The sequence below is a fragment of the Centropristis striata genome, chromosome 6, assembly GCF_030273125.1.
Source record: "Centropristis striata isolate RG_2023a ecotype Rhode Island chromosome 6, C.striata_1.0, whole genome shotgun sequence".
NCBI classification, from domain to species: Eukaryota; Metazoa; Chordata; class Actinopteri; order Perciformes; family Serranidae; genus Centropristis; species Centropristis striata.
Window position 1 is genome coordinate 2,971,242 of NC_081522.1, and position 144,179 is coordinate 3,115,420.

Genomic DNA, 144,179 nt, shown 5'->3' on the forward strand with positions numbered 1-144,179 from the left:
ATCCAAGAGGACGGGTGACAGATTCACAGGCTGATCTGGCCTATTAGGCTCGGATAAAGAGCCAAAGCTCAGACCCCCGAGCACACCGACGCACATCACCTCTGATGAAATCAACCTGCATCACTGAATGCAGCCCATAACCAATACTAAATCCATGAGTGAGGTGGAATTGGTCCATTCAGTCTTTAACCCATAAGAAGCCACGGTGACACCCATGTAACAAACACTTTAAATATTCTAGAACAGGGGTCTCAAACTCAAATTACCTGGGGGCCGCTGGAGGCAGTATCAAAATGACCAAAAAATCTAAATTACTTTAAAAAGACACAAAGAAGACAGACAAAATGACCAAAAAAGACACAAAATTACTAAAAAAAAGAACACAAAATGACAGAAAAAAACTAAATTACTTAAAAAAGACACAAAATGACCAAAAAAGGACACAAAATGACAGAAAAAAACTAAATTACTTTAAAAAGACACAAAAAAGACGGACAAAATGACTTAAAAAGACACAAAATGACCAAAAAAGACACAAAATTACAAAAAAAGGACACAAAATGACAGAAAAAAACTAAATTACTTAAAAAAGACACAAAATGACCAAAAAAGGACACAAAATGACAGAAAAAAACTAAATTACTTAATAAAGACACAAAAAAACCACAAAATTACTAAAAAAAGACACAGAATGCCCACAGAAAAACCCCACATCATAAATATGTTCTGCATGGTTCACTTGGTCTGTGATATATCCCCCATAACTTTCCTTTATGGATAACTGGGTCTGGGTTCTTATGGGTTAATTTATTCACAGAAAAATGCAGTTATTCTTACTCCTTCTGAAAAGAACACCAAGAAAAACAGATGGCATATTTAATTTATTTAATAACTTTTGTGCAGGTTACATCATACTGCAAGAACATAAATAAACTGTAACCATGTTAGTTGAATTCCAATTTTGTCACATTTTAGCAGGAGACGCAACTGGTGGAATTTTTTTGTCTATACAGTCATGTAAAAAATTATTAGACCCTTGTTTTCTTCAATTTCTTGTTCATTTTAATGCCTGGTACAACTAAAGGTACATCTGTTTGGACAAATACAATGATAACAACTAAACTAGCTCATAAGAGTTTAATTTAAGAGCTGATATCTAGACATTTTCCATGGTTTTCTTGATAATAACCAAAATCATTATCAAGAAAACCATGGGAAATGGTGAGATATCAGCTCTGAAATTGTTGTTATCATTATATTTGTCTAAACAAATGTACTTTTAGTTGTACTAGGCGTTAAAATGAACAAGAAATCAAGGAGAAAACAAGGGTGGTCTAATATTTTTTTCCATGACTGTAGATATCACAATACCAGTTAACTTTGTATAGAGGCTAGGCCTTGAGGTTAGGAATCGGGCTTGTAACTGGAGGGTTGCCAGTTCAAATCCCAGGACTGAAGTTCCCTTGAGCAAGGCACCAAACCATCAGGGTTGTTTCAGGCTAAGCCAAAATGGATCACTTTGACCCTCAATGACTGCCGTACATGGTCCACCATCATGATATTATCTGGCTTTTGATCTGTACGGACGAGCTCTACACTGCAAAAAAATAAAAGTTGGGTGAACTCAAAATTTCAAGGCAACAAACATTGATAACATTTTAAGTTGGACAATTAAACTAAATATTTTAAGTTTTGTTTTTGAGTTTGCTCAACTCTGAATTCAGACTTTACAATTACAATTTTACATTGTAATAACTTTTAATCCTTACTTCTGCTAACTTCTGCAATGTGCTGAATTGGCACGATTGTAACGCCGCTATGAAATGTCAGCTAATGTTGTGACCACAATTTTGAGTTAGCATTGATACGCTAATGGCTACTCTTGTAGCTGTAACAAGCAGCGCCGCTAGCATCAGTTAGCCGCTAGCATCAGTTAGCCACTAGCATCAGTTAGCTGCTAGCTATCGCTAATGAATTTCACCACTTTCCCGCATTTCCCAACAAAGAAATAAGAGTTATCAGAACTATTGTCCCTTGTTTTGAACCCCAACTTAAAGATATAAGTAACAACAACTCACCAACTTGTTTTTGAGCAGACAACTGGCTTCCTTTGTTGTGCTAACTTACATTATTGCCCTAAATGTCAATAATTTATATTTCCAAGTTTTACCAACTTAAATCACTGTTTTAGGCAAAAATATACAAGTTGGCTTTTTTGCAGTGTATGCTCTTGAAAAAGTCCAACTGAAACATGAACATCAGAAACAATCAGCTGTTGCAATTCAGGGACATTACAGGATTAAACATACTTCAATAATGTGTCCTTATTCTTTATTGAAGTGTGTTACTGTGTCAATATCCTGAGCTTGCAATTTAAAGGACCAGTTCATCCAAAATCAATAATAGATATTTTTCCTCTTACTTAAAGTGCTATTTATCGATCTATGTTACATCAAAACAATTTAGATTAAAAAATAGCACTATGGTAAGAGTAATATGCAGTATTGGTCTGTACCCAGGAGAAAATAAGGATACACTTACGTACACCTGATTGAAGTATACTTAGTATACTATTATGTGCACTTGATACATTTTTGAAAAGTGTGCTATTTTTGTTTGACTTATTGATATCCACTGGGTTGACCCAGAAAGATCTTCATATCACTTTTAACACGACACAAGTCTCACATGAATGCTTTCATTTTAATTGCTGTTAGAAATGACAACTCAATAACCAGACAGATGACTTTGATTATGCTTTTTAATTGATGAGATATATTTGAACAAGTCTGTCAATGCTACTCAGTTGACCATGAGATCATGAAGCCGGCCAGAGTTCATTCATTATATAAAATATAAAAACAATGAAAAGACAGTGATTTTAAACAGACATGGGCAGGACTTAGAAAACAGTGACATAGGAGAAGACAACTTGATCACCCAGTGGTCCTCATATGTTGGAAATGTCTGCATGTGTGTGTGCATGTTTCTGTCCGTCCGTGTGTATGCCAACTGCTTTATTTTTCTTAAAGTGCAGACAGTATGTAGTGTGTGTTTGGACTTCTGAGTGTGTGTTAGGGTACGAACAAATTCAATAAATAGAAAAGTCAGACACATCTCATTCATAACGAAACAGTTTGGTCGAAGAAGAAGAGAGGGGGGGAAATGTAGACAACATGTCTGTTTCAAATATGGGCCAGGTGTGTTTTACTGTGTGTTTTACATCATGTGTGTGACACTGTCTAATACTGTTCATCAGTCCACAAACACACACAAACACCAACGGACAGCCTTGAACAGACAAGAGGCACAAAAACTGTATCCAGAAGACGCCTGGAGCCGCAGCGTGTTCACGTCCGGCAGGTTTGAGTTTGAAAGTCAGACGTGTGTTTAAACCGTTCCTTAGACTCCGTGAAGCTCCTCCTCCAACGTTGCTAGGCAACACAAGTTGTCCATTTAACAGAGTCTCAGTTTTGGAGGTGAGCGCAGCGCTCCAGGTCAGAGCGGCGGTCCAGTTCAGACTGCGGGGTTTTTCCCCGTCGTGGTTCCCTGCTGCTGCTGCTGCTGCTGCTGGAGGTACGTGGGCCGCTTGATGCGGGGTTTTCTGCGCTTGGGTTTGCTCTTGGCCTTCGTGAGCTGGACCACGAAAAAGGACAGGACCACCATCGCTCCCAGGAAGGCGAACACCGGGATGGTCTGGCCCACCTCCTGGTTGTATCGGCCGGGCATTATCCCTGAAGAGACAAGGGCACATCTTTACATTTACATTTAGTCATTTAGCAGACGCTTTTATCCAAAGCGACTTACAGGAAGAGTAAAAGCAAACAATCAAGGTATACTGCAATAAGAGCTATTAGTGCAGCAATATTTTACTTTAACAGCCTTATTCTCATACACCAGGGGTGTCAAACTCAAATACACAGTGGGCCAAAATTTAAAACTTGGATAAAGTCGCGGGCCAACATTGATATTTATTGAAAACATTGACCTAAACAAGTTCAAACGAAATGGAACAAGCAAAGCTTGATATAACTTAATATTGCAAACATGCAAAATCGAATATATCAAATAAAACAAACAAAATAAATACAATTTAAATAAAAATCGTATGTCCCTTTATTTTATATGCGGCCTTCTTTAAATTTAAATTTAACAGTAATCTTTTTCCACAGGCTAAAAATAAATGTGAGAATAAAATAACAATAATAAACCAAATGACTAATAGTAATATCCTTCAATGAATGTGCAGCCATTCAAGCCTTGGACTAGCAAGAAAAGTGCATAAAGACAACTTTAATTGTTGCTCAGTTTGCTCCACACTGATCTACTGTGTTCAAGCCAAAACACCAGCAGAGCATTCTGGGATTTGTAGTATTATTTGCGCTGTATAATAATAATTTGGTATTGCCTTGCGGGCAAAATATAATTATACTGCGGGCCAAATTTGGCCCGCGGGCCAGAGTTTGACACCTCTGTCATACACATTCTCACAGTCACTTTTTTTATTTTGAACTCCCTGGTATACTGATATATACATACGCTACATAACTGCCATTTTTAAAGAAACATGTTCAGATTTGTCATTTTGTAACCATATCTTCATGCTGAAGGGAAATTAGATCATTCTGCTCTATGAATGATAAAGTGATCTTCTACAGGTGCATCTCAATAATTTAGAATATCATAGAAAGTTTATGAATGTCAGTAATTCGATTCAAAAAGTGGAAATAACACATTATATATGTCTATATATGTCTGTACTTATATATATAAGTCTATTCGTTCTCAAATGAGTACTTCCTGATTAGCAGAGTCGTAGCTTGTTGCTATTGCTAAAAATAGTTAAACTTGCACAGAATATCTACATCTACTAACTACAAACATTATTAAGCACAAATGAACAAGTTTTAACCATAAAATCTGATCAGATTTTGTACCTGGTCCACTTTTGTCTAGGAATAAGCTGTTGATTGACTTTAGCAAGATGCTGCCATCTGATTTTTACACTAATTGATGTATTGTGATTTTTCTAGAGTGTGTACTACTGAGGACAACAGGTCATAGTCAAGCAGAATGAAGTATAAGGTCCATAAAACCTAAAATTAAATGTCCACATATGAGGATGCAGGGTCACAGGAGGTTAAAGTAATAATTTGAAGTGTGAGTTACCTCCGGGGATGTCCCAGGCCCCGCTCTCCCCAGGAGACAGAGGTCTGACCTGGGGACGGTACGCCCTCACGTTGGGTAGAGCCACTTTATCCAGATCCACTGAGAGAAGCTTCTGGTGCTTCCACAGGTTACTGAGAGAAAGAACCAAGGACAGAGAGGGTGAGAGTCATTCTAATACGTATTGTGATAATATCAGGATAAATCAGGATTTAGAAGAGAATTGAAAAAAGAAATGAGGTTAAATTCAGTCGACTGATATCTGTAACGCAGAACGCCTTATTTTGTATTTTTTATGTGTGTTTAAACTTGTACAGAGACAGCTTCTTAATGAACTGATCTCTGAACGTGTCTGTGTATATTTATGAGTATGTATGTGTAGATGCTAGTACTATGTATATATATACAGTACAGGCCAAAAGTTTGGACACACCTTCTCATTCAATGCGTTTTCCTTTATTTTCATGACTATTGACATCGTAAATTCTCACTGAAGGCATCAAAACTATGAATGAACACATATGGAATTATGTACTTAACAAAAAAAGTGTGAAATAACTGAAAACATGTCTTGTATTTTAGATTCCTCAAAGTAACCACCCTTTGCTTACTAGAATATAAGACATGTTTTCAGTTATTTCACACTTTTTTGTTAAGTACATAATTCCACATGTGTTCATTAATAGTTTTGATGAATCTATAATGTAAATAGTCATGAAAATAAAGGAAACGCATTGAATGAGAAGGTGTGTCCAAACTTTTGGCCTGTACTGTACTTGTACTGTGTATGTATGATCAAATCAAATCAAATCAAATAGTCTTATTGTCATTATATAGTTCACTATACAACGAAATTGAAAGTGCCACTGCATAAGATGCATAGTTATGACAATCATAACACAAAACAACATGAGTAAAAACATTTAAAAAATACCGAGCTAAAAGGACAAAAACAAGAACAAGGACATGTGATGTAATAAATAAGTATAAAAATAAATAAATGGCTACTTAAAATGCTATAATTTATACATGAGGTAAATTGAGTGTTTTGCACATATCAATTGTATTAGTACATAATTCCATATGTGTTCATTCATAGTTTTGATGCCTTCAGTGAGAATCTACAATGTAAATAGTCATGAAAATAAAGAAAAACGTATTGAATGAGAAGGTGTGTCCAAACTTTTGGCCTGTACTGTATCTCTGTTGATTGGATGGAAAAATGAAAGTTGATGCCAAGAGTATGACTATGGCCTCTAGTTTCACCGCGCTGTGTATCAGCAGAAAGGCAGCGGCAGTGTGTGCACAGCCGTAATGGGAGAGAAAAGGAGGCTGATCAAAAAAAATGCACAAGTTGCACCTCTACCAGCGATCCAATATCGTCTGCAGCTGCAGAACTTTCGCGAGTGAAGTTTATGAATTTCTTGATAAGTTGATTTGATTTCCTTTAACCCTTCTAATGCACAACATGGGTCAAAAATGACTCATTCATCCAAATTTGATTTAAAATGAAATGACCTAATACTATAATAATAGTCATTTGTTTCAAATAGTTACTTTCCACACTCATATACACTACCGGTCAAAAGTTTTAGAACACCCCAATTTTTCCAGTTTTTTATTGAAATTCAAGCAGTTCAAGTCAAATGAACAGCTTGAAAGGGTACAAAGGTAAGTGGTGAACTGCCAGAGGTAAATAAAAAAAGGTAAGCTTAACCAAAACTGAAAAATAATGTACATTTCAGAATTATACAAGTAGGCCTTTTTCAGGGAACAAGAAATGGGTTAACAACTTAACTCTATGGAGTCTTGGGCTATTTTGTCCATTTTTTAATTCTTTTCATGTCTTTGTAAGTCATTTTGTGTCTTTTTGTGTCTTTTTTTGGTCATTTTGTGTCTTTTGGTTTTCTTTTTTGTCATTTTGTGTCTTTTTGGTCATTTTGTTTCTTTTTTTGTCATTTTGTGTCTTTTTTTGGTCATTTTGTGTCTTTTTTTAGTCCTTTAGTCCAACATAAAATGTGATTTTGAATCTTTTTTTTACTTTCAAAACACTATCATGCTCAATAAAGAATTTTAAATGTGCATTAATTTCAGAGTACACTGAGACATTAAACTGCATCATTTTCAATTAAATTCTGGAAAAAGTTGGTGTGTTTTAAAACTTTTGACCAGTAGTGTATATAATATATTTAACATGTTTATGTATCATTTTGTCACACATACAATGTACCTGTAAGATATTCACAGCGCTTCACTTTTTCCACCTTTTTTTTATGTTTCAGCCTTATTCCAAAATTGATTAAATTCATTTTTCCTTAAAATTATACACACAATACCCCCATATTGACATTTTTGACCCATGTTGTGCATTAGAAGCGTAGTGATAATAAAAGGGTTTTTATGCAAAAAGTAAGAAATGAAAGCAAAAAATTAGGATGTATGATGATCAAAAACAAGTTGATTGAGGAAAACCTGGAATACTGAATGATGAAATTAATTTATTGCAAAGATATAGAAAATTAAAACCTCAGTCGGGTCACTTTAGACCCATGTTGTGCATCAAAGGGTTAAGGCTGATTCATTGTTGTCAGGTTGGTGTGGGGGACACGTCTCTTCCTCTGCTCAGCGCTGTGACTAAAAGAAAACTAACTAAAATGTCGACTACAGCAGGGTGCACAAATATAATTACTCAGTATAATCTCTTTAAGACGTGTTGTGAAAAATGAAACACCTGGGGAGCTAGCGGAGGAATCTGCCGTGGTCCAACTGAGCACCACGTTCATATTTCATCCTCAGAAATTAAGAAAAAAGCATCAAAACGGTCGACATGATGTTTGATTGACAATCGTTGTCGTGCAAATGATAATTTAGGTCACAAAATGACCAAAAAAGACACAAAATGACCAAAAAAGACACAAAATCATCCAAAAAATTACCAAAAAAGACACAAAATGACCAAAAAAAGAAATTAAGTGACCAAAAAGACTAAAACACATTAACACATGAACACTTTAACACAGTGGAGACAGAGCTGACTTCCAAAATGATTTGGTGACCCGCAGAAATCATCTCGCGACCACAACTGGGGTCCCGACCCCAAGGTTGAGAACAGCTGCACTAAACAACGAAATTGAAAGTGCCACTGCATAAGGTGCATAGTTATGACAATCATAACACAAAACAAGTAAAAACATTTAAAAAATACCGAGCTAAAAGGACAAAAACAAGAACAAGGACATGTGATGTAATAAATAAGTATAAAAATAAATAAATGGCTACTTAAAATGCTATAATTTATACATGAGGTAAATTGAGTGTTTTGCACATGTCAATTGAAATTGATTGAGGAAAACCTGGAATACTGAATGATGGAATTAATTTATTGCAAAGATATAGAAAATTAAAAACTCAGTCAGGTCACTTTAGACCCATGTTGTGCATCAAAGGGTTAAGGCTGATTCATTGTTGTCAGGGTGCTGCTGGGGGACACGTCTCTTCCTCTGCTCAGCGCTGTGACTAAAAGAAAACTAACTAAAATGTCGACTACAGCAGGGTGCACAAATATAATTACTCAGTATAATCTATCTAAGACGTGTTGTGAAAAATGAAACACCTGGGGAGCTAGCGGAGAAATCTGCCGTGGTCCAACTGAGCACCACGTACATATTTCACCTCAGAAATTAAGAAAAAAAAGCATCAAAACAGTCGACATGATGTTTGATTGACAATCGTTGTCGTGCAAATGATAATTTAGCATCATAAATGTAGAGTTTGTTTGATTTACGACTTTGCCGTCTAGTTTGATTTGATCCAAGCCCCAACGTTTGTCATTGTGACATGTTGTGGAAAGTTAAAAGTAGCTTTAATCAGCATCCTGAGCTGATGGCGTCATGGTGCTAAATCCAATTTGAATTGCATTAGTAATAAGCAATATGGCAGCACCATTAACATAATGTGTTAATCTTTAAAAGGACTAATGGAGTCTTTGGTGTCTGACAGGTTGTGGACCGACTGAGCCGAGGCCAGACGGCAACATGAAGGATGTTTCATTTCTTTGACGCGTCGGACGCATGTTGTGTTTGTTATCATGTTGTTGTTTGGTGACGAGACGAGTCACGGCAGCTACCGACGTATTTTTAATATCCATTTTAAGGCTGCGGCACAGCTGGAGTGCTGGTTTAGTGTTGCTTTTCACAGAATGTTCCTGTCCATCAATAAGGACCAAGGTTATTAAAGTTAACGAAAACTAACAAAAGCTAGAGTTGAAACAACATTTTCGTTAACTGAAATAAAAATAGAAACTTTTTTAAAGCGATAACTAACTGAATCTGTATTTTGTGGTTACAAAACTAACTAAAGTTATGGTGGAAATGTCCTTCGTTTTCGTCTTTGTCAACTTTTTTCATACATAAACCTTTTGGAAATTGAAATCTATTTCATCTTTCTGGTTTTATGACTTAATAACCTTATTGGGGCTGAGATGGATCAGACAAAGGAAATAAAGGAAACATTTATTGTGACCTTACTAAATCTCGCAACCAACAAATACCCCATTACAAAAAAACTAAAACTAACACTAAAACTAATAAAAACTAAACTAAAACTAAGCATTTCCCAAAAAATAAAAATCGAATTAAAACTGCAAACACACTCTAAAAACTCATTAAAACTAGCTGAATTTGAAAAGAAAAATTGACAACGAAATTAAAACTAAAATGAATGAAAAATCCAAAACTATTATAACCTTGATGTGGACACCTATGTACTTTATGTGCTATATATATATATATATATATATGCAAAATACCAACTGGAACATTTAAAAGTGATATTGATTTAATATTTATGTCGGCCTTAAAAAATGACACAAATAATGCTTAATTTCACCTTAAAAGTTGGTATTTTGCATATATATATATATATATATATATATATATATATATATATATATATATACACACACACACATAAAAAAGACACAGAGCCTCCACTATATCCTTGCTCTGACCCTAGAATATAGATCTAGAAACTTAATTTCCTCATCTTTGATTGCCTACTTACAAAAAAACTTGTAAGTAGGCAACTGAGGAAGATGGGCAATTTGGCGGCCATTTTGATATGCAAATGAGAAGGTCAAAAACTCAAAATTTCGCTTGGGAACCTTTTTTTTTTTGATTCAGCACCTTTGAAATAAGTAAAGTAGGCCAGTTCCTGAGTTGTACCCATAAATGCTCCTCACTTTCACTTTTTGGACAATTCCGTCTAGACTATAAGAGCTGCAGTATGTACAAATAGTACGTACTGGGGAACAGTTGCTGAGTCAGGTGCTAGTGGTAAAATGACCCAACCCTAAAATACAAATATATTAAAAAGAGAATGTTGTGCATTAAAACCTTTTTAAACTATGAACTTATTCATGTTTCATCCGTCCTACCTTGGTGCCGTCTCATTGAGCGGCTGTGGCTTTGCCCAGGACAGGTGGGGGCAGGCTGGTAGTGGGCGGGGCTTAGGGTCTCCCAGGTGAGCCTCGAGAACTTTGGAGTAGCGGTAAAGATGGTTACCTGGAGGAATGCAAAGAATATATCTGTTAGAGCTGAAACAATATCAGATTTTCACAAAATGATTATTGCACACAAAAAATAACAATGTTATCTGGAGAGATGATGATGATGATAATTAGGTTCCACAGGAGATGGATTATTATTATATTACTTACACTACTGGTCAAAAGTTTTAGAACACACCAACTTTTCTAGAATTTAATTGAAAATGATGCAGTTTAATGTCTCAGTGTACTCTGAAATGAATGCACATTTGGAACATTTAAAATTCTTGATTGTTTTTAAAGTAAAAAAAAGATTCAAAATCACATTTTATGTTGGACTAAAGGACTAAAAAAAGACACAAAATGACCAAAAAAAGACACCAAAAGACACAAAATGACTTAAAAAAGACACAAAATGACTTAAAAAAGACACAAAATGACCAAAAAAAGACACAAAATGACAAAAAAAGACACCAAAAGACACAAAATGACTTAAAAAAGACAAAATGACAAAAAAAGACACCAAAAGACACAAAATGACTTAAAAAAGACACAAAATGACATAAAAAAGACACAAAATGACCAAAAAGAGACACAAAATGACAAAAAAAGACACCAAAAGACACAAAATGACTTAAAAAAGACACAAAATGACAAAAAAGACACAAAATGACAAAAAAAGACACCAAAAGACACAAAATGACTTAAAAAAGACACAAAATGACAAAAAAGACACCAAAAGACACAAAATGACTTAAAAAAGACACAAAATGACCAAAAAAAGACACAAAATGACAAAAAAAAGACACCAAAAGACACAAAATGACTTGACATGAAAAGAATTATAAAATGGACAAAATAGCCCAAGACTCCATAGAGTTAAGTTGTTAACCCATTTCTTGTTCCCTGAAAAAGGCCTACTTGTATAATTCTGAAATGTACATTATTTTTCAGTTTTGGTTAAGCTTACCTTTTTTTATTTACCTCTGGCAGTTCACCACTTACCTTTGTACCCTTTCAAGCTGTTCATTTGACTTGAACTGCTTGAATTTCAATAAAAAACTGGAAAAATTGGGGTGTTCTAAAACTTTTGACCGGTAGTGTACATGACTTTATAAAATATATTATGAACATGACATCAATACCTTATATTATAATATCACAGTTATCGTCAATATACGCATAAGAAGACGCCCCTAAATCTGAATGATTGTAATGGCAGTCATCTTAAAAATACAACCACTGGAAAAGTGAAACTTACAATATTTAAGATTAAATAAACATTGGCATGTCTGTTAATGCAGTAGTTCTCAACCTTTTTGAGTCGCGACCCCCAATTTAACATGCATATTGTCCGCGACCCCCGCTCACTGAACACAATCTCACACGCACAGTTCAGATCACCCACAAAAGACACAAAATGACCAAAAAAGGAAACAAAACTACCAGAAAAGACACAAAATGACCAAAAAAAGAAACAAAATTACCAAAATGACAGAAAATGACAAAAAAAAGACAGAAAATGACCAAAAAAGGAAACAAAACTACCAGAAAAGACAGAAAATGACCAAAAAATACACAAAATGACCAAAAAAAGAAACAAAATTACCAAAAAGACAGAAAATGACCAAAAAAAAAAGGAAACAAAATGACTAAAAAAGACACAAATTGACCACAAAATGATCAAAAAAATACACAATATGAAAAAAAAAAAAGACATTAAATGACCAAAAAGACTAAAACACATTGACACATGAACACATTAACACAGTGGAGACAGAGCTGACTTCCAAAATGATTTGGCGACCCCCAGGAATCATCTCGCGACCCCAATTGGGGTCTGGACCCCAAGGTTGAGAATAGCTGTGTTAATGTTTGGGGAAATTCCCTTCCTCACCTTCCAGTCTCTGTGGCAGTGGGCGCTCGGTGCCTGTGGGCGGAGCTACCCTGCTGTGGGAGTGGCTGAGGCTGGGCGGGGTCATACTGTAGGAGGTGTACTGAAGGAGAGCGTCGAGGAGCCAGAAGCAGTCTGACGGATCAAACACAACAATTATTAATCAACAAAACTAATCCAATCAATCAATCCAATCCCCTTTATTTGTATAGCACATTTAAACAACACAAACGTCTCCAAAGTGCTGTACATAAAATCAACAATAAAACAAACAATTCGATATACCAATCAGCAATAAATAATAAGTGTATAAATCTAAAATGATGCCACAAATAAAACAATACAATCAAACAGATAAACATAGTAAAATTAAAAAACTAACTAAAGTTATGGTGAAAATGTCCTTCGTTTTTGTCTTTGTCAACTTTTTTCATACGTAAACCTTTTTGGTTGATATGAAATCTATTTCATCTTTCTGGTTTTATGACCTAGTAAACTTATTGGGGCTGAGATGGATAAGAAAAAGGGAATAAAGGCAACATTTATTATGACCTTACTAAATCTCGCACCCAACAAATACTCCATTACAAAAAAACTAAAACTAACACTAAAACTAATAGAAACTAAACTAAAACTAAACTCAATCTAAAAATGAATTAAAACTAACTGAAATTGAAAACAAAAATTACTAAACTAAAACTAAGCATTTCCCAAAAAATAAAAAACGACAACAATTATTAATCTACCGGCTCAGCTGTTCCCTTTGTTGTGAGTAAAAACTGAAAAAGCACAGATACATCAGACACCAGGGTGGGAATTTCACACTCTGGCCTTGATGCCCTGTGAAAAAATGTTCAATTTACGGCCAAGGTGGCCTTTGTGCCCCTGTCAAAGTTCCAGTAAACACAACGCTAACCCGACCCACTCCCCGTCCTTCCAGACCTGTACGCATCAACACATGGCTCATTAGAATATTCTAATGAGCCATGTGTTGATGCGTAGCACAGGTAAGCTAGCGGGACAAGCTGTTTTGATATGTTGTGACTGAAGTATGTGGTAGTATTTGACAGAACTTAACATTTACGTTTTTATAGAAAGTACTATTGATAGGTAATTACCATTGTATTTGCCTATTTAAAGTCGACTCGTTAACGTTACATTTTTGAGTCATGAAAACTAGCATAGCTAGCTAGGTGGGATAGCGCTAACGTCTTCCCTACCTCAGGGACAAGGGCTCCACATTTAGCTGATGTAGATTTCACCTCAGCAGGTTCCTTTTTTATGGCAGGAGGAGGCATTTCTCTTTCCTTACTCTTAGATGAACTCAGGCAGGAGATTCATTTTGCCATCTTTTCAAAATATATGCATTTGAGAATGTTAAGGTATTAATCTGAAAGGTAAAACCGGCGTAATTTAACCAAATGGCCTTTATGCCCTGTCATGTGGCCTTTGTGCCCTTAAAATAAGTGTGAACAGGAAGGCCAAATGGCCTTGCCCCTAAAATGACGAAATTCCAAGCCTGTCAGACACACACACACACACTGAGGTGAGGTTACCTTTCTGTCTGTGACTGTCGTCTATACAGTTGGAATCACCGTACAGAGCGATGCGACCTCCCCCGTCAGACGGTGTTTGGTACAGTCCCAGGATGGGAACCCCCTCCACCACTGTTGTCTCCTGCTTTAACACCTCCAGACCTGTGAAAACAACACACACACACACACACACACACACACACACACACACACACACACACACACAGAGACACACACAGAGACGGACAGACACAGACAAACACAGACAGACACACACACACACACACACACAGACAGACAGACACACACACACAGACACAGACAGAGACACACACACACACACACACACACAGACACACACACACACACACACACAGACACAGACACAGACACACACAGACACACACACACAGACACAGACACAGACACACACACAGATACACACAGACACAGACACAGACACACACACACACACAGACACAGACACACAGACAGACAGACACACAGACACACACGTTATATCTGAACTATAGACACACAGATGAAAAACTTGCCTGTCAGCCTGAATGGCTGCTAGCCAGCACTGTGTTACACTAAACTGAGCTCAATACTTTAACGGGTGCTGGTACCTTGGTCCTTTAAATTCTTGGCAATCACTATTCCATCTTCTGGGAAACGGGCGATGGCACAGCCTGAGGCGTAGTACACTGGGAGAGAAAGAGAGAATATGCTCATTTTCTAAAAAAAAGTGAGAATAAAACAGAACTAAAGGTGACTAGGGGAATAATCAGAAAATGAAGAGTGTGTGTGTGTGTGTGTGTGTGTGTGTGTGTGTGTGTCTTACTGTCATGATCAGCCAAGGTGAAGTCTCCCTCGTACAGCCCATCACTGAAAGCCATCCCCCACACTGAGATCAGGTCGTTCAGAGCTGGAACGTTAGCGCCCCCTGTGTCCGGCATCCACCACTGCCTGCAGATTGCATCAAGAAAAACCATCTGAACAACAATTCACATAGGCAGGACAAATAGACATCTACATAAATTAGAGCTAAACATAACTTTTAATTTAATATCTGCCACAAACAGAAAAGGGTCACATAATTTGCATCTAAATTCATAGCACCAACATTTTTATACTGTATATTCATATTTATTCTGCACTGGAATTCTACTCCTTAATACATACTCCTTCTTTAGACACTTTATTTGTATTTTACATTACATTTTATTGTATTTTATTGTATTTTTATATTTTATTGCTTGAAGTATGCCTAGGTTGTTCTTTTTATTTAATTATTTAATTGTGTTGTTATTGTCTCTGTGTGTAATGCTGCTGCTGCTACACTGTAATTTCCCAGCTTGGGATAAATAAAGTACATCCATCCATCCATCTATCTATCTATCCATCTATCTATCCATCTATCCATCTATCTATCCATCTATCCATCTATCTATCCATCCATCTATCTATCCATCCATCCATCTATCCATCTATCCATCTATCTATCCATCTATCTATCCATCCATCCATCTATCCATCCATCCATCTATCCATCCATCTATCCATCCATCCATCTATCCATCCATCCATCTATCCATCTATCCATCTATCTATCCATCTATCTATCTATCCATCTATCTATCCATCTATCCATCCATCCATCTATCCATCCATCCATCCATCTATCCATCTATCCATCTATCCATCCATCTATCCATCTATCTATCTATCTAAATAAATCAACATTATTTAATCAACAAGTCCAACTCAACCTGGCATCAAATAACTCCATGTTAATTAATAACAACTAAAACTTGACAATAGCAGTAAATGTATGCAGAGTTCCTAATTCAGCTGTCTGCATCAGGGTTTATTTGTCCAGTTAAAGCCGCAGTGAATGAACAAGACTGAAATGAACCAGCGCCATTCAATTAAAGCTGAATTACTCAGCATAATATTTTCAAGCCGTAAAGACTATATTTAACTGTGTTTAAGACGTTTAATCCTGTGGATACAGTGCAACAGCCTGGGTAGGATATGAATGGAGCAGCAAAGAGTCATGAGTAATTTTTAGCTCTGCATGAGGAGCTCTGAATGTGAAAAGTCGTGATAAATTACATCTATTACGGAGCGAGGAGACGTCAAGGCCAGCGCTGAGGAGAGAGAGTCGGACAGAAACTGTGATACGGCAGGCTGTTAAATACACAACACACTTCATCTTGCTTTCATTAGAACGTGATAAAGCTGCTTCGGAGGGAAGAGCTGTTTTATCATTGAACTGTTTCATAATTAAGGGAAAGGAAACATAGATCACAAAAATACAGGGAGCTTCCCACATAAGAGCAATTACAGTCAGGGAACCTGGTTCCCAACAACACAAAAAGTACATTTGCTTTTTATGAAATCATCTATCTGTTAAAGCAAGAGGCGTCTGTGTGTGTGTGTGTCTAGGGCAGTAGTTTTCAACCTTTTTGAGTCGCGACCCCCAATTTAACATGCATGTTGTCCGCGACCCCCGCTCACTGAACAGAATCTCACACGCACAGTTCAGATCATACAAAAAAGAAACAAAATGATCAAAAGAGACACAAAATGACAAGAAAAGACACAAAATGACTGAAAAGACAAAAAATGACCAAAAAAAGACAGAAAATGACCAAAAAAGACACAAAATGACAAAAAAAAGACACAAAATGACCAAAAAAAGACACAAAATGACAAAAAAAAGACACAAAATGACCAAAAAAAAGACACAAAATGACAAAAAACAGACACAAAATGACAAAAAAAGACACAAAATGACCAAAAAAAGACACAAAATGACCAAAAACAGACACAAAATGACAAAAACAGACACAAAATGACCAAAAAAAAGACATTAAATGACCAAAAAGACTAAAACACATGAACACTTTAACACAGTGGAGACAGAGCTGACTTCCAAAATGATTTGGCGACCCCCAGAAATCATCTCGCGACCCCAATTGGGGTCCCAACCCCAAGGTTGAGAATAGCTGATCTAGGGCATCTCTCTGTCCGTTAGTCAGACTGACCTCAGATTTCGTATGTGTCTTGTGCATGGCACGAAGGTGTGCATCCTCGATTTTCGAAGATTTTTAAATTCATTTTTCTAAATATCATTATTTACGTAGGACGTGTTGCGGCATTGCACTGTTTCTGATCTGACGCCTTTTAGGGGAGCTCCGCCCCATTGTGTGATAGGCCTACACCTGGTCAGTAACACAATTCACTCTTGGATTCATTACTTGGATTTACACCCTGACTCATCTCATCTCTTTCAGAGTTTTAAAGTGCGCTACAAGGTTCAATTTTCCAATAGTTTCCAGTGAATATCAATGTTCAATGTGTATGTGCTGGATGGTGTGTGAATACCAGTGGTGGGAGAAGTATTCAGATCTCTTACTTAAGTAAAAGTACTAATACCACACTGTGAAATTACTCCACTACAAGTAAAAGTCCTGCATTCAAAACTTACTGAAGTAAAAGTACAAAATTATCAGCATCAAAATGTACTTAAAGTATCAAAAGTAAAACTACTCATTATGCAGAATGGACCCAGTCAGATTGTTTTATATATATCAAGTATATTATTGGATTAATATAATGATGTATTTATGTAAGCAGCATGTAATTTGATCAAGTTAGGGATCGTTTTAACTATTTAATATACTGTTACAAGGTTTAATTAAAAAACAACAAGTCAAATCACTTTAAATTTATTTTTTTATGTTAAATCTCGACCTGTAAAGTAACTAAAGCTGTCAGCTAAATGTAGTGGAGTAAAAAGTACAATATTTGCCTCTAAAATGTAGTGAAGTAGAAGTATAAAGTTACATAAAATGGAAATACTCAAGTAAAGTACAAGTACCTCAAAATTGTACTTAAGTAGAGTACTTGAGTAAATGTACTTTGTTACTTTCCACCACTGGTGAATACATACTTCCTACAGGCGCTGCACTAGTTTTTGTAAAGGCCCTGAACATTTGTTTCTCATCAGCTTGATGATTGAGAAATCATCACTGCAAGAACACATTCTTTGCTGCCAAAGCTACAATGGTTTTTGTTATTTCACATGATTTTCTTTCAATAATTTAGCTCTTCTCACTGGTTTCAATTGGCCGAGGCTCAGCTGGTTTCTGTCCACCAATGAGGATTTGAATCATTATCTGATGACAGTTGGTAGGTTGTTTGATTGATTTTAGTCAACTCTGATGGAGCCAAAACACTGTTATGATGAAGCACATTTGCTTAGATTCAGCTTGCTAATAAAGAGGAATTCTGCTCATGTTACACACCAGAGTCTCTTTACAGGTGAACAAAGGTTTATTACATCATTTGTGGCTCCAGGGGGCGCTGTGTGATTTTTGATAAATGCCCTCATGTCAGTTTTCTGGGTATGAAGCCTAGGAGTTTGAAAATAAAACAATCTGGGGTGTGGAGTTGAGCTTGAGGAATAGTTTGAGGCTTTTTGGACTGTTGGCATTAACAGCTGCATTGTGGGTAATGTAGTTGGGATATCTCTGGTTTTGCTGCATTAAACGTGATACGTTTTTTTAGTCTGTCCATTGTGAGACTGCAATGTTCTATCGATGAAGAATTCTTCAAAATATATCTAAAGAGGTTTTTAAGTCTTGCAGTCATGAATATTTGTAAGAAATAAATCAGGCGTTTCTAATTACTAGGCTGAGATTTGCCATATACATGTTTTCTAAAAGAAGTAAGAGAAGAATGGGTTGCTGCAAACAGCTTAAGTAAATTTTAATTGACAATATTTTTTAAAATTAGTTTTCTTATTATATACTAAAACAATGGCATTTCTTGCTATAGTAGATGTAGTTTCGATATCTCTCAGTACCTGGTGATGAAGAATATTTGAACTGCTAAAATTCTCTGACAACTTTGAAATCAGAAATAATTTCTCAACAACATTAAATATTCATGACCATTAATCATGAAGTTAAAATCAGTAAAATAGCTTCATCAGGGCGATACAACTTCAGACTTCAGTATAAAACATTGATACATTTTGATTGTTGTAAAAATGTATGTGGTGTCAAACCATAGACTGTATAAATAATAATATGTCAAGAAGAGAAAAGAGTAAAACACACATAAAGAAATGCCTCATGTAAAACAAAAACTTTTGCCAGAAAATGTTTTGTTGTACATTGTTTTTATTATTATAATTAATGTAGGACCTTTATCTCTCATAGCAACAACCTATTAAATATGCTAAAATATTTTTTTCTCCAATGTGCAATATCTGTAAAATGCAAAGTACTTTCAGGAAAACAAACCAACACACAAAAAATATATTAATAAAAAATGGCAAATGCATGTATATTTCTAATTAGGGCCTCGGGGCAATCGCACCGAGCACTACTGTTATACTGTGGATTTCTTCTTCTTCCTCTTCCGGACGCAATTTCGTCCCGCTACTAGTCCTACAACTTGAAGAGTTGCAGGACAAATTATATATCAAAACGTGTGGTTTGATCGGGATCGTGTGCTATTACTTTTCTCTACAGAATACGAAAAACTGCCCAAAATGTTGCATTAAAATGAATGGGACGGCCGACAAAAAAATGAGCAAAAAAGAACAATAATTGGAGATTTTTAAATGTCTACTTCTCCGGCATAATTTCACCTAGAGACTCCATTTAAACTTTAAACAGTAGACACAAGTCTTGTGTATCGGTGTATTAATCCACGTTTCGATAGGTCATATAGTTTTTTATCAATCCCTGTTCAATGACCATGATCATTTTTGGAGAAATTCTGAGATTATAATGGGTGTGTATTGCACGGAATGTTCGTGTCACAGTGTGTGACATCATCGCCAGAGTGTAGAGGGAGAGAAAAAACTGTCAAAAAATACATTTGAAAACTGTGCTCCAGGCCGCAAATTCCACTCTACAGAAATAATTTATACATAGAAACGTAGGAAAATTTGTCTTCTCACTCACAATCCTCTGGTAAAGCTGTCAGAGTTATAGTTTGGGCGTAAGACGCAAAGATGCGCCACCAACACGCACCAACAGCCTCATTGGCTCCCATATTAAAAGCGCAGGAAGATTTCAGAATAAGAGAAATGTAACAGTTTTTTTAGATCGCTCTAACAAAGCTATTTTTTCATTTTTCTTAAAAAACAAACATATGTAGACGTTCAGGAAGAACTCAGGACGCTCAAAGTGAAGTCGGATCAATGATAGGTATTATGGTTTTGCCAAAAATTCCAGTCTGTCTACCTCTGCTGTCACTGAGCCGGAACAGGTGTCAGTTAATTCTGTTGATTGCCTTTGATCTTTGATGTGATTACAGTTACAGATACACACACACATGCGCGTAACACATCCACATCTATGTGTCTGTAGCTTGAGCTGCTGTGACAACTAAATTTCCCCGCTGCAGGATAAATAAAGTCATATCTTATCTTATCTCTCATAGCAAGAGCCAAGACATTAGGTTTTAATGGCCTTTAACATCAGCCAGTGTTACTGCTATAATACCAATAATAAAGCGTCAGAGACAGGTGAATACCTGGTGTTTTCGTCGTAGAACTTGACCTTCCTCATGACCGACGTGTTGTACCAGTCGCTGAAGATAATGAGCGACAGGCCGTTGTCGATGTCTCTCCGCAGCTTGGTGATCTCCTCAGGGAAATACTCCTCCTCGCTGTCAACCATCAGCAAAGTGCCTGCAGAGACACAACAGCAAACAACCCATTAGCTTGTTATCTTCTGCTCAGCCAAACAGCGTTCGGAGAAAAACAAGTTTCATTAAGTGCCTGGAGCTGTGGTTGTGCTTTTAAAGCGGAAATCATCTCATTCTGTTGTGTGCTTGTAGTCTCTGTGCTCTTACCAGGCGGCAATCTCCGTGTCTGAGCATGGAGGCCACCAGGAAGTGCATAAAACCTGCAATTCACCGAAAATTCCAGTAGAGGGTGCTAAGTTTGGCTGCAAAAGAAATCTGCCCATTCATTTCAGTGCTAAATTTGAAAACTTCCCACTTGATTTATTACCTCTGAAAAAATGTTCAGGGACAACATTATGGTCTCAATCACTAGTAAAAAATCTTCTTCAAGACAATTTGATGTCAATAGTTCTAATAATGGCCCCATTTAGAAGAAAATAGAAGATAAAGAATCGTATGATTTGGGGCGTTTCTAGCTTTGATTGACAGGTCACTGACAAGGCGAGCCGTCACCAGGAGAGAAGCAGAGCAATGCGTATCCATGGAAACGTGTCAATAAAGTTATATATAACGTTATATAGATAGAAAAGAGGACGTTTACCGATTTGGTCTCATAACTTTGACCCTTTCACTGTATTTTCACTTAATGACAGTTTATTTGAACGTTTTGTTCAGTAAAAATGTCTTGTTCAGTGTTTGGTTGGACTAACAGACACTCCAAGGAGTCGCTGCTCAGTTTTCTGAGGTAAGAAAGATACATTTTGTTTATGTTTTTTTGCTAGCTAAAACTATCATCCCAGTTAATGCTCCAGCTAATGCTAACATGAATTAGCAGCAGCTTCTCTCAGTCAGGTTGAGGTGTAGAGAGGCTGTAGTCAGTGATCAGATCCCTCTCCTCCTCCACAGTCCAGATATGGTCTGCTCCGCGTATCGGAAACAAGATGGCGACGAGAATAACGCTGAACTCGAGGCTTCCAACGGGCCACAAACCAATGGGTGACGTCACGGTGACTACGTCCATTTTTTACATACAGTCTATGGCTCTTACCGTACTGGCTGGCATCGAAGCAGGTGATGGGCGCTCCCAGCACCTCCACAAAGTATCCCATACTCCTCAGGTGCTGGTACATGTCCCTGAAGTTTGTGTGGATATGGTCCCCATTCCTGGAAAGAAACATTTCAGATGATTGGAGGTTAAAAAAAAAAAGTAATCTGGCTAGAGAATTACAATAGAAAACTGATAATCAACTAAATCAGAGACACAAGAGTGGTGTGGTGAAAAAGGCTACAGGCCAAGGTTATTATAGTTAACGAAAACTAACGAAATAATAAAAACTAGATTTGAAAAAAACATGTACAAATAAAATGAGAGTTTTTAAAAAAACGATAACTAACTGAAACTGTATTGTGTGGTTAGAAAACTAACTAAAACTAACTAAATGATAGTGAAAATGTCCGTTTTCGTCTTTGTCAACTTTTTTCATACGTAAACCTTTTTGGTTGATATGAAACCTATTTAATTCATCTGGTTTTATGACTTAATAACCTTATTGGGGCTGAGATGGATAAGACAAAGGAAATACAGGCAAAATGTATTGTGACCTTACTGAATCTGGCACCCAACAAATACCTCATTACAAAAAACTAAAACTAACACTAAAACGAATAAAAACTAAACTAAAACCAAGCATTTTCCAAAAGTTAAAAACGAATTAAAACTAGTAAACTCACTCTTAAAACTAACTAAAACTGGCATTATTATACTTAATATAACCCAGTGAAAAATTAACAAATGTAAATTTTGGAAAACCTGACATCCTCCGAGTTGTATTATAATATTTAAATCTATTTTATTTGTAAACCTTATTTTTGTTTTGATATTTGATTTGACTCCACCTAGGTTTTTTTTGTTTTGTTTTGTTTTTTTTTGTTTTTTTTTATTTTATTGCTTTTATTTTTCTACTATCATTCTGCTCTTTCGTGTTGATTTTAAGCATGAATGAACATTCTTTATTTTTGTATGTGAACAAAAGAAAAAAAACCCAATAAAAAGAAGTTTGAAAAAAAAATACAACCAACTAAAACTAACTGAATTTGGAAACAAAAATTTACAACGAAATTAAAAACTAAAACTAATGAAAAATCCAAAACTATTATAACCTTGCTACAGACATGAAGTGAACATAGTTGTTTTTTGTTTGTTTGTTTGTTTGTCTGTCTGTTTTCGCCGTGTGGCTTTGTACTGGTGTATCGTTGTTTTCATTTTTGTTGTTGTGGTTATCCTTTATATTATTCTTTGTATGTTATTTGTGTGTACATTATGTCTAATTTGTAAATATGTTTCTGAGTCTCTGTTGTCTAGAATTGTGTTTTAGTGTTTTGTTTTCATATTGTGGCTCCTAATAAGTAATCCACTGTTCTTTTCTTTGTTTATTCGTTAATAAAAATTAAAAAAAAATTAAAAAAACTAGGCCTGCAAGCAGGACTGAACGGGACCGAGCAGAGTGGAGCCGTCGGGGAGGAGTAGGAGGAGTTTGTTAAAGTATTCAACGTGGAAATGGCGAAAATTCCATATAAAATCCAAGATGGCCGACTTCCTGTACATTTTAGGGTATGGCTTCTTGAGACTTTTTGGTGCGTCTTCCCATGATACACGTATGTACCAAATTTCGTGTCTCTACGACAAACCTGTGTGAGGGGCTGAATTCTAGGGGGCGCTAGTAGGTCATTTTGCCACGCCCATTTCTGAAAGCAATGAAATACGTAAATTTTCGCCACGATTGAATTTTGTGCCAAGTTTGGGGAGTTTTTGAATATGATAAAGGCCTCAAAAAGGCTATTCATTTGTCGTTATAATAATAATAATAATAAATGGACCAATTTCAATAGGGTCCTCGCACCGTTAGTGCTCGGCCCCTAATGAAGTGAACATCACACACGCACCAGTCCAGTGGGTCGTTCTTCATGCGCAGGTTGTCTCGGGGGAAGTAGCCCGGCGGGTAGCGCAGGTTGTGGTACTGGTCCCACAGCACCCTCTTACTGCGCGGGGGGGTCGGCACGATCTTCACCTTAATGGGCAGTTTGACTGTAGAGGTCAGCTCACCGCCAGCTTCAGACTGCAGAGGGTCAGAGGTCAAGCAGGAGAATGGGTCAAAACTGAACAGGAGTAGTCAAAAACACAGGTTAGATAATATATAACACTTATTCATAATTCTGAAGTTGCAGTCAGAGAGGGTGTTAAGGTAATTAAAATACAAGAGTTACAGTCTGACAGAAGTACGTCTCCCCAAACCAGTCAAGTTGCAGTTTATATTAGAGCCTTTGGCAATACTATCACAGTCAATTTTAAGGTATTTCAATTAGATATGATTTATTTCAAATTTTGTTTACATTTTTTTTTTTTTTTTTTTTTTGCAACAGCCTCTTCGTTTTAATGTGTGGGCGGAGAATCTTTCCATTAGGGAACATAAAATCAAAAAGGACTGTAGGAGAGACGTGGAGATGTTGAGTCAGAGACTAAAGGAGGGGCGAGGTGAGGAAGAAAGCTTCATTTTAACTTATTCCTTGTCTAATCTTCTTTTTTTTTTTTTGGCCCACCACCACCCCTCCACTTTTGGAGGACAACTTTATTTTTATTTACATAACAAGAAAAGGTCAAACAACTTAAACAGAAAGTAAGGTAAATAATTAAAAAAATAAAAATAAAGAGTAGATATTTAGAACAAAAGTTGTTGTTTACGTTGATTTCAGATAGTTAATAGGTATGAGGAGGGTTATTGTGTGGCCATACATATACGCTGATAAGCAAATCAGCAGACAGACAGACAGACAGACAGACAGACAGACAGACAGACCAATGGGGGGATTTTATGTAAATTTTGTTCACATTTTTAATAGAGCCTGACTGATATGCGTAATATACTTATTGTAAGTCGCTTTGGACAAAAGCGTCAGCTAAATGACATGTAATGTAATGTAATGTAATGTGGGATATTTGTGACTGTGATTTTAGAGGGGGAAATGTATGGTGGCATCTAAAATAAATAAATAAATAAATTGCAAATTAAACTAAAGCAACCCTGATTCCTGGTGGTTTGTGGCTCCAGTCAGAACTTTTAATATCCTACAATGACAAATAGTTAGCTAAAAGTAATGGATACATTGTTTCACTACATACTATGGACAGCAATACAAACTTGACAAAAGCAGCAAAACACTGACAAAGTGTAAAGACATTTGGAAGTGATAGGGATGTGGTCTAGAGAAAGTGAAAGGTGCTGAGAGGACAGACTCAGGTGTTGCTGCAGTCACTCACATCGTTCTCTGCAGGCGACGCCACGGTGACCATCACATGACCTTGAGCGATCCCTTCCCACGATGCCGCCTTCTTGGCCACAGAGATGGAGACGGCCAGGTAGCCGGCCCACGGCCACAGCACAGGTGAGTAAGAGACGGCCACGTCGATGTGGTCGCCGTTCTGAGGGAGGTAGGGCTGCCAGATGGGCTGAGCAGGAGAGAGAGAGCAGAGTTTATCCTGAGGCTAAAGCAGGCCAGTGAAGTCAACTTCACTTGTCCCCTTACACAACTTGAGGAAGTGATACTCAGTAAATCAAATGAGCATTTTACAAAAGGGAACTGAAAAAGATTATATTGATTTGTGTATTTTTTGCACCTTGTCGACAATCCTGCCAGTGACCCCCATGCCGTTGAGAATGGTGACGTTGACGATGGTGGGCATTCCTCCGTAGTAGATGGGCTGAGAGCAGTAAGGCCACATGTACGGACACTCGGTCAGGTCGATGTAGCTGGGAGAAAGACTGGCAGGAGACATGACGGGAAAGGATGCTGAATGACTCTGTTTTTGCTTTAAAAAAAACAGATTATGTGCTTTCTGTCTGAGACAAACCACCAAAGCTGAAGAAGAAAAGTTACACAGGAGGCCGTGACTTTTGTTGTAACCAGGAGGCCACCAGGAAGTGCATAAAGCCTGCAATTCACCGAAAATTCCAGTGGGGGGTGCTAAGTTTGGCTGCAAAGGAAATCTGCCCATTCATTTCAGTGCTAAATTTGAAAACTTCTCACTTGATTTATTACCTCGGAAAAAAAATTCAGGGACAACATTATGGTCTCAATCGCTAGTAAAAAATCTTCTTCAAGACAATTTGATGTCAATAGTTCTAATAATGGCCCCATTTAGAAGAAAATAGAAGATAAAGAATCGTATGATTTGGGGCGTTTCTAGCTTTGATTGACAGGTCACTGACAAGGCGAGCCGTCACCAGGTTTTACTTTCCTGTACTGAAAAATGAAAACGATCTATAAATAAAGAGTTTTAAAAAAAAAACCTGTCTTCATGTGTACACAGGCTGTCGTTGCTAATTTAGTGTATGTGTGCACTGAATCCTCTACCTGGCCTGAGGTCTGTAACTGTTGAGGATCTGGTAGGCTCGGATCAGGTCTAGCTTCCCGTGGCCCTGCTCAAACATGTTGACCCCTGGCAGCCTGCGGGCCGACGCGATGAGAGCCTGCTTCATGGAGGCCGGGTTCACCAACTCCCTGTTCAGGACGGTGCTGCAGGACAGAAGACAGGCTGGGTTAGTTTGGATCTGGTGTCGGATTGCAGACTTTTTTTTTTTTTCTTTTTTCAAACTTCTCTTTATTGGTTTTTTTTCTTTCGTTCACATACAAAAATAAAGAATGTACATGTTCATTTATGCTTAAAATCAACACGAAAGAACAGAATTATAGTAAAAAAATAAAAGCAATAAAAAAAAGCCCCCAAAAAAAAAAAAAAAACCTAGGTGAAGTCAAATCAAAGTTGTATTAATAATACAACTCGGAGGATGTCAAGTTTTCCAAAAATTGACATTTGTTAATTTTTCATGGGGTTATATTTAGTATAATAATCCATAAATGGCTGCCATATTGTGTAAAAGGTGTCTATCTTACCTCTCAGGGTGAATTTTATTTTTTCTAACTGCAAATGTTTCATTATATCATTCATTAAAGTTTGATAGACTGGAGGATTTTTTTGTTTCCAGTTCAGCAGATTCATTCTTCTCGCTAACAGTGTCACAAAACAAATCACATTCTTTTGGTTGTTTGACAAAGAGAGCTCCATGGCAGCTGACCCAAGCCCAAACATGGCAAGAACTGGGTCTGGTTAAATATGTTTCTGGAAGGATTGTGATTGGGAAATAATTGATTATTTTCTATATTGGTAAATGATTTGATGCTTGATTTCTGCTCCTCTGTTCTCTGTCTCTGAGTGACGCAGGTCACTATCAAAGGTCAAACCTTGATTGTAATAAATATCTCTGTGCATTTATATTAAATCAGGCAATATGATTTTGATACAATTATTATGTTTGTGTGTTAATGTTGGTTTAGAAACTTTGTTTACATATATTTCATTGTCTGTTTCATATTTTTTAGACTTTTAGAATCTATGTGAGACAGTGAAAATCCTTTGGCTCTGTAAGACATGATATCTTTGTAAGACATAACAAGGCAGGAGGTTTTTGTTGAATGTTCTGGAGAAGAAGCCAGGTCAGGATGGCCTTGTCCGGGGCAGCAAGATCGTATGCCCAGGTGGCATGACGTGCCATTTTGTATTGATTAAAACTGGCGAATCAGCGGATCAAGAACGCGGGACTTCCTGGAGGAAATCGACCAGCATGTTTTGTAAACAAATGTTAGTATTTTAATGGGTTCAGGGAGAGAGTCGTGGTTCAGACTTCACAAACTGAAACACGTCTGTTTGTATTCAGGGACATGAGTTTTTGAACCCGGAGAATCTCTGTAAAGTGCACATTTTTTGACGTATTGTAATAAAACTATGTTAAACTGAGAACTCGGACGTCTCCAGCTCTTCATTCCCCATCAAAGACTGCGCAGAAAAATGGTGAGGTTTTTTCTGTTGGTGACAGATTATCAATTTTCAAGGTTTCCTCATGCAATTTTTCTAACAACAGGCTGGGTTAGTTTGTATCTGGTGTCGGATTGCAGAGGGTTTAATTCAGAACAGTGCTGGAGGAAAGGAGAGGGCTGGGCCGGTATTTTGTGTGTGTGTCATTCTCCTGGGAGAAGGAGAGGTGCTTGTTGTCAGCGAGGGTGGTATGATGTTTAAGCCGGCAACATGAGCTCACAGAATCGGCTCAGTTACAGCTATGTAACAAGAAGGCTTTCACCATGTAAAGACAGGATATTGACAGACTGAGAATAATACCCGGCATTAATCGGCGACACACCGCCATCCTCTGGGACCGCTTCACTGCCTGCTCATGTTCAGGATTACAGCGCAGGAGATAATTACACCATGCGGAGCTTTAAATACACGTGTCCTCTGATGTCAGACTCCTCTACAGGTCAGCTGGCACAGCACTTAGAGTGCATTGGACAAATAAAACAACAAACTTTGAACTGCTGCCCTCAGGGAAACGTTACAGGTCCATCAGGACACGCACCACAAGATTCATGAGCAGTTTCTATCCCGCAGCTTAGGGCTGGGCGATATGGCCCTAAAAGAATATCACGATATTTTAGGCTATTTTTGCAATAACGATATTCTTGACAATATTAGGAAATACTTAACAAGATATAGTAAATATTATTTTTTTTTTGTCTGTATAAATAAATAAAAATCTAACATGTAGTTTGAAGTGCAAATCTCAACAGTTGCCAAATACAAAAAGTTACTCTTGAGTATGAGCAAATAATAAAAATAACCATTTAGGGGTTCCGGGGGGCATATTTTAATGAAATATTGTAAAGGAGAATAAAGGTTATTGTATGTTTCATTTAAGGCATCTTATTTTGACAGACTTCTTGTAAATTCTGTGGTGGATTCTCTTAACACACTGTGCTTTTATTTTGAAAGCTGCATGTGTTTAGCGACAGGGAGTAAGTAGCTTTTTGTGATTAAAACAACTTTAACCACTACATCAAGAAGTAGGAACGTTGCCAATATCATGATATGCATTTTTTTTTAACCATAAAAAAAATACACTTTATATGTTTATATAATTACAGTATTGTTTTAATGCATACAATGGCACTGAGTTAATGGTACAGTGAATGAATGACATGAATATACTAAGTGCTGAGAGAATGAGAATGTATCTTTTCTATTTACTATTTATTGAGATGAGATGTATCTTGTTATTTCCTATTTATTATGCTTTTTTTATGAGTCCAGTACCTGAGTGCATTGAATTTCGTTGTATTTCTGTGCAATGACAAATAAAAATCTAATCTAAATCTAATCTAATCTAAAAATGAAACCAAAAGCTCAGGTCAAAAAACAACATTTTCGACCTGATGAAGGCGCTTCAGGAAAAATTTAGAAGATAACTTTAGTCAGTGGGAAGAATCATCACAACTTAATAGTGGTTAGCAGCCTGAAGCTGTGATGACTTGGCAATATAATAATAATAAAATAGATATTATGATAAAAGATTCCCTCCTCCCTCCCTGTGTGTATTATAATCTGGGTTTCTCTTTTATTTGTTCTGATAGCGGGGCCGGCCATGCATGCCTGTTAGAACCCATTTCCATGTGTGGCTGATGCAAACTGATGCAACCATTTCTTTTTGTTTTTTTAGCACCACATCTACAACCACAATTCCAAAAGTGGGGACGTTGTCTACAATGTAAATGAAACAGAATGTGATCATTTTCTAAACCTTTGTTTAGAAAATAGTTCCAGTTGAAATCCAGTTGAAGTCCACTACATTTTATGTTCAAACTGATAACATTTTCTTATTGTCAATATAAACTCTGCATTCTGAATTTGATACATTCTGTTTTTTGATGGTACAGCGCTCTGTTTTTAAGTCTTTTTTTTTTTCAACCAAAATGCTTTGCCCTTGTTAGGGGGTACTTGGCTGAAAAATTATTTCACAGGGGGAACATCAATGAAAAAAGGCTGAGAACCACTGCCGTAGATTATAACACAACTGCACAATAACCTTATGACATTCCAACAGTTTAAGATTATTGCCTTTCTAGCTGGCATAAAAAGATCAGACTCCAGTCACTTAATGACAACATACACTACTGGTCAAAAGTTTTAGAACACACCAACTTTTCCAGAATTGAATTGAAAATGATGCAGTTTAATGTCTCAGTGTACTCTGAAATGAATTGCAACATTTAAAATTCTTGATTGAGCATGATAGTGTTTTGAAAGTAAAAAAAAGATTCAAAATCACATTTTATGTTGGACTAAAGGACTAAAAAAAAGACACAAAATGACCAAAAAAAGACACAAAATGACCAAAAAAAAGACACAAAATGACCAAAAAAAAGACACAAAATGACCAAAAAAAGACACAAAATTACTAAAAAAAGACACAAAATGACTAAAAAAAGAAACAAAATGACTTACAAAGACATGAAAAAAAAAAAAAAAATGGACAAAATAGCCCAAGACTCCATAGAGTTAAGTTGTTAACCCATTTCTTGTTCCCTGAAAAAGGCCTACTTGTATAATTCTGAAATGTACATTATTTTTCAGTTTTGGTTAACCTTACCTTTTTTTATTTACCTCTGGCAGTTCACCACTTACCTTTGTACCCTTTCAAGCTGTTCATTTGACTTGAACTGCTTGAATTTCAATAAAAAACTGGAAAAATTGGGGTGTTCTAAAACTTTTGACTGGTAGTGTAGATCAGTTTGTGGTACTGACCTGGCCAGGAGAGTAACGGCTCCAGCCACCACTGGAGAGGCCACGCTGGTGCCAGACAGAGAGCGACAGCCCTCCTTCATCCCTGATCCCCGAACACCGGAGCCGTAGGTGACGATGTCTGGCTTCACCCGGCCATAGCCTCCTGGCAGCTCCTGCACAAAGATGGGCAACAGATACAGATCATGAGATAAAGACATTCAATTCAATTCAAATTTAAAATTACTTTATTTATCGCCGAGGGGAAATTCAGTTAGTCTGTTATCTCTGTTAGAATGAGACAGCCTGATGGCTGTAGGAGAGAAAGATCTTTTCAACAGAGAGAGAGGAGCCGTCCACTGCTGTTTTTTTGCTCCATAAAGGTTTTGTGTAGCAGATGATCTGGGTATTTAAAGATGACCTCAACATGTTGACATGTCATCTCTCCACCACCTCCTCCAGTGTGTCCAACCTGGCTCCAACCACAGAAACAGCTCTTTAGACCAGTCCAATTTGTGTCTATTTTGATAATTTTGTCTTTTTTTGGTCATTTTGTGTCTATTTTGATAATTTTGTCTTTTTTTGGTCATTTTGTGTCTATTTTGGTCATCTTTACATCTATTTTTGGTCAATTTGTGTCTATTTCATTAATTTTGTGTCCTTTTTTGGTCATTTTTACATCTATTCTTCTTCTTCTTCAAACATTCTTGATAATGATCTGGCTCCAACCACAGAACCAGCTCTTTAGTCCAGTCCAATTTGTGTCTATTTTTGATAATTTTGTCTTTTTTTGGTCATTTTGTGTCTATTTCATTAATTTTGTGTCCTTTTTTGGTCATTTTTACATCTATTCTTCTTCTTCTTTAAACATTCTTGATAATGATCTGGCTCCAACCACAGAACCAGCTCTTTAGACCAGTCCAATTTGTGTCTATTTTGATAATTTTGTCTTTTTTTTGGTCATTTTGTGTCTATTTTGTTCATCTTTACATCTATTTTTGGTCAATTTGTGTCTATTTCATTAATTTTGTGTCCATTTTTGGTCATTTTTACATCTATTCTTATTCTTCTTCAAACATTCTTGATAATGATCTGGCTCCAACCACAGAACCAGCTCTTTAGACCAGTCTGATCATCTGTGTGTGTGATGCTGCCTCCCCAGCAGACTGCAGCATAAAACAACACACTACCACCACAGACTGATAACTTCCTTTATGCTGGAACTATTCTTTGGAACAGGTTACCTGGCCCATTTAAATCAATCAGAAGCATACGCAGTTTTAAACAAAACTTGAAAAAATGGTTTAAACACCAATCTTAGAATGTTGGCAATCTGTATCTGTCGTGTATATTTGAAACTGTAATTTATGTTTTTATGTGGCTTATGAATGTATGTATGTATGTAAGAATGATTTATGTAAGATATGCTGCTACTTGCCCCTGTCTCCTGCCTTATAGGGACCACAATGGAAATAAGCCTTAGGGCTTTATTGTGTCAACCCTGACTATTTTTTATCTATTTATATTACGTATGACACAGGTTGCTGTTTCATATTTTTTATATCAAGAATGGTCAAATAAAATCAATCAATCAATCAATAAAACATCTGCAGCATCTTACTACACATGTCCAGAGATCTGAGCTTCAAGAAGAAGCTTTTTGTAGAGAGCGTCTGTGTTTAGGGACCAGTCCAACTTATTATCCAGGTATACACCTAGATACTTAGAACTTGGGGCACCCCCCCACAGGTATTCACTGGCTGAACGGGGGCTTGAACCAAAAAAACAGCAGTGGATGGCTCCTCTCTCTCCTTGACATAGTGGCTGAAAGTTCAAGTTACTGCAGTTTATCTGTTTGCATTGTGAGATTTATTTTAACTGAACTGCTGAACCGCCTCATACATGTTTACACACATCAGTTGTTTTCTGGACAACTAAAGCTGTAATTCAAAATTGAAAATAACTCGTATTTATACAGTTAAATGTATGTCTCAGTTCATGTCATTACGCCTACACCATGAAGTCACACTCGAGTCAGAGAGAGAAGATATTTAAAGCCACTATGCAACTCTCCCAAACCTCTGCTGCTGGTGAAAACATGGGCATGGCACTGGCATTAGTTGTTGATTATACAGTATATATGTGATGTAACTGACAGGTACACTACCAAACAAACAAACAAACTTAAAGCAGACACAAAAAGGAAGGAGTCAGCAGAAAGTAAAATGACAAAAAAAAAAAAAGAGGGTGAGAGAAAATGGTAGGAAGCTAGCCTGGCTAACACCAGACTAATCTCAAATGAGATTTGGTCTGGAAACCAGACGTCCATTTCTCCGTAGAGGAGGTGTGGTTTACGATCCTCCGGAGCCGTTTATTGGGCGCTTAGAATGTCTATCAAAAGCGTCTGTAGATAGCTCTTAGCCAATCAGATCAGTTATACCAGATGACGTAGTAGAGCAACAGAAATGGATGTTTGTTGTGTGTGTGTCTGTGAGAGTGTAGCCGTTACGCTAGCGCCGGTGATTAGCGCCGCTAGCGGTGATCTCGCTCCGAGCCGGGGGACAGCGGAGCCGCCGAGAGACCTTTCGCCTTTCAACTTTCACTCTAAACTATTTAAAACAGCATCTACAGCTAAAGAGAGTTTCGCGTCTGCAGCAGCCATGTTGGATCCGTAAGAAAACTACAAGCTTCCAAGTGCCGAGTAGTACGCGTCATCGTCTTGCCGTCCCTCCCCGCTCTGTGATTGGATCCCTAAAACAGGGCTAAGAAACGGCCCTGGTTTCCAGACTGCCTGGAGGTTCGAAATTAAATTTGAGCGCGCAAGGCAGTATGGGTATACCCAGGCTAGTAGGAAGCAGGAGAAAATGAATAAAAGAGGAGAAAATTGCATTAAAAAAGGCTGCATTTTAAAATGTATATATTCAGGCTGGAGAGCTGAGTGGGTGAGTGAGGGCCGTCTGGTCCTTCTGGCCTTCTCATGGCTGGCTGAAAGCGGCTGAGGGGGATGAAAGACTGACTGGATCAGAGAAAGTCTTAATCAGATGTCTGCTTTGGGCTACGGCTGATAAAAAAGCGGTGTGTGAGTGTGAGGCTGATGGGATACGGGTGAGAGATCGTGAGCTTACATTACGGTCCACTAGCTTATCAAACAGACGGCAGAGGTCTGCTCTAAAACTGATAAATGATAAGTGTGTGTTTGACTGAGTGAGTGTGTGCTCCTGGACTAACTCACCCAGGTGGTCATGCCTCTGGAGGAGAAGCGAGCGATGTTGTCCTCAAAGTCAATCCCTCCGACTCCGATCACGTCCATCTGGTCCGCCGGGTTGTTCAGGGTGCTAAAAGAGAGAAACGTAGCTAATTAATTTAGGGACAGTTCAACATGAGAGTGCAAAAACGAGTCATTTCCTGTGCTGCAGTTTTAATGGTGAGTCAGCAGATGTTCAGCCGGGTCATAAAACCCAGGGAGTCATTTAGATAATTAAAAACAGTCAAAGTGGTGTAGAAGGAAATAGCATTTTCATGCAAAAGAACAAGGAACATTTAGAAATGCAAAAATTTTGAGCCAAATCTATTTGGAGTAATGGTCGGGGTTCGTACACTTTAGCAGTGGTCAAATTCAAGCATTTTTCAAGGACTTTCAAGGTAAATTTTCAAGCTTTTCCAGTACCTTACACCTGTTGTAAATTGCATGTTTTAGATGAGTACTTACACTACTGGTCCAAAGTTTTAGAACACACCAACTTTTCCAGAATTTAATTGAAAATGATGCAGTTTAATGTCTCAGTGTACTCTGAAATGAATGCACATTTGCAATATTTAAAATTCTTTATTGAGCATGATAGTGTTTTGAAAGTAAAAAAAAGATTCAAAATCACATTTTATGTTGGACTAAAGGACTAAAAAAAAGACACAAAATGACCAAAAAAAGACACAAAATGACTTACAAAGACATGAAAAGAATTCAAAAATGGACAAAATAGCCCAAGACTCCATAGAGTTAAGTTGTTAATCAATTTCTTGTTCCCTGAAAAAGGCCTACTTGTAGAATTCTGAAATGTACATTATCTTTCAGTTTTGGTTAAGCTTACCTTTTTTTATTTACCTCTGGCAGTTCACCACTTACCTTTGTACCCTTTCAAGCTGTTCATTTGACTTGAACTGCTTGAATTTCAATAAAAAAATGGAAAAACTGGGGTGTTCTAAAACTTTTGACCAGTAGTATACATACTAAAAGGGGGATAATTCACTTAACCATACCAACAGCGATGGTTTTACCCTGAATGGTGAAGTGATTTTGCTAAAAACACAATGATAATGCTTTACATTAACTGAAAGTTTTGCTGAAAAGGAGTCACTACATCACACTAACAAGCAACTATTGTGTGACGGTGCTGCTATTGCGAAAGTACCAGACGTGGAAAACAGTGATAAAGTCAATGAGCGGCCTCCATAATTTGTGTTATAAAGAAATATTTACACAAAGTAAAGTAACGTTAAGCTTCTGGTGGTGTAGCAGCAAAGCTCCTGGCTGTTTGTCTTTTTTCTTATTAATTAATTAATTTTCTTATTAACAGTTTATGTATAAGAGAATACAATTTTTCTTCTATTAAAAGTGTCAGAGTGTGTGTCTCATTTTTAATCAGAGACACATTTGCTTCAGTAGTGTTGAAGAAAACTACTGCTAACTTGTATTTTTGGTGACATTACAAACTTTAACATCACAGTAAAACAGGATTTCTTCAGGGCTTACTAAATTACATTTGATACCACATGATATAAAATGAATGATATTTCTCCCTGCCATATCAGCCAAAGTAAGAAAGTGCAAAGGAAAATTAGTTACCCAATAGTTCTTCTTTATAAGTAAGGCTGCTATTGTTTGGAAGTTAATGTGATTAACTTACCCATACAAAGGTCCATCGTTGCCAATAGCAGAGACCATGATCACTTTGTTGGCAGTGAGTTCCCACACCTGTCAATCAAACAAGAAAATTGGTTGGGAAAATTTGATACATTGAATTACTATGTTGATTTTCTATCCTGGGACTGCACCGAGGCCACATACAGTGTGTTTACATGCACAGTTTAATCGAGCTATGCTCAAAAATTGATTTTGGTGTCTAATCAGACTTTTGCCCTTGTCTCAGTTTACCTGCAACTGAGAAAATCGAATTACTGACGGGAACATGGCCTCCTCCTCAACACTGGGTGGTGATACGCATCGTTTCAGCAGGTTAATATGGCGCCTTTCAGGTTGATCTCAGTTTGACACTTTGTGCAGTCGCTACTGGCTACTGCAACCGGCTACTGCGACCGGCTAATGAGACCGGCTAATAAGACCGGCTACTGAGACCGGCTACTGAGACCGGCTACTGAGACCGGCTAATGAGACTGGCTACTGCGACCGGCTAATGAGACCGGCTACTGAGACCGGCTACTGAGACCGGCTAATGAGACTGGCTACTGCGACCGGCTAATGAGACCGGCTACTGAGACCGGCTACTGAGACCGGCTAATGAGACAGGCTACTGCGACCGGCTACTGCGACCGGTTAATGAGACAGGCTAATGAGACAGGCTACTGCGACCGGCTAATGAGACCGGCTACTGAGACCGGCTACTGAGACCGGCTAATGAGACAGGCTACTGCGACCGGCTACTGCGACCGGCTAATGAGACCGGCTACTGCCACCGGCTACTGCCACCGGCTAATGAGACAGGCTACTGCGTCCGGCTAATGCGACCGGCTAATGCGACCGACTAATGAGATCGGCTACTGCGAGTTGGAGAACTCCGACATCAGTCGGACCAACACGTTTACATGCACTTCAGTTGTCCAGATATAGTCAGATTAAGGCAATAATTTGTTTTTTTCAAGTTTCATGTAAACGCACTGATAGAGAACTTCATTTGCTGAAGTCTCTTCAGGTTTCTTGGGTCTTGTTGTCACCCTTAAATCTAAACAATACGCTGATTGAGTTGCCATACACATGTTGTCTCACCTGGTTTTACCCCTTTACTTTATTAAATCAAAATCAAATCAAAATTACTTTATTTATCCCCGAGGGTAAATTCATTCAGTCTGGTAGAATCTCTGTTAGAATATAGAAAAACTAGGTTTTCATGCACCATAGCAATCCTTAGTGTGTCTCGCCCACAATATTACTTGTCCTGTTTCTGAATTTGAATAAATGTATTTTACCTTATCAACAAAGGGATGGTCCATGAAGTCAGGTCCTCCGATGCTGAGATTGAGAACATCAATCTTCTTTAGGATGGCGTAGTTGAAAGCATCCAGGAACCATGAGGTGTACGATACCTGGGAGGTGAAGATAAATAAATCTCTTACAGATTGGATTGTAGATTGTAGACAGATTTTAATACACAATCGACTTGTGAAGAAGGCTTACTATAATATCAGTGTCATCACTGGTTATTTTGTTGTTGGTCCAGACAAGTGTAAATGAAACCGCACTGGAGCATTTACCAATAAATTAAGTAAACCTCAGCTTATAACTGTGCCATGCTGCACAAAAAAGATTATTGAGTTCTTCCTACTTCTAGCCATGATTGTGCTATTTTCCAAAAAATACAGTGAAAAATGAGGCCAGTGTAAAATGTGGCAGGAGCAGAAACACCCTGAAACTGCTCAGGGTTTCAAAGGGATAAGTCACCAAAACACCAAATCTCTACTAAATGTATTTTTTTATCCCGTCATTCATTTGCCTTTAATATTAAACATTTGAAATGTCCCCCAAATACTACTACAACTGGACTAAAACACAGGTACAGTACGTTGAGGGGCAGGTGCGGTATATACCTGGTTGTTGGTGAACACTCTGAAGATGTGCAGCTCCGAGTCGGGGGCAAAGCCCTGACACTCCCTCATACTGGCTATAACTCCTGCTACAAATGTACCGTGGCCCAGACCTGGAAAAAAAAAAGACAAGAAACCCCTCATCATAGGATCCTACATTGACAATCCAATTCTAAATGAACATTTAAAAGCAGTGCAACTCATTTTTCATATCTACTCATTCTGTTTCTGCAAGACTACAGTAATATTTTAATATATCTCTCTCTCTCTCTCTCTCTCTCTCTCTCTCTCTCTCTCTCTCTCTCTCTCTCTCTCTCTCTCTCTCTCTCTCTCTCTCGCTGTCACTTGCTCTTTCGCTAACTCGCTCTCTCGTTCACTCGATCTCGCTCGCTCTCTCACTCACTCACTCGCTCTCTCACTCACTGACTCGCTCTCTCTCTCACTGACTCGCTCTCTCTCTCACTGACTCGCTCTCTCTCTAACTCACTCGCTCTCTCTCTAACTCACTCACTCGCTCTCTCACTCACTCACTCGCTCTCACTCACTCTCGCTCTCACTTACTCTCGCTCTCTCTCACTCACTCTCGCTCTCTCTCACTTGCTCTTTCGCTCTCTCGCTCGCTCTTATACTCTCGCTCTCACTCACTCTTTCACTCTCTCTCTCGCTCTCTCTCACTCACTCGCTCGCTCTCTCACTCGCTCTCTCTCACTTCCTCTTTCGCTCTCTCGCTCGCTCTTATACTCTCTCGCTCTCACTCACTCTCTCGCTCGCTCACACTCGCTCTCTCTCAAGGTCTCATTCCAGCACTCTCAGTGCAACTACAGCTTATTTTTGGGACTCCACCACCCTCAAATACACAACAAACCTTAACACAGTACATCCTGATAATGTAGTCTGAGTAATAACTATCTTCAATACAAAAATCAACATGATTGCTTATCATTTACAGTGATAGTCATCAGCATGAGCCATCATCACTATGTTTTTCCTCCTCACCATCATCCAGTGTCTTTTCATTAGTCCAGTTGGTCCTTTCCTTGACGTTCTTAAAATGTGGGTGCTTCTCGCTCAGGCCTGTATCGAACACAGCAACCTTCACACCAGAACCTGTACACACACAGAGGAGAGAGAATCAGGAACAAGCTGGCAGAAGCTATTTTTAATAGCAAAATCAAATAAAGATGTACTCTTCTCTTTCAGTCTGTCATGAGCATTCCTTCAATAAAAGCAATCCCACATTTTTGTTCGGATCATACAAACATTTAGAGACAGAAGGTTGCCCCAGTCCCCTCTACCCCGGCCCTCTATCAGAGAAGTCAAAGGTGTAATCAGGTCTAACCGGTGTGTCCCATCTGCCAGAGCACGTCTGCCTGCAGGATCTGGGCGACGTGGCGGGGGATGGCCCGCAGCAGACGCCGGCTGGAGTGGCGACCCGTTGCGTGCCAGAAACCCGAGGCCAGTGACAGGCTGGTTCGTCGGAAAGGGCGGGATGACTGCCACGACTGCCATTTTTGTGTCCCGCGGGTGGCGTTGCAGGGTGCAGCAGGTTCGGGCGCTACGGAGACAAAACACAAAAAACTGCATTGAAACCAAGTGGAAATGAAAAAGTCTTTGCTGTAACGATTTTTAATTCTACCTGGACATAGGGGTGTGCCATATCGTATCGTTCACAAAAATATCGGTATATTTTTCTTATGGTTAAAAAAAATGCATATCATGATATTGGCAACGTTCCTACTTCTTGATGTAGTGGTTAAAGTTGTTTTAATCACAAAAAGCTACTTACTCCCTGTCGCTAAACACATGCAGCTTTCAAAATAAGAGCACAGTGTGTTAACAGAATCCACCACAGAATTTACAAGAAGACTGTCAAAATAAGATGCCTGAAATAAAACATACAAGAACCTTTATTCTCCTTTACAAAATTTCGTTAAAATATACCCCGGGAACCCCTAAATGGTTATTTTTATTATTTGCTCATACTCAAGAGTCAAGAGTAAAAAAATTTTTATTTGGCAACTGTTGAGATTTGTACTTCAAATTCAGATTTTTTATTATTTATACAGACTAAAATAACTTTTTAAGTATTTCCTAATATCGTCAAGAATATCGTTATCGCAAAAATAGCCTGAAATATCGTGATATTCTTTTAGGGCCACATCGCCCAGCCCTACCTGGACACACATATATTTATTTCTTACAATGTTGTTTAATTAACACCTCTCTCCATGAAGGACTGCAGCTGATAATCACATGCCCCATTATTGCTGTCTGCCACTACGGCCCCTCACAATCTTCTTGTTAACCTAATCATTGTCATCATGTTCTGATTCCTCATTCCTCCCTCTGACTTTCTTTCCCTTTTCTTCTTTCTTTCCATCTTCTATCTTCGAGGCTGGTCACACCGGCCTCATTTCAACCAATCTTATCACAGTTTGCATCACTTGGACAGAACAAATGTTCACAAGGTCATTAGCAAACAGCAGGAGAGCCCTGCAGGGCTTTTTATGCCTTTAAAGTAGGAGTGAGATGCAGTGAGCCAGGACTTCTTATCTTTCCCACTAATTAATTACCTCGCTAGGTAGCTGCTTCGTGGACTCACAAATTGACTCATAAAACACAAATCCAGTGAATGTGGACATCCTTTTCTCAGGTATTCCAGTCTATAACCAGGTTCAAGTTTTATCTAAAGCCATCGACATTCCCAGGAGGCTGAGTAAGGATTTGTTTTTCAAACCAAATAGTAATTACAACTCTGAGAAGTCTCCACACTGCAGCCTTAGATTAAATGTATTCAGCATGTAATGTAAAGCTGGGGCTCAGTTCTGACATGCACTCGTGCTCTCTCATGCATTCAGAATAAATTCACACACTTCAGTTAATAAACAAACCATCTGGTTACTTATTGAGCTAAACATGGCAGGACTTGCCCTGCAGTATTTCCATTAGCTCTTCCAGAGTGCTCCGGATTAAGCTCTTTTTAAAAATACTTTATGGCTTTAAAAGGTGGCTGAGGGACAGTGATACTGTTACCTAGCAACCTTAACCATGTGAATCTATTTATGTTGGACATCATGCAGTCCCTAGCACTATTTAAAGTCCAACTGTATTAAAAAAAAAGGTTGTTCTGTTTATGTCCCCAAGAAATTCTGACTATTAATGACTTGTTTTGTGCAAAGTTTATCACTAGAGAGGAGTTTTCACATTCCTCTATTGAAGGTGTGGATGTCTGTGCACGTCCCTACCAAGGTTATTATAGTTAACGAAAACGAAACAACGAAAACTAGAATTGAAAAAACATTTTCGTTAACTGAAATAAAAATAAAAACTAGAGCTTTTAAAAAAACGATAACTAACTGAAACTGTATTGCGTGGTTACAAAACTAACTAAAACTAAAAACTAAAATTATAGTGGAAATGTCCTTAGTTTTCGTTTTTGTCAACTTTTTTCATTCATAATTCAGTGTTTCTATTTGAACATGCAACACATGGTAAATATGTTTACTGAGACTGGGATGTCTACACTAGAACCGAAATTCAAAACAGTTAATAACCTTATTGGGGCTGAGATGATAAACCAAAGGAAATAAAGGCAAAATTTATTATGACCACTTTGAATATTGCACCCAACATATAGCCCATTACAAAAAAACTAAAACTAACACTAAAACTAATAAAAACTAAACTAAAACTAAGCATTTTCTCACTCTTAAACTTAAACTCACTTAAACCTAATCTTAAACTCTTAACTCACTCTTAAAACTAACTGAATTTGAAAACAAAAATTCACAACGAAATTAAAACTAAAACTAATGAAAAATCCAAAACTATTATAACCTTGGTCCCTACAATCTGAGATTCAAACATTCACCAAGCTAGATAAAATACTTGTCGGTAAAGAGAAAACACTAACACCGTAGCAGATAATATTGAATAATTACCAACCATTAATACTGTGTCAGCTACTGCCAGTCACAAGCTAACAAACAACACAGAGATGCTAACTACACTAGCCGTTGTGATATGTCCGCTAGTCACAGAGTTTGGTGCACAACGGACCCCTCATCTGAGGTATTTATATATATCTTTTTTTACAGATTTCAAAATATATCTGCAGGGTGACCTTTTTAAATGCAGTTAAATTCAATGTCAATTTTGCTGACACATTTGTACAGCTGAATCCCACTAAGTGCCGGGTATAAAAATCTGGACAGCTCTTAAACAAGCGTGAAACACAAATTAATGAAAGGTATGACAAAGCTGAAATGAACATGCGTACCATGTGTCACGACAGCTTAATGTTTGAAAGAAGCCTCCACACAACTGTCTGAATGAGTATAAGGGGTTGAAGATAAGTAGGTTTGAAGGTTCCTCCATGAGTATAAATGGCATTTTAAAAGCAATATTCTGAAGAAATCATTCCATCAATTTATCTGAATGGGCAAAAGAATGCAGATAAAATGTTTGCTATTAAGTATGAAATGGTTGAAAATTCCAGCAGAATAAGCTGAACATCCAATATAAGAAAAACTATAAAAAATTAGGGCTGGGCGATATGGCCCTAAAAGAATATCACGATATTTCAGGCTATTTTTGCGATAACGATATTCTTGACGATATTACGAAATACTTAAAAAGATATAGAAAATATGATTACAAATACAAAAAAAATTACTCTCGACTCTTGAGTAATAGCAAATAATAAAAATAACCATTTAGGGGTTTCGGGGGCATATTTTAATAAAATATTGTAAAGGAGAATAAAGGTTCTTATATGTTTTATTTAAGGCATCTTATTTTGACAGTCTTCTTGTAAATTCTGTGGTGGATTCTCTTAACACACTGTGCTCTTATTTTGAAATCTGCATGTGTTTAGCGACAGAGAGTAAGTAGCTTTTTGTGATTAAAACAACTTTAACCACTACATCAAGAAGTAGGAATGTTGCCAATATCATGATATGCATTTTTTTTAACCATAAAAAAAAATACTGATATTATCGTGAACGATACGATATGGCACACCCCTAATAAAAATCATTCTTATCAAGTACTTACTGATATCATTACCATCTCAAATGATTTGCACAGAAATAACCTGTTCCCTACAGATCATGTTTCAACAGATTTAAATCCGTACAAGACACGGACTAAGAACTTCTTCGCTGTTCCTTTTCAAAACAGTCCAGGACATAACAAGTTTCATGTGTGACACATGGCCTCCATACTCATACAGTGTGTGTATATGCAGGATGGGGGCACACTGAAGTCTTTCATCCAGTGCCAGGCACAGGGCGTGCCCCCCACCCCCCTCTGTCCAGACAAGCCCCACCACACTGACTCACCTACTCCCTCCTGGGGTGAGCAAACACAGACGTTCTCTGTCCTTCCTCCCATCCCCCAGCACCACACACACACACACATACACACACAAACACACACACACTGTCCTGCATCAACACCCCCCTAGTTGGCCTGCACATTAAGATATACAATCCTTTCCTAGACCACAAACACAGTGGAGAGAGAAATGCATCCTCTGACTCCACAAACAAAGAGACACTCTGTGAACTGTAGCAGACAAACAGCTTTCTGTATCTCTTCAGAGTTTTATATTTCTCTGGTAGACGTGCCAACCTAAGGCCCCGTTCACACGAGGACGGTCTGAACAGAAGACGCAAAAGTGGCGTCGCGTCTTCACTTTTTATTCCTCGTTTAGACGAGTGTTTTCGGGAGGAAATCTGCTGCATACGGTGACGCAAAAGTGTGTGAAATTGGATTGTATGCAGCCAGGCGGCATCACTTAAAGCCATAAGAGCATCTTTGGGCATGCAGAAGTTTTCACGCCACACATTTTCATCAGCTACTCCTTCCACAAAGTTCTCCACCATCACTAGATCTCCCAGGTCTCGTTCACAGCCGTCTGGCTCGCCTCCGACCAATTGCTGCATCCAAAATGTGACGGAGGTAATTCCAGATCCTTCTCTGTTCACTAATACTATCTGTACATATCCTGTACATTTGGTGGAAAGACTCCTGTAAGTTTATTAGAGCTGCCAGAGCAGCTTGAAGGTCCCACCATGGAAATAATCCCACGTTTGTTTATTTCCTGTACTGGAGCATGTATGTGACGTAAACACATACGTGACGTGAGCAGATCAGATCAGAGTTTTGTGTCTTGTCAGTGTAGACGACACGCTACGGAGGAGAGGATTCAACTTTTCCACTTTGGAAGGTGGTTTCAGATTTTTGCGTCTTTAAGCCCCCAAAACGCCGTCACCGTCTAAACGAAAGGCACTTCTTATAAAATATTTTGTCGTTTTTACCCGTCCTCGTGTGAACGGGGCCTTAGAGACACTGTGATCCTTTTTCCTACACGATAACACCATATTGTCAGACTTACAGGGAATGTATTTGAGCTTTCGGAACACTTTGCGTTGCGGCGTCACCCTCTTGATGTAAGGGTGGTCCTCTAAGGTCAGCAGGCTGCTGGGCGAAGCTTGGCGGATGTGGACCAGCTCAAAGTCGCTGGGGAAGTTGGAGGCTGGGTTTTCTCTGGGAACGATGTGCCACTCCAGCGATCCGTCCCCGGCGTTCCGCAAGGCGCTGCTGATGTACAGGCTGCGAGCTTTGGCCGAGAAATACCCCGTAAACCCAATGATGTACTCTGGAGAGACAGAGAGGAGAAAGGGAGGTGCTTTACAGAAACAGATAGGATAGGAGGTGCAAATTAACAATGTGTATCCAAAGTGAGCAACATTTTCTTGGAGCCGCAGTCCAATTAAAGCTAATTCAAGCTCTTTGTTAGCCAATGTCAATGCAGCAACACACAGGGAAGAAATACCTAAAAATATATGATACAATTTCTCTATATACAGGTTAAAAAGAGAGAAGACAAATTTTCTTACGTTTCTATGTATAAATTATTTCTGTAGAGTGGAATTTGCGGCCTGGAGCGCAGTTTTCCAATTTATTTTTTGACAATTTCTTCTCTCCCTCTACACTCTGGTGATGATGTCACACACTGTGACACGAACATTCCGTGCAATACACACCCATTATAATCTCAGAATTTCTCCAAAAATGATCATGGTCATTGAACAGGGATTGATAAAAAACCATATGACCAATCGGAACGTGGATTAAAACACCGATACACAAGACTTGTGTCTACTGTTTAAAGTTTAAATGGAGTCTCTAGGTGAAATTATGCCTGAGAAGTAGACGTTTAAAAATCTCCAATTATTGTTCTTTTTCGCTCATTTTTTGTCGGCCGTCCCATTCATTTACATTCAATATTATTGAAAGTACTGAAGATATAAAAAGCAACATTCCAGAAAGAAAAGAAACAATACATATAACTACATGAAGAATGTGTGGACCTGCAAGGTAGGGAAAATATTTCAGAATAGTTTAAATAATGTACATTATTACAGCTTTGGATTTTTTCTTTTTCCTGTGGTATTGAAAGAGATATTAAGTATGGATTTTTTCCCCCTAGAATTGCATTTAAGTTTAAAATTCTGATATTTTGACTGTAAAGAGGAATCACTGGTAAACTGAGAAAGTTCCTCTTTAGTTCCTCTTACTTTTGCTTTTAAGTTCCTAATTCCGTTGTTTCTAAACAGGAAATACAAGTCTGGTTTAAGTTCGTCTGCCTGTATTTAACCTGTCAAAGTAATATGAGGACAGAGCTTGTATAGCAAGTTGTTCCAACTACATGAATGGGGTGTGTTATATTCTCAGCTCAGCACAACAACTGCACTGTTGTGATTTGATTTAACTGAAATGTAGGTGTGTTTTATTCCCTTTATAGATGATATAGCATTGTTACAGATAAACAAGGTGTGTATGCCTATAACTCATAAAAGGTAATATGTTTGCTTGCTGTAAGAAAATATTTCTCCTCTTCTCTTATGACTGATGATAAGAAAGTTGATACAGCATAGCATCGGGATATTTTGAGCAGCAATATAATATTGATTAATGGCCGCCAAGTATCGATATTTAACGTTCCGGCTGGCCGTCAGTATTTTCGTTTTTCAAGGCTGTAGCGGACTCAATTTTAAGAATATACTGGAGATACTGGGATCATATGTAACAAGAACATCTAAGGAATTGTGTCCGAAAGCTACGGAAAATAACGCTGCAAAGTAAGGATTTTTTTTAATGTTTCAGAGCAGTAAAGCCAAAAGTTAAAGAAAGTTTGATAAGTTAAATTAAGTTGACAGAATACTTTGTTGGTCAGTCTGTGGGTTTGACTCTCATTGTGGAGAAATAAAAAGACTGAAGTGAGATGAATAGACTGAAAATTGTCTCTTATTTGACAAAACAATTATCGACTGAATTTAATTTTGTGGACACAAAAGGAAGTCAAATTGTAATATATCGTATCGCAATACTCACCATATCGCAAAATGCTTAAAATCGCAATAATATCGTATAATGACTCAAGTATCGGGATAAGATCGTATCGTGGGGCCTCTGGGGATTCACACCTCTAACTGGTACTATTTGATAGATCACGGTAAGTTAAAGATATTCAACCTCTGCATTTAACCCATCCTTTTTACACACCAGTGAACACACCATTCTAGGAGCAGTGGTCAGCACATTATTGCTCCTGGGGAGCAGAGCAGTGATAGGGTTAGGTGCCTTACTCAAGGGCAATAGTGGGCAAAATTTTGGCGAGGGACAAAACTGGCATGTCCATATTCCCATGACCTCTGACTAGGGCTGGGGGATATGGCCCTAAAAGAATATCACGATATTGCAGGCATTTTTTGCGATAACGATTTTTTTTTTTGTCTGTATAAATAAATAAAAATCTAACATGTAGTTTGAAGTGCAAATCTCAACAGTTGCCAAATAGAAAAAATTTACTCCTGACTCTTGAGTATGAGCAAATAATAAAAATAACCATTTAGGTGATCCGGGGGAATATTTTAATGAAATTTTGTAAAAGAGAATAAAGGTTCTTGTATGTTTTATTTAAGGCATCTTATTTTGACAGTCTTCTTGTAAATTATGTGGTGGATTCTGTTAACACACTGTGCTCTTATTTTGAAAGCTGCATGTGTTTAGCGACAGGGAGTACGTAGCTTTTTGTGATTAAAACAACTTTAACCACTACATCAAGAAGTAGGAACATTGCCAATATCATGATATGCATTTTTTTAACCATAAAAAAAAAAAACAGATATTATTGTGAACGATACGATATGACACCCCTACCTCTGACCTCAAGATATGTGAATGAAAATGGGTTCTATGAGCCTCCCCGTTACACACATGCCCACTTATGTTAATCCCATGCAGACTGGGAGGGAAATAACTAGTTTTTCTTACCATGTTCCACCACGTTAGAGGAGAACTCCAGTTTGAGGGTTAACTGGGAGCAGTTGGAGCCAGGTGATGAAGAGGGGGGCTCTGTGTTGGGGGCGTGGTCAGAGTCCGATTCGCTTCCTCCCATTGGCTCCATCCCAACTACAGGCAGGAAGCCCATCACCAGCCCCAAAAGCATGGACGCCCACACAGGAAGCAGGAGCATTTTGAGTTTAGAAGTGGCAGGAACCTTTAATTTAGCCAGGCCCTTTGTAACAGTGGCAGCAGGTGTGCTGTTTCAGATGAAAAATGAGCAGCTAAAACCTGGTTGGGGTCAGAGGTCGGGACAGAGCATTTCAGGTCCACAGCTCCAAAAATGAGTCCATACTGCAAACGGCCTGAGCAGCTAGATTAATTTCTTTCTGCGTTTTCTCTCCATGGTGGTATTCCAGGGTGGAGGTCAGTGGCACAGCCAGAGCAGGAACATAGTTGCCATGTTGGGAAGCGGAGGAGGCAACCAGTAAGAGCAGTGGATGGACGGGAGGAGGTGGGAGCAGTGACGGAGGAAGATGCTGGTGTCAACGTAGAGCTCCACTGCAGTCCTTTCTGTTTATCTGGAAGACAAAAACAAAACTAAACTAAATTAATGGCTAGGACAGAGCTGGTTGACATTTACATTTTTTACAATATCTACCTGCATTAAACAATTTCCAAACATGCTGTTACACCCACAAACAAGAATCTTACCAATCTATCATTTCAGATTAATGGAGAATTGATTTTGTGACCTTGCAAACACATGCTCTCAGCATATGGAATCAATTCTCCATCAGTTCCACAGCTGTTGCAGAAAATCTGCATAATTGCAAACTGAATCAGTAGTGCCAATTACACAGCAACATATGTAAAGTTTAACATTAAAGAGCAGTAGCAATGATGGTGGCCATCCCAGACAAATAGCTGTAACAGCAGAACCACTGAGTGTATCAAACTGAACAAGGTTTTAGTATTTCAGTGTACACATTACAGCACTGCAGTTTCTTTGGGAATATCTGACAGCTGATATGCAATGCAAACAGGACAATATCATGTAATATTATGTTATATTATATACTGTACTATTATTTTTATTATATACCGTCTAGTCACTATAGCATTGTTGCCATCATATCACCAGTTTAATTATTACCATCATCTTGCCAACCATCCTACCAACTGATGTTCTTTTTTTAACTTCTTAAGTGTCCTTGTTCTATTCTGTGTTTTTTTTTTCTATTGTTGTTTTTATTTATGCTACCTCAGTATTTTATTCTATTGTATCTTTCTATCTATCTATCTATCTATCTATCTATCTATCTATCTATCTATCTATCTATCTATCTATCTATCAGTCTTAATATATCAGTAAGGCTCAATCAACATTATCAACAAAAATCTATTCAGTCGTTCCCTGGTCTCCGGTTTATCTATGCATCGAAATTTGATGAAAACTGTTCATATGTTTTTTGAGCTCTCGTGTTGACTGACAAACTAAATCAAAGCAAAAACATCGTGATTGCAGATATAACAAACAAGTCGTTAACCTCATAGCATAATTGCCTAAGTCATTTTTTGGCCAAATTGTGATATCTGCCTAAAGCCTGATTTCCACCGGGCGCGTTACAGCAGCATCACGTCAGCGTCTCTACGCAGCATTAGGTAGGACTTCTATTTCGAAAAATCGCGTGAATCTCAACAGAGCAGATCGCACCAGACAGGAAGTCCAACTCAGAATCAGCGTAAAACACTTCCGCCCCTTTCAAAATAAAACACAATACGCAGTTCATGCAGCCTAAAACTACTTCACATCAACATTATGTTATGACCGAGGCACCAGATCAGCAATCAATCAATAAACCAATCAATCAATCAATCAATCAATCAAAGGGTCTCAGAGGATCGGCGACACGGACGACAAGAGACTGATTGTTGAAGTGGAACATCATACAATCATTTATGACATAACATATTGTTTTTATAAGGATAGATGGTCAGATCAACAGATCTTTCACCTCAGAGAAGCAAAGCAAGCTGTTGGTTGTTGTTGTTGTTTACTTTATACACACAGTTTATCCATAGACTCTATAAATAGAGTTTAAAGTTTATCACGGGATCTTGCGGTCTCCCGTATGGTCAGGATTATCGCGTGATCTTGTTATCTCGCGTGTATACGGCCGGCTCGCTAAGCTGACGTGCTGCTGCTGTAACGCGCCTGGTGGAAATTCATCATAACTTTACTCTCCTACCACTGCTGTATCTTTCTGCCTTATTGCCTTTGTTCTCAACCTATCAGAACACTTGTTAGAGTCCAAAATCACTTTCTGCCTTAGTCATCTCCTTGACTTAGGCATTTTTGCTGCTACATACAAACCAAACTACTACTATTATTTATATGTAAGAGAAAAATTGCCTTAGTCAGGGCGTATTCTGCCTAAGTCACTTTTATCTGTTATGAAATTGATGTGTTTAATTTTTTATGCAAACTTGTTCACACTTCTATTTGAACTTACTGTTACAATATCAATTAAAAATACCAATGGATTATTTATTTATTTATTTATTTTAATACATGTATTTGTTTACATATTTTTGTAGACTTTTTATATTTTTCTCCCATTTATTGTTTTTCATTTATTGCTTATTTGTAGGACACCTTTGTTACTTATAATGAAATTATGAAGCATTGGACAAACCAGAGATGGATGTATTTTTGATATACTGTACTGTCTGCTTCACAATAAAAAAAATTGAAACTATAAAAAAATAAAAAAAATACCAATGGGCTTACTAAAAATTGTGTTTTTTCTTGTTTCCCCGAAAACGTTCAAATATGACTTAGGCAAATATGCTATGAGGCTAACGAAGTGCATTTACTAACCCCCTACAACTCCAGGGTTAGGTAGGAAAACCTTACAGAGGCTTTGTTTTCATTTCTATCCCCTCACGCAGTGTTCAGAGAAAGGAGTGCTTCCTTCGCTGTGCCAAGGGGAAGGAAGGGAGGTGTTGGGTGCAGAGGGATGTAGAATGTGGTATTACTACCATTTCCTCATTAAGCCAATCATGAAGAGTGTGTGCTCCCCTCGGGGGAAAACATCCAACTAGATAGAGCACATTCTCCCAGATAAAACTGACTCATTCCTGCATTGATGACATGGTTCAGTTTTGCAGAGTTATACAGAAGCAGCCAACCACAACCAACTGCAGGAACCAGTGAGGAAACTCAAATGATAACTATCTAATAAAAAACATCTTCATGCTGCAATGAAAACCCAATCTCGTTGCACAAAGAAGAACGTTCTGGGTAGAAACACACAGCACATACACAGAAACTCAGACCAGAACAAAAAGAATCAGCTGGGCTGCCTCAACTGACCCTGAGACTGTGTGATATATGACTCCCCAACACACACATGTGCCAAGCGCAACACCAGAGTTCATGAGAACCAGCTCCATGCTGACTGAGGGTCCAGCCCAGGTTATATAAGAGGACCCCCCTTCCTGCAGAGCCAGTAATTGCTTCTGACCTTACACTAGAGCAGCGATTCCCAAACTTTTTTAGCCGTGCACCCCCTTCTATGTCCCAACCGGGTTGACGCACCCCCAATCCCCCACACCTTCAAAAAAACAAAATGCAAAAAGTTTTTTACAGCCATATTAAAGGTGGAGGATGATGACAGGCTCAGGATCAGAGGCAGAAAGCAGATCAGTTGAGAAAATGTTATAATATTTTGAGCTGCGTTGAACAAAAATTGCAGCAAATTTAAATGAGCGTGGAGTGAACACAACCCCGTCATCATAACACAGGCTGGAAAAATGAGACAAGAACAAGAAGATAACTTCTTCTACGCTTCATTATAAGATCAAAAACAACCAAAAATAGATGCAAAAATGACCAAAGATGACACAAAATTATTAAAATAGACACAAATTGACCACAAATACATGTAAAAATTACCAAACAACCAAAATAGATGCAAAAATGAACAAAAAATGACACAAAATTGAATAGCCTGTATTTATTAATTAATCAATAACACGTCTTTGTTGTGTGGGGGGAAAAAATGTAATTGTGTCATTATCAGACCGCCATTACTATTATTTTTCATCTCGCGCACCCCCTAGCAGCAGCTCACGCACCCCCAGGGGTCCACGCACAACACTTTGGGAATCCCTGCACTAGAGGGACACACATTTTTTTTTACATTGAAGCACCCACCCATTCTCCTTTTGGCTACTGATTTCATCGATCAGCATTTACAGAATCAATTCAACGTCTGTGCACTGTGGACCAGCTGTTCTCTGACTGCTGCACAGAGCACGTGTGCAACATGTTCCAGAGCTGAGTGTACCGATATGCACTATGCAATGTGTGTGTGTGTGTGTGTGTGTGTGTGTGTGTATACCTTCAGCCTATTTTATCCAGATGGGCCTAACTCTATTATCTGGCTGTCATTGCAAATCAAACACTCCCATCAAAGGATGAAAACACGTGAACAACCTGTTTAAGCAGCATATGTGTGTGTGCCACCTAACAGCAGCCATACAACTGCTATGAAGTGAGGAGCACACTAATATTAATACTAATATTAGCAGCTTCTACGGCTGCCAAGAAAACCATTATAGGTTAATTGTCACGAATTTCAAGAGAACCTGGCTTTTATTGTTTTTTTGTTAATAATGCTACACCTGAAACCATAATCAATTGGTCTAAAGCTATTGCTGTGGTCCAAGGGTTACTTTGAATTTAATTAACGTTTCATATGATTCTCTTTTTATCCTGGAATCTGTGTATATTACCAGTCTCTCTATATTTCTGTTTGGGCTAAATTTATGTTGTTGTTGTTGTTTTTTTTGGGTTGTCTGTCTGTTTTCGCCGTGTGGCTTTGTACTGGTGTATCGTTAAAACATTTTTTAAAAATAAATAAATATAATAAAAAAAATTTTTCAAAAACTAATTAAAACTAGCAAACTCACTCTTAAAACTAACTAAAACTAACTGAATTTGAAAACAAAAATTGACAACGAAATTAAAACTAAAACTAATGAAAAATCCAAAACTATTATAACCTTGCTACAGACATGAAGTGAACATTTTTGTTTGTTTGTTTGTTTGTTTGTCTGTCTGTTTTCGCCGTGTGGCTTTGTACTGGTGTATCGTTGTTTTCATTTTTGTTGTTGTGGTTATCCTTTATATTATTCTTTGTATGTTATTTGTGTGTACATTGTCTAATTTGTAAATATGTTTCTGAGTCTTTGTTGTCTAGAGTTGTGTTTTAGTGTTTTGTTTTCATATTGTGGATCCTAATAAGTAATCCACTGTTCTTTTCTTTGTTTCTTCGTTAATAAAAATATTTTTTTTTAAAAAGTGAGGAGCACACAAATAGATTTACATGACACCATTTACAGTGGTGTATAAACAAGTCCAGATTATGTTCAGTCCTAAACCTGCTTTTAACCATGTAATCACTAGTGTATAATCTTAGCCATCTGGTTCTCCTGTTGGTTCCCTCGTGTCCTCTCTGAAGACCATAATAACACTCGCATACATTACTTCTACTTAGTCCTGCACTGATATGCCACGGTATGATCTAGAAACTGATGGTTATTATACTGTGGACATTTGCTTATCTCTGCTAGTGAAAAAAACATATTTAAAAAATGGAGACTTATTAGAAATACTATTTAAAAAGGTAAATAACAATAAAGTGTTTGTTCAATCAAAACAAATCTTAAACAAATATAAAGACATCAACTTTACAAAGTACAGAAATTTAGAAAAGCCTCTGTAACATGGACAGACATATGTAGACTGTAATTCTGTAATATACAAAGTAATTGTATTTATGTTTATAATATTTATATATATAGTAATTTACAATATACATGTATAGGTATTCACAATGTAATATAAATTGTTTATAGTATATGTATATATATAATTATTTATAATATTTGTATGTGACTATATTGATTATTCATATATATATATATATATATATATATATATATCTATATATATACTGACCTGTTAAGGGGTAGGACTAGATAGGTTTTTTTACTTCTTCCTACCCCCTTTCGAGCTTGCAGAAAGTGTCTGTTTTTTTCAATTTTTTTTGCTTTTTTGTTTTGTTTTTTATTTACTCATCTATTAATATTTAAACTTGTTTTTTTATTGCTTGCATGTTCGAAATAAAGAAAATCAATCAATCAATCAATCAAATCTTCTATTTTCATTCCTTTGAGGATCATTGTAACTATAATATTCATAATAGTAATTGTGTAATACTGTGATACTGTGTTAGTTCTGAGACTTTTCTCATACTCTGATCATTTTGTATCAGTGCTACCCTACTACTTGCATTCTAGCAGGCCTTTCAAATTAAAGGTCACACATTGTGAAAACTGTGATTTCCGTATCTTTTGATTATAAAGCAGGTCTGAGTGTTATATAAATACTGTGAAATTACCTGAACATGCAATCCATGAGGATGTGCACAGCCTGTATTGAAAAATTATGCCTTTAAACAAGCTGTCAGGACTTTCGTATGGTTGTAATTTCACTACTATATTTTATGTGTAGAACGTGCTGCAACTGCGCAGTTACAAGTATTTCCTGGTTGTAATTACGTTTTTTTTTGTTTTTTTTTTGTTTGTTTTTTACTTTTTTAATGTTCTACACTGTAAAATTTTTTTTGTGGAAATTACAGTAAAAAACTGACAAATTGCATCAAAAATAGGTTGTAAAATTAAACATTGTACATCACCGTAGTAGATACTTTTAATTACTGTAAATCAAAGAACAGTATAACACATTAAATTCTACCGCCATAAACTGTAGAAAACACACAGTTTTGCTGTAAAAATATAACATTTTCATGTAAAGTTAATGGAGAAATACCATGATGAAACAATTATCCTAAAAGTAATGGGATTATTCTGTATAAATTACAGTTTTTGCTGATATTTACATACGCTCACTGTAGCTGCCGGTATTTTACCGTAAATTAAACAGATTTTTTTTTTACAGTGTAATAGAAACCCAAACTACAAGTATGTACCCAAAACAAGCACATGTCCCCTTGAAAGGATATTATGTTATATTATATAGTTTTTATGCAAAATCACAGCTAACATATGAAGCTGTACAGTTGTCTCTCTCCAAAGTTTTAACAACAATGTTGTTCATAAAATGTATAAAGTTACCAAGTGAACCAAGTGAGACTGAACTGGTCTACTCTGACCAAAATAAAATACACTTTTTTAGGATTATGATGAGAATGCTTTTGTAGTGATATACTAGCTCTAGGGCTGGGCGATAAGGCCCTAAAAGAATATCACAATACTTCAGGCTATTTTTGCGATGACGTTATTCTTGACGATATTAGGAAATACTTAAAAAGATATAGAAAATATGATTTTTTTTTTTAGTCTGTATAAATAATTACAAATCTAACATGTAGTTTAAAGTGCAAATCTCAACAGTTGCCAAATACAAAAAAAATTGACTCTTGAGTATCAGCAATAATAAAAATAACCATTTAGGGGTTCTGGGGGCATATTTTAATGCATTTTGTAAAGGAGAATAAAGGTTCTTGTATGTTTTATTTAAGGCATCTTATTTTTTTGACAGTCTTCTTGTAAATTCTGTGGTGGATTCTGTTAACACACTGTGCTCTTATTTTGAAAGCTGCATGTGTTTAGCGACAGGGAGTCAGTAGCTTTTTGTGATTAAAACAACTATAACCACGACATCAAGAAGTAAGAACGTTGCCAATATCATGATATGCATTTTTTGAACCATAAAAAAAAAAATACCGATATTATTGTGAACGATACGATATGGCACACCCCTAACTAGCTCACACCAAGTGTTGTACATGAAACACTGGAGCACCCAAAACAAAAGTCCTCATCCTTACTTTCACTGCATGTGTGTAGTCACATGGTTACCCCTGATTAAGATTAATTACTTTATTAATCCCACAATGGGGAAATTCAATCTTTGCATTCAACCCATCCTTTTTTACATTCAAGGAGCAGTGGGCAGCACATTATTTCTACCCGGCGACCCTCAGGTTACAAGCCTGATTCCTCACCTCTAGGCCAGCTATTCTCAACCTTGGGGTTGGGACCCCAATTGGGGTCGCGAGATGATTTCTGGGGGTCGCCAAGTCAGCTCTGTCTCCACTGTGTTAAAGTGTTCATGTGTTAATGTGTTTTAGTCTTTTTGGTCATTTAATGTCTTTTTTTTTTTGTCATTTTGTGTCTTTTTTAGATCATTTTGTGGTCAGTTTGTGTGTTTTTTGGTAATTTTGTTTCCTTTTTCTGGTCATTTTCTGTCCTTTTTTGTAATTTTGTGTCTTTTTGGTAATTCTGTTTCTTTTTTTGGTCATTTTGTGTCTTTTTTTGGTCATTTTGTGTCTTTTGGTCATTTTGTGTCTTATCTAGTCATTTTGTGTCTTATCTGGTAATTTTGTGTCTTTTTTGGTCATTTTCTGTTCAGTGAGCGGGGGTCGCGGACAACATGCATGTTAAATTGGGGGTCGCGACTCAAAAAGGTTGAGAACTACTGATCTAGGCCACGGACTAATCTGATGATCAATCCAAACAAACCACTAGATATAGGCCTACTCTACGGGTACAGACATGTAGAGATGATGTAATTAAAAGCCCCTGGTTGGTCTGGTCCAACAGGAGGGGGCTCAGCCACCAGTTCCGGCTCGGGGCAGGATCCGTGCAATGTGAGACAACAATACAGCTAACAACTACTGGTTACGACCTAGGTCTGTAAAAATAGCCCCAATGGTTAGGGTAGGGCTGTAAAAGACAGGCTGGGAGTACCTGTGTCAACATAACACCAAGCCACAAAACAGCTTCAAACCTCCAGGCAAATACAGATTAGTAGCTAGGGAAGGACCCCCACCACAATCAGAGGAAAGAGGAGATCCACAGCAGTGTGAGTAATTTACAGGCAGAGAGGTGGAGTCACTTCTCTGGATGTTACAAGATGAATGCCTTAGGAAATGACTTTAAGATGAAATTTGGTTTCATTGCATCAATTATTTAAACAATTGCAACTACTTACAATTTATGAGGTCAATAAGTATCTAACAGGGTTTCTTATGTATCAAGTAATTTGCCTTCCTGCATCTTTACCTAACTTTTTTCATAGTTACTTTGAGTTTAATTCTCATTATCATGCACATCTTACAAGAAGAAATAATGATTACATATTCCTTTCTGTAGGACCTCTGTTGCCAAATTCTCATTTGTTTATCAAGGTGCAGTGTTGTGGAAAGACATAAAACATCTAACAGAATCATGTTCCTCTTTAAATACTTTTAAGACAAAGCTCAAAAAAATCCCTACAGATGTTCTACACCTTTGTATTTGTTTTGTTTAAATTTTGTTTGTATTTTTTATTTTCATCTAGCTATGTAATTTAAGTTAAGTATAGTTACTTATAGGTTTAAGAGGGAGGGTCGCGTATATAAGCCCTTTGGGCTTTTTGATCTTTCCTGCATTTTCTTTTACTGTTTCTTGTACTGTTATTTCTTAACGATTGTATGTTTTTTAAGTGCAAACAACAACAAATAATTATTATTTTTTTAATTCTGGCAGCAACGCTCACAACTCCAAAAACTATGAAACTAGAAGATAAGAGCAGCTGTTGTTAATAAAAAAACAAAACAAAAAAACAAACATGCATGTATTTATTCTACAGTGCTAGCCACTTAGGGTGCTTGAGTTTCAGGGCAAACAATAGCCTAACTTCTTATGACCAACTTGGAACTTTCACAGCCTTACCAACTTTCACATACTTACTTCTGTTCTATGTAGTGATCGTGGGTTACCTCCCTTAGTAAACCAATCCCTTCACAACATACACACACGTTTAAATGCCTTTAGTTTACATTAGAGGCAGCATGAAGGATCCAGTGTTACCAGGATTTACACACACTGGCCATACTATCAGCATCGATAGGGCCATGAGATTGAACAGTTTTCTGCTTTCCAGTGCGACAAATATTCATCTAAAACCTTAGCTAATTAAGGTTAACCCTATAAAGCCAATTGTATCATATTTGATACACAAGTTTTTGAGACCCATACATCATCAGTGTGATATTTTTTTTCCTGAAAAACCTGATGTATACATGTGTTGAAGAAAAAAAAACTGAGCAACAAATTGCACAAAAATACAAGATATAGCAAAATTTATATGCAGGTTCCCCTGGTGGATCAGTCATTGCTGCGTGAAAACTTCATATCAGCAGATGTATGATGTTGTGTTATATGGAAAAAAATATTTTGCATGTTTGAGGAAAATGTTAAAAGGAAGTAAAGTCTTAAAAGGTTAAAAATGTTGGGTTTTATATGTTTTTGTTAGTTCAAGAACAAACGGTGAGCAACAAATTGCACAAAAAGAACTGATGTGTCAAATATGACACAAATTAAAATCATATATGCCTATTGTTTTTAGATTTTTTTGTTAATTACCTGTCAGCAGGTTCAATAAACACTCCAGTTTAAAAAAAAAAAGGAGAATTTTCTGGCAATTATTTAGTGGTTCAGGCTTTATAGGGTTAAGGTAAGACAAAAAACCAAAGCCATGAAGCGAAACACAACGTTAAAAGAAGACTTCATCGGAATAAACAAAGCAAGCATCAACAGACACATGCTGGAGGCGAGTAACGTTATCTCACCATTTTAACCCTATAAAGCCTGAACCACTAAATAATTGCCAGAAAATTCTTCTTTTTTTTTAAACTGGAGTGTTTATTGAACCTGCTGACAGGTAATTAACAAAAAAATCTAAAAACAATAGGCATATATGATTTTAATTTGTGTCATATTTGACACATCAGTTCTTTTTGTGCAATTTGTTGCTCACCGTTTGTTCTTGAACTAACAAAAACATATAAAACCCAACATTTTTAACCTTTTAAGACTTTACTTCCTTTTAACATTTTCCTCAAACATGCAAAATATTTTTTTCCATATAACACAACATCGTACATCTGCTGATATGAAGTTTTCACGCAGCAATGACTGATCCACCAGTGGAACCTGCATATAAATTTAGCTATATCTTGTATTTTTGTGCAATTTGTTGCTCAGTTTTTTTTTCTTCAACACATGTATACATCAGGTTTTTCAGGAAAAAAATATCACACTGATGATGTATGGGTCTCAAAAACTTGTGTATCAAATATGATACAATTGGCTTAACCATGAAATAATTGCCAGAAAATTCAATTTTTGTAAAAACTGAGTGCTTATTAACCTGCTGACGAATTTTAAGAAATAAATAAATTGCATATATGAATTCTAATTTGTATCATATTTGACACATCAGGTCTTTTTGTGCATTTTGTTGCTCACAGTTTGTTTTTCTCGAACTAACAAAAACATATAAAACCCTAACATTTTTAACCTATTAAGACTTTGACTTTTCCTTTTTCCTCAACCATGCAAAATACATATTTTTTTCCATATAACACAACATCATACATCTGCTGATATGAAGTTTTCACGCAGCAATGACTGATCCACCAGTGGAACCTGCATATACATTTTGCTATATCTTGTATTTTTGTGCAATTTGTTGCTCAGTTTTTTTTCTTCAACACATGTATACATCAGGAAAAAAATATCACACTGATGATGTATGGGTCTCAAAAACTTGTGTATCAAATATGATACACTTGGCTTTATAGGGTTAATGTCGACAGTAAATAATGTGTTACATGTTAATGTCGTTAAAGCTACACTAAACCATGCGGAATGGGTTTTGTAAATAAGACGACATGCTAATAGATATGTTAGCCTCAGCAGCCAATCACATGTATAGCGTTAGCTAGCTAGCTAGCTAGCTCAGTAATGTTTTCCCTGATGTGCTGGTTGTTTTGTGTTGGTCCTACTCACCGAGTTCACCACACGTCGATATTATCTGTACGTATTTTTCACTGTCCGTGTATTAATAAGCTGACAGCTACTCGTAAAGGTAGTTTATTGTCCAACGAACAAAAGCTAGCAGCAAACTCACTAAACGCTACAGCCGCAGACCACTGACGTCTGGTTATGATAGGATGCCAGGTAGATAACTTATCCCCCGAAACGGTCGCACCCAGCTAGCTAATCCATACAGATAATACACGTCGTAAAGAGGTGGCTGTTTTCAGAGAAGCATAAACTATAAATCACATAGTCGTGGTCACCTTTCTCTTGCATTTTAAGGGCGCATTTAACTTTAACCCTATAAAGCCAATTGTATCATATTTGATACACAAGTTTTTGAGACCCATACATCATCAGTGTGATATTTTTTTCCTGAAAAACCTGATGTATACATGTGCAGTGGCAGTTCTACACAGGGGCCTCCAGGGGCCACTGCCCCTGTGAAAAAGCCTTTGGCCCCTGCTGTGGCCCCTGTGTCAAATTGTTCAAACAATATCTCATTGTACACAAAAGGAACCCAGAATGTGTACATTGTATAATAGTTTAACTCTATGGAGTCTTATATGGATATTTTGTCAATTTTTTAATCCTTTTCATGTCTTTTTGTGTCTTTGAACGTCATTTTGTGTCTTTTTTGGTCATTTGTGTCTTTTTTTGGTAATTTTGTGTCTGTTGTTGTGTCTTTTTTTTGTCATTGGTGTCATTTATGTGTCTTTTTTGTGTCTGTTTTAGTTATTTTGTGTCTTTTTTGCTCATTTTTTTGTCATTTTTTGTCATTTTTGTGTCTTTTTTGCTCATTTTGTGTCATTTTTTTGTAATTTTTGTGTCTTTTTCAAGACATTCAACGATTTTGAATGCTTAAATATCATCTTTGCCATTTTTTTCATGTGCTAATGTGCCCCTCTGATTAAACACTGGCCCCTCCTTGGCCCCCACAGTAAAACTGGTCTAGAACCGCCACTGTACATGTGTTGAAGAAAAAAAAACTGAGCAACAAATTGCACAAAAATACAAGATATAGCAAAATTTATATGCAGGTTCCACTGGTGGATCAGTCATTGCTGCGTGAAAACTTCATAATCAGCAGATGTACAATGTTGTGTTATATGGAAAAAAATATTTTGCATGTTTGAGGAACATGTTAAAAGGAAGTAAAGTCTTAAAAGGTTAAAAATGTTGGGTTTTATATGTTTTTGTTAGTTCAAGAACAGACGGTGAGCAACAAATTGCACAAAAAGAACTGATGTATCAAATATGACAAATTAAAATCATATATGCCTATTGTTTTTCGATTTTTTTTGTTAATTACCTGTCAGCAGGTTCAATAAACACTCCAGTTTAAAAAAAAAGGAGAATTTTCTGGCAAGTATTTAGTGGTTCAGGCTTTATAGGGTTAATTATATGACTATAGCTTGTGATGGTTTATATCAAACCTGGCAACCCAGCGGGCCTCCAGCTCCCACTCTACTCCAGCCTTCCCGGTCATGCTGCGGTTTAACCAGCAGCGGGCGCTGTTTACTGTCAGGAAACTGGACTATAAACAGGACCAAGGCAGATTAAATATGCGTATTTAACCCTCTGGAGTCTTCAAAAGCTCCAAAGCATGACTTCAGTCAGTTTGATGATGATATACCAAGTAAAACTAGAGACAAGGTCAAATCAATTTAGTATAAAATGATATAACTGAATGTAACCCTCTTATATGTTATATTTGCAGCCTTTGTTCACATTTGTAACAGTGTTTTGAAAGTAAAAGAAAAGATCAAAATCACATTTTATGTTGGACTAAAAAAAGATAGAAAATGACTAAAAAAAAACACACATAAAGACCCAAAATGACCAAAAAAGACCCAAAATGACCAAAAAGGACACAAATACTTGCAAAGACACAAAATGACTAAAAAAAGGACACAAAATGACCAAAATTGTTACGCTTAACACACAAGACACAAATAAAATAGTCACACTAGAATAAAAACCAGAGTTGGATGACAGGATCACACAATTACAAGGTCACATTTATGCTGGTTTTTCTTTGTTTCTTTTTGGTTCAAAATGTTGATCTAGTATGTCAGAATAAAAAAATCAATTATTATTATTATCAGGTCATATAGGTGAGGTTGTGCTGAAAAACCCCCCCAACATGGCATTTAAACATTTGTTAAGGGGTGTATACAGGCAGGATGAAAAGGATTCAAAAATGGACAAAATAGCCCCAGACTCCATAGAGTTAACCTTTTGAAGTGTAAAAATACCAACTCAGTTAATTTATGGAACTATTAACTAATTTTCTTTGGATTAAGCAACAGCAGTATGACACAGCAGCTCTGCAGGGTGTAGTACTTCAACTTTCTTCTTCCTCAACCTAACAGTTTGACCTTTTTAATAAATGTAAATACGATGTGACTATAAATGCAGTTTAGGACTGACAGCTCATTACAACATTCACAAGCAATCATATGTTGTCAAGCAGTGGTGAAAAACTGAAAAGGTCACCAGTCCACAAAGTTTCCTAGTATGTATAATCCATCGTGTCTTGTCAAAATAAAGGCAGGCCCACATGGCACTTCATTATACTTTCTCTATTTAAGATCACCCTGTGTCTATCAGTTAATACTTGCCCAGTCCAGAAGTATTAGTAGCCGTTACGTAGCTGGATAAGCCTGTTGTTTAATTCTAAACCTTCGTCAAGTGGTTTTTATTGCCTAAAGCTTACTGTTTCCTGTGAACTTAAAAGTTTATTTTGAAAAGCCACTGTGCATGTAAGTACTTGGACCAGCCCATGACACTTCCAAAACCAGATTAGAGCTGCAGGGCCGTGACAAAATGTCTGTATCTGATGACAATGGGTTGCAAATGTGTATTGGGGTGCAAGAAGGAATAAAAATAGTTAACTAATAAAGCTAAAAAAACAACAGAAGTTCAACAAAAATAAGCTAAAATGCCTTAACCCTTTGATGCACAACATATTGACCCCCCTTCTAATGCACAACATGGGTCAAAAATGACCCTCATTCATTCCCCATGTTATTTATTATCAATGTATTTTATGATTGAATATTCCAAGTATTCTTTAAATATCTTGTTTTTGATAACAACAGATCATTATTTACATTTTTCCTCTCATACTTTATGAAGAAAAACAGTTTTTGTATTATTACATAGCTAACTACTTGGCTAAGTAGCTTGCTAAGCTAACTACTTAGCCAAGAAGTTAGTTAAATAGTTAGCTTAGCAAGCTACTTAGCTAAATACTTAGCCAAGAAGTTAGTTAAGTAGTTAGCTTAGCAAGCTACTTAGCAAAATACTTAGCCAAGAAGTTAGTTAAGTAGTTAGCTTAGAAAGCTACTTAGCCAAGAAGCTAGCTACATAGTTAGCTTAGAAAGCTACTTAGCTAAATACTTAGCCAAGAAGTTAATTAAATAGTTAGCTTAGCAAGCTACTTAGCTAAATACTTAGCCAAGAAGTTAATTAAATAGTTAGCTTAGCAAGCTACTTAGCTAACTACTTAGCCAAGAAGTTAGTTAAATAGTTAGCTAAGCAAGCTACTTAGCTAAATACTTAGCCAAGAAGTTAATTAAATAGTTAGCTTAGCAAGCTACTTAGCTAGATACTTAGCCAAGAAGTTAGCTACATAGTTAGCTTAGAAAGCTACTTAGCTAAATACTTAGCCAAGAAGTTAGTTAAGTAGTTAGCTTAGCAAGCTACATAGCTAAATACTTAGCCAAGAAGTTAGTTAAATAGTTAGCTTAGAAAGCTACTTAGCTAAATACTTAGCCAAGAAGTTAATTAGTTAGCTTAGCAAGCTACTTAGCTAAATACTTAGCCAAGAAGTTAGTTAAATAGTTAGCTTAGCAAGCTACTTAGCTAACTACTTAGCCAAGAAGTTAGTTAAGTAGTTAGCTTAGCAAGCTACTTAGCTAAATACTTAACCAAGAAGTTAGCTAAGTAGTTAGCTTAGCAAGCTACTTAGCTAAAAAATGGATATGGGTCTTTTTTGACCCTTGTTGTGCATTAGAAGAGTAGTGACACAAAAAGGGATTTTATTTAAAAAATTAATAAAGGAAAACATAAAATTAGGATGTATGATGATCAAAAATAAACTAATTGAGGAAAACCTGGAATACTGGATGATGAAAATAATTTATTGCAAAGATATAGAACATAACTCTTTCGGGTCATTTTAGACCCATGTTGTGCATCAAAGGGTTCAAAAATGTCTTGTTCTTCACTCTGGTTCATTAACTTCCAACAGCTCCTGTTGGACCAATCCAAAGTTATTATAGTTAACGAAATAACGAAAACTAGAATTGAAAAAACATTTTCGTTAACTGAAATGAAAATAAAAACTTGAGTTTTTAAAAAAACGATAACTGAAACTGTATTGTGTGGTTACAAAACTAACTAAAATTAGAATGAAAATGTCCTTAGTTTTCGTTTTTGTCAACTTTTTTCATTCATAATTCAGTGTTTCTATTTGAACATGCAACACATGGTGAATATGTTTACTGAGACTGGGATGTCTACACTAGAACCAAAATTCAAAACACCCAGAACTGTAAGAGTTAATAACCTTATTGGGGCTGAGATGATAAACCAAAGGAAATAAAGGAAACATTTATTATGACCTCTTTGAATCTGGCACCCAACACATAGCCCATTACAAAAAAACTAAAACTAACACTAAAACTAATAAAAACTAAACTAAAACTAAGCATTTTCAAAAACTAAAAACTAAACTAAAACTAGAAAGCTCACTCTAAAAACTAACTAAAACAAACTGAATTTAGAGACAAAAAATCACAACAAAATTAAAACTAAAACTAATGAAAAATCCAAAACTATTATAACCTTGGACCAATCACAAACAGGTGAATAGTGTTAAAATCCAAATGCAATCCGACAAGTCAGGTTCGAGTGTTTTATTGGCACGTACAACTCACCGTTTAAAAAAATAAAAAAGTTAATGGTAGAAGAATCAAAGTGTTATCATTCATTTAGACACACAATAAAAAAACAACTGTTTTCAGGTAACAGTGATGAGTTGGCTACTTCATTTAGGACGACAGCATTTATATAAAATCACACAGATATATAAAAACATAGGAAACACTTTTACAATTGTGCTGACATTCTGCAAAACTGCTAATGAACTGATTTGGATATTCATTGAACACGGTAAGGTATAAAATAGGCACTCAACAATGTCGCTGACTAATTCATCTAATTCATTTGAGTCCAAATGATAACTTGGTGACTTTGACTCTTAAAGCTGATATTTTATAACAAGTTTAAAATGTTTTATTTCGCATAGATGTTTTGCTCTAGGAGCAATCAATGAACTAACTATGCTGCAGAAAGTAGCACACCTCACCCAAAATCTTTCTTTAAAGATGATCACAGCTGTTTTATCTGGAAAGAAGGAAACAACACTTCTTACCAACCTGGTCTCACAGGAATCCGTGAAATAGCCACGGATTTCGCTTAACTCAAAATCCGTGGAATAGCCACGGAATCGCTCAAATTTCCGTGAAACTGACACGGATTTTGCTACAATGCAAGTTAATGACAGTCATATTTTTCTGGCGAGATCTTCACCACAAAGTGATTATGTACATTCACTGAGTCAATATTTAGAAAATAAAACATATATTTCTCACTAAAAATGTGATCAAAATCCATTTTTATGCAGAAACTAAGTCAAAATATTGATTTTTAACTAAAAATGAGAGAACTGTCCGCCATGTTTTTTGTTCTGACCGCCGGGACCTTGAAAGTCACGTGACTTGGAACAAACCAATAGGAACAAATATCCATGGAATAGCCACGGGATATGACTGTCATTAACTTGCATTGTAGCAAAATCCGTGTCAGTTTCACGGAAATTTGAGAGATTCCGTGGCTATTCCACGGATTTTGAGTTAAGCGAAATCCGTGGCTATTTCACGGATTTCTGTGAGATCAGGTTGCTTCTTACATGTGCCTTTTCAAGCCAACAGAGTGTGTGTTTGATGATAAAAAAGACACATTTGGCGTGGAGTATCTCATGATTACAGAGTGAAGATCTGAGTGTACCAATACCAGTTTCAATGTTAGCCTCACTTACAGTCTTTTATAAACAATTTATTCCCACCAAGAGGTGAGACATCAGGGCAGACAACAGCAGTGGGACAAAAGAAAAGAAGATTTTAAATCAGACTGACATTAAGAAAAAAAGGAAAAAGGTGACAGAGCATCCTGGAACAAGGAAAGGATAAAAGACAAAAAAAAAAAGAAAGGAAAAACTGAGGTCAGCTGACATGGCTCGATTAGGTTTCCAGTATGTGTTAAAAAAGAAGTTCACAACAGCAACACACTTTATAATTCTGGGGTAGATCACAGCAAAATACTATTATAAAGAAGAAATGTAGCAACTGATTTACTCTGGGAGTGTTCGGACTTGACAAAACACAGAAAAACGCAGCAAACAGGTCAGATAAAGAGGATGATCGCAACTTAAAAATATAATTAAATTTAGCTGTATAGGTTAAGTGCTTTACCAGATGGAAGGAAGAAAAAAAAATTACAGAAAAGTTGTGCTACTTTTGGGAAGTACTCAATAATCAAATATGCAAAAATGCATTAAATATTAATTTTTTACTTTAAAAAAAATCTACTTTATTGTAGGCTCTGAATAACGATGTCACCACCTTATTATGCAAGGATGCTGACAACAGAAAATGAGCTACAATCTATTGCTCTTTTACTAATAATATTGTGGATTTAGTGAACTAGAGTTCATCTCTAGACAAACTTGTGGAATGTAGTCTGATTTAAGTGCACTTATAGACAAAAAGGGGCTGTTACACATTTAAGAAATCATATGCATAGTTTAGATTGCATAGTTGCATGTGCTAGGTTTTGTAAATCTTTTAGAATCACACATAGTAACGGTCATTTCATTCACCTCTACATGCTCCTCAGTATCTTCAGTGGTTTCCTTCATTTCGGTCATGAGTGTAGAATACTAAATTTAGGAAGGTTGCCTTTCTGTACCATGCTACCGCTAGTTAGCCTCCGTCCCAAGGCTCTCTGAGGAGCAGAATGATGATGATTTGGGGATTTTCACATCATAATCTGTGCTAAATGGGTTTCTAACCCTTACAACCTTATATTTAACCCATTGAAGCCTGGAAAGCGGATACGTCGTTTTGTAGTATTTGTATAAGCTCTCAAATACTTTTTGAATTTCATTTCTATCTGCTACAGAGGCTGAAAAATCTATTATTTAGTAGAAGCGTTGACACTTCTGTTGAATTTCCAGAAAAACTTCAGATTTTAGGGGCTTATTTTAAAATCGTCCAGAGATTTTACAGGCTTTTTAGGCGTCAATGGGTTAAACAATGTATTTTGACAGAATGGCAATTTTGGTGGGATATGTTGCTGCTGAATTGTAACAAAAACTGACAATATAAAATTCTTATGAGGAAACAGAGTTAGCCAGAGGCTAGCCAGGAAGGCTAGCAGGACCTGGGTTGGGCTGCACCAGCTCGTTTTAAATCCATTGATCGGTTATTACTATACGAAAGCTTACTAACTGGTTTCAAACAACTACTATTTACTATTACAATGTACTAAATAAGATTGCACCATTAAAACTTCAAGGTTAAGTGTGTGTAATTGAGTGTCATCTGTTGGGGAGGTTATAGATTTGAACTAGTGATAGTGCCAACTCGATTATCTAGAACTTTAACGATCAATTAATCGATTAATCGCTATGTTTTTATACATACTCCAGTATGTATAAAAACATGCATACATGGGCAAAATAAAAGATATATATATACAGTACTATGCAAAAGCCTGTTTTGATAATGGACGCTTTTATTTTGAAAGGACGGAAAGAGACTTGATCCTGTCGATCGTAAAACTAAATCAAGTGAGATTAAACTGTAAAGATAATGTTAAGGAGTTCAATGTTTTATGTTTTAGCCCCCGAAGAGGCATGAGGTTAGTTTTCACAGTAATCTTACATATTTAAGTGTTTTTTGTCTTAAATAAGTTTTGGATCAAATGAAACCTAGTAATTCATGCTAGCAAGGTTTGATACAGTAAGCTAGTTTTGCTCAAATTAATCCTCTTGTATTTCTGTGTGTTTTATAATTGTTATTGCAACTTTCGGTAACACTTTACAATAACCATCATTTATAAATGGTAAACAGATAGTTTATTACTGTTTAATCATCATTTATTAACCGTATATAGGCCATTTAGAATGGGAAATACATATTTTTATCAATGTTTAACTAACTAAATCACTTATAAATGGTAACTAGATGGCATATTAATGTAAGTTTATAGTTACTTTACCATTAACAAACAATTAAATTATAATTATTAGTTCATTAATAGTTTTAGTTGCACTCATAACATTTTTAACACCATATTAAATATGCTAATGGTTTTGAAATGATCCATATACCTTTAAGAAATTGGTTGAAAACATTTAATAGACTACTTATGCATAGCACTTTGTAAATGATTAATAATTGGTCTATAAACCATCTAAAAACATTAATTAGATGGTTATTGTAAAGTGTTACCCAACTTTCAGTTTGCAAACTGTAGCTTTTTCCAACTTAATTCTCAGCTCATTGGCTTATTGACGTACGGCCGCAGAACTGAACCCTCGGCCTTGTTTCAGTTCAGTCAGTACTGATACACAGTCAGAGATAACATTAAAATTTACACAGATTGATTAAAAATTCCACGTGATGGACCAAATTCTTAACGACCATCAATTAATTTTTCCCATCCCTAATTTGAACCACCTCAAAACCCTCCCACTCTACCATACTCTAGGGTTAGGGGGATGTATATATATATATATATATATATATATATATATATATATAATATATGGCCATCTGGTAGCACAAAAATGCAAAAGTCCCTCTCTAGAGAGAGTGCTTGGTTACTGTAGAAACATGTTGGTGCAACATGTTGGATTCCTTTAAGAGGACCTGCTGCTACAGTAATGTGACTGGAAACAGGAATTTACTGTAACATCACAAGCTGCAGCTTAACTTCCAAAATATAGAACTACAAAAAGTTGGTCTGCTGTGTAAAACATAAATAACAGAATGTTTCAAATTCCTAATTCAGAGCGTATAAACAATACGATTATGGTCTTTTTTTTTTTTTACAGTTTTCAAACGAATATAACGATTAGAAAATTATCATTCTGTTACAGTTGAAACCAGAAGTTTACATACACTATATAAAAAGACACATATGCTTTTTTTCTCACTGTCTGACATGAAATCAAACAATCACTTTTCCTGTTTTAGGTCCGTTAGGATTACCAAAATTATTTCTATTTGCTTAATGCCAAAATAATAAAATAATCTCATTATTCTGGCATTTAGTAAATAGAAATAATTTTGGTAATCCTAACGGACCTAAAACAGGAAAAGTGATTGTCTGATTTCATGTCAGACAGTGAGAAAAAAAGCATATGTGTCTTTTTATATAGTGTATGTAAACTTCTGGTTTCAACTGTATATTTACAAATTCCCAACTATTTTGGATTCCAGGTGGTAGTTTTGGGAGGAAAACTATATCTTAAACTTCACAGCCAATCCTTTGTAAAAGTAAATCTTATTTTGTTTTATTTCTATCTGTAAACATGGAGAAACTTTTTAGTTGACTCATGCAGATAAACTTGTGAAGGATCTGATTATACAAGCCGAGTTGCACTACCCAAGTTATTGTTTTCGGTATAAGGTGGTAATTTTAGGCAAATTAAGTTATTTTTCTGAAATGTAATTTTAAGTCTTCACAGTTAACATAATTATTGAACAGCGTTTTAATCAAAGTGTTGGGTCAGATATCAGATACAGGCCATATATTTGCTTTGTCATGACAAAATAGTTTGTATGGTGACACTCGTTTTAATTTGGCGCTGTGTAAATCTCTGCTAATGTTATAATTAGCTAATAAGTTTGAACTTACAAAGAGCTGGTGCAGCCGGCAGCAGAGATCTGAGCTTTCATTGTTGCATGTTCCACTTTCAACATTAGCAACAATGAAACAAACACTCTGATGACCACATCGTCCTAAAAAGACATTGAAGCAGGTACTTCACGATTGAATCTATTGGTGCATACACTACCGGTCAAAAGTTTTAGAACACCCCAATTTTTCCAGTTTTTTATTGAAATTCAAGCAGTTCAAGTCAAATGAACAGCTTGAAAGGGTACAAAGGTAAGTGGTGAACTGCCAGAGGTAAATAAAAAAAGGTAAGCTTAACCAAAACTGAAAAATAATGTACATTTCAGAATTATACAAGTAGGCCTTTTTCAGGGAACAAGAAATGGGTTAACAACTTAACTCTATGGAGTCTTGGGCTATTTTGTCCATTTTTGAATTCTTTTCATGTCTTCGTAAGTCATTTTGTGTCTTTTTTGGTCATTTTGTGTCTTTTTTTAGTCATTTTGTGTCTTTTGGTGTCTTTTTTTGTCATTTTGTGTCTTTTTTTAGTCATTTTGTGTCTTTCGGTGTCTTTTTTAGTCATTTTGTGTCTTTTTTTTTGTCATTTTGTGTCTTTTGGTGTCTTTTTTAGTCATTTTGAGTCTTTTTTTTTGTAATTTTGTGTCTTTTGGTGTCTTTTTTAGTCATTTTGTGTCTTTTTGTGTCTTTTTTTGGTCATTTTGTGTCTTTTTTTTGGTCATTTTGTGTCTTTTTTTTGGTCATTTTGTGTCTTTTTTTAGTCCTTTAGTCCAACATAAAATGTGATTTTGAATCTTTTTTTTACTTTCAAAACACTATCATGCTCAATCAAGAATTTTAAATGTTGCAAATGTGCATTCATTTCAGAGTACACTGAGACATTAAACTGCATCATTTTCAATTAAATTCTGGAAAAGTTGGTGTGTTCTAAAACTTTTGACCAGTAGTGTATAGATCATTGGGACCGGGACTGTTTGGCCTATTGTCTAATACGAAACACTGAAGTTTTAACACAAAACAGCTTCACAATCTTTTGACAGCTTTAGAAACAATAATATTAACAGAGAAATAATGGCAAGATGAGATAAAAGCTTAGAACTGACTAATAAAAAATACGCCTTCATTTTGACCTTCAAGGGTGTGGTTGTGTTGCAGTGTTGTTGCTTTACCCACATGTTAAGACAAGGTCTGTACAATTAGCACAAAAAAATTCACAGCAATTTTCAAACCAGGAATGAATGAGGGGAACCTGCCTTCCCCTCTTCCAAAAGTATCCCTTTCTTCTTAGAAACTTCAGTACCCAGAACTCTGTTCAACAGATCCTCGTGGAAGGTCATTATCCAGTGACCACTTGAATGGAGACTAATAATCATGTCAACAATAATAAATAAATATGTAGAGACACAGGGATTGAAAGAACAAAAAGCAGAGGAGTGGAAGGCACCATCCCGCCGGAGAAAAAGTGAAGGAATGGATGGAGAGATGATCTAACCGTTGGAGTTCTAAACTTTATTGGTGTGTCCGTTTCTGTGCTCATTTAGGCCCCGTTCACACGAGGACGCTCGCGGGTAAAAACGACAAAATATTTTATCGGAAGTGCCTTTCGTTTAGACGGTGACGGCGTTTTGGGGGGCTTAAAGATGCAAAAATCTGAAACCACCTTCCAAAGTGGAAAAGTTAAATCCTCTCCTCCGTAGCGTGTCGTCTACACTGACAAGACACAAAACTCTGATCTGATCTGCTCACGTCACGTATGTGTTTACGTCACATACATGCTCCAGTACAGGAAATAAACAAACGTGGGATTATTTCCATGGTGGGACCTTCAAGCTGCTCTGGCAGCTCTAATAAACTTACAGGAGTCTTTCCACCAAATGTACAGGATATGTACAGATAGTATTAGTGAACAGAGAAGGATCTGGAATTACCTCCATCACATTCTGGATGCAGCGATTGGTCGGAGGAGAACTTTGTGGAAGGAGTAGCTGATGAAAATGTGTGGCGTGAAAACTTCTGCATGCCCAAAGATGCTCTTATGGCTTTAAGTGATGCCGCCTGGCTGCATACAATCCAATTTCTCACACTTTTGCGTCACCGTATGCAGCAGATTTCCTCCCGAAAACGCTCGTCTAAACGAGGAATAAAAAGTGAAGACGCGACGCCACTTTTGCGTCTTCTGTTCAGACCGTCCTCGTGTGAACGGGGTCTTAGAGACACACTGCCAAAGGAATCCTCCACTGGCAGCATTACTTCTCAAACTCTACTTTTGCTAGTAGCGATGAAGTCATTTGTTTGTTTTTTAAGGCAATGATTTGGGACTTGAAACCATTTTGGCCTCCAACATTGGCAGCAACTTTGAATGGTGGTAGTCATTGTAAAAGAGTCACTGTAGTGCTGTTTCCCCCTATAAAAGGTACATAGAGTCCAGTACTGTTTCAGCCATTGTACTGCTGCTGGTAGCGGCGGTTCAGCTCCCGCAGCTCCTTCTCTCGTACCCGCCGGGCTTTGTTGGAGCGGCTGGAGCGAGTGGACTGGGCCGACTTGGTGCTGTGGCAGCGCGAGGACGCCCGCTTCAGGAGGTTCTGAGATATGCAGCGCTGGAGGTTCTTCATGGACGACGAGGCGGCCATGCTGACGATCCACGGGTGCTTGAGGGCCTGGCCGGCCGTGAGCCGCTCGCTGGGGTCCACCGTTAGGATCCGCTCCACAAAGTCTTTGGCCAGGTTGGACACGCTGGGCCACGGCTGGAGGAGGGGAGACAAGACAGAAATGATCAAACAAAGAACATATTATGCTCATTTTTAGGTTCATGTTATTCATTTGGGGATTCTACTAGAACAGGGGTGTCAAACTCAAATACACAATGGGCCAAAATGTAAAACTTAATAAATAATAAAATCGCGGGCCAACATTGAACAAATAAACCTTTTAATATATACCAAACATGTTTTGCTTTAACATTAAATATGGAACCAGCAACGCTTATAAACATACAATATATAACTAAATAGTGCAGACATGCAAAATCAAATTTCAAATAAAAAACACATCAATGTCATTAATTTATTAAATACATTTTTTTTTTTTAAATCGTATGCGTCTTTTCTATTTGCATCCTTCTGATTTAAATATCAAAATAAATAAATAAATAAATACATTTCAACAGGTTTCAACAGCTTTCTTTTCTCCATTTTTGGGAAGGGGTAGCTGGGAGACAGCTCTAGCTTGAGGTTGCTATGACGACTGTCACAGAGGAGCGTTTCTGGGTCCTGTCCTGATTGACGCGCCAAAACAACAGCAGGGCATTGTGGGATTTGTAGTATTAGCGGTAAATGCGCCAAATTTGGCCCGCGGGCCAGAGTTTGACACCCCTGTACTAGAACATGTTCACATGATTTGAAAACATGTGTCTGAAACACGCTGTTTTAGATGAGGTTTGTTAGTGTTTCCAGGTCCTCTGCATCTGTGCTTGAGTATCGAATGACACTGTAAATGCATTGTAGCGGCATCTTCTACCTTTATACTAGAGCAACTATTCTCAACCTTGGGGTCCCGACCCCAATTGGGATGATTTCTGGGGGTCGCCAAATAATTTTGGAAGTCAGCTCTGTCTCCACTGTGTTAACCCATTGAAGCCTGGAAAGCGGATACTCCAAAGCCCATTCTCACTGTATGTAAACTGGAGCGTTTCTACATAACATTAATGCAAATTGCAAGCTGTGTTTGGCTACCAATCTAGTTGTGATGTCAGAAAAACATGCATGTATGTACACCTGTTAAACTGACAAAATGTGTTAGAATGTACAATTTGATTTGACAACAGTGCAGCTTTGTCCATTGGACACAAGAGGGCAGCAGAGTACTTTGAGCTCTTAACTGACAAAAGCTGGTATTTGACCACGTTAGGTTTATTTGACTCAATGTGACCATAATGTCTTTGCGGTCTTTTGATATTGACTGACTCAATAATGGGTGTGAGGTGATTCATTTGATAATCAAGCAATTCATCAGCTTGCTTGAACAGAATTTTTTGTTTCCAAAAGCTCTAATGTAACAACAAATATCTTTAAAAAACAAACGTGTTCAACAACTACTGTCCACACTCTTTCTGAGACGGTTTAGTATGAGTGACTGGTAATGAGTCACACTCTACCCCCTACTGAGACAGGAACTGGGAATATCAAGGCTGCATGCCTTTACACACACACATTCTTGTACTTCTATCTTTGTGAGGACCCTCATTGGAACAGTGAATTCCCTACCAAGGTTATAATAGTTTTGGATTTCTCATTAGTTTTATTTTTTTAATTTTGTTGTGAATTTTTTTTTTCAAATTCAGTTAGTTTTAATTAGTGTTTAGAGTGAGTTTGCTAGTTTTAGTTTAGTATTTATTTTTTTGAAATGCTTTAGTTTGTATTAGTTTTATTTTTTTGTAATGGGGTATTTGTTAGGTGGGAGATTCAATCAGTAAATTTTGCCTTTATTTCCTTTGCCTTATTCATCTTTATTATGTATGAAAAAAGTTGACAAAGATGAAAATTAAGGACATTTTCACTATAATTTTAGTAAGTTTTGTAACCACATAATACAGTTTCAGTTAATTATCATTATCATGTAACCTTTAACCCTTAAAACAAAGTCTGAAATCTCAAAAAAGCCTTTAAAGAAGTGAGGACCGGCCGAAATGTCCTCACTTTGCAAAAATGTCCTCACTCTGTTGGTTAAAAACATGTTCTGGTCCTCACTACGTAGGGAGTACAAGAACACACACACACACACACACACACACACACAACACACAACACACAGTTTTTAGATTGAGTTTAGTTTTAGTTTTTATTAGTTTTAGTGTTAGTTTTAGTTTTTTGTAATGGGGTATTTGTTGGGTGGGAGATTAAAAGAGGTCACAGTAAATTTTTGCCTTATTCATCTTCATTATGTATGAAAAAAGTTGACAAAGGCGAAAACGAAGGACATTTTCACTATTGTTTTAGTTAGTTTTGTAACCACACAATACAGTTTCAGTTATTATCATTATCATGTAACCTTTAACCCTTAAAACAAAGTCTGAAATCTCAAAAAACCCTTTAAAGAAGTGAGGACCGGCCGAAATGTCCTCACTTTGCAAAAATGTCCTCACTCTGTTGGTTAAAAACGTGTTCTGGTCCTCACTATGTAGGAAGAACAAGAATACACACACACACACACACACACACAGTTTTTAGATTGAGTTTAGTTTTAGTGTTAGTTTTAGTTTTTTGTAATGGGGTATTTGTTGGGTGGGAGATTAAAAGAGGTCACAGTAAATGTTTGCCTTATCCATCTTCATTATGTATGAAAAAAGTTGACAAAGATGAAAATGAAGGACATTTTCACTATAATTTTAGTTAGTTTTGTAACCACACAATACAGTTTCAGTTAATTATCATTATCATGTAACCTTTAACCCTTAAAACAAAGTCTGAAATCTCAAAAAAGCCTTTAAAGAAGTGAGGACCGGCCGAAATGTCCTCACTTTGCAAAAATGTCCTCACTCTGTTGGTTAAAAACGTGTTCTGGTCCTCACTATGTAGGAAGTACAAGAACACACGCACACGCACACACAAACACACACACACACACACACACACACACACACACACACTCTTGCACTTCTATCTTTGTGAGGACCCTCATTGGAATAGTGATTTCCCTGCTAAGGTTATAATAGTTTTGGATTTTTCATTAGTTTTAGTTTTAATTTCGTTGTGAATTTTTGTTGAGTTTTTAGAGTGAGTTTGCTAGTTTTAGTATAGTATTTACTTTTTGAAATGCTTTGGTTTTAATTCAGTTTTTATTAGTTTTAGTTTTAGTGTTATTTTTATTTTTTTGCAATGGGGTATTTGTTGGGTGGGAGATTAAAAGAGGTCACATTAAATTTTGCCTTTATTTCCTTTGCCCTATCCATCTTTATTATGGATGAAAAAAGTTGACAAAAACAAAAATGAAGGCCATTTTCACTACAATTTTAGTTAGTTTTTTAACCACACAATACAGTTTCAGTTAATTATCATTTTTTTAATCATTTTTTCTAACCTTAAAGAAAGTCTTAAATCCAAAAAAAGCCTTTAAAGAAGTGAGGACCGGCCGAAATGTCCTCACTTTGCGAAAATGTCCTCACTCTGTTGGTTAAAAACGTGTTCTGGTCCTCACTATGTAGGAAGTACAAGAACACACACACACACACACACACAGGCAGTTTGTACATGATGTCCTGCTTGGCAACCAGCTGTGTTTTCAGTCTCCCAGTAGACAACAAGCTCCACTCTACACCCAGCAGGTAAATCACCAGTGTTGGCTAAAGATACATGACACATATATAAGCCTCAGATGTACATTTCTCCTCCACCTCTAACAATGTCCGGGCTGTGATTAGTTCCTGGGCTGCAGCTGTAAATGTGGACGTTATTTACTGCAGCTGTGAAGAAACATGACCCCAAGAGAAGCACGTTCAAGTCTGCTCCACCTCCCATTCCCCCTCAGGACGGGGTTTTCTTTTTCTCTAACGATGGGTAACAGGCCTCTCTGCCATGCAAAGTGATATAATACAAGTTGTTCTCTTGCATTTTTTCAAGAAGACAAAGTTAACCATTTATGAGATGAATGGTTTTTGTCCTCAGTTAGGAATGTCTTAGTCTTGTTTCACTGTCAGCTGATCAGTCGACAAGTATCACGTCACATGTAGATATATATATATATATATATATATTTGGCATTATCTGATAGACACAGAGGGGAAACATAGGGAGGAGACAAAGAGGTATGAGACGTGATAAAGGTCCCCAGCCAGAATCTATAGAGCGTTAAGAATTTGCCTATGGGATTTTGGATCATGGCGGAAAATAAGCTCTGTGGCAAACACACGTTTCTGATTTTTACACTTTTTGTTCAGCAGGATAATCTTCATAAATGAACACCACTTTTATGATGTTTGAAGGGTTAATGCAGCCCAGAAGTGAAATGCTAACATTCAATGCTAACATTATCCTTTAGAGGGGGGTGGAGTACTTTTTAAACTACAGATTTTTTATTATCTGCCATAACTTTAAATCATCATCTCTATTTTTCACATTATTTAGTTTAGAGATGGTAAAGGAAATTGTGAAACACACTGAACATGATGCTTTCAAATGTTTGTTTTCTGTCCAATGTCCAACTCAACAAAAACAGTAAAATAAAAAAGTATTCAGTACTTCCGCATGATTAATTTGTTGACTGATTCATATTTAATCAAAAATAGTTGATTCTATGTATTAAACCAGGGGTAGGACTCCCACTAGAGGTGGGGGACAAAATCGATACAGCATAGTATCGCAATATTTTGCGTGGCAATATCATATTGATTCATGACCGCCAAGTATCAATATTTAGCATTAACATTAGCATTAGCATTCCGGCAGGCGTCAGTATTTGCCTTTTTTTTCCCTGGAGGCCATAGCGGGCTCATTCTTAGGTGTGTGTCAGGATATTATGTTAGGAAGTTGACGAAATAACCCTGCAAAGTTAGGCTTTTTTATGTGTCATTCAAAAAAAATCAGAGCAGTGAAGCTTAAAGTTGAGGAAAGTTTGATAAAATGCTGCAGTTGCTGTCGTCCATACATGTTTGATATCAGTTCAGTTCAGTTTGACTGAATACTTTGTTGGTCAGTCTGTGGGTCTGTATTTGATAAAACAATTCTTGATTGATTGAATAAAAAATAAATTGTTTTGTGTCTCTAATACCCACAGATCTGGAGCCACATATAGCCCCTCCCCAGTGGCTTCCTGTAGGTTTGACAAAAGAAATGTAAATGAATAATGGTTATTTGTTACATTTCTTATTTTAATTTATTCACGGTTGTAGAGCTAAAATGATTCTTACAGTCTCCTATTGTAAAGATGTGCAGCATATAAACCGTGTGCTTTGCACACTTATTTTTTCTTTACTTTTTGCATATTTCCAGCTCTCTATATTGTACATTTTGAGTGTTTTTTTGGACACTAGATTAGATTAGATTTAGATTAGATTTTTATTTGTCATTGCACAGAAATACAACGAAATTCAATGCACTAAGCTACTGGACTCATAAAAAAAGCATAATAAATAGTAAATAACAAGATACATTCTTATCATCTCATCTCAATAAATAGTAAATAGAAAAGATACATTCTCATTCTGTGTGTGGTTGTGGTTGTGGGAGTGGGTGCACATGTGTGAGTAAGTAAGTGTATATGTGGTGAATATGGAATAGCTTGTCTACCTGCACTCTTCAATTAATTTGTAATCGATTTTTGTTTGTTTTTTCTGTGTTTTTTGTTGTTGTTTTTTTAACTGTAATTATGTGTATACATTGTGAAGCACATTGAGTCTGCCTTGTGCATGAAATGCGCTCTATAAATAAAGTTGAATTGAATTGAATTGAATTCTCTCAGCACTTAGTATATTCATGTCATTCATTCACTGTACCATCAACTTAGTGCCACTGTATGCATTAAAACAATACTGTAATTATATAAATATATAAAGTGCAGAGCATTGTGTTAGGTGTGGATGTCCTATTATGTGGTCAAATGATCAGTAGACAGAACTAATGCTTGTTATTATTGAAACAGAGTGGTGGCGGTATATTTGTTGATGTATTGTAGTACCCAGCAGTCACCACCAGAGGTCAGTGTAGACTGATGGAACAGGCAGTTGGTGAACTAACAGCACTATCAGTAAAATACATCTGTCCCTGTTTAGGCATACTTTGGATTTTGTTCTGCTGATAAAAGTGAGCCAACCAACATGGACAAAGCTGTTTTTGAGCGGTTTCTGTCATTTTATTTTGCAAACTTTAAGGCAGCTATTCTCAACCTTGGGGTCCCGACCCCAATTGGGGTCGCGAGATGATTTCTGGGGGTCGCCAAATCATTTTGGAAGTCAGCTCTGTCTCCACTGTGTTAAAGTGTTCATGTGTTAATGTGTTTTAGTCTTTTTGGTCACTTAATGTCTTTTTTTTTTGGTCATTTTGTGTCTTATTTTTTTTAAATCATTTTGTGGTCAATTTGTGTCTTTTTGGGTCGTTTTGTGTCTTTCTTTTTATCATTTTGTGGTCAATTTGTGTCTGTATTGGTCATTTTGTTTCCTTTTTTTGGTCTTTTTGAGTTGTTTTTTGTCGTTTTGTGTCTTTTTGGTAATTTTGTTTCTTTTTTTGGGATAATTTTGTGTCTTTTTTTGGTCATTTTGTGTCTTATTTTTTTTTTTTATCATTTTGTGGTCAATTTGTGTCTTTTTTGGTCATTTTGTGTCTTTTTTATCATTTTGTGGTCAATTTGTGTCTGTATTGGTCATTTTGGTTCCTTTTTTTGGTCTTTTTGAGTTGTTTTTTGTCGTTTTGTGTCTTTTTGGTAATTTTATTTCTTTTTTTGGGTCATTTTGTGTCTTTTTTTGGTCATTTTGTGTCTTATTTTTGGTCATTTTGTGTCTTTTTTGATCATTTTGTGGTCAATTTGTGTCTTTTTTGGTCATTTTGTGTCTTTTTTCATAATTTTGTGGTCAATTTGTGTCTGTATTGGTCATTTTGTTTCCTTTTTTTGGTCTTTTTGAGTTGTTTTTTGTCATTTTGTGTCTTTTTTGGTCATTTTGTGTCTTATTTTTTTTTTTATCATTTTGTGGTCAATTTGTGTCTTTTTTTGGTCATTTTGTGTCTTTTTTGGTCATTTTGTGTCTTTTTTGATCATTTTGTGGTCAATTTGTGTCTTTTTTGATCATTTTGTTTCTTTTTTGGGTGATCTGAACTGTGCGTGTGAGATTCTGTTCAGTGAGCGGGGGTCACGGACAACATGCATGTTAAATTGGGGGTCGCGACTCAAAAAGGTTGAGAACTACTGCTTTAAGGGACTGCCTCTGAAGAGCAACACGGAGCTGCTGGGGGCTGCTCAGTGGACAGATGATGAGCTGACAGCTCTGGCACGGCAGGGAGAGACAGCAGGGGAAAACAGCATGTAGACAGCAGAATATTTGGATAGGAGAGTTTACACAGAAACACAAACACGTCATATAATACAATACCGTCAAAAAATAGATACCGCCCAAGCCTATTTGATTGAAGCATTCAGCCAATTGAGGCTGTCGTTCAATAACAGTTAAAGGAACCCTGTAAAGTTGTTGACCATTGGTAGCTTAATGGAACAATTTTTCCATGTTTTGTTTGTATCATGCATACCAGAGTTGCACAAGTTATTTCAATGATAAGATAGTTGGTGGCAGTAATGTGCCAAGAAAACTGGTAAGGAAGAAGATGACAAGCTTCACCAACAATGCAGGATCTAAATCACCTTTAACCCATTGACGCCGGGAAAGCATTACCGCATTTCTACCATTAAAACCGGGAGCGCTGTTGCGTCACTCTACCATTAAGGCCGGGACAGCGGATATGTCATTTTGTAGTATTTGTATTTTTTTCCACCTATTTTCGGTCTCTTGGCCAATGAAATGCATCAGAATCATGATCAGAATACATGCGGGAGTGTCGCAATGCAACATGGGACTTTTCCAGAACTTATAAATCATGGAGGAAGACGACTATAGCGGAGGAGCTCAGCAGGAAGTGACGGAAGAGATCTGATGAAAACAGCACCGATGATTTTATTGCTGATCCGGACTTTGAACCCTCGGACCAATCGACCGACATTTATGGATGAGGAATATGTTTTTAGACGACATATTTTCACCGAAGAACAGACAGATTTGTGGCCATCTGGAGATAATAATATTATTATTAATAATATATTAATATTATTAATAATAATAATTGATTGTGATGATGATATAAGAAATCATGACTGTTTATGTCTTATATTACTTTATGCGTCGTTGAGTACCCTGAAAAGTGCAATATATAAAATGTATTATTATTTATTATTATTATGATATATTTTTTTTTTATTACAGAAGGGTAATGGGAACTATGTCTATTTCTTCCAATGGTCATATCATGTTAGCATCTTGCTAATGGGCATGTATTAGTATTATGCATAGGATTTTTTATTCAGACAAATGCAACATTTGCTGAGTTTGTTGATTTTTTTAAAAACTTTTTTACAAATAAACTCAACTTCTCATGAAATCCACGGGTATACGCTCTCAAATACTTTTTGAATTTCATTTCTATCTGCTACAGAGGCTGAAAAATCTTCTGTTGAATTTCCAGAAAAACTTCAGGTTTTAGGGGGTTCTTTCAAAATCACCCAGAGGTTTTACAGGCATGTTTTCCAGGCGTTTTAGGCCTTAATGGGTTAAATGTTGCAATGCTTCACACGTTTGTCTGGAAACACACAATCCATTTAGGTGAAAATGTAAGCACAAGTTTTTTTATTTTACAAATCTCTACAAGTTACCTCTAAAGCTGTTATAGTAGTAGTAATATTTCTATACTAATTGTAATGGGTCAAATGACTACTTAAAATGAAGTGAAATACAGTTTGCAGTAACAAACCCATGGAGAATTATCACCCATTCTGCAGCTACCCTCAGATCTAAGGAGCATTTTAGCGCCTCTTAGCTCATTGTTTTAGTTCGCTCTCACTGCTCTCATAGTGTCGTTTCTTCATCTTTTTTTTTTTTTAGGGCAACAGCAGTCAACAGTTTCAGTGGAAAAGGTTCAATAAACCCAATGTGCACTATGTGCTCAGCACCAAACAGAAGCCAGACAAAATTTGCAACTAGCCGATGAACAGAGCGTAGCATTAAGCTGCCTAAAAGCTGGTGGAGACCAAAACCAGAGCTAAAAGTAGAGTGATTACCAGACTTATTTTCACCAAACAGCTGGAAACACTACTCCATATGAATGCTAATGGCGCTCCAAATCAGCTGGATGTTTCATAGCACCAACATTTTTATACTGTATATTCATATTTATTCTGCACTGGAATTCTATTCTACTCCTTAATACATACTCATTCTTTAGACACTTTATTTTTTATTGTATTTTTATATTTTATTGCTTGAAGTATGCCTAGGTTGTTCTTTTTATTTAGTTGTGTTGTCATTGTCTCTGTGTGTTATGCTGCTGCTACACTGTAATTTCCCAGCTTGGGATAAATAAAGTCTATCTATCTATCTATCCATCCATCCATGTGTAAATAGGCAACTAGTTTGTCATAAAAACTTGAAGGTTAAAAAATGTTGTGTCGACAGTTTCTTCTAACACATGGCCAAAAAAAATAATCGTTATTGCAGGTTTAAGGGGCATGTCACATTGGCTTGGCTTCTGTCTTGGACTTGGATTTTGTGTGTCCTTGTGAGCTACAATGCAGCTCACAAAGAAGCCATCATTTCGCCTTTCTCTCCTCTGTTGTTTTTCAAACAGAAATGCCAAGAATAAGTATCAATTTTTAGGCCCCAGTCTGTACTCCATGTTGACAGAGAATAAAGACTGCTCTGTCATTGCTCTCATGAGAAATATTCCTTTTTTTAAACTCGCAGTCTTTTATGTGACAACTAAGGCCACAATATCTACTCAATAACAACTATATCATCCTGAGAATGCATAATGGTGGAGTCCAGCGAAAGGTTCTCTCACAAATTCCAAGAAAGACTAAAGCCTAGTACTCATCCAGGAGCTCTGCTATATACGATTTGCAAACCTCAGCTAAAATACTGAACTCCCTGGAAGTGATTTCAATTATTAAATGTGACCTCGTCCTACCTGTCAGACACTTGAGAAGTTCAAATCTGGATGCCTTCCAAGAAAAAAAAAAAAATGGAGATGATTCAACTGCTCCTCATTAAATATTACAAAACTACTCAGCTATTATTTGCGCTGGAGTGGCTCTATGTGGGGCAAACATTAACCAAGGGCCCCTTTTCTAAATCTCACTGGCAACATAAACATCCCACACTATGAAACAAAGGAACAGACGACTCAGCATTATTCCAACTAGATACACAGATAGAGCATAAATTATTGTGCACACATACACACACTTAGAGGGAGGGCATATTGACTTAGAGAGGACAAATGCATCAGAGCGAGTACTGCAAGGTAAAAAGGTAAGAGTACTTCAGATAGATGTGGACGTGAGATGATTAGTGAGGAGAGAAGGGAGGTGTGTGAATATGTGTCTATGTTGAACCATGTCACCTCACAAGGTTATAATAGTTTTGGATTTTTCATTAGTTTTAGTTTTAATTTCATTGTGAATTTTTGTCTTCAAATTCAGTTAGTTTTAGTTAGTTTTTAGAGTGAGTTTGCTAGTTTTAGTTTAGTTTTTATTTTTTGAAAATGCTTAGTTTTTAGATAGATAGATAGATAGATTACTTTATTCATCCCTGAAGGGAAATTCGGTTTTCACAGCAGTCCGGTATTCAAGTACAATAAAATACAATAGAATAAAATACTGAGGTAACATAAATAAAAACAACAATAGAAAAAAACACAGAACAGAACAAGAACAAGGACACTTAAGAAGTTAAGAAAAGAACATCATCAGTTGGTAGGATGGTTGGCAGATGATGGTAATAATTAAACTGGTGATATGATGGCAACAATGCTATAGTGACTATTATTAAAATATAATAATAATAATAATAGTACAGTATATAATATATATATAATATAATATAATATGTAATAATAGATAATAAACAATATAAAAGTAAAATAAAATAAAAAATATATATATATATAAATAGAGTAATTACAAGTAAAATAATATAATAATAATATATAATAATAATAGTAATAATAATAATAATAAATAAGGCCGGTATAATAATAATAATAGTAGTATATTACAGTATATAGTAATAATAGTAATGATGGCAGCAACCAAGATTATTATTAGTTTTAGTGTTAGTTTTTGTTTTTTTGTAATGGGCTATATGTTGGGTGCCAGATTCAAAGAGGTCATAATAAATTTTGTCTTAATTTCCTTTGGTTTATCATCTCAGCCCCAATAAGGTTATTAACTCTTACAGTTCTGGGTGTTTTGAATTTTGGTTCTAGTGTAAACATCCCAGTCTCAGTAAACATATTTACTATGTGTTGCATGTTCAAATAGAAACACTGAATTATGAATGAAAAAAGTTGACAAAAACTAAAACTAAGGACATGATGATAGATGGCAATGAGGGAAACTGGCTAACTGATGTTTTTGGGTTATAAGGAAGGACATTCATTTACTTGTTATTTTTAATTATCAAAAAAAAACTTGCTTTCTCTCAAAATGGAAATTGAGATTTTTGGAAAAAATTGTTTGTTTTTTTTTATTTTTTATTTTTAACGACTCTTCACTTCTGTTTTTCCAGATGTGTATTTGCTACATCACTGTCAATTGTAATGGGACGGAGCATTTTCATTGTATTGTCTGTATTACGTCATAAGTAACTGGATATTTGTTTTCTGTGGCCACAGTGTGTTGTTTGTTGTTTTTGTCCATGTTGGAAAATGCAATAAAAAAATATTAAAAAAATAATTAAAAAAAACTAAGGACATTTTCACCATAATTGTAGTTAGTTTTAGTTAGTTTTGTAACCACAAAAAACAGTTTCATTTAGTTATCGTTTTTTTAAAAACTCTAGTTTTTATTTTTATTTCAGTTAACGAGAATGTTTTTTATGCTTTTGTTTATGTTTTTTTTTTTTTATTTCGTTAGTTTTTGTTAACTATAATAACCTTGATCACCTCACAAGAAAAGCTGAACTTCTTGGAAATCTGTTGACAAAGCCTCATGCGGTGTGTGGAATGCACTCCAAATATGGGGAGTGTGTAAGAAAAAAAGAGAGAGAAAGAGAGAGAAAGAGTGTGCGATATAAAACTCCTCACCTCTCCAGAGAAGCTGTACTTCCCCTTGAGGATCTGCCGGTACAGCCTCATGCGGTTGTCGTCCTCGAAGGGCATGGTTCCGCTCAGCAGGATGTACGATATCACCCCCAGCGCCCACATGTCTACAGCGTTCGTATAGGGTTTCCTCACCAGGATCTCAGGGGCGATGTACTCCGGTGTGCCGCAGGTGGTCTTCATCAAACACTCGTCCCCCTTCTTCCTGCTACTGGCCAACCCAAAGTCGGTGATGATGATCTTGGAGTCGGCTCCGGGGTGGTAGTAGAGCAGGTTCTCCGGCTTCAGGTCCCGGTGCGTGATCCCCAGAGTGTGAAGGTACTTGACGCCGTCCAGCACCATCTGCAGCACCCGCGTGGCGTCCCGCTCCGTGAAGGACCCGCGAGCGATGATGCGGTCAAAGAGCTCTCCCCCGGTGGCCAGCTCCATCACCATGTAGACGCGTTCCGCCGTCTCGAAGACCTCCATCAGCTGGATTATATTCGTGTGGCGGACGCGTCTCAGAACGCACAGCTCCGACTCGCACACCTCCCTCCCCTCGCGGTAACGGGTCTCGATCATCTTGATGGCGTACGGCTGCCGCGTGCTCTTGTGCTCCACGCGAACCACCCGGCTGAAACTCCCCCGACCTATCAGAGCTTTGATGTCGTACTTGGCGGTGACCCGCGGGTCGAACTTGGCTCGATATTTTGCCACCTTCTTCCGCTGAGGGTCGGACAGGTCTGACGGGTCCTTGGGGGGCTGGGAGGAGGCGGTGGGAGTGGCGGCCTGGGCCTGACACGGGGAGGTGGAGCCAGCCTTGTCTCCTCCTCCTCCTCCACCGGCCCCGCCCATCTTGCTCCTCGTACCATCCCCTCGTATGAAGTGCTTATAGATATCTGTCTGCTGAGGTTGGGGAGGATCAACCTGCAAGATACAGAAACACAGGAAGTCACAGGTGAAAAAGTTACAAGAGCAGAAAAAAACTAAAAGTTGATATATTCTGTGTGGAGAAACAAATATTTAAACAAAAAAAGAAACATTTACTAACAAAACATAGCAAACAATGTGTATGTAAACAGTGTGTTTTATTTTAATTTTATTATAACTTCTTTGGAAGTATTCTGATACCGTTAGAGGTTTTTTGTTTTTTTTAAAAAAGAGGCTGCTGACGACCAGAAGTGTGAGCATTGTCAACCCTGACAATTTCAGCCGAAAAAAATCATCTATCAACTGAAATCACCTGTAAAAAAAAAAAAGAAATAAAAAAGGAATATAACCCAAATATTGATATCAGTGTCAGCTGCAATATCCAATATCAGTCAAGCTAAACTTACTATGGACTAAGACTCTGTTTATTCACATATACTTGAAACTAGGGGTGTGCCATATCGCATCGTTCACAGTGATATCGGTATATTTTTTTTTATGGTTAAAAAAAATTCATATCATGATATTGGCAACATTCCTACTTCTTGATGTAGTGGTTAAAGTTGTTTTAATCACAAAAAGCTACTGACTCCCTGTCGCTAAACACATGCAGCTTTCAAAATAAGAGCACAGTGTGTTAACAGAATCCACCACAGAATTTACAAGAAGACTGTCAAAATAAGATGCCTTAAATAAAACATATAATAACCTTTATTCTCCTTTACAATATTCGATTGAAATAAGCCCCCGGAACCCCTAAATGGTTATTTTTATTATTTGCTCATACTCAAGAGTCAAGAAATTTTTTTTTGTATTTGGCAACTGTTGAGATTTGCACTTCACACTACATTTTAGATTTTCATTTATTTATACATTTTCTATATCTTTTTAGGTATCTCCTAATATCTTCAAGAATATCATTATCGCAAAAAATGCCTGCAATATCGTGATATTCTTTTAGGGCCATATCGCCCAGCCCTACTTGAAACTTTGTTAACACTTTCTATGAAGACTACATCTATAGTGCATTATGAGTGCATTCATAGTGAATTATAATGCTCATTATAATCAATCATAATGCATTATGACTGCACTCATAAACACATATAAAGCTTCATGATGCACTATATCAACAGTTATAAATATAGCTTATAATGACTTATAAATCCAAGTGTCTTATGAGTGCTCTTGACTGGTTATAAACTACAGGCTGACTGATGAGGCTTATAATACATTACAACTACTCATACCCCTCTCTACACACACCTCAACAATCAATTGTTATAAGGACTCATAGGATGCCATAAGTATAAATAAATGATCAATGTATGCTTTAAGTAAAGTGAGGTTCATATAGACGCATCTATAATGCAGTATAGCTAATCATGATGTTTCATTGTTGGCGTTAAGTGTAACACATTTTCATTAGCTATACTGCATTATGAAGCTTTATATGTGTTTATGAGTGCAGTCATAATGCATTATGATTGATTATAATGAGCATTATAATTCACTATGAATGCGCTCATAATGCACTATAGATGTAGTCTTCATAGAAAGTGTTAACAAAGTTTCAACTAGGGCTGGGCGATATGGCCCCTAAAAGAATATCACGATATTGCAGGCATTTTTTGCGATAACGATATTCTTGAAGATATTAGGAGATACCTAAAAAGATATAGAGAATGTATAAATAAATGAAAATCTAAAATGTAGTGTGAAGTCTCAACAGTTGCCAAATACAAAAAATTTACTCTCGACTCTTGAGTATTAGCAAATAATAAAAATAACCATTTAGGGGTTCCGGGGGCATATTTCAATGAAATATTGTAAAGGAGAATAAAGGGTTTTATATGTTTTATTTAAGGCATCTTATTTTGACAGTCTTCTTGTAAGTTCTGTGGTGGATTCTGTTAACACACTGTGCTCTTATTTTGAAAGCTGCATGTGTTTAGCGACAGGGAGTCAGTAGCTTTTTGTGATTAAAACAACTTTAACCACAACATCAAGAAGTAGGAATGTTGCCAATATCATGATATGAATTTTTTTTAACCATAAAAAAAAATATACCAATATTATCGTGAACGATACGATATGGCACACCTCTAGTTTCAAGTATATGTAAATAAACAGATAGAGTCTTAGTCCATAGTAAGTTCAGCTTGACTGATATTGGATATTGTGGCTGACACTGATATCAATATTTGGGTTATATTAATTTTTTTTTTTTTTTTTTTTTTTACAGGTGATTTCAGTTGATAGATGATAAAATCGATGAATGATGATGTTGATGAATGATGAATGTTTTCATTTTTATTTCAGTTAACAAAAATGTTTTTTCAATTCTAGTTTTCGTTATTTCGTTAGTTTTCGTTAACTATAATAACCTTGCTAGTAACCACATTGTCGACTCACCTTTTTGACCAGGTCCAACTGAACATCCCCTGGAGGCTCAGGGAGGACCTTACTGTTCCTGCACCCCATCACATCACCTTGGGCCCCTGCCCAGCCAGCCACACAGGCCACCAGGAGCCCTGCCTCATCACCGCAACAGCTGATTCAACACACCCAGGGCATCCAACATCCAGGCTGTACCCAGACTCAGACAGAGGGTTCATGAATAAAGCTGATTACACCCACTCAAGTCCCAATGAGCTGGCATCAGCAGTCACACTTCATGAATACACCCCATACATCCACTTAAGTCCCGTTTAAAAAGTCCAAGAGTTCATGAATATTTTCTGGGCAAGCACGTTTTGTGTCTCAGCTCCATCAGCAAGTGCTGATCAGTATTACTGCTTGTCTTTTTGGTGCACTTTTCTTTTCTTTTACAGGCCTGTCCTGTAAAGGGGGGGGGGTACCTCCAGTCCCTGGAAGAGCCTGTCAGGGCCCCATCTCAGATCAGAAACTGCATGAATGCAGATAGTATGGATGCTCACGGGACACAGATGATTGATCAAGGCAAGGGGGAGGGAGAGAGGATCTCTGAAATAAGTTTAAGGGTGGTTGCCTTTAGGAGAAATACAGAAAAATTCAGGCAGAACTCCTATAGAAAATAAGATCATCAACTACGCTCCGATCCATCGGGGGAAGTTGCAATGTCAGCAGCGGTCTTGCCACAGATAAAACAGCTCCCCTGGAGAATCACAGGCTGGAGGGAAACTCTGAAATGCAGAAGACAAAATGAAACATGAGTCTTGAGTGATTCTGGTTCGGCTCACACAAGGACATGAGTATAATGCTGAATTACGACATGCTAGATTTTAATTAAGGCAATTACTGAAACACAGCAGGAGACTGACCTTAACACGTTGATCATTTTAGCTATAAAGTCACTCAACATTTTTGCATGGATGTTCCCTGCTGAGGCCATATTGTGAGTCTTTCAGCCAAGCCAAAGTATGATTACTGCTATCCAGACGTGTTTTCAAATGGCCAAGAAAACAAGGGCTAGCTTTGCCATTGTAATAAATAGCTGCTCCACCACAGATGGTCACATATATCCCAGTATCAAATGTTGGAACTTGCTTGGTATGTTGTTAAAAGTTCTCAGTCAAACATCTTTTTATCAACTTACTTTACTTTTTAAATGATAACAACTGGAAACACCCCTCAAACGTACCTTTAAAGTACGCTAGCCGCTGAAGGAAACACGACACATGAGGACATTTCTGTCAGAAATTTAATGGACGATGTATTAACTCTATGGAGTCTTGGGCTAGTTTGTCCATTTTTTAATCCTTGTCATGTCTTTTCGTGTCTTTGTAAGTCATTTTGTGTCTTTTTTTGGTCATTTGTGTCTTTTTTGGTAATTTCGTGTCTGTTGTTGTGTCTTTTTTTAGTTATTTTGTGTCTTTTTTTGGTAATTTTGTGTCTTTTTTGGTAATTTGTGTCTTTTTTTGGTAATTTTGTGTCTTTTTTGGTCATTTTGTTGTGTCTTTTTTAGTCATGTGTCTTTTTTTAGTTATGTTGTGTCCTTCTGTGTCTTTTTTTAGTCATGTTGTGCCTTTTTTAATTCATTTTGTGTCTTTTTTTGTCATTTTGTGTTTTTTTGGTAATTTCGTGTCTGTTATTGTGTCTTTTTTTTTAGTTATTTTGTGTCTTTTTTTGGTCATTTGTGTCTTTTATGGTAATTTCGTGTCTGTTGTTGTGTCTTTTTTTAGTTATTTTGTGTCTTTTTTTGGTCATTTGTGTCTTTTTTGGTAATTTTGTTGTGTCTTTTTTAGTCATGTGTCTTTTTTTAGTTATGTTGTGTCCTTCTGTGTCTTTTTTTAGTCATGTTGTGCCTTTTTTAATTCATTTTGTGTGTTTTTTTGTCATTTTGTGTTTTTTTGGTAATTTCATGTCTGTTGTTGTGTCTTTTTTTAGTTATTTTGTGTCTTTTTTTGGTAATTTTGTGTCTTTTTTTGGTAATTTCGTGTCTGTTGTTGTGTCTTTTTTTTTGTTATTTTGTGTCTTTTTTTGGTAATTTTGTGTCTTTTTTTTAGTCATATTGTGTCTTCTTTTAGTCATGTTGTCTTTTTGTGTCTTTTTTAATTCATTTTGTGTCTTTTTTTAGTCATTTTGTGTGTGTTTTTTGGTCATTTTCTGTCTTTTTTAGTCATTTAGTCCAAAAAATAATCTGATTTTGAATCTTTTTTTTCACTTTCAAAACACTATCATGCTCAATAAACAATTCTAAATGTTGCAAATGTGAACAAAGGTTGCAACATAACATATAAGAGGGTTCCATCCAGTTCTATCATTTAATACAAGATAAATCTGACCTTGTCTCCAGTTTTACTTGGTATATCATCATCAAACTGAAACTGGCCTCATGGAGTTTACAGCCAGAACTTTAGAGGTAAATAAATGTACAGCAGGGCTCCACGCTGCTTTGTTTTCTACTCTGGATGTCATGAAGAAGTCATGCTTTGGAGCTTCTGGAGGGTTAAAGTTGAGTTAGAATAAAAAATGAGCAGGCCCTATTCATGTCAATGTTTTTTCTTTAGCCCAAAGCTCATCTGACCTGTTATTTTCAGCAACCAAGACATTCACTAAAACGTTCCCAAATAACATTTTATGACATTTTAATTGTAAAAGTGACTTTCAATCTCACCTCATTACTTCTCGGAGAGAGCGAAGTGTGTGAGCATGCTAACTAGCCTGCTAGCAGCAGGGCAGGACTCCCAACTCTGCCAGATCCAGATCCAGATCCAGCCTCCTCACCCCACTCTCACTCAGCTGGCCTCTCCATTTTCACCTCGTAGTTCCCAACTTTTTTTATTCCCGACAACAAACAAGTCAAACCCGTCACTTCATTTCTTAGCGACATTTCGTGTCAATTCCGGAGTCTCATGGTTTTGTTTTGGAGATTAAAAGGACTGTATCAAAAACATAAAGTTGCCCCGTCGGTTGGTTTTGTGGACGGTGTTTTTCGCCCAGGACCACCTTCCCACAGCCGGAGAGCAGTGAAGAGCGACACAATGCCACACACGTGTTCCGGCTTGTATTTTCAAAATAAAACCTTCTTTTAAAAAAAAAAAAAACAACCTCTAATGCCATCAGAAAACCAAACAAGTAATAATAAAATATAAATAAAAATAAACATTTAAGTACAGGGTTTTCATTGATCAACAGAAAAATATATATATGTATATATATATATATATATATATATATATATATATATATATATATATATATATATATATATATATATATGCACACAACAAAAAAAAACATATCAACAGAAAAAAATATATATATATATTTTATATATAAAAAACAAATTTTAAAAATTAAAAAAAATATATTTTAAAAAACAAAAAAAACAAAAAAAAAAACAAAACAAAACAAAACAAAACAAAAAAAAAAAAAATATATATATATATATATATATATATATATATATATTTTTTTTTTTTTTTTTTTTTTTCTGTATATATGTATATACATATTAGAGGTCGACTGATAAATTGGCCGGCCGATATTTCGGGCCGATATTTGCGTTTTTTACTTGTATCAGCATCGGCTGATACATGCATTGTGTGTGTGTGTGTGTGTGTGTGTGTGTGTGTGTGTGTGTGTTCTTGAACTTCCTGAATAGTGAGGACCAGAACAAAAAAAAACCTCTAATGCCATCAAAATACTTCCAAACAAGTAATAATACAATTAAATAAACATTTAAGTACAGGGTTTTCATTGATCAACAGAAAAATATATATGTATATATACATATATATTAGAGGTCGACTGATAAATTGGCCGGCCGATATATCGGGCCGATATTTGCGTTTTTTACTTGTATCAGCATCGGCTGATACATGCATTATGTGTGTGTGTGTTTGTGTGTGTGTGTGTGTGTGTGTGTTTGTGTGTGTGTTCTTGTACTTCCTGCATAGTGAGGACCAGAACACGTTCTTAACCAACAGAGTGAGGCCATTTTTGCAAAGTGAGGACATTTCAGCCGGTCCTCACTTCTTTAAAGGCTTTTTTGAGATTTCAGACTTTGTTTTAAGGGTTAAAGGTTACATGATAATGATAATTAACTGAAACTGTATTGTGTGGTTACAAAACTAACTAAAATTATAGTGAAAATGTCCTTCATTTTTGTCTTTGTCAACTTTTTTCCTACATAATGAAGATGAATAAGGCAAAAATTTACTGTGACCTCTTTTAATCTCCCACCCAACAAATACCCCATTACAAAAAACTAAAACTAACATTAAAACTAATAAAAACTAAACTAAAACTAAACTCAATCTAAAAACGAATTAAAACTAACTGAAATTGAAAACAAAAATTCGCAACAAAATTAAAACAAAACTATTATGACTTTGCAAGGGAATTCACCGTTCTAATGAGGGCCCTCACAAAAGTACAAGAATGTGTGTGTGTGTGTGTGTGTGTGTGTGTGTGTGTGTGTGTGTGTGTGTGTTTAGTAACAGCATTCTTTTTTCTTAAAAAAAAAATGTTTTAGAAGTAATATACAGACATAATCAATGGGTACCCGACATTTAATTGCAGAAGAAGCCATAAAATGTCTTTATATTTATTGTTGTGAGGGATTTTTGTAAACATGGAAGAATGTGTCACATAAAAACTCACAGATACATAGATTTGTTTTCTACTACTCACTTTGGATTTTAGTCATTTTATGTTTTTTTGGTCATTTTGTTTCTTTTTTAGTCATTTAGTCCCAAAAAAATTTTGATTTTGAATCTTTTTTTTCCACTTTCAAAACACTATCATGCTCAATAAATAATTCTAAATGTTGCAAATGTGAACAAAGGTTGCAATATAACATATAAGAGGGTTCCATCCAGTTCTATCATTTTATACAAGATATATCTGACCTTGTCTCCACAACTACTCACTTTGGATGCTCTTATTTTGAACGTCCAATCATCCAACTTCCGGTGTCCTTCTATCTAACTCTGGCTGACTTGACGGAGCTCCTCTTCCACCCAACTTCTTTTGTAGAGACGGGACGACCTCCCTCGGCTTGTTTCGACCCCATTAAGTCCTCGCCGTCACTTCCTGGATACAGAGAGAAGTCCCTCTGACAAAGTGCTGACTTCTCTCTTGGAAAATTACTAGAAAGTCTGGGTGGCACATTAGCAGCTAACTCACAAGTTTATGTTACATACAGCATGACTCTTTCCTGACCCTGATCTGATATAAGCAACATCTTAGAGAATATGTGATGTCAAGCCCAGTTCTTCATCTATCTACTGACTTCTGAGTAAAACATGGATGGCATTATACTTTTAAAAACATAGAAATTATGAGTTATAGTTCATGTGTGAATGAATGACACAAAACCCCCCAAAAATAACAGGATTATTCAGTCTAAATGACATTTTTTGCTGATATTTACATTTAAATTTAGAATAGAAAATCCACTCACTGTAATTTTTACGGTGAGGTTCTGGCAACCAAAGCTGCCGGTATTTTTCTGTAAATTAAACAGATTATTTTTTACAGTGTGTGTAAAATATTCAGTAGCTTCGACAGGGTACAGTACACAACATTTTAAATTTAAAAACATTATAAAATGAACATTTTTAACCGGTTTCTTATCTGAATGTTGCCTGTAGATGAATGTCTTGAACAGTCTAAGTGTATGAAACTATCAAAAATGAAGGTTTATTCATCCATCAGTAGGAATATATAGATCAACATCTTAGAGAATATGTGATGCCAAGCCCAGTTCTTCATCTATCTACTGCCATCTGAGTAAAACATGGATGGCATTATACTTTTAAAAACATAGAAATTATGAGTTATAGTTCATTCTGTGTTTCTTTATGTGGTGGGGTCCCACTGGGACACTTTCTGCGGACCCCCTGGTGGGATGATCTGCAATTTTGGGATCAACAAAGCTGGTTAATTCACAGCAGACATGCACATGGATCCATTTATGTAATTCCTATAGAAAGTAAAGCCAACTTAAATGCACCACCAAGCCACTTCACTACTCTAAAAACATCACAGCCTATAAACAGGGCTCACCCATATGTTAACCCTATAAAGCCAAGTGTATCATATTTGATACACAAGTTTTTGAGACCCATACATCATCAGTGTGATATTTTTTTCCTGAAAAACCTGATGTATACATGTGTTGAAGAAAAAAAAACTGAGCAACAAATTGCACAAAAATACAAGATATAGCAAAATTTATATGCAGGTTCCACTGGTGGATCAGTCATTGCTGCGTGAAAACTTCATATCAGCAGATGTCTGATGTTGTGTTATATGGAAAAAAATATTTTGCATGTTTGAGGAAAATGTTAAAAGGAAGTAAAGTCTTAAAAGGTTAAAAATGTTGGGTTTTATATGTTTTTGTTAGTTCAAGAACAAACGGTGAGCAACAAATTGCACAAAAAGAACTGATGTATCAAATATAACACAAATTAAAATCATATATGCCTATTGTTTTTAGATTTTTTTGTTAATTACCTGTCAGCAGGTTCAATAAACACTCCAGTTTAAAAAAAAATGAGAATTTTCTGGCAATTATTTAGTGGTTCAGGCTTTATAGGGTTAAAATATGTCTCACAGTGTATTGAATTGTCCAAGATGTTTTTGAACATCTTTCAAGTGGTTGAAACGCTAATGGGTTAAACTGTGGATTTTGGATCATATAAATATATTGATTTGTAGAAGAGGACAGAGCAATAATGCATATCAGATGGGCAGCACAATATTATAGTGATGTTTGAATCTGTTGCACTTCATTTCCACTTCCATTGTCTAAAACATATTTGGAACAGACTGATATTTTACCCACTAGGACAGTATATTTAATGGTCAAACTGGTAAACTTTTGTGGCTTATATATTAGAGGTCGACTGATAAATTGGCCGGCCGATATATCTGGCCGATATTTACGTTTTTTACTTGTATCAGCATCGGCTGATACATGCATTGTGTGTGTGTGTGTGTGTGTGTGTGTGTGTGTGTGTGTGTGTGTGTGTGTGTGTGTGTGTGTGTGTGTGTGTGTGTTCTTGAACTTCCTGCATAGTGAGGACCAGAACACGTTTTTAACCAACAGAGTGAGGTCATTTTTGCAAAGTGAGGACATTTCGGCCGGTCCTCACTTCTTTAAAGGCTTTTTTTGAGATTTCATGTTCATGTTTTTTCATGTTTTAAGGGTTAAAGGTTACATGATAATGATAATTAACTGAAACTGTATTGTGTGGTTACAAAACTAACTAAAATTATAGTGTAAATGTCCTTCATTTCCGTCTTTGTCAACTTTTTTCATACATAATGAAGATGAATAAGGCAAAAATTTACTGTGACCTCTTTTAATCTCCCACCCAACAAATACCCCATTACAGAAAACTAAAACTAACACTAAAACTAATAAAAACTAAACTAAAACTAAACTCAATCTAAAAACTAATTAAAACTAACTGAAATGCAGACCTTGCAAGGGAATTCACCGTTGTGTTTAGTAACAGCATTCTTTTTTCTTAAAAAAATTTTTTTTAGAAGTAATATACAGACATAATCAATGGGTAGCTGACATTTAATTGCAGAAGAAGCCATAAAATGTCTTTATATTTATTGTTGTGAGGGATTTTGTAAACATGGAAGAATGTGTCACATAAAAACTCACAGATACATAGACTACTTACTTGTATCGGCTCGGTGCAGAATCTCCATTCTCTGGTGAGCTGCTGCTGATACCGGAAAAAAGAAAAACATCAAATATGTGGATCATCTGAGGCGCCACCACCTCCAGGCCTAGAACAACATACACATTGTTTGCTATGTTTTGTTAGTAAATGTTTCTTTTTTGTTTAAATTGAGACTTGTGTAACATTTGTTATCATTGTGTCATTTTTATCATGTAAATGGAGAGAGAAAAGGCAATATCGGCTTCAAAAAAATCAGCAGCACGTATCGGGGATCGGTTAAGACTGATGTCAAAATAATTTGTATCGGCATCGGTATCGATCGACCACTAATATATAGAGATGTTTATTAACAGCATTCTACAACAGGGCGACTAATGTTTCATGGCATCCTATAGTACCTGGATTCCAAGCACTGTTTAAACCTCGGAAACACAAAATTTAAGTGTTTTCAAGGCTTTCCAGCGCCTGTAGGAACTAGGGGTGGGCAATATGGCCCTAAAAGAATATCACGATATTTCAGACTATTTTTTCGATAACGATATTCTTGACGAGATTACGAAATACTTAAAAAGACATAGTGCAAATCTCAACAGTTGCCAAATAAAAAAAAATGTATGAGGAAATAATAAAAATAACCATTTAGGGGTTCCGGGGGCATATTTTAATGACATTTTGTAAAGGAGAATAAAGGTTCTTGCATGTTTTATTTAAGGCATCTTATTTTGACAGTCTTCTTGTAAGTTCTGTGGTAGATTCTGTTAACACACTGTGCTCTTATTTTGAAAGCTGCATGTGTTTAGGGACAGAGAACAACATACACATTGTTTGCTATCCAACTGTTAATATGTTTGTTTTGTTAGTAAATGTTTCTTTTTTTGTTTAAATTGAGACTTGTGTAACATTTGTTATCATTGTGTCATTTTTATCATGTAAATTGAGAGAGAAAAGGCAATATCGGCTTCAAAAAAATCAGCAGCACGTATCGGGGATCGGTTAAGACTGATGTCAAAATAATTTGTATCGGCATCGGTATCGATCGACCACTAATATATATAGATGTTTAGTAACAGCATTCTACAACAGGGAGACAAATGTTTCATGGCATCCTATAGTACCTGGATTCCAAGCACTGTTTAAACCTTGGAAACACAAAATTTAAGTGTTTTCAAGGCTTTCCAGCGCCTGTAGGAACTAGGGGTGGGCAATATAGCCCCAAAAGAATATCACGATATTTCAGGCTATTTTTTCGATAACGATATTCTTGACGAGATTACGAAATACTTAAAAAGATATAGTGCAAATCTCAACAGTTGCCAAATAAAAAAAAATGTATGAGGAAATAATAAAAATAACCATTTAGGGGTTCCGGGGGCATATTTTAAATGACATTTTGTAAAGAAGAATAAAGGTTCTTGTATGTTTTATTTAAGGCATCTTATTTTGACAGTCTTCTTGTAAGTTCTGTGGTAGATTCTGTTAACACACTGTGCTCTTATTTTGAAAGCTGCATGTGTTTAGGGACAGAGAACAACATACACATTGTTTGCTATGTTTTGTTGGTAAACGTTTCTTTTTTTGTTTAAATTGAGACTTGTGTAACATTTGTTATCATTGTGTCATTTTTATCATGTAAATTGAGAGAGAAAAGGCAATATCGGCTTCAAAAAAATCAGCAGCACGTATCGGGGATCGGTTAAGACTGATGTCAAAATAATTTGTATCGGCATCGGTATCGATCGACCACAAATATACATTACAGGCCAAAAGTTTGGATACACACCTTTTCATTCAATGCGTTTTCTTGATTTTCATGACTATTTACATTGTAGATTCTCACTGAAGGCATCAGAACTATTTAATATTTTTGAACATCTTTCAAGTGGTTAAAACGCTAATGGGTTAACCCTATAAAGCCTGAACCACTAAATAATTGCCAGAAAATTCTCCTTTTTTTTTAAACTGGAGTGTTTATTGAACCTGCTGGCAGGTAATTAACAAAAAAATCTAAAAACAATAGGCATATATGATTTTAATTTGTGTCATATTTGATACATCAGTTCTTTTTGTGCAATTTGTTGCTCACCGTTTGTTCTTGAACTAACAAAAACATATAAAACCCAACATTTTTAACCTTTTAAGACTTTACTTCCTTTTAACATTTTCCTCAAACATGCAAAATATTTTTTTCCATATAACACAACATCATACATCTGCTGATATGAAGTTTTCACGCAGCAATGACTGATCCACCAGTGGAACCTGCATATACATTTTGCTATATCTTGTATTTTTGTGCAATTTGTTGCTCAGTTTTTTTTTCTTCAACACATGTATACATCAGGTTTTTCAGGAAAAAAATATCACACTGATGATGTATGGGTCTCAAAAACTTGTGTATCAAATATGATACAATTGGCTTTATAGGGTTAAACTGTGGATTTTGGATCATATAAATATATTGATTTGTAGAAGAGGACAGAGCAATAATGCATATCAGATGGGCAGCACATATTATAGTGATGTTTGAATCTGTTGCACTTCATTTCCACTTCCATTGTCTAAAACATATTTGGAACAGACTGATATTTTACCCACTAGGACAGTATATTTAATGGTCAAACTGGTAAACTTTTGTGTTTTATATATTAGAGGTCGACTGATAAATTGGCCGGCCGATATATCGGGCCGATATTTGCGTTTTTTACTTGTATCGGCATCGGCTCGGTGCAACATCTGCCATTCTCTGGTGAGCTGCTGCTGATACCGGAAAAAAGAAAAACATCAAATATGTGGATCATCTGAGGCGCCACCACCTCCAGGCCGATGACAACATACACATTGTTTGCTATGTTTTGTTAGTAAATGTTTCTTTTTTTGTTTAAATTGAGACTTGTGTAACATTTGTTATCATTGTGTCATTTTTATCATGTAAATGGAGAGAGAAAAGGCAATATCGGCTTCAAAAAAAATCAGCAGCACGTATCGGGGATCGGTTAAGACTGATGTCAAAATAATTTGTATCGGCATCGGTATCGATCGACCACAAATATACATTACAGGCCAAAAGTTTGGACACACACCTTCTCATTCAATGCGTTTTCTTTATTTTCATGACTATTTACATTGTAGATTCTCACTGAAGGCATCAGAACTATTTAATATTTTTGAACATCTTTCAAGTGGTTGAAACGCTAATGGGTTAAACTGTGGATTTTGGATCATATAAATATATTGATTTGTAGAAGAGGACAGAGCAATAATGCATATCAGATGGGCAGCACATATTAGGGAGGCTTTTTTTTTGGTTGTCCCTAGATGTTTTTATTTTGTCTCTGCATAATGTACTTTATTACCCGTGTCTTTTTTATCTACTGCTGATTTTAATTAGTTTTCTCTTTCTTGTTTCTGGTTTCTGTAGCACTTTGAGATTTCTGTATGAAAAGTGCTGTACAAATAAAATGTATTATTATTATTATTATTAGTGATGTTTGAAACTGTTGCACTTCATTTCCACATGGTGTCACTGTACACATAGAAGTCACTTCTCAGGCCACCCCAAACTGTAAAGGCTACTTTTAAGTCATTTAATTAGGCTGCCTTTTCACTCATGCCTTGTAAAAATGAGTGATTCAGTTCTACCTTGCTTGTTCATATGTAATATAATAAAGAATACTTGGTCTTGACTTCAATATTGATGTGACAGAGAGTTCTGCACGCTGACCATGACTTGTGCAGTCTTTACAGGGTGCAGCAGAGTTTTAGGGAGTAGCATTTAAAGTGTGGGATTAGTAACAGGAAGACAAATGTTCCAGAAAGAGAGTCAGAGAGACAGTAAAATTCATCTTATGATGCCAATAAAGCTCCTTGAATTGGATTGAGGGAGGGAAAATGAGTGGGAGAGGGGGGTTGTGGTGACAGAGGAAGACAACGGATGACAGATGGTGGGTACCAGACAGAAATATAGGGAGAAAGGAAGGAAGGGAGGGAGGGAGAGAGAGAGAGAAAGAGGAGGGGGGCAGAGGGATGAAGCAGCAGAGAGTAATCAAAATGGAAAGAGGGAGATGCGGAGAGATAGAGGAGGAGAGGAAGATACAATGCAGTGAGAAAGGAGAGACAGATAGAAGTGAAAAGACAAAGAGAGAGGATAAAAAAGCAAAGGAAGAGTCTCAGAGGGCCAGTATGGCCGGCCAGCCTCCTGCTCTATCTGCAGTGCAGCTGAGGTCAGGGCCTCTCCGGCTCCAACTCTCTGCTACGTCGTCATCCTGGTGATTGATCACCGCTTTGTCGCACTCTGATTAAGATGTTTTGTCTGAGCGCTCCGCTTCTATTGACACTTGTGTGTATTCCTCTGCAGCTCCCCTACCCTCTCTACACTGTAAAAAATAATCTGTTTCATTTACGGTAAAATACCGGCAGCTGTGGTTGCCAGAACTTCACCGAAAAAAATTACAGTGAGTGGATTTTCTATTCCAAATTTAAATGTAAATATCAGCAAAAACTGTCATTTAGTCTGAATAATCCTGTTATTTTTTAGGGTAATTGTGTCATTCATTCACACATGGTACGGTGTTGCCCTGAGACAACATGCCCATTTTTGGCCTGTCAAATTTCTACAATGCATGTTTTTGAGTGATGCAGTACTTTAAAAAAGAGGGAAGAGTATAGGGAACCAATAGCAATGCTTTAATTTGTCACATGACCTCCAGGAGGCCATATTGAAATCCTATTTTGCGACACAAAAAATCACTCAAAACGTAATTTCCTGGCCCTTTTCCATCTGGAAAAAAATATATTCCTACTGATGGATGAATAAACCTTCATTTTTGATAGTTTCATACACTTAGACTGAAAAAAAAAGTTCATTTTATAATGTTTTTAAATTTAAAATGTTGTGTATTGTACCCTGTCGAAGCTACTGAATATTTTACACACACTGTAAAAAATAATCTGTTTAATTTACGGAAAAATACCGGCAGCTGTGGTTGCCAGAACTTCACCGTAAAAATTACAGTGAGTGGATTTTCTATTCCAAATTTAAATGTAAATATCAGCAAAAACTGTAATTTAGTCTGAATAATCCTGTTATTTTTAGGGTAATTGTGTCATTCATTCACACATGGTACGGTGTTGCCCTGAGACAACATGCCCATTTTTGGCCTGTCAAATTTCTACAATGCATGTTTTTGAGTGATGCAGTACTTTAAAAAAGAGGGAAGAGGATAGGGAACCAATAGCAATGCTTTAATTTGTCACATGACCAAAAAAAAGACACAAAATGACCCAAAAAAGAAACAAAATGGCCCAAAAAAAGAAACAAAATGACCAAAAAAGACACAAAATGACCAAAAAAAAGGAAACAAAATGACCAAAAAAGACACAAATTCACCAGAAAAGAAACAAAATGACCTAAAAAGACACAAAATTACCAAAATAAGACACAAAATGACCAACAAATTACTTAAAAATTACAAAAAATGACCACAAAATGACTAAAAAAAGACACAAAATTACCAAAAAAAGACACAAAATGACAAAAAAGACACAAAATGACAAAAAAAAGACACAAAATGACCAAAAAGACGAAAACACACTTTAACACAGTGGAGACAGAGCTGACTTCCAAAATGATTTGGCGACCCCCAGAAATCATCTCGTGACCCCAATTGGGGTCCCGACCCCAAGGTTGAGAATAGCTGCTATATGGTACGGTGTTGCCCTGAGACAACATACCCATTTTTGGCCTGTCAAATTTCTACAATGCATGTTTTTGAGTGATGCAGTACTTTAAAAAAAGAGGGAAGAGTATAGGGAACCAATAGCAATGCTTTAATTTGTCACATGACCTCTAGGAGGCCATATTGAAATCCTATTTTGCGACACAAAAAATCACTCAAAACGTAATTTCCTGGCCCTTTTCCATCTGGAAAAAAATATATTCCTACTGATGGATGAATAAACCTTCATTTTTGATAGTTTCATACACTTAGACTGTTCAAGACATTAAAAAAAAAAAAGTTCATTTTATAATGTTTTTAAATTTAAAATGTTGTGTATTGTACCCTGTCGAAGCTACTGAATATTTTACACACACTGTAAAAAATAATCTGTTTAATTTACGGTAAAATACCGGCAGCTGTGGTTGCCAGAACCTCACCGTAAAAATTACAGTGAGTGGATTTTCTATTCCAAATTTAAATGTCATAAACTGGAAGAAACACACAGTTTTGCTGTAAAAATACAACATTTTCATGCAAAATTTACGGAGAAATACAATGATGTGTGAATGAATGACACAAAAACCCCAAAAAATAACAGGATTATTCAGTCTAAATGACATTTTTTGCTGATATTTACATTTAAATTTAGAATGGAAAATCCACTCACTGTAATTTTTACGGTGAGGTTCTGGCAACCAAAGCTGCCGGTATTTTTCTGTAAATTAAACAGATTATTTTTTACAGTGTGTGTAAAATATTCAGTAGCTTCGACAGGGTACAGTACACAACATTTTAAATGTAAAAACATTGTAAAATGAACATTTTTAACCGGTTTCTTATCTGAATGTTGCCTGTAGATGAATGTCTTGAACAGTCTAAGTGTATGAAACTATCAAAAATGAAGGTTTATTCACCCATCAGTAGGAATATATTTTTTTCCAGATGGAAAAGGGCCAGGAAATTACAGTGAGTGGATTTTCTATTCCAAATTTAAATGTAAATATCAGCAAAAAATGTCATTTAGTCTGAATAATCCTGTTATTTTTAGGGTAATTGTGTCATTCATTCACACATCATGGTATTTCTCCATAAATTTTGCATGAAAATGTTATATTTTACCTAAAACCTGTGTGTTTCTTCCAGTTTATGACAGAAAAAAGTAAAAGTTTTGCGCTATTCTTTGATTTACGGTAATTAAAAGTGTCTAATACGGTGATATACAATTTTTCATTTTATGCCCTATTTCTGATGTATTTGACAGTGTTTTACTGTTATTTCTACAAACCTTTTTTTTACAGTGTATCTCCCCTCTCTGTTTCCGCTCGTGGATTTATCCTACACTGTCCCGTCGCTCACTCTCTTTTCTCCCCCCTTCCCCCCCCCCCCCCAAAGGTCAATATCATCTATTAGATCTAGATTTGCTGACTGCTGTATTATTTATCCATACAGAAGGAAGGAAGACGAGCTGCTCTATTAAAAGCTCAATTGACTCCGTCTGTGTCTCTGGCTCCATTAACCCTCTATGGTACGCATTATGATGCCAGTTAGGAAAAAAAATGTTTGAAGTGGTTTTTTTTGTCTTAAAATGGACTAAATAAACATAATCTGAAGAAAAACTTCAGGGTACAATGCATAACATTTCAAATTTAAAAACATTATAAAAGGGACTTTTTATACCGGTTTCTTGTCTGAATGTTGTCTGTAGGCAAAATTGTGCCATTTAACCAACGACCCATTGAAATGATGATGATTTTTTCCAGATGTGACAAATGAAAGCATTGCTAGTGTTTTCCTTTACTCTTCCCTCTTTTTTAAAGTGTCGCATCACTTAAAAACATGCATTGTAGAAATTTGACAGGCCAAAAATGGGTCTGTTGCCTGAGGGCCGCACCGTACCATAGAGCAGCTATTCTCAACCTTGGGGTCGGGACCCCAATTGGGGTCGCGAGATGATTTCTGGGGGTCTCCAAATTATTTTGGAAGTCAGCTCTGTCTCCACTGTGTTAAAGTGTTCATGTGTTAATGTGTTTTTGGTCACTTAATGTCTTTTTTTGGTCATTTTGTGGGGTTTTTTGTTTGTCATTTTGTGTCTTTTTTGGTCATTCTGTGGTCAATTTGTGTCTTTTTTGGTCATTTTGTTTCATTTTTTGGTCATTTTGTGTCTTTTCAGGTAATTTTGTGTCTTTTTGGTCATTTTGTTTCATTTTTTGGTCATTTTGTGTCTTTTCTGGTCATTTTGTGGGGTTTTTTGGTCATTTTGTGTCTTTTTGTGTCTTTTTGGGTCATTTTGTGTCTTTTTTGGGTCATTTTCTGTCTGTTTTGGTCATTTTCTGTCATTTTTTGATCATTTTGTGTCTTTTTTGGGTGATCTGAACTGTGCGTGTGAGATTGTGTTCAGTGAGTGGGGGTCGCGAACAACATGCATGTTAAATTGGGGGTCGCGACTCAAAAAGGTTGAGAACTACTGCCTTAGAGGGTTAATATCCCCATGATGGTTTCCCCTTCATTTGTGTGTGTGAGAAAGAGCAGTTTTAAAGCATGTGTGTGTGTGTGTGTGTGTGTGTGTTAAAAAGGCTGCAGAGGATGAGTAAGCGAGCGAGGGGTTTACAGTGAGTGGACAACTTTATGTGTGTGTGTTTACAGGCAGTCCGTTGCACTGGGACGAGAGCAGAAACTCTAGAAAATGACATCCTGTGTCAGATATTGTTGGAGGATATTGCTATTTTTGTGCTCCCCGTCTTTCTCTCTCTCGCCTACTCTTGCAGGGGTCTCCCCTAGAGAGTCACGGGAAGAAAGACGAAAAAAAAAACAGAGACAGACCACTGCTGCATGCCATCAGTACAATTCGGTCACAGTAAACTCACTATTGATTACCACAGGCGCATATTTCCCTGAAGGAATATTGTATGACTACTATACTGACACTGCAGGAGATAAAAAATATGGTAAAGTACATCACACTCATTGTAAGGATATTATTGACCACCTCGGGCAAGCTATTAGTTTCCATGGGAATATAATGAGAACATTAGAGTGATTTTTTCTACTCTTGTCAGAAGGTGCAGCATCAACATGACAGGTGTCATTGAGACAGGGGGATTTCATTTGGTCCCTGTTGAACCGTACAGGCCTGCAACACCTGTGGTACTAACTTTTATAGTCCAGCTGATGGTCCATAAGTTCCTGCTCCCGCTGTGTAATTGGAGTTCTGGAAATTTCTCTAAATCACCATGTTTCACTTTCAATGTCCTTAAAATGCCCTTAAAATTAAATGTGCTCTCAGCTGGACAGCATCTGACTAGGTAGTTTTCACTTGTTGGGATTGTCAAACCAAACCTATCACTACAGAGAAATGTAAAAAAGAGGAGACACTGCAGAGAAAGACGAACAAGGGTTCATAGGGAGGGTGAGTAGGTTTTTACTGCCTTTGCAGGCACACTGCAAAAAAACCAACTTGTATTTTTTGGCCTGAAACAGTGATTTAAGTTGGTAAAACTTGGAAATATAAATTACTGACATTTAGGGTATTAATGTAAGTTAGCACAACAAAGGAAGCCAGTTGTCTGCTCAAAAACAAGTTGGTGAGTTGTTGTTACTTATATCTTTAAGTTGGGGTTCACAACAAGGGACAATAGTTCTGATAACTCTTATTTCTTTGTTGGGAAATTCGGTCATTAGCGAAAGCTAGCGGCTAACTGATGCTAGCGGCTAACTGATGCTAGCGGCTAACTGATGCTAGCGGCTAACTGATGCTAGCGGCGCTGCTTGTTACAGCTACAAGAGTAGCCATTAGCGTATCAATGCTAACTCAAAATTGTGGTCACAACATTAGCTGACATTTCATAGCGGCGTTACAATCGTGCCAGAGAAATTCAGAGTTGAGCAAACTCAAAAACAAAACTTAAAATATTTAGTTTAATTGTCCAACTTAAAATGTTATCGAAGTTTGTTGCCTTGAAATTTTGAGTTCATTCAACTTTTCTTTTTTCGCAGTGCAGTTGAGATTAAACCAAAAAAGTAGAATTTAAAATACAAAAAACATTAAATTTACAGTTTTTATATCTAGCAATAGTATCTTGATTATGTTGTTTTCGGTATAATTTACCTACTGACCATAACTTTATGTGCTTATTTAATTATAAGTATTATTATTATGTGCTTATGTAGTTCTCTTATTGTTTAAAGACTTTTTTTAATTTTAGGATTGACATTGTGAGCTGTTGAATATGGTGATTTTTTTCCTAAAATATTGGTTCCAGTTGAGAGTTCTAGTTTCATTTAGTTTGATTTCTATTTCAAAAGCATTTTCTACCCAACAAACTTGCTCGTTTAAAGTATTGCTGGCTTATTTTAATGTTACTACAGTGCTCAAAACAAGTATATTTGGATTTAATTCAAGCTATCATCGTTTTTTCCAGTACCTCGATATTTTTACTTATTGAAAGAATTCCTTCAAAGAAACATTTACTTACTGCACTGGCAGATGATTTTACTTGTTTCAAGCATGTATTTGCTTTATTCTATTTATGAAATAAATATAAATATATAATATATTATAAATGTTCAAAGATATAGAAAATTAAAAACTCAGTTGGGTCACTTTAGACCCATGTTGTGCATCAAAGATAATGAATGAATGTTGAATATGAGGCTAGCAGGATAAATTAAAGCTGCAAGCAGCGATGAACTGGCCGAGCAGAGTGCACTGACAATTATTTGTTTCTTACCAAGATAAAACATTTTTTTAGATTTAGACTCGTTGGATAATTTATCTTGTTTTAAGAGTTAATTTCTTATTTTAAGCGTTCAACATGCTTATTTCTAGATTTAATAATCTTAATTTAAGAAATATTGTCAAGTGAAATTATCTGTCCATGCAGCAAGATCATTTCTCTCAGATTTAGTGTTTTTATCTTGTTTTTAGACACACCTTTTTTGCAGTGCAGCCCTGAGAGAGGTTGATTATACAAGATACAACAACACATAATAGATGACACATAATAGATAATTGGATAATAGAATGATGGATATTAATACTAAACCACATTATGAAAATGTGTTGGGAAACATAGATGGAGAGAAAGAGTGTCAGGTAGACAGCAGGTAGATGGGGTTGTAAGCTGACAGATAAAATGGACTGAAGGACAGAGTGACAGGCAGACACGGTGACAATGACAAATGCAACCCAACTTCTGTCCAATGACAACGCTGCAAAGTGGGAAGATACCCCAGATACCCTTAAGTAAAAGACACAAGTGACTCCAGTTAAACTTAAGGCCTGATAAACCACTTTAGTAGAAGTGAATAAGAAAGTACTCTGTTGATGAAGTACTTAAGAACTCCTTAGGCAGTGCAGTGTGGGTAGATGTTAATTCATTAGCTTTCAGCTTAGGAGACAGGAGTAAAAAGGCAGGCACACTGGGATCCACAGGCAGACAGAGATAAATAGAGCAGACGGGTTTCAGAAACCCCAGACACAGTTAGGGAGGAGGACCACAGATACTCAGGTACGTTTACTCCACTACTGCTGGAATGTAGCCTGGCTAACACCAGACTAATCTCAAATGAGATTTGGTCTGGAAACCAGCCGTTCATTTCTCCGTAGAGGAGGTGTGGTTTACGATCCTCCGGAGCCGTTTATTGGGTGCTTAGAATGTCTATCAAAGCGTCTGTAGGTAGCTCTTAGCCAATCAGATCAGTTATACCAGATGACGTAGTAGAGCAACAGAAATGGATGTTTGTTGTGTGTGTGTCTGTGAGAGAGTGTTGTTGCTGCGTTGCTTCTCCAGTTCTCGCTTTCTGCAAGATTATTTATTTTCACGCTTTATTCCCCCTCATGTCATTCAGCCACACATCCACTGATTTTATGGGCAATAAACAAGCTGCTGCGGGTCTCTGGGGGCTCCGCTGTCCCCCGGCTCGTAGCCAGATCACCGGCGTTACGGTAGCGGGGCTAGTAGCGGCGCTAATGTACATAATCACTTTGTATGTTGGAATAGCCACGGGATATGACTGTCATTAACTTGCATTGTAGCGAAATCCGTGTCAGTTTCACGGCAATTTGAGTGATTCCGTGGCTATTCCACGGATTTTGAGTTAAGCAAATCCGTGGCTATTTCACGGATTCCTGTGAGACCAGGTTCCTTAAAACATACTTTCATCGGAGAGCCTTTCCTGAACTTTACCTTCCCTTAAACTACATCTTTTAATTGCACAGAACTATGTCATTTTCTAACATTATTTTTATCTGTTGTTTTATGTCTGTTTTTAACTTGTCTTTGTAAAGCACTTTGTCTTGATTATCCCTCTACCATTAATAGCTCTCTTCTTCATGTTTCCCAGCTGAGGTGGTAGATGAGACTCTTGGAGTCAAGATCTTTAATCCTGTTAACACTGAAACAACCCACTGAGTTGAACCTGCTCGTCTTATTCTGCACAGAGGTTACTTTTTATTCTACAGTCTTAAAGGAGAGACAAAATTTGTTTTACTCAATATGAAAAAATGAATAGAAATAGAAGACAAGTGGGAGGAAGTACTGAAAAATAGAGAGCACCATTGCAAAGATTCAAGGCATTGACATTATTGAACAAGGATTCCTTTATATTTACTAATTAAATCATTGCCAAGGTTTTCTCAAGTGAATAGCAGTGAACCCTCATAAAAAGCCAACAGATGGAGTCATACAGGATCCAGTCCTGTATGCAATACAACAAGTGTTTCATGAAACTAGCAAGGATGGAAAAGAGTGAACCCATCCTCTCTGTGAACCCATCCATTACAATAACGGACTGAATCTCAGTTTGGGTCTTAAACTTAGTTTGGAAAGGTCGCTGTACATATGTAAAGACATTGCAAGTTTATTGCATGTGTAACGATAAGAATCTGCTCGTGATGGCCATATGAAGCCCCATGAAGCCTTGAAGCTTTTCATCCAATTGGTTCAAATAAAGGTTCATTTCTTGAGGCTTCGTGTGCACAAAAAAAACTTTTATTGTCATTTCAACTATTTGTGATGGTCTCCTGGCTGTCTGCAACAGTGTCAGCATGGGAATAATCACTGCCAAGAGAAATTTAATTTGATTTTATGTGGTTCATTTATTCATTCATTCATTTAATCCGTTTTTGATTAATGTGTGGGTAATGGTAAGAGGCTATTAATGTCAAAAAATGTGTTATTCAGTATGATTTCAGTCATTGTTTGAATAAATCCAATAGGACATGAGATGTTTATGTTAAAACTGTTGCAGTGTTTTCCAAAGATTAGACATTGTGCATTAGTGATTGTGCTGAATACTGGGGTGATAATGATGGCTTTATACATTTTTATTAAGAAACAATATTTTTGCCACTGTGCTTGGACTAAATTTTGCAGTGATCCATTGCGCTTTCTATATGTTCATAAATCACACCAACACTCTGACCACTCCCTGAACCAGCGAGGCTTCAAACTCATAGACTGTATATAAAAAATGGACGTAGTCACTGTGGCGTCACCCATTGGTTTGTGGACTGCCCGTTAGAAGCATCGAGTTCAACGTTACACTCGCCATCTTGTGTCGCCATCTTGTTTCCGATACGGGGAGCAGACCATATTTGGACTGTGGAGAAGCGAGAGGGATCTGACGACACGAAAACTGAACAGCGACTCCTTGGAGTGTCTGTTAGTCCAACCAAACGCTGAACAAGACATTTTTACTGAACAAAACGTTCAAAAAAACTGTCATTAAGTGAAAATCTACAGTAAAATCAGTTTAAAATGTTTGATTTCATTTAAGGTAAAAAAGTATTAAAATTAGGAAAAAACAGGTTAATTTGAAAGTAAATGATTAAGTGTGTTTTAATTTCTAAGTCACACAGTACTTTAATATTTAATGAAACAAGTCAATGTATGTTTAAATATACCTTTTATTTAGTATAATGCACTTGCATTGGAATGTACTTACCTTGGTTGATGCTGTATTTTATTTACATCTGTTTATTGTTGTTTGTTTAAAGGTTTTTCACCTTTCTTACTTGGTCACTGGCAAATAAACTAAGAACGAGTGAAATCCATGGTCTGACTGGTCCTTCCTTTTCAAGAGTGGGAAGCCACTGCGTGAAATACACTTGACACAGTGAAAGGGTCAAAGTTATGAGATCAAACTGGTAAACGTCCTTTTTTCTATCTATAGAACGTTATATATTACTTTATTGACATGTTGCCGTGGATACGCATTGCTCTGCTTCTCTCCTGATGACGGCTCTTTATCTTCTACTTTCTTCTAAATGGGGCCATTATTTGAAAGTATTAACATCAAATTGTCTTGAAGAAGATGTTTTACTAGTGATTGAGACCGTAGTGTTGTCCTAAAATAAAAATCTGAGGTAATAAATCAAATGAGAAGTTTTCAAATTTTGCATTGAAATGAATGGACAGATTTTTTTTGCAGCCAAACTTAGTGCCCCCTACTGGAATTTTCGGTAGAATGCAGCTTGAGGCACTTCCTGGTTTGCCTCCTTGCTCAGACCCGGAGGTTGCCGCGCCCCACCCTGCTCCCCAATCCCTCCCTTCCCTCGGTTGTTGTCTCTTCCTGTCTGTTTGTAAGTGTGTCTTATCTTCCTTGTATTATATTTTTTTATTTATTCATTTTTTCTCATATATGGTTATCTTCATGTATTTGTTTATTTTCTATTTGCTTTGTTTTTGTATATTTTGACTATATATTGTTTATATTTATTTTTGCAACTGCCTAATCTATGGATGTATTGGATAAAATTATGTGTGCTCTGACAGCTGATATAATTATGCATCCAAGGAAAATCCAATAAAAATAATTTTGAAAGAAAATGACAAGGGTCTTTTTTTAATAAATGTAGACCAAGTTTTGTTGAATCGGGGTATATTGTGATTAATTGATGCTGACATTTTTTCCATTGAGATTTGGTCTATTAACAGATTCTTCCAGTGTGTGATGTTCAGTTTTTTTCTTGTTTTCTTGTTTAGGAGGATTGTTTTCTTGGCGGCAGCTAGGGCTGTAAATAGTGTAGTTATGGTGGGATTATGTAATTGTATTGATGATATGTCTCCTAAGAGGCAGAGTAGAGGGATGTGGCAGTCTAATATTTAGTCTACAATCAGCATAAATACCATAATTATGCAACTAAGCTGCCACTTAGTCAATAATCTAAGAGATGAGAGACCTCATTGTTGTATGTATTGATAATGTAATAAATATGATAATTATTCATGGTTTATTATTAAGAACCTGTTTAAAGCCATACATGTCTGATTCTTATTGCACAATAGCTTGATATTCTAAAACCAAAGAAAAAGCTGGGTGGTAACAGTAGCCGTGGGAGAAAAAAGAAAGGGGAGAATATGTATGCCGTCCATCCATCATTTATCAAAAAAGACTGCATCTGTAAGAAAGAAGCATTACTTTTGCTGGATGATGATGCATTTTTTATATCATCCAATTGGTAATGAAAGAGTTATGGGAGCCTAAGAAGTTGAATAACTTCTTCAACCCAGGAGCATCAACTTATCTGAAAATATGAAAATTGGAGGAGAGGTTTTTATAGAAAACACGGAGTGCACCGAGAGGTCAATGTTAGATTAGAGAATGATTATCTCATTTGTTTGGAAATGGCTCACAGTTGCGGTGTCGTCTTTGACTTACCTCTGTCTTGCTGAATGGAGAGATTCAAATGTGCTGGAGTTTGATTGGAATTGATGCCGCTAGAGTGGAAAGATGACAGTACGGTTCACGATCTCATTACTGAGTGGAAATTAAACTTGGAAGAGGCAGTTCAGCACAATCCGTACTTGTGCCAGATGATACTACAAGACAAGTGTAAAGTTGGGCAGATTTTACTCTGGAAAAAGGTTACCTGCCATAAATAAAGCAACGCCATTAAAAAAGAGGAAGCAGTTACAAGAGCATGACTGCAAGAACAGGGAAGATCTGATAGCAGGCAGGAGTTTAGCAGAGATTCTCGCTGCTAATCTCAATGTTGTTGAATGTAGACTGAACAACACCCACATGTTTATACAGACCACCTCATTGGAAGATGTGTAGACTATAGACCAGGGGTGGGCAATTAATTTTCCCAAGGGGCCACATGACCAATACCACGAAGGTTGCAGGGGCCGGACCAAAACTCTGAACTAAATTCTGCTCAATATTAATGTAATCGCTTTATAAAATACAGTAAATGATCTGGTTTTGAGCTGCTACTGATAGGAACACATGTTATGATGAGACTGTTAATGTGGAGTAAATCAAGTATAGCAGTAAAAAGTAGTAAATACTCCAATCACTGTATCACTATTCCATTTATTTCAAACACAACTGTAAATGACCTTTAGCAAGGTTCCTATTTGTGTTTTTGTATTATAGCTTGTTTTTTCATGTTTGTACATTTTCAAGGTGTTTTACAATGTTGTGATGCTTTTATTTTGAAAAGGTGTCATCCAGTGTAAAACGGGTGCTTTAATTTTGAAAGGTAGTGACAGGAAATAACCGGTAGAACGGTTAAATGAAAAAACTAACGGTAAATAATAACGAGTGCGTCGTAATTCATATAAAGTTGATATAAAGTATCAAAAGGCTTCTATAGTGGCTGACTGACAGGACACAAGGTTTGTTAGAGTTTATTTTATTCTGTCATATATATTAGTGGCTATATTTGTTGTCTTAACTATAGTAAAAGTGCTTGTTAGCTCTAGTGCTAATGATAATGTTTGCTATTTTTTTCAAAATAAAAGCACTGCGGTTATATTGATTTCTAATTTCTGGGTAACCTCACGCGGGCCGGACAAGGACAGCCAACGGGCCGGATGTGGCCCGCGGGCCGCCCAATGCCCAGGTCTGCTATAGAATGACTTCTGTGCCTGCCTGAACTAACGCAAGGCTCAGTTTTACCCAACTCATATACAGTCATGGAAAAAAATATTAGACCATCGTTGTTTTCTTAAGAGCTGATATCTAGCCATTTTCCATGGTTTTCTTGATAATGACTTGTGGTTATTATCAAGAAAACCATGGAAAATGTCAATATCAGCTCTTAAATTAAATTCTTATGAGCTATTTTTGTTGCTATCGTTATATTTTTCCAAACAAATCTACCTTTAGTTGTAGGCATTAAAATGAATGAATGTTTTTTCCCCCATGACTGTATATTACTGTCACACTCTGACTCAGAGTGAGGGTAGGTTGCCGTTTGGCATACTGGAAAAATTCCCCCAAAAACCAATTTGTAAGGGAAAACTGCCTTACAAAAATAATGACAAGCCGCAGTCAAAAAAATTGAAGGTGCAAAAAATCCCATTTATTATGGTCAACCACAAGAACAATTTACATCAAAAGAAAACTTCCAAAACATCAAAATATTAAATACATTTTCTACACGGGAGGGTCAGCACAGCTCAGCAGTCCCCCAGCGACTACCCCCAAGTGAGCAAAAAATCTCCCAATATATAGTCTAAGAAAATAATGCATAACAACAAATGTACATAAACTGTGTAAGTGTTCATGAGTCACTATTTCTAGCTCTAACTCTAGTGTGTGCACCCACCAGGCTATAGCTAAAAGATATCAGGCTACTCTTAACTGCACACTTTGCTTGAAGTATGCCTAGGTTGTTCTTTTTACTTAATTGTGTTGTTATTGTCTCTGTGTGTAATGCTGCTGCTACGCTGTAATTTCCCAGCTTGGGATAAATAAAGTATATCTATCTATCTATCTACTTATGATTTTGTGTTATAGGCAGGGTGATCTGCCACAATTACCAAATCCATGTTTATGAAAGTTTTCTGGTCTGCCATTTCTCTGCTTAAAATCTGATCAATTTAGATGGATTAGAATGGCGAATAATCCAACACAAAACAATAATATAATCTCTTCAGAAAGTATACCAGGTTGGAAGTTAAACCAAGAAGTCGATCTGTAAACTGTGATTAATGTTTCCAATCGACAGTTTGGGCTGCAATTTTTCTGTGTTTATAACATGTGGAAGTGCCCTCTAGGGTGGCCTTCCAGTAGAGAAAATGTAATGAAGTGCCCCTTTGGGTGCCCTTTCACTGAAAAAAGTGTGATGAAGTGCCCTCTAGGGTGCCCTTAAAAAACCCCTGATGTAGCGCTATATAGGCTGCCCTACGTGCTACACAACAACTTGCTGTATGTGGTGCCGTCTTGTTTTTTCACCCGTGCTCCTCAGAAAGCCTGAGTCCACCACTTCTTGCCAAGCTGGACATACAGTCATGGAAAAATGATTAGACCACTCTTGTTTTCTTCATTTTCTTGTTTATTTTAATGCCTGGTACAACTAAAGGTACATATGTTTGGACAAATATAATGATAACAACAAAAATAGCTCATAATAGTTTAATTTACAAGCTGATATCTAGACATTTTCCATGGTTTTCTTGATAATGATTTTGATTATTAACAAGAAAACCATGGAAAATGGCGAGACCACTGGTGTGAAAAGGAAGGCTGTTTGTCAGTGGCGGTTCTAGACCAATTTTATTGTGGGGGCCAATGAGGGGCCAGTGGTATATACCAAGGTCCTCCGGTGTAAGACTGGAATTATTGATTGGAAACAGATTAATTTTTAATATAATGTAATATTTACTGGGCTATTTGAGGTTCCCACCTTCAAATTCCTGGGGACTCACATCTCAGAGGACCTGACCTGGTCAAACAACACGTCAGCAGTGGTGAAGAAGGCCCAGCAGCGACTCCACTTCTTGAGGGTACTGAAAAGGAACAGACTGGAGGAGAAGCTGCTGGTAACGCTGAAAACAAATAATTATCCAGCAATTCACTTTTATACAAAATAACAATTAGGCCCTGTTCTTCAAATATGTAGTGGAGTTTGCTGATAACAATTTGATTTACTCCTTTTGTTGGCTTTTAAAATGCAGCATGTATGCAATTGAATGGCCATTTTGGAAGATTATGGCATTCCATAATTCCAAATTGGTTCAGTAAAAAGGCATTAAATTCATGTCATGAACACATGGGGACCTGGTCTTCAACAATGCACTGGAGTTTGCTGATAACAATTTGATGTACTTATTTTATTGGAGCAGCATAAATACAATTGAATAGCTATTTTGGAGTCATGCAGCTGACAAACGGGCTACCGTAAAGTGCAATGTAATTGTGCACTAAAATTTAAAGTGCACATGGCGTGACTGTACGGTTGCCCTAAAGTACCACTCCAGCAATTCACACAACATGCCAGCAATTCGCCACAACATGCCAGCAATTCACCACAACACGCTAGCAATTCACACAACACACCAGCAATTCACCACAACACGCTAGCAATTCACCACAACATGCTAGCAATTCACCACAACACACCAGCAATTCACCACAACACGCTAGCAATTCACCACAACACGCTAGCAATTCACACAACACGCTAGCAATTCACACAACACGCTAGCAATTCACCACAACACGCTAGCAATTCACACAACACGCTAGCAATTCACACAACACGCTAGCAATTCACCACAACACGCTAGCAATTCACACAACACGCTAGCAATTCACACAACATGCCAGCAATTCGCCACAACATGCCAGCAATTCACCACAACACGCTAGCAATTCACACAACACACCAGCAATTCACCACAACACCCTAGCAATTCACCACAACATGCTAGCAATTCACCACAACACACCAGCAATTCACCACAACACGCTAGCAATTCACCACAACACGCTAGCAATTCACACAACACGCTAGCAATTCACCACAACATGCTAGCAATTCACCACAACACGCTAGCAATTCACCACAACACGCTAGCAATTCACACAACACGCTAGCAATTCACCACAACACGCTAGCAATTCGCCACAACACGCCAGCAATTCACCACAACACGCTAGCAATTCACCACAACACGCTAGCAATTCACCACAACACGCTCGCTATTCACCACAACACGCTAGCAATTCACCACAACACACCAGCAATTCACCACAACACACCAGCAATTCGCCACAACACGCTAGCAATTCGCCACAACACGCCAGATATTCACCACAATACGCTAGCAATTCACCACAACATGCTAGCAATTCACCACAACATGCTAGCGATTCACCACAACACGCTTGCAATTCGCCACAACACGCCAGCAATTCACCACAACACGCTAGCAATTCACCACAACACGCCAGCAATTCACACAACACACCAGCAATTCATCAAAACGGATAGGGTAGGTATATATTGGACACTGATCCTCCTCCTGATTGGTTGCTGCCGTCATTTGCTTCTCCATAGTCAAACCAGCCGTCCGTATTGTGATATTTTATTTATTGAGACTGCTCAGAGTGAGCTGACATGAAGGATAAACACTTTACTGTCATTCTTTCTCACTTTTCAGTATAAAACTCTTACCTGCAGAGAGGAGATGAAGTGTTAACTTTACATGAACACACCACGTGATATAATCAAATTGCGTTGCGCCAAAAATGTATTTGTTGTGTCAGCGAAATTCACAATAAAATGCCCTTGGATAATTACTGTACAGTAAATATCAAAGGGCATTTTATTCTGATATTCCACAGTGACACATTCTGTAAGTTTGTGAGAAGATACCCAAGGTCCTCCAGTGTTAGACTGGAATTATTGATTGGAAACAGATTCATTTTTAATATAATGTAATATTTACTGGGCTACACAGCAAGAGGGTCACTAGTTCAGGGGCTCTTCTGTGTGGAATTTGCATATTCTCCCCGTGTCAGCGTGGGTTCTCTCTGGGTACTCCGGCTCCCTCTCACAGTCCAAAAACATGCACAGCCTTTTTTTCTCATAGGAGTACATAGTGTAACCTACGCATGCGGCTTTGTTGTCTTCTGCTATCTTCTACTCGACCAATGGGATGAGCGTATTCTGTATCGTCATACTCATGTGTGAATATGCTGTCAGCTCATTGGTCACAGAGCAGGACGGGCCTGGGAACAAGTTTACCGTAAGTTTACATATAAAGCGCCCTGTTATTCATTTTTCATTGGCATTTACTGACTATTTTTTGACTGTCACAGTAATACGGGACAAAGTGCGTCCCTTTTCACCTCAATAAGGGACGGGTGCTTTTGTTTCGTAACCTCCTGAGACCCAAGCTTTCGTTTGGGTCGTATTGTTAGTTTCTCCTAGATATTTTGGATTTGTAGGACCTGATAAGTACAAAAACTAAGCATTGTCTTTGAACAGGAAGTAGTTTTTGAAGAAAAAAAGGGTTCATTTTACTATATAACACAATTAAATCACCAGTGTATAAACTTTTTATTTCCTTACATTTACACCCTCTCTTTGGAAGAATGGTAGTAAAAGTCTATCCATTCTCAATATCAAACTACAAACGTTATTAAGCACAAATAAGCAAGTTTTAAACATAAAATCTAATCAGCTTTTGTACCTGGTCCACGTTCGTCTTTTGATTGACTTTACCAAGATGCAACCATCTGATTTGTACACTGATTGATGTATTGCGCTTTTTCTTGAGTGTGTACTACTGAGGACAACATGTTATAGTTATGCAGAATTAAGTATAAGGTCCAGAAAACCTCAAATAAAATGTCCACACAGGAGGTTAATACGGGACGGTTCCGTTTTTCAAGGGACGGCTGGCAACCCTAGCCTTAAACCAAGATTACGAGAGCCAAAATGCCAGACCTGAGGATCGAAGCAGTATTCCACTCAAGTTGACTTATGGTAACTACGTTCACAACAGTCTATGTTTGGATCTCCCACTCGGGGCTAAGACACAAGGAAAGGAGGCGAGGAAAGGAATTGAAGATGTACAATCTTGGACTTGGGACAGGCCTATTGCTTGCCAAGAGTTAGATGAGAATGTTGATACCACTCTCATGCAAGTTGATTCCCATGTGTTTCATGTCTTTTGCTCTAAGCTAACCATCTGTTAGCCATAGCTATAAATTCAATGTAGAGTACCAGAGTCATATCGATCTTCTCATCCAACTCTTGGCGGGTGAATAAGCGTATTTCCACAGTGTCTAACCATTTCTTCAAGTGTTTGACCAAAACTCTGATTTTTCTGGTGAGGACAGTCTGTTACTGGATTCCCAGATGATCCATATTCAGAAATTGCAATGCACAAACACATCTTGTGCGGATGCAAAGTTAATCTTTGCTGATATTGTTGTCAAGCCTTTGACAGCAGCACATGACAATACATAAGAAAAAGTGAATTATGCCGCCCTCTGAGATCAAAACTCAATCATTGGTTTGAATGTTGAATGAGGTGTATTGTTGCGTAGGCAGATGTTACCATAAACCAGGGATTGGGAAATACTGGCAGATTTAGGCCAGTATATTCCCGGCAGAGACAGTCAGCACCAGTTTGACATTTGACCTAGTATCCTGGTGCAATACCCAGAAGACTGTTTATTTTTTAGAGCTGTCCATGCCATGAATTATTACATGAGCTCTAAGGAGGGAAGATGCTTCAACACAGCAGCTGAGGAACAGGAAGAGGAAGGCTGAGTGTAAATCCTGTTCGGCTGCTGTGGCTTTGTAGCCATATTCCCATCTACATGACTGAGGGAGTGGAGGATTTGTGGTCAGGGATTTGAGAGGGCCGCAAAGGCATTCTCTAAGGCAACCACCGTTCAAAAGGAGGAAGTGTCAGGGGCATAATTTGTCATGGAGGTCCAGGAATAAAACACTGACATACTTGTACTCACTACTGTCTTTAACATGCTGGCTACACTTAAAAATGTACCTAATTTCCCCACGGCAAGCTGTAAAATTTCCTCTTGTCACATCTGCGGCGCTTTAACAGAAGAGTACAATACCTCATGTCCCGTATTTGGGTAAATGCCTGTGCCCTTCTCTTCTAAGCACTGGTCATTAGACATTAAAAGCAGCTTATGAGTTCATTATAGGCATAATGGCCATGATATAATAATCTCCTGTGCAATTTGCACAATGTCTAAAAGCTCAAGGCAGTGAATACCTTCTGAAGGAACTGTGTGGGTAACACCCTCATAACACAGTCATTACAGATCCATAATGTAATATGTGATGACAGATTGTATGTAACGTAATGTAATAATAATGAAGCAACAGTGCACTCTGTGTAAACCAAGGACTTCAGGTCAAATATAAATACCCAGAGAGCTAAAAAACAACAACTATTATTGAGACAATGACGTGCTTTAATTACATCCATGTCACTGTGCATAATGTTCATTAAATGAGAAATTGCTATCAGGTGTCTCATATGCTTCACACTCACGTAGGACACGTTCTACATCTCCAGATGTACATATTTTATACAGGATAGCACAGTGTGTATCGAGACGAACAGTATTTCAAGGGATATGAAAGATGTATAAATTAGGCCTTCCGCAATTATAAAATATGTATAGAAGATACAGTATGTTCATGTCAGTGTGGGTTTGCCTGTGAATTCTGAAATGGAGCAGACGTTGCAAAAACACTTCATAATTGATCCCTGTCTGTGTTTTTAAAGGTATGTCCTGTACCTACATTCACACTACTTAATATTTTACTATTTATTACAGTCTTACAATAAAATAGTTAGTTGTACTCAATGATGGAAGAAATAACAGACCTTAAAAAGGAACTACAACAACCTTTCATTTTGTATTGATTTTGGCGGCCGTGTTTGCATGAGCACCACCACCACACTGCAAAAAAGCCAACTTTTAGGCCAATTTTTTTGGCCTAAAACAGTGATTTAATTTGGTAAAACTTGGAAATATAAATTAGTGACATTTAGGGCAATAATGTAAGTTAGCACAACAAATGAAGCCAGTTGTCTGCTCAAAAACAAGTTTGTGAGTTGTTGTTACTTATATCTTTAAGTTGGGGTTCAAAACAAGGGACAATAGTTCTGCTAACTCTTATTTCTTTGTTGTGAAATTCAGTCATTAGCGAAAGCTAGCGGCTAACTGATGCTAGCGTCTCTGCTTGTTACAGCTACAAGAGTAGCCATTAGCGTATCAATGCTAACTCAAAATTGTGGTCACAACATTAGCTGACATTTCATAGCGGCGTTACAATCGTGCCAGAGAAATTCAGAGTTGAGCAAACTCAAAAACAAAACTTAACATATTTAGTTTAATTGTCCAACTTAAAATTTTATCGAAGTTTGTTGCCTTGAAATTTTGTGTCGTAAAGCATTTGCTTTGGAAGCGAGTGAAACAAAGATGCAGCGTAACCCTTTATCAGGCAAATGACCATATTTGGTAACTTGAGCGGACATCTATAACAGGTCTCCTCGCTCTCCGTGAGCTCATAGAACCATATGGATTTCTACATAACAGATAGTGACACTGTGGCATCTGACCAATCAGTAAATCCCAAAAGATTCCAGCTTTCCTTTATTGTCATTGTATTAAAAAACTATACAACTAAATTTACGTGTGCTTCTCATATATAAGGTCAAAAAGTCTTTTAATATCCTCTAATAACACTTCAGGGATGACATTTTCAATTTCCAGGAGTGCCATATAAAGGGTTAATTTTAATACTGTTTTCATACAGCTGTTTGTTGGATACATAGCAGTATAGTAGGCCTGTCACGATAACTGCACCAGAAATGGTAAATGGAGTGCATTTATATAACACTTTTATCCAAAGTGCTTTACACTACACACTACGCTCAATCACCCATTCACACACACATTCATACTGGTGGCAGAGGCTACCAGGACACACTGGGGTCACCTGCCACCATTAGGAGTTCATTCACACACTGATGAATGCAGCATCGGGAGCAATCTGTGGTTCAGTATCTTGCTCAAGGATACTTCCACATGTAGGCTGCCATGGTCAGGGATCGAACCACCAACCTTTCAACCACCGGTCAGTGTGCAACCGATCTACCAACTGAGCCACAGCCTCCAAAATAATGCTAAAAGACAAAATTGTTTCCATTTTAAGACCATTTAATGCCACTGATATAATGATAATGTAATAGTGTAATGATGCAAGTACAGCAATGATCTTTGAGACTGAAACGCCTAAACAGACAACAGACAGGAGGAATTAACCAGCGCGACCAAAAACAACAGCACAGAATAGCTTTTTTCTGTTAATCTGGTTTACATGCAATGAATAGTTTTTGGTTAAAAAAAAAATAATAATATAACATTAACTGATGATGTGGCTCCTCTGCCGCTGAAGGGCCCTACATCTCAAACTAGACTCTTCTCCTCTGTAGTGCCCCGGTGGGGGAACCAAGGGTTATGGTTAGGGTTAGAAAAAAAAATCAGATCTGCTGAATCCTTATCAATCTTTAAGAAGAGACTGAAGACCAACTCTTTACTGGACACCTTCACACTTGATCTACACAGATGACAACGATAAATAAATAAAATAAAACAAACCTTACGCAACCTTAAAGTATTTATGTCCCAATGGACTCAAACTTAACCAATGGCACCTACTCTTGTGTTGTTTCTTGACTTCATCTTTGCTTGTGTTGTATTAACTCTCAAATGTACGTCACGTCATGTAGCGGCTGCTAAATTACATTGTAGAATTGTAGACGTAGCATCATTCCAGCTCATGCATGCACTGGTTGCAAAACAAACAATATGGCAATGACCATTAACCAAGATGGCATCCACACAAAAAACGCCAAACCCAGAGTCCACATGTAACAAGGCTAATATAGAATATAAAATTGTACAGAAATATTGCAAATTGGATAGTTAATATTTAGTTTTGATTTCTTGTATTATAATTTCCCAAAATCTGTATATATAGTTCTTACCTGACATGTTATCCTCTTTAGTCTGCTTGTGCTTGTGTTTCATTAAACTCCAACTGTAATCCACGTAATTTTTGTGTGTCCGTTTACTGTATATATATTGGGTCCTCGCGCATACCTCTGCCCTTTTGTGACTGTTAATGGCAGAGGTAAGCTGCATTTTTTTCCTGTGTATGTCCGTTAATTGACCGTTATGCTTAAATGTTCTGTAATATACTTTTGTACATTTGCGTAGGAGCTGAAGTTGAGGGAAGGACTAACTGGAGATTGTTTCTGTTAATTGCATCTGTCAGGCTGTGAGAATAAACGGAGATCGCCTTCAACAGGAAAACTGGTGTGAGCGTCAATTTTACACAACGCAGAGTAGCCTCCACCGGTTACACACATACCACTGGGGAACGTGTCACGGTGACTAAATTCTATTATTATGCAGTCTACGGCCATGCTAATGAATTTAAATCAACCAGTCACCTCTTTTAGCTCAGTTTTTTGGTCTCCACCAACTCCTGGGAGAGAAATATCTCTTCAGCTGCTAAATTCTCCACCACCAGCTAGTCAGAAAACTATGATAGTAATCCAGCATGCAAATTACCCTGAAACTGTAGCATCTAAAAGACCTATCTGGAAGTAACTAACTAGATCACACTGCCCTACATAGCCCAACTGCAGTTACTATGCAGAGGTTAAAGCTGAGAAAAACTGCTTTTTAACTGGCCAGCCAAATGGATTATAGGTAGGTAAGGGATATGACACTATTTCTACATGTTTTGATGATGTCATTTTTATAATCCAAAATCATGAAGATTTATTTGACCCCAAAAATGTAGTTACTGCACTCTGGTTTGCATTGCTGTAAATGGTTCTAATAGTAAAAATAGTTTAAAAAACAAAACAAAAAAACAAACAGAGTGGAGTAAGTACAATGTTGTTGTCTTCTTTCAGCTTTTATATTTTGTTTTCAGTGAATAAACATTTTAAAACTGGTTTTGTTATAAGTGTATTTAAGTGTTTAACAGCTCTGTTCAAAGAGATGTGTATTTTGGACTTAATATTATAAAGTAATGTTATATTTTAGTCTTTTATCTAACTTTTTTACTTGATCACTGTCTAGATAATAATTCCTCTATCAAATAAAACTATCATTTTTATTATTCTTGTCTTCACTATTCAACACAATGAAGAAATACGAAGCTGCCTTGTATCACAGTCAAATCAGACCATGGTAAGTGCAATTACTGCGGTCTGCTTTGGTTTAAAGTTGGATTTTTTAGTCATTGCAATTGTATATATCATAATTTCTCTGAAATACAGCTAAATTAAAATCTAAAACTTTTTTTTACAAGATAAAACAGACATCAAGGAGTTCATGTTTAGTTATAACTCAATTTCGACCAAAAATGTAGTTACTGCAGTTAGGCTTTGTAGGGCAGCACAGTGGTAAGAAACAATTACAAGCATAACTTCCCCACTGCATTAAATGTAAAAAGTGTCTAAAAGTTAAGTGCAGTGCGTGAGTAAATGTACCCACTTTCCATTACTGGCTGTACAACATGAAATATGCAGCACATTTGTGTTCACTCCTGCCCATGTATAGTTTGACGCTGTTCATTAGCTGTGCTCAGTCTCAAATTAGCTTGCAATAGCAGAGCTGTTCTTTGATTTATTTTGAAATAACTCATAAATTTAATTTTCTGTTCGAACCAAATATGTCTTCACGAGTACTGGATTTTGCTTTCTAAAACCTGCAAGAATCACCACAAATGTTTTAAACTAAAAGACAAACCTGAATAAAAAAAAACTGAGAAATGAAACAGATGCAGATTCTTCATGAATGCTTCTTGCTTGACCTTTGCTCTCTGTGGTGACATATTTCATGGTCGAGTTCCCGTCCCAGTTAAGCTTCACCTGAGACCGTGTTGATAGCTGCTGGTATTGAGGTGTAACCTAAAGATTTATGTTTCCACACAGTTACAACCAAACTGACACACTGATCCAGTGGACACAAACACTGGGGGCGGGTGAGCAGTATAAGTGTGAATTTTCCGGGAGGGAAAACATGTTGTGGCTTACACTTTCCCCTCCATCCATCAGCAAACCTGCTCTCTCTCTCTCTCTCTCTCTCCTTCTCTGAGATTTCTCTCACCCACTCTGTTTTTCACACACTCCTCCTCTTCCTCCCTGCTGTATTTACTATACCTCCATCTCACATTCTCTCCCCTCTGTCTTTCCATAAGCTCTTTCCTCCTTTTCTTTCTTTACCTCTCTTTACACCTCTCTCTCTCTCTCTCTCTCTCTCTCTCTCTCTCTCTCTCTCTCTCTCTATGGATAATTCATCAGTGTTTCTCAGAGCTGCTGTCTGCCTGCCTGCCTACTGTGATTTCCACTGGGACTCTTTCAGGGACCATTCCCACCTCAGCCGGGAATTAGAGCCATGGCTACGGAGAGAAATTAATCACAGCCACCTTATACAAACACACACACACACACACACACACACACACACACGTAAGAATGTTCTGCTTAACTTTTCTCTCTTTTCATACACTTACTCTTTGACTTGTTTTAACTCTTGTTCACCTCAAACTTTCACGGGGCCATGCATGCACACTTTCTTGAACATTATTTTTTTACTCTCTCTCTCTCTCTCTCTTTCTCTCTCACACACACACACACATACACACACACACACACACACACGCACACACACACACGCACACACACACACACACACACACACACACACTCTCTTTGATCACTTCTGTCCCCCGTGGCTAAGCAGTGTAGCTGGACTTTAACAGCGATCTTGATAACTGTTTTATAGCTTTCGAATAAGTGAATGCTGCAATCTACAGTTTGTCCATACCACATAAATAAATACCAAACCAAACAAGTATACACACACACACACATACACACACACAGATGTTCCATATGACGTACTGCTATCAAATATATCTTATCAGAATATGCCTGTTATCAGAGGAGGAGGTTTGACAGCCAGTAATCAGTAATCTGGCCGTCATCGATAAGACTTGATGAAGAAAGTCAGAGGGAAAAAGAAGAGGAGAAGAAGAAGATGGAGAGGGTGAAAGGAAGAACGGAAGAGCAGATAAGATAGAAGAAAAGAGAGATGGAGGTAGAGGGGGATGGGAGGGTTTCAGACTTCCAACAGTACGACTCGATACAGCAGAGGCACAGTTAAGCGCATGCGTGTGTGTGCGTGTATGTGTGTGTGTGTGCACGTGTGAATGTGGAGAAAGCAGTGTATTGATCAGGGATCGAGTGGCTCCCAGTGTGAACACCAGAGGAGGTATTGGGAGCACTGTGAATGTCACTACACACACACACACACTTGCAGTACTTAAAGTGTGTGTGTGTGTGTGTGTGTGTGCAGGGATGAGAGAGGGTGAAAAAGCAACTTCGCAACTACCATACAGAGCTATAGGAGAGTGTCTGCTGAGCTTTGGCCGCATTAGAAATTTATCAAACAGCCTGTTTTCTAGCGTAATGTGTTGCAACTAATGCATGCTGTATATCAGCAGTAAGCAGCAGTGAGAAGTTGTTTTCTTCGTGGTACTTATTTAAATGTGAGAATTATAATTAATATAATGAAATTTTAATATTATTAAATGTTTGGCTTCTCCCTATCTGATGAATCAAAGATAAAGAATCTGCCTACCAGCACACTAACTAACTAACACACTGCATTTGGTATGTTAAATCAGCACACAAACCATCCATCCATCCATTTTCCTCCACTTATTCGGGGCCGGGTCGCGGGGGCAGCAGGCTAAGCAGGGCATTCCAGACGTCCCTCTCCCCAGCCACAACGTCCAGCTCCTCCTGGGGGACCCCGAGGCGTTCCCAGGCCAGGAGAGAGATATAATCCCTCCACCGTGTTCTGGTGGCCTCCGGGGCCTCCTACCAGTTGGACGTGCCTGGACGCAAGGGAGCAGCGGCTCTACTCCGAGTTCCCTCCCGATGTCTGAGCTCCTCACCCTATCTCTAAGGCTGAGCCCAGCCACCCTACGGAGGAAACTCATTTCAGCCGCTTGTATCCGTGATCTTGCTCTTTCGGTCACTACCCAAAGCATGACCAATGGTGAGGGTTGGACCATAGATGGAGTGGTAAATCGAGAGCTTTGCCTTCAGGCTCAGCTCCTTCTTCACCAAAACGGTCCGGTACAACGCCCGCATCACTGCTGATGCTGCACCAAACCGCCTGTCCATCTCACACTCCATACTACCCTCACTGCTGAACAAGACCCAGAGATACTTGAACTCCTTAGCTTGAGGCAGTACCTCTCTCCCCACCCAGAGGAGGCAATCCACCGTATTCCAGCAGAGAACCATGGCCTCAGACTTGGAGGTGCTGACTCTCATCCCAACCACTTCGCACTCGGCTGCAAACTGCCCCAACGAGTGCTGGAGGTCCCGGCTTGATGAAGCCAAAAGAACCACATCATCTGCAAAAAGCAGCGATGCAATTCTTAGATCACCAAACCGAATCCCTTCCTGCGCCTTGAGATCCTGTCCATGAAGACCACGAACAGAATCGGAGACAAGGGGCAACCCTGGCGGAGGCCAACACCCACCGGGAACGTGTTTGACGTTGTGCCGAGCATGCGGACACTGCTCTCACTTTGGTTATATAGGGACCGGATAGCTCGTAGCAACAAGCCCGCTACCCCATATTCCCGCAGTACCCCCCACAAGACTCCCCGAGGGACACAGTCATAAGCCTTCTCCAAGTCCACAAAACACATGTAGACTAGATGAGCAAACTCCCATGACCCCTCCAGAAGTCTTGCAAAGGTAAAGATCTGGTCCGTTGCTCCACGGCCAGGACGGAAGCCGCATTGTTCCTCCTGAATCTGAGGTTCGACAATCAGCCCGAGCCTCCTTTCCAGCACCCTGGAGTAGACTTTTCAGGGGAGGCTGAGGAGTGTGATTCCACGGTAATTGGAACACACCCTCCGGTCCCTTTTTAAAAATGGGAACAACCACCCCGGTCTGCCACTCCACTGGCACTGTCCCAGACCTCCATGCGACACTGAAGAGGTGTGTCAACAATGACAGCCCATTAGTGTCCAGAGCCTTTAGCACAATTTATGGTTTTATGAAGCTAAACTAATCTAATCTTGGCTCTAGCTCCATATCCACAGACAGGAGAGTGGTATCAACCTCCACATCTAACTGGCATTAGTGTACGGCCTTAGAAAGTAGTCAGGTTGCTAACCAAATGTATTGCAAATACAAGCTAGCTAACTAGCTAACTAGCCAGCTGTAGGAACCTATAAGGTGTCTTGCTAAATAATTAAATTCTAAAAAACAGTAAATTCGTCAACGCAGTCATCTGTCAAATCTGTGTCAAAGCTTTCGTCACACAGACATGAGATTCACAGAAAATGAGTTGTAAAATCGATAGACGCAAATTGACTAGCTAACTTCACCTTCAGCATTCCAAGTGGCGGTGCAAATGCAAACAGAAATAACCACTGAAGATATGCAGTTCTTTGTTCTTGGGGGACCTCCACCTAGTGAGAGTTACCAAACTGTTTGATGTGAAAATGCTTATTTTTAAAAAAAATCGTTTTAGTACTTCTTGTGTGCTAGTGCACCTACGGCCACTTGTCTACGGTTTATGATGATGATGAGTACTTGTTGGGATTAAACTTGAGCTTGATGAAAACTGTGTGACATGCTTGAAAGTTCTGGACCAAACAAGTAGGCCTCAGTGGACTTTAAGTTGGGATTTTTTTGTGAACTGAGATAATAATGTTAGAGGATTTTGCAAGGACAATATCAAGAATAATAACACAGCGAGTGGATAGCGAGCTTGGCTCTCAAAGCTAAAAGAAACAACATTTGCACTGCAATTAGTGTCACTCCCTTTTGAAGAGAAGGAGCGCGACCTAATTTACCCATAGGGAATTGAAAAAGACAAGAATAGCAAAATAGTGGGAGACAGCTACATTGCAAAAGAACCAGTTTTCTATTCCCATAAATCCACCACTTTAACTGCATATAGCTGCAAAACAAGAATTCATCGTAGTATGGTACAGCTGCTGCATTGAGATTCAAACACAAGTGTATCAATGTGGAGTTTCTGGAGCAAGGATACTGCACATGTATGGTAAATTAAGTGGTATCCTTCTTTTAAGAGAACATAAAGGCTTGACTGGAGCATGCAGTGAGTGAAGAGGTGCATCATCCCCCTTTAGAGCAGCTTGATAGAGCTCAATTGATTAGAGTCAATTAGAAAAAAGGTCAGGCCACAGCTGGGGCAATAAGGCTACTGTCACTGGGATTACTGCAGCAAAACACACACACACACACACACACACACACACACACACACACACACACACACACACACACACACACACACACACACTTGCACATCTTAGGTTAAGTACATCCAATAAAGATGGATGAGCAGAACTAACATGCTCCTGACACACTCTTTTCAAGCTGAGAAAACCAATGTTAACACACACACACACACACACACACACACACACACACACACACACACACCTCCTGCTGCTTATCTGATTGCGGTTCTGAACATCAATTCCCATGTGAAATGAGCCTTGCAGAGCATTTACTACTCTGTTTGGTCATCTTCACTGACACTGAAAATGTTTGTTTTCTGAGAAAAAAAAATATTTGAATTACATGTAGCTATGGCTTTAGTTGTTCAAGGTCACTAGTACACGCAGCAAAAGAGACCTTCCTTTTTTCATATAATAAACCATCTTTCTTTGAACATCCCTTGACTCCAGCACATTCTCCTCTCTTCTCTAACCTCCCTCTCCTCTCTCTGCTTTCTTCTCTCTCCTCCTCCTCCTCCTCTCTATGCCTTCTCCATTTTAACCATTCATTAGTATAACCTTCACTATCTTTCTGTTCTTTCTCCCTTTCCCCCGTGTTCACCCCTCCCTTGCATATATCTTCATAATCTGTCCTCATAAAGTCTTTGTATCCCCTCAGTATGTCTTCTTCATCTCCGTTTTTCCTTTACTCTTTTTGTCACTCAGCTCCTTCACTCTGAGCTCAATGTACATTCAAACAATTATTTAGTTTTAAAAGCAAATTAACTGAGGAGCAGGAGTGCTACTCCCTCTCTAAGAACTGTACAATTTACACTTTGTGATTATTTCAACTTCACAGTGTTCTCTTCTCTCTACTTTTTGTTTGACTTGCAGTGAATGTTGATGTTCAGAATGAGAAAATGTACTCTTTCTGAAGACGGGGCCCTTTAAGTTATTGATGTGATAACCTCAAAGCAGCCGCCACTTCATTCTACGCTGCTGTTTGTGTAGTTTAAAACAAAACTATGGAGTTTTGATAGAAAAAAATTAAAAGTTGAATTTACTGTTTGAGCCATAAATACTTATTCAATTAAATACACTGATAAGGTTTCCCTATTAAAGCTTTACTTGGTCTTCTATAAGCAGGAGTTTGTCTAAATGCTGTGCTATTGCAGTTTACTGACTTTACAACTCTTTTCTATTTGTTTGTTTTCTACTGTTATGTTATATTATGTTGCATCTTTTACAACCCCCTTTTTTTAAAGTTGGGACGCTGTCTAAAGCATAAATAAACCGGAAGTTGGTCATTTGTCAATCATTTTTGAAGTATTACAAATATACAATAATTTGTACATCTTTCACAGTTGGGAGGTACTGTATTATAAAATATTGTTATGCAACTGTGAAAATTTGAATTACTTTTAACAGCTTTTCCTGGCTAGGGGGGTCCGGGGTCATGCCCCCCCGGATAATTTTTTTTCCATAAAAGCTCAAATTTGGAGGCCTCTCACACATTCACATCATATACACTGATCATAATGATTGCATATTTTAAGAATTACTTTAATTAAGAATAAGGGTTCTATTGTTTTATTTAAGGCATCTTATTTTGACATTTTCTTGTAAGTTCTGTGGTCGATTAGGTTAACACACTGTGCTCTTATTTTGAAAGCTACACGTGTTTACCGACAGGAAGTTATTCAAAACAGTTAGTCACAGTTTAGTGTGATTAAAACAACTTTAATTGTTAGCTAATGTTAGCTCGCGGCTACCGAACAGCATAATGCAGCAGTGTGTTTGGACCTCTGACGGCCTGTTTTGAAGCTGAGTAGTGGGGTGGGCAGCTCGGTAAACTCAGTGCATGTGAACCATAGACTGTATATAAATAATGGACGTAGTCACCGTGACATCACCCATTGGTTTGTGGCCCGTTGGAAGCCTCGAGTTCAGCGTTACACTCGTCGCCATCTTGTGTTAGCATTAACTGGGATGTTAGTTTTGGGTAGCAAAAAAAAAAAAAAATTTACGTTACTTACCTCAGAAAACTGAACAGCGACTCCTTGGAGTGTTTGTTAGTCCAACCAAACGCTGAACAAGACTTTTTTTACTGAACAAAACGTTCATTAAGTGAAAAAAAATAGCCACTAATATATATGACAGAAGAAAATAAACTTTAACAAACCTTGTTCCCCTGTCTGCCAGGCACTAAAGAAGCCTTTTTGATACTTTATATGAACTTTATATGAATTACTACGCACTATTTACCATTTGTTTTTCATTTTCCTGTCACTACCTTTCAAAATAAAAGCACCTGTTTCACACTGGATGGCACCTTTTCAAAATAAATGCATCACAACATTGTAAAACACCTAGAGAATATACAAACATGAAAAACAGGCTATATAATACAAATGCACCACAAAGAACCTTGCTAAAGGTCATTTCCACCCAGTGAAGTTGGCTGGATGTTGATGTATGGCTTTCACTAGTGCCTTGACTTGTTTTTGTAGATTGTGAAGTGGTGCTTGCAGTGTTGTTGAGAAATACTTGATACTGCATGCACTTCCTTTGGTCCTCCGCAATACACCCGCCAGGTGTGAAGTCAACTGGATAAATGCTTCTTGAGATATACGAAGGATAGACTTATACATCTATACCTGCCTGGACCAGAATCTGGTGAAGATTTCTCAGAAATTGTAGGTAAGGTAGCCGAAAACTAATTTGAACATTATTTTAAATGGTGTAAAATTGATGGACTTGGCTTATATGAATAGATTCTTCTTGACCTACAGAATCCAGAAATAATGTTTATGACACTTACAGTTCAATAGCAAAATGCCAAAATGTAAAGCTCATTATTACTGTGCTGCCATCTGGCCAAATTGTACCACATTTGACACTGAACTCCCTTGCAATACACCCACCTAGTGTTAAGTGGATTGGATGAGTAGTTAAATGGAAATGCGAAGGACTCACACAAATTCCTTGTTTCATAGTAAGACACCAATGCGTCATATTTCTTTTTCTTGTCATGCATCAAGCATGTGAAGAATTCTTTTCTACACAGTAACTAGTCACAACAGTTCAAGGCAGCAATTCCAGTGGGGAAATAAACTGCCCCCACATTTATTCTTCCAGGTTGATCTTCATACTAAAGTGTCTCTGGACATTGTTCATTTCCCACTGTAGTCCAGATTTTAGAAGATCTGAGTTTTAAAAAATGTTCACCAGGGTCACCTTCAGTTATGACCTTGTACTCACAATAATAAGCAGCACCAAGTCCTTTACATATTTGTGTTTTTGCTCTTCTTGAAAGAGTGACCGTAAAATTTAAAATGTCCTCTACAGTAAAATAAAGCCCAATACAGCACATGTGGCTACTGTAGTTTGCATATACAGTCATGGAAAAAATGATTAGACCACCTTTTTTTTTCAATTTCTTGTTCATTTTAATGCCTGGTACAACATAAGGTATATTTGTGTGGAGAAATATAATGATAACAACAAAAATAGCTTGTAAGAGTTAATTTAAGAGCTGATATGTAGACATTTTCCATGGTTTTCTAGATAATAACCAAAATCATTATCAAGAAAAAACATGGAAAATGGCTAGAAATCAGCTCTTCAATTAAGCTCTTATGAGTTCTTTTTGTTGTTATCATTTTATTTGTCCAAACAAATCTACCTTTAGTTGTACCAGACATTAAATGAACAAGAAATCAAGGAAAACAAGGGTGGTCTATTCATTTTTTTCCATGACTGTGTGTACATGCTGATTAAAGCTGTCTATTTCTACCCTTTGTTACTGGATAAAAGTCCATTGTATGTAAATTATGCGGGAAATGAAAGCTTTGTCCTGTTTTTGTGAGCATGACATCAGAACAGCGAGGTTTCTCCTGTTCACCAAGCTATTAATACATTCAGCCAGTAATTTCTGGGTGATTATTAGATATGTCATGAATATTTAAATAGTTTAACATCAGCTATCCATCAAATCTATAAATATAACACAACAGCAATCTTACAAAATGCTAGTGGCAGGATGTTAAGGCACTTACTTAGCTTCTAATTTGACAACCTAATGGTGAGAAATGGATCAAAACAAGATGTTCCTGGATCAGTTGGCTGGCTCGGACATTTCTGTGTAGAGTTTCCTTTTGCTCTGAGGGATTCCAGCAATCCAAAAACATGCAGATTAGGTAACTTGCAACCCAAAATTGATTTTGGGTGCATTTCTCCCCTGTCTAGGGTGTGTGTTGTCTCTGTCTCAAATGAATGCTGGGACAGGATCCAGCTCCCCATGATGCTCAATATGGAGAGATATATTAGACCCCTTTAATCACATCCCCCGACACCATATGGACTGAATGAGCAACATACATATATATAGATATATCTATATGAGCTTATTCAATCCACGGAAGCCTCCATATTACAGTCATGCCCAATTTATGCAGCTCCAAGACTGTTCAAGGACCCCAGTATGCAGAAATATTCAATGACCATGGAAGAAAATAACACATTTGTATTGCATGGAAAAAATGCATGGTCTCGTCTCAAATTGCATGGGATTGAAGTGGGCACGTTTGCAAAGGAGCGACATGTGGGCACCCATATTCAGACATCTTGAGGTTAGAGTTCAAGGGGCTCCTTCAACATTTGAAGTGTTTCCTCATCAAAAATTCCAATTAAGATCACGTTTTAGCCCCTACCAACAAGCTAACATGGTATGGTTACTTAACCCTCTGTGGTACGCATTATGATGCCAGTTAGGAAAAAAATGTTTGGAGTGTTTTTTGTCTTAAAATAGACTAAATAAACATAATCTGGAAAAAAAAATTCAGAGGTTTTTTTGGGGTTTGTTGCCCATAGGCAATATTGTACCATAACGGTGCACAAGTGAAAAAGAAAGTTTTTAAAATTAATTTTAACATCATTTATTTAATAAACATGTTTAAACGATTCAGTAGCTTCAACAGGGTACAATACATTACGATTTAAATTTAAAAACATTTTAAAAGGAACTTTTTTTCCAACGACCCATTTAAATGAATGTCTTGAACAGTCCAAGTGTATGAAACTTCAAAAATGAAGGTTTACTTACCTATCAGTAGGAATATATTTTTTTTCCAGATGGAAAAGGGTCAGGAAATGACGTTTTGAGTGATTTTTTGTGGCGCAAAATAGCAAAGCTGTTTCCTTTGGAAAAGTCTGCAAAATAGGGTTTCAATATGGCCTCCTGGGGGTCATGTGACAAATTAAAGCATTGCTATTGGTTCCCTATACTCTTCCCTCTTTTTTTAAAGTATTGCATCACTTAAAAACATGCATTGTAGAAATTTGACAGGCCAAAAATGGGTCTGTTGCCTGAGGGCAACACCGTACCATAGAGGGTTAATAAGTAGGCAGGTTCTGTTTCTTACTGATCTGATAACTAATCGCCAGTTAAGAAACCCTCTAAAGTCTAGGAGTTCTCTCCGCCGAGTGAATGCCTGTTACAGGTTCACTCTTGTTTTACCTCAGTTTTTTTTTTTTTAAACCTTCCCTTTCTTTGCCTCCTTTGGGCTCTTGCTCTTTTGCTGGGTAGAGTTTCCACAGTTATTCCAGTTTTGTTCTACCCTCCACCGTTTTCACTACCTGGGGATGGCTACTGAAACTATTGGTTGAGTTGTAAGCTATTTTGTTGCGTGGTCTCTTTGCAAAATTCTCTCTGTTATATAGTGATGCAGTGTATGGCTTTTATTGTGAAAGATAACACAAGGACTTGTTGACAGTATGGGAGCCAATAAAGATTTTGCTGTGTTGGCTAGACTATGGGGCCCTGCGTTATTATTTTATCACTCTCATAAGTTTAGGCACAACTTGTAACCCAGCTGCTTCCAGGGAGATAAAAGTTCTATCCACTTTTTTGTGCCGTAAATCAATCCTTCCTCTCCCCAGAAGATCATATCAGGTGGACAGAGTTTCTTATACCGAACCAATTTAATGGTTTCATTATGCTATAGCCATAGCTACCAACCCATAGCTAAGGACCCATAGTCGTTAGTAAGGGCCTCCTACACCTTCTGTGGGCTGCTTTATTAACCTTTTTTGTCTTTTTGTAGAAATTATTACCAGAACGAAGGAGGAAGTGACATATGGTAAAGAGTGGCAGCATCCATGAAAGGTGTATGGTTGAGGTGGTGGATGGATCCTTAACCCCAGGACTTTGACCCATGTGTTAGAGTTTGAATTAATCATACCTATCTCCATTAAATTATTAAATAGTGCAAGATAGTGTGTGTGAGTACGTGTATGTGAGTGAGAGATTCACAAAGGTGCAATAAAAATGGTGGTATAGGGAAGTGCAATAGGATAATCAGTCTAATAGAATTAATGATGTTGTAAAGGTATATATGCAATAGGAAGAGCATGTCCAAAAGTGCAAATGAAGTGTGTGTATGTGTGTGTGACATTCTCTTGTGTCCGACCGACCGACCGACCGACCTACCTACCTACCTACCTACCCACCCACCCACCCAACCAACCAACCAACCTACCTACCCACCCACCCACCCACCCACCCACCCAACCAACCTACCTACCTACCCACCCACCCACCCACCCTACCTACCTACCTACCTACCTACCTACCTACCCACCCACCCAACCAACCAACCTACCTACCTACCTACCTACCTACCCACCCACCCTACCTACCTACCTACCTACCTACCTACCTACCCACCCACCCACCCACCCACCCAACCAACCAACCAACCAACCAACCAACCAACCAACCAACCAACCTACCTACCTACCTACCTACCTACCTACTTACCTACCTACCTACCTACCTACCTACCCACCCAACCACCCAACCACCTAACCTACCTACCTACCTACCCAAATTTTTTTAATACATTTTTATATCAACCAAACTTGGGTACATTCAGTAATATAAGGTATTTAATCCAAACCATGATGTTTTTTTTACTAAACCTAACTCTAGTAGTTTGTTCCCTAAACTTAGCCACTTAGTACTTTTTCCTACCGAACAAAAATGATTGTAAAACCAAATGAAACAGCATTGAGACATTCAATGGGCTAATAACAGCCTCCTACACATACTAGTCGGTGGAGCAGACTTATCCATCTGCGTGGTGCTTGTAACAACTTATAAAATAAGATATTTCTTTATTGATCCCCATGAGGGAAATTCAGATGTTGCAGCAGCACAAGTATAGAGTAAAACAGATAATACAAATAGAATAGAATAACAAAATAAAGATAAAATTAAAATAAATTGTATAAAATTAAAACTATAAGACAAAAACAAACAACAAAGATACTACATCCACTTGTGGTATGCCAAAATTGGTGGTGCAAGCATATGAAAGTGGCAGTGAAGTATATTAATATCCACACAAAACAGCCATTTAACGAGCTGATAACATTCTAAACAGGTGGTGCAATCAATATTTACTTCATAAAAATAAAGACTAATATGTGTCGAAAGCCATTTTAGCAAAAATACAACAAACTTTATTGTAAAGATTGAAAGTTCTATCAGATAAGTGAGTTTCATTGTAAAGCAGGGGCCTCATTAACAAGAGCGGACTGAGATTTTACTCTTTAACTAAATCTCCTGATGTTTTTTCAGCTCAACTGCACAACTAATTCATAAAAAGTAAGTGCAAAGACCAAAGATACATTTCCTCATTTACAATACTGGAGTCTGAGTCTGCTTTAAAGTGCTTTCACTTTCACTCACAATTAATTGCTATTACAGTGCAGCTTGCAGCAATGTATGATTTGCTTTCATCATAGGTACAATCATGTGCTTCACAGCTGTCTTGTATGTGCAGGAGAGCTGCCGCTGTGTTGGAAACATTTGTACCTCAAGGTCAAAATGAATAAATAACGAACTTTGACACAGATTTCTACCCACATTTTTCTGAGCACAAACCTGAGAAGAGGCTTTCTCTATAATTGGGGCCACTGGAGCTGGAGGTTTTCGGCTCATTGCCTGTTGGAAACAGAGAAAACTGCAGGAAGGAAAATAACCTTTGAAACAGATTGCTGAGTCCGAACCAATAATATAACACCTTCACACTGTCTAAAAGTGCAGATGTAGTTCTTGAGTCTGAAAATATTTGTGTGTCAGTGTCCCAGACCATTGCAGTGTGTGTTTACATGTGCTTATGCACTTACTGTGTAACCCCTGAGAGGTCTGGGACTTCATCTTCACTGTTTAAACTGCTGCTGCTGCTTCTCTGTTTATAGAGGCATCCAGCAGTGATAAAATATTCATCTGCAAAAACCAACCAAATAACTGCGAGCAACTCCTGCATAACATGCATGGCTTTCACCTGAGACTCTCACTCACGCTATCTCACACCACACTGTGATGATGAGGCACAGTGTGGAGATGAACGAAGGTCAGACACACACACACACACACCTACAAACTTACAGTTACACTCTCACCTGCACGCTGTCTTTCTCTCTGGCTCTCTCTTTATTTGGTTTGCATTTGCAGCTGAGCGTGCCCCTCTAAATCTTCCAGGACTTAAATAGAACTTGTAAATATGGATTTTAAAGATGCTGCTTGGGACAGTCATTTCAGTTCACCTCTTAGTCCACAATGAAATATCTCTGTAACGACCAGATGGATTGCCATCTGACAAGATTGATGGATCCTGCTGAATTTTATGGCGTCATATTTGAGTCAAAAGTCGCGCGAGCGATAACACATCTGCACGCGCATTTATTTCGTGTCACGCGCGCAGATTTCAACTGCCGCGCGCACTTTTTTGATCTGTGCGCACATATTCAGCAACCGAGCGAAGCAGATTCTCCCCCGTGCTCGCCAGAAAAGACAGAAAATGACCAAAAAAGGAAACAAAATGACCAAAAAAGACACAAATTGACCACAAAATGATAAAAAAAAAGACACAAAATGACCAAAAAAGACACAAAATGACAAAAAACAAACAAACACAAAATGACCAAAAAAAGACATTAAGTGACCAAAAACACATTAACACATGAACACTTTAACACAGTGGAGACAGAGCTGACTTCCAAAATGATTTGGCGACCCCCAGAAATCATCTCGCGACCCCAATTGGGGTCCCGACCCCAAGGTTGAGAATAGCTGGTTTAGATGATGCCGCCTTGGCCCCGCCCCCAATGTGTCAAAAGTACTCGGGCGAGAATCTGCTTCACTCGGTTGCTGAATATGTGCGCGAAGATCAAAAAAGTGCGCGCGGCGGTTGGTCGACTTTTGACTCAAATATGACGCCATAGAATTTGTCGACACCCGGACTCTTCCTGTAGCAGCACCATAACATTCAGAGTTGTGGTGTTAAGTGAAATGTCACAACAACTATTGAATGGATTGCTGTTGAAAGATATTTTGTACACACATGGTGCCATCATGACATATTGTGGTCACGTGTACAGTCAAATACCTGCAAAACTAATGGCATTCCCTTTAGCTTTAGCAAGAAAAATGCATTTTTTCAGTACAAATGTGTTATTTTCATCAACTGTCTTTGAATATTTCTGCATACTGGGTCCTTAAAAACTCTAGGAATTGTATAAATGATGTATAACTGGAAAGTTGTACTTTAAGGCTAGTTAGCAATTATTAACACTTTAACATGATGAAAACTGTAAACACTGTGACAAAGTCAGCTTTTGTCATTGTAAACAAGTTGTGTTAGCATTTAGCTCAAAGCCCTGATGTGCATTACAGCCTCACAGTGCTGCTAGCTTAGCTGCAGACTCTACAGATGTGTTCAGACCAGGCGGCAATCTCTGTGTCTGAGCATGGAGGCCACCAGGAAGTGCATAAAGCCTGCAATTCACTGAAAATTCCAGTAGGGGGTGCTAAGTTTGGCTGCAAAAGAAATCTGCCCATTCATTTCAGTGCTAAATTTGAAAACTTCTCACTTGATTTATTACCTCAGAAAAATTTTCAGGGACAACATTATGGTCTCAATCGCTAGTAAATAATCATCTTCAAGACAATTTGATGTCAATAGTTCTGATAATGGCCCCATTTAGAAGAAAATAGAAGATAAAGAATCGTATGATTTGGGGCGTTTCTAGCTTTGATTGACAGGTCACTGACAAGGCGAGCCGTCACCAGGAGAGAAGCAGAGCAATGCGTATCCATGGAAACGTGTCAATAAAGTTATATATAACGTTATATAGATAGAAAAGAGGACGTTTACCGATTTGGTCTCATAACTTTGACCCTTTCACTGTATTTTCACTTCATGACAGTTTATTTGAACGTTTTGTTCATTAAATGTCTTGTTCAGTGTTTGGTTGGACTAACAGACACTCCAAGGAGTCGCTGCTCAGTTTTCTGAGGTCAGAAAGATACATTTTGTTTTTGTTTTTTTGCTAGCCAAAACTAACATCCCAGTTAATGCTCCAGTTAATGCTAACATGAATTAGCAGCAGCTTCTCTCAGTCAGGTTGAGGTGTAGAGAGGCTGTAGTCAGTGATCAGATCCCTCTCCTCCTCCACAGTCCAGATATGGTCATGCTTCCTGTATCGGAAACAAGATGGCGACGAGTATAACGCTGAACTCGATGCTTCCAACGGGCCACAAACCAATGGGTGACGGTGACTACGTCCATTATTTATATACAGTCTATGGTGGAAGCACGCTTAAATTAGCATTAGCTGCCTTCCCCAGTTAGTACAGCTGGCATTCAGACTTGTCCAGTGGCTGTATTCCCCCAAGTAGTTTGGTCTGAATACATCGTATTACATCGGTTAGAGTCCCCCCCCCCCTCCCCCCCAGAGATGGTTCTGAACTATAAGTGTCTCTACTTCGTGCCTCAACCATGTCTGACTCAACATACTTCTCAACTGAAGCTCCTGTGCTTTTTATTGTATGAAAAGCATCCCTTCAGTTCATGAAATCCCCGCAGCATGTCAAGACTGAACCATAGTGCTGTGGCGTTACACATGATCATTATAACACCGTGTCTCCCTTTACTTAATGGTTTGAAAGCGTCACCAGGCTGCTACAGTACAGTACCATACAGACGGATGCGTTAAAACTCTATATTCTGCTATTTTTTATGAAGGACAGCAGGTTGATGATGCTCATAAACCCCGGCTTTGTTAAGCAAGAGCAGTGCGTCACGTTTTATCCTTGAAACTCATTGCAGTACAAATACTGTTCATTTGAATTACTATGTGACCATGTACGAGATGAGATGCTTTATAATTTTTGCTAGAATAGTGTCAGTGCAAATCATATAAAATGGATTTACCATTTCAGAAACATCATACCACAAATAAAATTGGGTTTACTAAATCCACAAGAGTCTATTAGAGGCATTTTCCTGCTGTTTGGTAGCAGAAAAATGCCTCTAATAGAATAATATATAATATTATATTAATATCTATATATATTATATATATATATATATATATATATATATATATTAATATATATATTATATATATATATATATATATATATATATATATATATATATATATATATATTTATTTTTTTAAATATAAAAATATCCATTTTTCTGCTACCAAACAGCAGAAAAATGCCTTAATGCTGCTGTGTGGGATGAACTACATACACGGTAAAGAACCTGTGACTTAGTTTTTATTAACTGATAAAAGTGCATATTAATGTAAAGAGATGTGAGACATAATGTATATAATTTAATGGGCTTTATGTTAATTAACACATTTATGTTCATATTTCCAGTGTTTTGATCACAGATTTCCTCTGCAGACATTTAACCAAAAAGTTTGTTTTGTACATATTGATGAAAAAAATATACCCATATATTAAATATATGTAATATACACTACCGGTCAAAAGCTTTAGAACAGCCCAATTTTTCCAGTTTTTTATTGAAATTCAAGCAGTTCAAGTCAAATGAACAGCTTGAAAGGGTACAAAGGTAAGTGGTGAACTGCGAGAGGTAAATAAAAAAAGTTAAGCTTAACCAAAACTGAAAAATAATGTACATTTCAGAATTATACAAGAAGGCCTTTTTCAGGGAACAAGAAGTGGGTTAACAACTTAACTCTATGGAGTCTTGGGCTATTTTGTCCATTTTTTAATTCTTTTCATGTCTTTGTAAGTCATTTTGTGTCTTTTTTGTGTCATTTTGTGTCTTTTTTTGGTCGTTTTGTGTATTTTTTGTGTCTTTTTTTAGTCATTTTGTGTCTTTTGGTGTCTTTTTTTTGTCATTTTGTGTCTTTTTTTTTCCTTTAGTCCAACATAAAAAAATGTTTGAAAAGATTTTGAATCTTTTTTTTTACTTTCAAAACACTATCATGCTCAATAAAGAATTTTAAATGTTGCAAATGTGCATTCATTTCAGAGTACACTGAGACATTAAACTGCATAATTTTCAATTAAATTCTGGAAAAGTTGGTGTGTTCTAAAACTTTTGACCAGTAGTGTATGTATAGTATGAAATTACATTTTTATCTGAGACATGTTTGCATGAACATGCAGTTTTAAGTGTTCATGTTGTGAAGTGTATTATGATTATGTTGCTGAGGTTTTTTCATAGTTTTTTCCTCCTTTCCTCTCCTCACATTGTGCTGTATTTCTTTTTCTTCACCTCTGTCATATTGTTTGTGTGTTTCATACATTTTGTACGGGTTGATGGCAAATTTCATTGTACTACTTGTTGCCCTGTGCAATGACAATAAAAGCTTCTTGATTCTTTATTCTTGATTCTTGAAGTGCATGAAATAATTATGAATATTTGGGATGTATGTCTCTTCAAGTAAGAACATCCTGGTTTCAGTCTTCAAGCAGGTCGGCTAGATCAGCTATTCTCAACCTTGGGGTCGGGACCCCAATTGGGGTCGCGAGATGATTTCTGGGGGTCGCCAAATCATTTTGGAAGTCAGCTCTGTCTCCACTGTGTTAAAGTGTTCATGTGTTAATGTGTTTTAGTCTTTTTGTGTCTTTTTTGGTAATTTTGTGTCTTTCTTTGGTAATTTTGTGTCTTTTTTTGATCATTTTGTGTCTTTTTTGGTAATTTTGTGTCTTTTTTTGATCATTTTGTGTCTTTTTTTGGTCATTTTGTGTCTTTTTTTGATCATTTTGTGGTCAATTTGTGTCTTTTTTGGTCATTTTGTGTCTTTTTTTGATCATTTTGTGGTCAATTTGTGTCTTTTTTGGTCATTTTGTGTCTTTTTTTGATCATTTTGTGGTCATTTTGTGTCTTTTTTTTGTCATTTTGTGTCTTTTTGGTAATATTGTTTCTTTTTGGGTCATTTTGTGTCTTTTTTTGGTCATTTTGTGTCTTTTTTGGTCATTTTGTGTCTTTTTTTTAACACTTTGTGGTCATTTTGTGTCTTTTTTTGTCATTTTGTGTCTTTTTTTTGGTCATTTTGTGTCTTTTTTGGTCATTTTGTGTCTTTTCTGGTCATTTTGTGTCTTTTTTGGTCATTTTTTAAATCATTTTGTGGTCAATTTGTGTATTTCTTGGTCATTTTGTTTCTTTTTTGTATGATCTGAACTGTGCGTGTGAGATTCTGTTCAGTGAGCGGGGGTCGCGGACAACATGCATGTTAAATTGGGGGTCGCGACTCAAAAAGGTTGAGAACTACTGGGCTAGATGAATGTGTAAAAATATATACAACATATTCAAACCTGATATATCGGCATTTATATTCTGAAAGTATAATGTATTATGCAGATGTGAACCGTTTTATTATGATTGCTGAGAGACAAACATGTACACTATTTACATTACTATGTGGCCATATATTAGATTTATGTATGGGTTACATTACAACGTTTGGCTCATTGTGTGCAAACAGCAGCAAAAGGTCAGGAGGCAGCGTTCCCAGTGTAGGACAACAGCTCTCACCACATTCACACAGGAGATATTTTAGGAGGCCCCGAGGGTAAAACTATCCCTGTGGTGGTTTTGCATGAACATGGAGAGTCGAGGCAGTGTGTAAGTATCCTGAATCATATTTCACATAATGGCCATAATGTGCAAAAATAGTGTTCCTGGAATCCACTCTGGAGCAGTAACCCGAGGGGAAAAACAGTTTATTTTCAAGAAAAAGACACATGTTGTGTGTCATCTTTACATTGTCAGAGCAAGAAGAGTCAATCAAACTAAGGCCATATGTTCAGCTTTGGTTCTATCCAGCAGCTGTTAAAGAAAGCAGAAGAATTTTTCCCTTAACCCTTTGATGCACAACATGGGTCTAAAGTGACCCGACAGTGTTTTTATGTTCTATATCTTTGCAATAAATTAATTTCATCACTCAGTATTCCAGGTTTTCCTCAATTATTTTGTTTCTGATCATCATACATCCTAATTTTATGTTTTCCTTTATTCATTTTTTAATAAAATACCTTTTTGTGTCACTACCCTTCTAATGCACAACATGGGTCAAAAATGACCCATATCCATTTTCAGTGTTATTTCATGTATGGTTGAGATAAATGGTTGAAATATGGTTGAAATAAATACATTTTATCATTTATTATTCCATGTATTCAGTAAATATCTTGTTTTTGTTTAGCACAAATCATCCTTTTTCTCTTTTCCTTTCCTAATTTATGAACAAGCACAGCTGTTGTACTTCTACCTCAAGTTTATACACACGGGTCAAAAATGACCCGCATGCATTTATAATAGAATTTGGCGGGAAAAATGACTGTTTTGGAGTACGAACATATTCACAGCTCAGCACGGCTCCCTTTACACATCTGGAACACATAAGTCTTGTTTGTTTGTTTTTTCAATTGTTCCAACGTTACCGTAACAAAATATTTTTATAAGTGTGAAAGAAAGTTGTACATAAAATGTTATTAGGTTTAGCTTACCTTGAGAGTAAGTCCATGTCAGAAAAGTACAAGTAATTAGTTAGTTAGCTGTTGTTAAATGAATTCGGGTCATTTTTGACCCATGTTGTGAATTAGAAGGGGTGTCAATATGTTGTGCATCAAAGGGTTAAGTTACTTTCTTTTGCTTTAATCCAAACATGTTGAGCCAGAACTCTTTGATGCTGAGCGGAGCAATGAGACCTCCAAATTCAACCACAAAAAACCTCTGCCCCCCGACACAATTTAAAGTCACAAATATTCCGGTAACGCTTTCTATGAAGACTACATCTATAGTGCATTATGAGCGCATTCATAGTGAATTATAATGCTCATTATAATCAATCATAATGCATTATGACTGCACTCATAAACACATATAAAGCTTCATGATGCACTATATCAACAGTTATAAATATAGCTTATAATGACTTATAAATCCAAGTGTCTTATGAGTGCTCTTGACTGGTTATAAACTACAGGCTGACTGATGAGGCTTATAATACATTACAACTACTCATACCCCTCTATACACACACCTCAACAATCAATTGTTATAAGGACTCATAGGATGCCATAAGTATGAATAAATGATGAGTAGTTGTAATGTATTATAAGCCTCATCAGTCAGCCTGTAGTTTATAACCAGTCAAGAGCACTCATAAGACACTTGGATTTATAAGTCATTATAAGCTATATTTATAACTGTTGATATAGTGCATCATGAAGCTTTATATGTGTTTATGAGTGCAGTCATAATGCATTATGATTGATTATAATGAGCATTATAATTCACTATGAATGCGCTCATAATGCACTATAGATGTAGTCTTCATAGAAAGTGTTACCAATATTCCTTATTTATGAGAATAAATCATGAAGTGTGGCTGCAACAAAGAAGTTTGATTCCTTTTGTCTTTCCACATAAACCGTGCTGTTGGATGTGTTGACTTTTCTGGCCACAGGAAATGAAAAATCCAAAATTTAAGAGTGAAATCCAACCCGACTCCCACAAAGCAGAGAGAGCAGCACTCTGCCCAGAAAAGCTGCACTCAGCAGACCTTTCGCGCTGTCATTGCTTTGCTTCCCTCTTTAGTATAAAGCATCACAGACGACCTACTGATGTCACCTTAAAGGATTTCTGGGTATTGAAGTTTAAAATGTTCAAACACTTATCTCTTGCAGCCATTTGGAGCTGCAAACATGCTGAGCTGCCGGATGGTGCTTTAATCTAGAGTCATGAAATGTCACAAGGAAAAAACTTTTAGAGACATTTTGTGCAATCAAGTCTGCACAAATCTGTGGTATAATCTGAATTATTCTCTGTATCATCATCATCAGGACACATTATTTTAAGTGAAATGTGAGATATATACAGCTTATTTGTTTTCTGGCTGAGAGTCAGATGACAAGATTCACTTTTTTTGAAAAGTAAGCTTTTTTTGAAGTAATTTTGTGTTTCTTTGTAGTTGTTTTTGCCTCTTATCATAGTCGTCGTGAGTTTCTTTGTAGGTTTTTTCTTCTTTTTGTTGTTGTTTGTGTCTTTTTGTAGTCGTTTCATGCATTGGTTGAAAGTAATTTAGTATTGTACTTAAGTACAATTTTGAGGTTCTTGTACTTTACTTCAGTGGTTCCCAACCTTTTTGAGTCGCGACCCCCAATTTAACATGCATGTTGTCCGCGAGCCCCGCTCACTGAACAGAATCTCACACACACACAGTTCAGATCATACAAAAAAAGACACAAAATGACTAAAAAAAGAAACAAAATGACCAAAAAAAGACACAAAATGACTAAAAAAAGAAACAAAATGACAAAAAAAGACACAAAATGACAAAAAAAAGACACAAAATGACAAAAAAGACACAAAATGACCAAAAAAAGACACAAAATGACTTACAAAGACATGAAAAGAATTAAAAAATGGACAAAATAGCCCAAGACTCCATAGAGTTAAGTTGTTAACCCATTTCTTGTTCCCTGAAAAAGGCCTACTTGTATAATTCTGAAATGTACATTATCTTTCAGTTTTGGTTAAGCTTACCTTTTTTTATTTACCTCTGGCAGTTCACCACTTACCTTTGTACCCTTTCAAGCTGTTCATTTGACTTGAACTGCTTGAATTTCAATAAAAAATTGAAAAATTGGGGTGTTCTAAAACTTTTGACCGGTAGTGTATCTCTTTGTAAAAGCAGTATCAACCAAAAAAGCATTACAATGTCAGTGGCATGATAAGGATGTAGCCTGGGTAAGGAAGAACCCATTCAACTTTGAAGAAGGTCCGTATAACAGGCCAGATACATTTAATTAATTAATTAATTCTCACGTGTTATCAATGCCAGAAAGGGAATTTGTGCTGCAGTCATGTGCTGTTGGAATAATCAGAAAAATGTGTTCCTGGCTGGGAAAATCCATGTATCACCAAAAAAAGCATTACAATGTCAATGGCAAGGCTATAATAGTTTTGGATTTTTCATTAGTTTTGGTTTTAATTTCGTTGTGATTTTTTGTTTTCAAATTCAGTTAGTTTTAATTAGTTTTTAGAGTGAGTTTGCTAGTTTTAATTAGTTTTTATTTTTTGGAAAATGCTTAGTTTTAGTTTAGTTTTTATTACTTTTAGTGTAATGGGGTATTGGTTGGGTGCCAGATTAAAAAAAAGTCACAATAAATGTTTCCTTTCTTTCCTTTGTCTGATCCATCTCAGCCCCAATAAGTTTATTAAGTCATAAAACCAGATGGATGAAATAGATTTCATATCAACCAAAAAGGTTTATGTATGAGAAGTTGACAAAGACGAAAACTAACGACATTTTCACTATAATTTTAGTTAGTTTTAGTTAGTTTTGTAACCTCACAATACAGTTTCAGTTAGTTATCGTGTTTAAAAAACTCATTTTTATTTTTATTTCAGTTAATGAAAATGTTTTTTCAATTCTAGTTTTCATTATTTCCTTTTTTTTCAGTTTTTGTTGACTATAATAACCTTGGTCAG

At 37.1% G+C, this 144,179-nt stretch overlaps 2 protein-coding genes across 2 annotated transcripts; both read right to left on the minus strand.

Annotated features, from left to right (window-relative positions):
• Window positions 1-2,747: 2,747 nt before the first annotated feature.
• Window positions 2,748-58,793, minus strand: mbtps1 (membrane-bound transcription factor peptidase, site 1). The gene is made up of 23 exons (XM_059334382.1): window positions 58,623-58,793; window positions 46,680-47,269; window positions 43,735-43,998; window positions 38,674-38,889; window positions 38,331-38,441; window positions 37,338-37,447; window positions 36,720-36,836; window positions 35,423-35,490; window positions 33,751-33,853; window positions 30,543-30,694; window positions 26,264-26,425; window positions 25,527-25,671; window positions 25,170-25,358; window positions 23,798-23,970; window positions 21,903-22,018; window positions 20,702-20,858; window positions 14,985-15,109; window positions 14,770-14,847; window positions 14,162-14,302; window positions 12,609-12,740; window positions 10,601-10,727; window positions 5,170-5,300; window positions 2,748-3,734 (listed from the first exon to the last, which is right to left on the minus strand). The coding sequence occupies exons 2-23, from the start codon at window positions 46,879-46,881 to the stop codon at window positions 3,517-3,519; spliced, it is 3,237 nt and encodes a 1,078-aa protein (XP_059190365.1). The 5' UTR covers window positions 46,882-47,269; window positions 58,623-58,793; the 3' UTR covers window positions 2,748-3,516.
• Window positions 58,794-70,610: 11,817 nt separating this feature from the next.
• On the minus strand, window positions 70,611-89,827 carry pskh1 (protein serine kinase H1). Its single transcript, XM_059334386.1, has 4 exons — window positions 89,496-89,827; window positions 86,813-87,561; window positions 83,474-84,394; window positions 70,611-71,389 (listed from the first exon to the last, which is right to left on the minus strand). Exons 2-4 carry the CDS (start codon window positions 86,879-86,881, stop codon window positions 71,081-71,083), a joined length of 1,299 nt encoding a protein of 432 aa, XP_059190369.1. The 5' UTR covers window positions 86,882-87,561; window positions 89,496-89,827; the 3' UTR covers window positions 70,611-71,080.
• Between the last annotated feature and the right edge of the window lie 54,352 nt (window positions 89,828-144,179).

Excerpts from the sequence above, each read along its gene's own strand:
- mbtps1 (XM_059334382.1), bottom strand. The coding sequence starts at position 46,881 with ATGCTCCTGCTTCCTGTGTGGGCGTCCATGCTTTTGGGGCTGGTGATG. Across the intron at positions 37,448-38,330 it reads TGAAAAGACACTGGATGATG|GTCTGGGCCACGGTACATTT; the intron begins GTGAGGAGGAAA and ends TTTTTTTTCCAG. Across the intron at positions 14,303-14,769 it reads CAAGAATTTAAAGGACCAAG|GTCTGGAGGTGTTAAAGCAG; the intron begins GTACCAGCACCC and ends TTGTTTTCACAG.
- pskh1 (XM_059334386.1), bottom strand. The coding sequence starts at position 86,881 with ATGGGGTGCAGGAACAGTAAGGTCCTCCCTGAGCCTCCAGGGGATGTT. Across the intron at positions 84,395-86,812 it reads AGTTGGACCTGGTCAAAAAG|GTTGATCCTCCCCAACCTCA; the intron begins GTGAGTCGACAA and ends TGTATCTTGCAG. Across the intron at positions 71,390-83,473 it reads AGTACAGCTTCTCTGGAGAG|CCGTGGCCCAGCGTGTCCAA; the intron begins GTGAGGAGTTTT and ends CCCCTCCTCCAG.